Source organism: Diplotaxodon limnothrissa, linkage group LG14 (assembly GCF_057381915.1).
Source record: "Diplotaxodon limnothrissa isolate DT_005_m linkage group LG14, D_limnothrissa_male_GT1.1, whole genome shotgun sequence".
In the NCBI taxonomy this organism is placed as follows: domain Eukaryota; kingdom Metazoa; phylum Chordata; class Actinopteri; order Cichliformes; family Cichlidae; genus Diplotaxodon; species Diplotaxodon limnothrissa.
In genome coordinates, this window is record NC_140609.1 from 21620769 (window position 1) to 21764947 (window position 144179).

Consider the following 144179-nt stretch of genomic DNA (forward strand, 5'->3'; position numbering starts at 1 on the left):
ATAAAACAATATACCATGTACCATATACACCCGACACAAGCTGTGACTGACTGAATGTGCTGCCCTCTCGCTCATCAAGCCTCATTCTTTATCTGTTCCTTATTAGCATGATAGACATATGTGTCCTCATCTTGTATTCTGCATGCAAAATCTCAGCGCAGAGCAGAAATCTAAACAGAAACGAACGACTCCTTCCAGTAATCAAAGGTGCAGCTTGAAGGCAGGCAACATCGTGGGAAATTAACAATAACAAATCTGATCATGCCTTTATGATGTCCATGTCACCAGCTGGATGAGAATTGCAGTAAAGTGCATAGATGAATCACCACACTTACGGCATTTTGCTGCCTATGTAAAAATAACACTTTGTACAGGTTAAACCGTGTACAGCTTAAGATTTCAGGTAATGAAAATATTAAATGTCTGGATTATTTGGATTTAGATGTTGTGTTGGTGTTAGGAAAAGTTTGGAAATGATGGTTAAATTTGGATTATATCTCCATCATATTTGCTATAGTTTGAACACAAATTAAAGCACCCACCAGTTACCCTGCACATCTGTTTCAACAATATCCTTATAACTGCTTAGGCAGTAAATCAGGAGGATCTACTCAAATTGAAAGCTTCTAGTACCTACAGGAGGGCTTAATGTCCCCAAGCGCTATTCCTGCAATTTACGAACGTCCTTTTTGAGACATTAGTTAAGGTGGCATTTTAAAGCATTTCATAACGCAAGCAGGTCAAACTTCATCAAAGGAACATCTTTTAGTGCATGAAAAACCTCTGGCAAGTTAAAACTCAGGATCCTGCTGTAAGGCTCCTTTGTCAGGATGCCATGCAGGTACTGCAGGTGCTTTGTGAGACACACACACACACACATACACAATTCCCTGCACGTCTTATAGGTCACTACTGTTAACTAGTCCCGATCACTACAGGTTACATAAACTTCAATTTCTTTGATGAAACTCTAGGTTGATGTGTTTTAAAATGAATTGCTGGCATTTAGCGTGAGAATTTAATCGAATGCAGACATGTTAAAAGTCTGACTTGACTTAGCCCACAACAGCCTACAAAACAACAGCAACTGTTAAAAAACCCCAATTCACCTCAGTGTCCTGTGGAGCAGTGGTCGAGTTCCGACCGCGAGCTGCAGCCTGCAAAGTGAACAGCCTATCGGAAGCACTGGTAGACTCCCTTCAACCTGCTCCTGTCAAACTTCTCATGTGGACTGGTGATGAGCAGAAGCGCCGATTCTTACGGTGAATGCGCCGACACGAAGCCCACCTTCAGAGTTCATTTCCACCCACGGCAACTCTCGGGCACAGTGTTCCAAGTTACACAGGCGTTTTAGTCCCGTGACACAAGTCTTCACTGCGTGATGTGGGCTGTGTGTTAGTGAGATGCAGGGCGTAAGATGCGCTCAGAGAGGTCGCCCTACAACGGGTTTCCCCCCTTCCTCTTTTTCTTCGTCTTCGACTGACTGCAGACAGAGAGGCGTTGGTACGATGAGTCTACTCGGTGTCTTTCATAATATACTGCTCTCTCTCCTTCGCTTTCTCCTTTCTTTCATTCTGTCTCCTTTCCCCCTCTCTCCTCAGACAGTCTGTCCCCTCCTCCCTAATTTCTGCACAGTTCGGCGGAGCTTTATTGGAATCATGTAACCTACAGTGTCGTGCGTTTGTCAACAAGCTGTGAGCTGGTCATTCACCGGGTTCGTGTGAGAACATCACGCTTCTTCAATTTAAATATATGTTTTTCAAAGAATATTTGTCCTGAGCTTTGATTTGGTTTACAAAATTTGATAGTTGAGCCTCCGCTGTGTACATCCCCGCTCTTGGTCTCTGTGTAAGCCTTTTATAATGAACTGTTTGATCCTGTTTCTCTGCAGCTGTGCACAAAGAACAAATGTACCCATTGTCACGCCAGTGCAGATTCATAAAAGTCCCGTTTGGTTCTTCTCAACTGCTGAAATCTCGACTCTGTTCAAATTTAGAACAGGCTAGTGAAAGGATATATATATATATATATATATATATATATATATATATATATATATATATATATATATATATATATATATATATATATATATATATATATATATATATATATATATATATATATGAAGAAGCTACTGTTAAGCAAATCAACCCAATACATCCACCTAGACACAAATATGAAATGCTGTCATCAAACTTTACTTTTTTCTTCTATTAGCAGAATAGTGTCCACATCATGTTGAGCCCAACAACGTGCCACTGCTGTCCCTGTGTGAAGTGTTTAGATCTTTATGCATGACAGCAGCATACACCTTAACCCCCTCGTCCTGGAGGACAGCTCAGTTTTACGTGGGTAAGTAGGAACAGGAGGTGACGGGTAGCAGATTTCCGTAGTGTTCGTGTAGCACCTGTCCTGCCAAGTTGTATCTGATTGCACTGGCGGTCACAACTGTCAGATGGTGCACATTACAAAAAGCATACAGACACGCTGGAGTGTCCTTGAATTTTCTCATTCAGTGTCTCATTCAATCTCTGTCTTCAGAACCTGCAGCTGTCTCATTAAAGTAGGTTAATGTACTGCAGACGAGGGCTCAACCTGTTGCATTACAGTTTTTCTCGATTGCTAAAACACATTTCTTGAAACTACGCCTCATATCCTCACAACAGTAAACACAAATCCATAACATCTCACTCAATTTCCCAAACATCCTATTTCCAGGTCAAAATGAAGCTCTACACCCAAAACTATTCACTCCTGCTGAAAAACCAAACTTTGCCCTCAGACATCAAACACAAGCCCTCAAAAACACACACACTACAACAGAGTTTTGCACACTGGTACAATTACAGTTTTTTCTGATTGCTTAAGCACATTTTTTGTAACTATTTGCTAATTTTGCAAAACTCTTCACACAAATAAGAAAACCTGTCACCCAATCATCAAAACATTGTAGTTCTCTTGCAAAAGCAAACACAGCTAGATTAACTCTTCACACCTTCGTAAAAATGGTGTTTCCGTATCAAACAGTACACACAAGCCATCATCTACTAAGCACACAATGCGCCAACTGCACACTGATGGTATGAATACAAAACACATCTGGCTTTTGCTTTCTCTGTGCACAAGGTAGGCTATGTCAGTTTGAGCTCATACTTCTGTCATAGATCCATAAGCATAGAGGGATCCAAACTTCAAGTACTGGTGTTTATTCAAACACATCAAAACAAACACAAGTGTTTATTTCCAAGTATAGGATTATTTGCAATCGCCATAATGACTCTATGGGTTACTTGGTCTGCAGTGAACATGCTTCCTCTGCCCCCAGCATCTGGTCATCTAGCAATTCTGTAAAGTACAATTTCAGTATTTTTACATCAATGGTATTGGTGTGTTTCTCATTGGCATATGGCAGTGCTACAGATCTTAGTGCGAAGTGACTGTACTAACCGATTCTCATTTCAAGATGTCCTTATGGTACTTGCTACAGTGTAGCGGCTCGAGTTAGGCTGGACCCGTTGGCCAGCTACCCTCAGGGTCATTCCACGGTTGATTACATGGTCCACTATTGTAGCTCTGATGTCATCAGCAATTCTATTTCTTACTCTTCCTACCCTTCCTCTCCCCCCTCCTCGTCTTCCTCTTGCTCCTCCTTGTCCTTGTCGTCCTCTTCATCCTACTTCTTCACCTCCACGTCCTCTTCCTCGGCCTCCTCTACTTCTCACTCTTTCTGCTCCCTCCATTGTACTCCGCACACACAGCTTACCTGTATTATAGTGCTTAGGCTGATTGCAAAGTGAACTAATTATCTAAAAAAGTTTTCACATGTGAAAGTGTGCCAGACAGTTGGCAAATTAGTGTTAATGATAGCCATACATGTGTATACTTTTGCTAGGAGTGTGTTGGAAATTTGGTAATTTAGTGTTGTGCAGTGAATTGTGCCTACAGTTTTGCAAAGTGTGTGTTACAAAATTGCAAACTGAGTGCAAAGCAGTTTTTGTGCTTTTAGTTTTGCAAACTCAGTGAGTGGTTTTGCTATAAGTCTGAATAGTTTTAGAGATTGTGCTACAGGAATCACAGTTAGGGTTTAAGCATTCAGAAAAAACTGTAATTCAAAACAATAGTTCCAAAACAAATAGGTTGCTTATGGTTCTCCCCTTCAAAACCCTTGTCACATGATAAACACAAAAGACGCAACCAATGTATGTACAGTGGCACATTGTCATTCATGTACTATACAGTACAACACACACCAGAAACATTATCCCACCTCAGCATCTTGTCTTTGGTCTGGGTCAGGCCAGAGAATCTCATCCACATCACAGGCTATATTGGCCCCAGCCAGGCAGCGGGGGTAAAATCCTCTTGCATGCCTGATCCACCCCTGGCATGCATCTACTGATATGTCTAGGCAGGCCTCTTCCATGGCCTGAAGGAGGTGAACACGGACATAAGGTTCTCGGCCATACACTTTCCACCGCCATGCCGAAAATAACTCCTCTATCGGGTTTAGAAAGGGAGAGTATGCAGGCAGAAAGATATTAGAAAACCTTGGGTTATTGGTAAACCAGTCATGAACCAGAGCAGCGCGATGGAAGCTGACGTTATCCCACACAACAACGTAGTGAGGCTGCTCTGGCTGTGCTGGTTCCCTGTAGTCCAGCTGGAACATATGTTGTCTTAAACCATCAAGAAAAGCAAGGAGAAGCATAGTGTTATAGGGTCCTAGTACGCCATGGCGGTGGAGTACCCCTCGTTGGCTGATGGCTGCGCACATAGTGACATTCCCCCCACGCTGACCAGGGACATTTACAATAGCCCGATGGCCAATTATGTTCCTCCCCCTTTTCCTTCTTTTGGTCAGGTTAAAACCTGCCTCATCCACAAAGATTATTTCATGGGGAACAGGCCGTCCTTCAATCTCAAAGATTCTCTGCAAAACACATAACACAGTAGAGTCAATCGGTACCCTGAACCACAGTTCAAGAGTGCTGAAATGGCAGCATAAACTGCCATGCTGTGATGGTACACAATACTTTATACAGTATCAAAACTCATACCTGAACATATTCCACATGTTGGTTTTTCACTCTGTCAGAGTTTCGTTCGAAAGGGACTCGGTATGCCTGTTTCATCCGGAATTGATTCTTTCGGTCAATTGTGGAGAGGCTGATGGCATTTATGCCTCGAAAAAGATGATCATCCTCAATCACTCTCCTTTGAATCTCTTGCAGGCGGATTACATTATTTGCAATTACCATGTTTACAAGTTCCCTCTCTTGCTCCTCCGACAAAAGCCTTAACCTGCCTCCACCAGGTGGTCGTCTCTGTGTCCTACAAAAATAGAAGCACTCATTACTGTAACTGTCACACATTCATTTTACAGGCAAATAATGGAAACATACTGAAACTCAAGACACATAAGTTCAGTAACTTAAACGTTACTGTACAAAGCAGTCTTACTGCAAGTACACCTACCTGTTTTCCTCCCTGAAGGTTCTGATGATGGAGGCAACAGTGAAGCGACTCAAATTTGGTTGTACTCGTTGCCCAGCCTCCCTCATAGTCATCCCATGGACAAGGACATGGTCAACTAAAGTGGCTCGAATTTCATCCGAGACTGACTGTCTTCTTGCCCTTGCTCTTCCCCTTCCTTGTCGCCGTCGTTCTCCACCTCCTTCACCACGTCCTCTTTCTCCACCACGTCCTCTTCCTTTGCATCTCTTTGGATCCATTGTTTCAAACCTGAATGAGCTGACTTTGGCCCTTTTATCTATCTATCGCAGGTTCTGATTGGTGTGTGCTAAATTTTGACTCCTAGTGTTTCCACCTGGTTAATTGTGTGCTAATTGAGCTCAAGCTATGCTGACTTAAGTTAACATTATTGCATGCTAGTGCTTTCTAAATGACTACATGGTGTAAGCACTGTAAAATGTAGGGATTTGTGTGTAGAGTTTTGCAGTAACAGTTCACCAAATTTGAGTCATGTGTCAAAGCAGGGAATAGTGTTTATAGTTCAGGGAAATGGGTGAGCTTTTTGAACAGTAGCGTTACGGTTTTGAAATTTTAGTTTAGAGGCCTGGTTATAGTGTTTAAGCAATCGAGAAAAACTGTAATACAATTGACTTGCAGGGTTTTGTGTGGCATCCTCATTCTCATTTAATCACTGATGCATAAAAATGAAGCCCTCACAGGTTAAAGAGTCACACTTGTATATTTTGATTGTTTAACACGACTTCTAAAAATGTTGGGATGCTGTGTAAAATGTAAATAACAACAGAATACAGAGATTTGCAGATTTCATAAACTCAACATATTATTTGTTTAAAGTGAGAAATGTTATGATTTTAACAAAAATACTTTGAATTTGATGACAGTAGCACATCCCATAAAAGCTGGGACAGGGTTACTGAGTACTAACAACGGTCCGTAAACGTTTGGGAACTGAGGAGACCAGTTGGTTGAATTTTTGTGAGAGGATTGTTGTCCCAGTCTTCTCTACTTAATATTCCCGGATCTACTTTTTGGTCTTTTTCATTTCATGATGCAGGAAATGTTTTCAGTTGGGGAAAGGTCTCGACTGCAGGCAGATCAGCTCACATTCTTGATATAAGAGCAGTATCAACTTATGAAGTTTAAACATTTGCATTAAAATTAACTGATTAAAAAAGTTGCTGTTATCTAATGTACAGTAAGTAATCTATGGGCTTTACATATGCAGACACATGTTGCTAAGTTAGCTACGTAGAGCCTAAGAAATGTGTAATCAGCAGGTAACAAAAGTGTAGGAGTGTAAGTGTGTGCATGAGAGATGGAAATGGCTGTGACTGAAGTTAATTGCTTCAATTTCTGAGCAACACAGAAAAAAAGCATCCCTAAGCATGACTCAGAAACCACTGCAGTTTTGCTGCAGATTGTTATGAAGCATAATAAGAAATATCTGTAATCACTGAACTGCTTTCCTTCCTGGGTGTTAGGCTGCTTTTCTGTGCTGTTCCCTCTAGATCCGGGGGCGGGTCCTGTCCTAAATCTACATGAGTTTGCAATTTTAGCTGATCAGCTGATCAGGAATTTTATTCTAAAATGATACTGCTTCATTTTTTTTGAGAAAACAGCCCCCAGTTGGCCTAAAGGGGTCTAAAGTACTTTGTGAAATAGTCAGAGATTTTCTTTTACACATCAGGTCATACACCCAAAACATGCTTAAATATCAGCAATCCCATTTTAACCACATAAAAATTGGGCTAATAGTGCAGAGATTTTAAAATCAAAAAATATATATACGTACCCATTATGTGGAATGAAACTTTTCAGAATCATAACAATTATATTTTTGGATCACATTTTTTAAGTTTGATTTTTTTGATGCAATTTATTGTATATATATTTTTGTATGTATATATTTGTATATATTTAATGCTTTTTAATTTATTCCTATCTTGATCTATGACAATGCAATTTATCCTTCACAATCCAACTTTCAAATGAATGTTAATGTAGAATGTACAATAAAAATCATTCCTTCTGGTTCTGTCCATGCTCTCATTTAATGGTGCTGTGATTGTAAGATAATACTCTAGTCCAGTGAGCACTGGCGCTACCTCATGCCCTCCTTCTGAAGATGCTATTCATAACCTGATTATTTCTGGTAATATTATGCCTCTCTTTCCTTTCAGGCCGTTTCTGATTACTTTAAAATGGAAGTTGTCCTTAGAAGGGTGCTCAATCCTTAATAATTCTGGCCAGTCTTAAAATTGTTCTTTCCAAGGTCCTAGACAAGCTATAGCAGAACAGTTGAAATAAAAGGTAAAAGAGAAATTTCAGTTGGGTATAAGGTTTGGGTCGGTTAATCGTTGGGCTTGCAAAGCATCTTGTTGGGAGATTTTTTATTCCTGTTTGCTTGTCGGCAGCCTTTGACATCACTGATCACAGTGACTAAAGTCAAAATCTTAAACTGTGGGCATTTACGATTTGTTTTAGTTTTTCTATCTTCAATGCTTCAATCAATCTGTTTGGACATTTTGAGTTATAAATCAACACAAACACATCTACAAAATGGATCTGGAGTTGCATTCTTAGGCATTTTCTTTTTATCCAGTGCTTAACAGATGTCTAAAATTAAGAGTGTTGGAAATGATCAAAATCATGTTTTATGTTTCTGTAATAATCCACCAATATGCACAAGCCTCTTAATCAAATTAATATTTTTACTGTTGAAACATAATACTTTTTGTTATAACAGATAAGGCAAAACTTAAGCTCTTTATTTAAAGAACTTTATGTTTTGATATTTTGTCTAAAGGACTTTTAAGAACTTAAGGGCTCATTTAAAAAAATAAAAAAATGGCATCACTAGTAAGATTAAGGCCAGTTTCACGTGTTGTGTCCAGTAGGGTCCCCACGTTACTTAATTGTGCAAAGAAGAAAATATAATAACAGGTGTGCTAAACATTTTGCACACCTGTTAAGCTCAAAATTCAAGCTTTGTCCAAAATTTTCTTTTATGTTACATTTTCAACACTGACATTTAAAGGAAAGCACCTACAGCAATCCAGTTTTCTTTTTTTACTATCTAACGTTGTAATTTTACACAGTCCCCACAGTAACTGGAGTGAGGTTCCTTTATCGTCTCTGTGTCTTTACGAGAGCTTTATAATTACTTTGGAGGCTCTGTAAACTAAGGTGTTTTTGCATTTATCAGCTTGTGGTAAACACCCACTTATAATGAGAACCGAAAGGTCAAAATGCAGCAAAAGATTTCAGATTTAGTCCGTGTAGAAGTGATCATAGTGAGATAAATTAAAGATGACATAGGGAATGCGAACGGTCTGAACTGGCTTACTATGAACTAATGGTGGCGTGTGAGCGATGGTCCCTCCTTCTGATTCACTACACTTGATTCCTGGGCATAGTCATTATCCACAGGAGTCACAAAGTCGGATTTAAGAAGGTCAGGGATTATGGGAAGAAGGAACAAATGAAAGGGAATAAGTAGGGATTTTTGATAGGTGTGGAGATGGAGAGATGGTGGGAGGGAAGAAGAGATTATGAGAGAGGACAGAATGACCAGAACTGACTGAGAGTGAAAAGAGGGGGGGGAGGAAGTGATGGGGAAAAGAGCAAGCGTCTCCCTGGAGAGTGTACATGTATTCCTTGCAGAATACAGAATGAAAACTGAGAGAAAAATGTAGGGCACTGGCTTGTGCATAAACCATCTGACTGAAACGTAGCACATCATAAAGATCAAGGGCAAAACTTGTCCTATATTTTCAGTTCACAGAGCAAATGGTAGAAAAGATGTGCCATGATATTTAATACACTCACCAGTAAATTCCAAAGGCTGACATAAAATCAATCTGACAAAGACCACCTCAAGAGAAAGGCAGCTTTAGTGAAAACAAGATTAATAAACACATTTCAATCTGTACTAGAGAGGAGATGCAGCTGATTTATTTGACTGTCTACATCAGAATTAGTAAATACTAATAACTTTTAAAAAATTCCATTAATTTGACAAAAAGGTTTAGAATTATAGAATTATTCAGAGAGCTATATGTCTAAAGGACTTTTAAGAACGTAAGGACTGAGTTGGTACTCATTTAAAACAACAAAAACATGACATCACTATTAAAATTAAACCCAGTTTCATGTGTTGTGAGCATCCAAGGTGTGTGCATCCAGTAGGGGGGCCCAGACTAGCCCCCATGCTACCCAAGCCTACCTCGAATATGAGCGAGAGTCATACAGTATAACTGAAGCCATACTGGCTCAGACGTTGACCACAGGGTAGTGAACAGGGTGAGTGACTCAGGATGGATCCTGGACTGACGTGTGCGATCTCTGTCCAGAACAGTGCAGAAGACATTTTGTTCCATATTGGCATGATGAAATCACACAGTTGGTGCAAACTTGCTGGCTGCACATCCACGATGTGAATCCTTTGTTCCACCATATCCCACAGTTGCTCTATTGGATTGAAATCTGGTGACCGTGGAGGACATTTCAATACAATGAACTGGTTGTCATGTTCAAGAGACCAGTTTGAAATGATTTGAGCTTTATGACATGATATCTTATACTGCTGGAAGCATCCATCAGAAGAGTAGTAGTAGTGGGTAGTCATAAAGGGATGGACATGGTCAGCAGCAATACACAGGTAGACTCTGGCACTAACGATGCTCAGTTGGTACTAAGGAGCCCAAAGCGTGCCAAGAAAACATTCTCTACACTATTGCACCAACACTAGCTTGAACCATCGATACAAGGCAGCTGTTCATGTAGTTTATGCAAATTCTGACTCTGTCATTCAAATATTTCAGCAGAAAGTGAGACTCAGGCACCATTTTCCCACTCATCTGTTGTCCAATTTCTTCATAGGTCTGTACAAATTGTAGCCTCAGTTTCCTGTTCTTAGCTGACAGGAATGGCATTCGGTGTGGTCTTCTGCTGCTGTAGCCTATCTGCCTCAAGGTTCAGTGTGCTGTGCATTCACAGATGCTCTTCTGCACACCTTGGTTGAAGCAAGTGGTTATCGGAATTATTGTTGCCTTCCTGTCAGCTCCAACTTTTCTGGCTATTTTCGTCTGACCTCTGACTTCAGCAAGACATTTTGACCCAGAGGACTGCCGCTCACTGGATAAATCCCAGCAGATCAGCAGTTTCTGAAACAATCAGAAGAGCCTGTCTGGCACCAATAACCATGTCGCATTCAAATTCAGATAAATAACATTTCTTCCCCATTTTGATGCTCGATTTGAACATCAGGAAGTTTTCTTGACAATGTCTGCATGCCTTAATGCACTGAGTTTCTGTCATATAATCGATCTTTGCGCTCACAAGCAGTCGAACATGTATTCTTAATAAAGTGGCCGGTGACTGTACATTCTAAAGTGTAATTATAAATTCAAATTTCTGTCATGCAGAAAACACATTACCATAATAAAACATATCTGTGTATTTCTTTAAAGAGCGAGTCCTGTGAGTTTTTGGAGAAATGACCAAAGAAAGACACACACGTGAAGCATTTATAAATGTTATTATTCAACAATATTCACATTACAACAACAACACTGCTCTGCTAGTGACAGGTTTTAATAATCCCAATATATTGTATAGTTATTTTGTAATACATTATCAAGAGGCACTTCCAGTAAGTCTGGCAATAGAGGAGCTACAGTATTGTGTCTAAATTCCAAAACAGTAAAAATAAATATTTTTCTAAAAGTTTTTTTTTGTCATAATATACTTTTGAATCTGTACAGTATATATTTTTTATACAAAGTCAAACAATATCTTGAAATAAAATGTCAAATTTCACTTAAATATTGGTGAATCACACATTTTCTTCATCCTGTTGGTATTGCTACATGTGTTTAAGTGCAAGATACTAAAGAGAAGGAAAGAATTGAATCTGTGAAGTGCCTGCTATAGTAGATAAAAACATACCAGTCTCCTTTATCGTGCTTAAAGTTGTGAAAAAAAGACTTTTGGTTTCCTTTCTGACGAAAGAGGAAAACTAACGAATATAGCATTCAAACAATGTCTACATACATATATGTGAAAATGGCACAGGAGCATGTTCCCCTTTGAAATTGGCCAAAACAACAAACAATACAAAAAGAAAAGTTTTTTTTTTTGGTTCAAATAAGAAAAGAAAAAAACAAGTACAAGAGCTTCAGTCTACGAACAGAACAGTAGGCCGGTTACATTGCTACTGGTGCCTGTTGACATGGCAGTGAAAGAATAACAGGCAGTTAACGTGCACGTCACCGTGAGCGGTGGTGATGCCAGATGGATACCAATAATTCTTGAATTCATTTTTATCTTCACAGAACAAAATATATATGCATATTCAGATACCCTCACCAGTATTGGAATAACACTGACCAAAAACATGCTCCTTTTAGGGCTTGTTTCTGTGCAAATCACAAAAAAACGCATCGTTCAAAAAGTTTCTTTGGTTTGCACAAGCTCATCCAGTGTTTGGCAATCTCCCCCTCAACATTTAAAGGAAACTGGCTCATGCTGGCTCTTATAAAGTGAAATAACTGGGTAGTTTGTGACCCTGCAGTTTTCTTGTTTGTTTCTCTCTTTTTTTATAACTAATATTTCTAATATTGTTTTTTTTTTTTCAATTAAGAGAAAATAAGAGTTATGACTGCCATGTGATTGCCTGGTACAAATCACTGACCAGTGCTGCTGTGATGACAAAGAACAAAAAGCTGACAGATGTGACATTTTTTGTGTTAGTAAAGAATTTTTTACTCAGATTCTTCAGCTAACCATGTCGCTAGCTTTCCATGTATCGGCCTATTTACTCCAAATCAGCTATAGTGTATACTTTAAATTACACAATGCAGCCGTGTTTCACAAAACAGGCTTTCTTTGGTTTCCTGTTAGTTATGCAAAACGTTTTAAAAGTTATCTATTACGTCTCAGTTAACATTAGGTCTTCATGAAGTTTTCTTGACATAATGCAAAGCTCGATTTAAATTACATGATGGATTCAACAATATTAAAACATTAGCAAAAATAACTGTTTTTCTCACTTGAATGCGTTGTCAACCTCGAGTAAATTTCTAGCATGTGCTAACAGATTTTTCTTCTTTAATTATTGTGCATATATGAAACAAAACCAACGGCTGCCTTGAAATGCAGGAAAGACTCAAATCTAAAACTGTAAAGCGTACATTTAAATGAAGCTTAAGTTAGTTCAATAAGGAAGATCTGTATTCACCCATCTGCCTGCTTTTCCTGGGTGTTCGGCTGCTTTTCTCTTCACACGTCTACCCCTTTCGCACGCTGTCATTCTCAATCCTGACATCATTACAATAGTCCAATCATCTTCTCGCCTGCCTTCTTTGAGCCAATCAGCCTGCACTTAGAATGGTTTAAATCTGTGCTCTCCGTCATTCTACCTTTCAGACTGTCTGTCCTGCGTACCACCTCCTTCCCATCTCCACCTCAGCCACTTCAGTCAGAGCTCTATTCAAGCCTCAGTCTTCACTGCCACCACCAGCATCTAGACGCCGGTGGGTCCTGTCCTAAATCCTTGCACTGCTAGGATTCCATTCTGCCATGATGGCTCATCGGAGTCAAACACATTAACTCCTCTTTCTCAATAAATTATGTTCAGTTCTTCCGAGTGATCTGTCCTTATTGAAATATGGTTAGCAACGATTAAAGAATATGATTTGTAGTGAGAAGCTAAAACACGTGACCCTTGAAACCTTGACCGGTTCATCATTCATCTCTAGTTAAAACCCTAAAATGTTACACAGCAACACGCTGCAGCGTTCTTGGATTATTGAAATGAATATGATAATAAACTAAATAACAACTTGAAACGATATCACAGCTTTGACTTAAGTCTCTTTGAAGTGTCCAAAGGGTAAATTTCTCTTTTGACTGATCTGTTAAGTTTCAAATTTCTGATAAATGAAAACAAAGTAAAGAGATCTGAAACAGTCTACAAAACCCCCAAACACAGGTGGAGAATGGGACCATACAGGTGTGAAACATGAAATATCCAATGTAGTAGAGTTCACATTAGATTATACGTGAGGTACTGATATACTCTATAGTGCATCAGGTATTTACAGCGCATGGCGCTCATGCTCATTCACGTGTACGACAGGAGGCTTGCAGCTTCTTGCAGTGAGGTGGGTCGATGTTTTTTTAAAACTCAAGTTTAAAAGCTTGCAAACCTAAATAATGTCTTGATCTACAGTTGTGTTGCTCTGTTGTGTATCAGCTGGTGTGTACAGGTCATTTTTACCTGCTATAAGCGAACCTATCAGAACAAGCCAATGCAAAGAAAGGCTAGTGGAAGACGACTGGTCCAGGAAGTGACACGTAAAGCCAAGAGCGGATTGCCGCACATGCTACAAATATGCAAATATGACTAGTGCTGCAGTTTTTGCTACCAAACAAATCACATATCGATTTGCTTTTACTTTTTCTTCCTTTTTCTTTTAATTGTCAAATTTAAAAAAAAAAAGATTTTTAGTCAGGGACTTTTGTGTGATTGACATCAATGCTGAAGGTAATTCTGCTTTGATTTGTGTTTTTGCTAAATATAATTTATTAATGAAAACCTAATTAAGTTTTTCCCTCTTTGAGTTTGAGTGATAGCAACTGTAAATAAAAAAGACTTCAAACACCAAGGGGCTTTCAACTTGAACTGAAACATGAACAAAAAGCCCAGGATTTAGTTAGTGCAGGCCTTTTTTTTCATAGTATTAAAAAAGAAGCCGTGGTACTGCACTCCTTTGTAAGTACAGGGTATAAGCAGTAAAGGGAATTATGCTGCACTGTTTAGCCCTCCTTTGCACAATGGACATTTTGATAACAGTGCAATGGATACAGCTGCAGATTTACACAGTATTACCAGAGTATTAGCAAAAATCTAATTGAGTTAAGAAATTGGGTTACAATAGGACAAGTAAAGGTAGCCAGTAAAAATAAGCAAACAAGCCTGTTTGATGGATTTCTTAGTGACTGAGATCCAGTGTTTAACATCTAACTGCATAAAGTGTACACTTACTGAAAAGTGTAATGCTGCTTTTTATATTTCTGTCACAGTTTTCTTTTTAGGTTTAATTTCAGCGCTGCTGTTTTCATTGTAAATGTTTCCGCCCTGTTAATGCTCTCCTCTAATCCCTGTCTAATCACTTCAGGTACAAGTAGAATTGCCAAGCCAAAGCTAGCCTGTCACGCGTGACGTCTGTGGCTTCAAATTGTTTACACTCTTTGAGGGATTTGAAATTGTTGCGTTATGAAATAATAAAATCTGTCAAACTGCTACAGAGATTTACCACAGAAGCAGAAAATCCATTGCTACAGGTCAACAATGCTGTACTGCCTCTTCGATATCTCTACCTTGATCCTACCTCAAGTGTCAGGCAGGTTCCCAAAAAAAGTCTTGTCAAAATGAATGCATCCATTTTTTATTTTGCAAATATGATAAAAGAAAAACAACTGTCCATTACAACTCACTGCATGAAGAAACTAAGTAACCTAAATTCTTGAGATCTGAATCCACAAAGAGCCCCTGTTGCTTTTCTGACGTCAGATCAGATACACTACACTGCATATCCCTGTAATACGGTTTGGAGAATTGGAGAAGTGGATCATCACATGATTTTGATTCCAACTGAACTGGCTCATCTTCAAAGACTTACACCAGAAAGAATCAGCTGAACTGTGACAAAGATCTGAGACCCCTCTGACCTCTCATGAGCAGCTCCAAGTCCAGCTGAAAGGATTCTTCCATTAATAAGCCTCATTACCGAGGCTGTTCTTTTTTTTCACACATTTTCTTCCATTACAGCAAATATGAATGTCCAAGGACATCAAAGACGAGCGCAAACAGTGACATTAATAAAAGAGTGAAGAGAAATAGTCTCTCAAAAAATAGTAGGTAAACTACATCATTCAATAAATAGATAGTAAATATCATATATTTGTGTACATGTGGTTAATTATTAAGCTGGATTCAGAAATGTAAGGGGCTTACTGTTTCCACTATAACTTTCTTTGGCTTGTTATGGAAGTGAAACAACTAGTTCTTTAAAGTTATTTTAACAGCTTTTTCTATGTATCATTAAAAGTCACTCCAAAACACAGATAGGCTTCATGGTGCTGATATTTCTAAACTCTTTCCAAAGGTTTTTTGGCTCGAGAGGTCAAAGTTCACGCTATCATATCTTTTGTTTACATGAGGCAATTTTAAGCAACTGTAGATGTACATCACTGACTCTTGGCTCGTTAACTGCTTTTGCATTCATGTGGACAGAAACATTTTAAGGGTGTTTTATCAGATTTATTTACTTAGAACAACAAAAGAAAACCCCTGTTTGAAAGAATACCCCTATGCGTGTGGACCCGGTCATACGCTTCCATGTATAGTTTTTTTGTGGGCGCACAGCACCTCCTGCATGGCAATAAGCCTCACAGTGTTGAAATGTCTTATTAACGTAAATCTTCTTGGGTAATTTGGAGCTGTGACTCAGCTCTGGCCTAGTCCACTATGGCGGATTACTGCACTTTCTGAAACATTTGGCCTACATACCAGCCTAGAAGTTACACTGGAGAGAAACAGAATCTCTTCTCTTTAACAAATCCCTTAAAGATTGATCCAAGTTGAGAGGTCCCATAAATGTGGGCACAGATTATATGTGCTTGCAATATGAAAACACCTTATATTACCGACTGGTTTCTTTCTTGAGAGTTAGCTGTAGTGTGATTAATATTAATGTGCATTAGATGTTGCACAAAGAGAACCACACTCTGCTGGGGACGCACTGAAGTGACAAAAAAGGCAGAAGCAGTGACAATTAAAAGGACAAGAACACTAGAGGTCCTTTTTTTGTTTCTCGATCTCTAAGGGTTTCTGCCTTCCTGAGTTATGCAGACTGGAAACGTGTAGGTGCGCTGAACCAATTATAACAAAAGAAAGGGAGAAATGATTGCTGACTAACATTGTTTGACAAGAACAAAACATTGCTTTGTATGTTTTTCCTTGAATGAGAATAAAGCTTTTGGTGCAACAGAGTTCTTTGTTAAACTTCCTATCTGTTCTGAGCATGGAGTGTGTTTCTGCTATAGCACTGTGTGTGTCTGTGTGAAGTGTGTGTACACAATGCATGACCACTGGCTCTTTTTTTCAATCTCCTCCTGAAATTCACGTGGCAGAGGCTCAGTGGACACGGCTTTTCCGCTGGCTTTCATCCCATTGTGTTCACGGAGAAGGGGCCTGGTGCACATCCTCGAGCAGCTGCGTGGCTCCAAAGTGTGCTGATAGCATGGGAACTAAAGACAGGAGTGTGTGTGTGGGAGGGGGGGAGCGGGGTGACAGTGTATTACTCACTGGTGGAGTGAAGATGTGAATCAGCGTGGTTGGCCCATAGTGCAAGATGAGCAGTCTGGGTGCCAAATCCAAACTAAAACAAACAGCAAAACAAACAAATGCACTCCATCTTGATTACTCAGTCTGAGTTTTTCTCTATTTTCCCTCATTTGTCGCTTCATCTTCTTGCTCATCTCACATCTCTCTCCTCGTCAGATGCACTGGGTACGAGTTTATCCCTGTCCTCAACCCTGTTTTTGTTAGGCACATTTTACCCAAAACATCCTCTACAGTGTTGTGTCAAAGTGATGTGCTGGCTACCATATAAAGAGTTTAGTTAGGAAAGAAAAACAAAAAAACCCAAAAACGTTTTGGACAACGTTCAGATTCCTGGTTTAAGAGGAGGTCAGAGTTCATCATTTCACTCAGGTTCTTCCTCTTTTTCTCCTGAAGTGTCCAATTGTGGAAAGATCTCCTCTTCCTCTATAGCTGGCACCTCTTCCCTTTCATTAAGGCCATCAGTCAACTCCTCTTTGCTTGCCTGCTCCTCCTCTTCCTCGTGAATGGCTGTTATTGGATCGGTGGGCTTGCCAATGCAGTTTGGATTCTCTTCCTGAGCCTCCTCCTGGGCTTCTGCAGCAAGCACTCTTTTCCACATTTCATGGTTTTCCAAAAGATGCTGTGTGATCTGGCAAAACACTTTCCTCCTGCTCACCTTTTTGGCTTCTTGCCGCTCTGTCAGACAGAAAACCAACAGTTAGAGAAGATTCTGGGATTGAAAAAGAGTAGAAATAGAAGATTTTCGGGAAACATGCTCATTTGCTCTCTTGCAGAGAGCTACAAGATAGGAATCATATTCATTTTACACATGCGTTACGAGAAAGGCATGAAACAGGAAAACAGTGAGTCTGCACCTTTACAGTGAGATAATTAACATATATATATATATATACACACATATATTATTTTTGTGCTAAAAGCAAAATTTAAGAGTACTGTGGTTTCCTTGTTTGTTTTTTTTATTTTTACTTACAGGAATAAAGGGAGCGTGACGCACGTAACTACTGTAAAAAGAGAAACTAACATTGCACTTGCAGGGGGATGATGAAATGAGCATCATATATATGAAAATCAAAAGAACTGGAATTTCAAATAATAAATTATAGATGCTGATGATAACTGTTGCACTTGTTGTTGCAAGAAAGCAAATGATAACTATTTATCCCATTAGGAATATGTGTAGTAATTAATAGTGTTCTCAACTATTAATACTGTGTGTCTTTTTTGCATCTATCACAGCAGCAGAAACTAGCTGCATTAAATGTCGATAAATGAGTCAAAAATAATGACAGAAAGTCTATCCTGGAACATGTCCTCCCATGCAGTGAATACTCACAGGAACGATTCAGCGACATACGTTAGGTATTCCCTACAACATGAATAATCAAGAGACTGACATACGCGAGGTGTCAGAACTTGTTGACGCATCCTCATCTGCCATATCCTCATCCTCCTCTTCTGTATCTTGTCCTTCCTGGTCTCCCTCAGATTCATCAACCCAGTGTCCCGGCATAAGAGCAGCTGAGTCGTAGGAGGAGCACAGTGGTCCCACGATGTGAGTAATGAATGATTCCTGCAGTTTAGCTAACTGTGGAGCAGACCTGTCCATGAACGGGCTGATGGGAAGGCCCAGGGATGATTCTTCATCGCCCTGGCAGAGTACAAATATGAAAACGTAAGAATAACAGGAATTATTAAATATAAATGATGTGTCTTGCACTCTCTCCTTCAAGAGCTGTACATTTTTAAAGATGGCAGAGAATAAGGGCTTTTACACAGCATAAACTAATTTCTGTATTAAAATAAATCAATATATGAATTAAACACGATATCACTCAAAGGTAAACACAGCTATGCATCTAGTCTTCTGTATAACTCAAGTGGCAAGCACAGAAACTTCCAGATATGCTGCCTCTGGGCACAGTCTCTTGAAAGTAGGTCAAGAAGACTACAAATAGAAAAACATCAGTTCAAACTATGGCCGATCTGTATGTATCAGTCATCCAAATGAGGCTGCCTGCAGAAATTTTCCAGAGTAATGGTGACTGTGATCTTTATATTTGTAACCACATGGTCACCACCAGTAAATGCAGACACAAATCTAATTATCTTTGCTGTGTATGTATAGATTGGGTGCACGACTCCGCATCAGATAAACTGTAATTATGATTTGTTTAAGTATTTATCTATGTAACAGTCGTATACTGTAAATGGAGGCCACATAAAGAAAACCAAAGCGGAGTCATATCTGCCCCAAATCGTGTGGTTTGTGTTGGATTACCCACGACCACACAGCTTGTATTGTATTTTAATACATCGTGACAGTCCTGTACTGTGCTTTTATGTTTGTTATATGATGTTAGAGCTTTCAAAGCTATTCACCGGGAGGACAGAGGGCCAAGAGCTCCAATTGCTATGGAAACCAGAAACCTGGATGGCGTCAGTGCACTGCACTAGTGGTTGTGTGTGAAAAGTGTGTGTGTGTGTGTATTTATAGACACGGCACAATCAAACAGAGAAACTTTGTTTTAAGTGAGTATTTTTAAAGTGTAGAATATTAAATTGGTGCATTGCAGCGCATGATGAAAATTCACGCATGTTTGTGTGTGTGTGTGCGTTTATATCTACGCTGACTCTGATGTCACAGAGAGCCTCGTTCCACTTGTGATCTTCCTCAGTGCGACTGTGAATGAGTGCTGTCAAAGGATGGCACATTTAGGTCATGCGCCTCTATGAAAGCAAAGCATGCGCATACGCTCTGTCCCTCGCCACCCTGTCTCTCACCCCCAACCCCCATCCCCCCGGGATGCTGTCACTCAAAGGACTTACATAATCCATAAAGTTTTTTAAGACAACTGAGCCAAAGCTTCCAGAGGAACACCAGAATGCTAAGCAGCAGACATGAGAGGCATGTCGCTTTCCTCGGGAATCAGCAATGTTCAGATTAGAGGTTTCTCGCTGCTGAACACTGGTTTGATATCCTTTCTCTGAGTTTTCCCTTCATTAAAAAGGATTAAATAGATAATACACATTCTGATGCTAAGTTTGGTGGCTGTCAAAGCAACCTTGTGATAACAAGCTTCTGTCCCAGCCTGTATGTCTAACATAAAGACCTGATTTGAGAGGAATTTATATTGTGGGTACCGCTGAGAAATAAATAAAGTTTTCAAATTAGTGCTATGCTGTCTACAAAATCCTTGCTTGTTATCTTTATGGTCTTGTGAGTTTATAGCAGGATTTGTTGCCAGGCATCCATCTACAGCGGCTGTAATAAATACATGAGCTAATAGGTAAATGTTTTCAATATTCAGTTATTGTCAGAGGGAACATGTGGCTACACATTTATACCTTAGAGAAATGTTCTAGGGGCAAGAAATGAAATGCCTTTCATGCATACTGGAAGTTTTTAAAGGTTTAGTTCATTGTGTCTGTTTCTTAGCTTTAATTTCCAATTTCCTGTCACCTCTGTAATGTCACTCTCCCAGTTTCCTTTATTCCCTGCCTCATTGTCTTGCTACTTTGTGTAGTCAAGAGACTTTTCCTCTTTTCTCGTCTTTTCCGTCCCCCTGCCTGTGACCTGGACAGCAATCTCATTACATGACTGTCTCAGTTCCTAAAATGAATTTGAAGGACAGAGGATTGAGGAGACAGAAAGCTTGCCAGAGCAGATGTAACGAAGGATCAACAGGTGTATCCTTTGTGTGGAAGTGTTGTTACCTCTGTGCTAAACTGCTGAAATACACAAACCACATTGGGAGGAGGGATCTACAAATAAGTTATTTTAGGAACTGTTCAGTTCACTACTTGTGTATTTGTTTGATAAAAGAAAAAGGTATGATATCTTGACACAATGTCAATTTATTTGAAAGATGGCCTCAATAATAAAGTTGTGAAGCACACTGTTATGCTTGAATGACATCTGAAATAATGAAACACAGCAGTAGTTGGTCTGCACCAAAACAATTTAGGATGCCGCCATGCCAAACATCATATTTACTTGACATTGTTTTAAAAATCCGACTCCAAAGCCAGGATGTCTCATTTAGTTAAATGCCTGTTTCCTTGACTGACTCCCCGTGTCTCTTACTCGCCTCCTCTACTCACATGTCTGGCAGAAGGGCTAAGACGTTAAGAGGATTCAAAGAAAGGAATGAAGAATGTACTTAGAAAGAAATTAGGAATCTGGAAGGTTTCCGGGAATTCTTAGTGTTTGTTGTGTTTTCTGTCTTGCCTTGTTTTCTTCTGTGTGAACTCTGACCTCTGTTTTTAGATTTTTTTTTTTTTTACTCTTTTTTGCCCACTGGATTTATTTGTCATGTTGACTGACTCCTGTGAATGTTCTGTGTTTGGATTTTCCTTCACTGAAAATCACATTGTGTTTATCACTGATAAGGCTGTAGATGAGAACATTTTTGGTTAACTCTCACAAGATATTGGTTGATATTGACAGGATTCGTTAGTAAAACAGTGACATCAAACACAATAAGTATTGTTTTTGTACAGAAAGTTAGCTTGAATTACAATTAATAACTCCTAATCCCTGAATGTAAAATAGTTTTAACTTGTCATAGCTTTATAATTTTTCATGTGACTGAAATATGGAAATAATACTGAGATATTTATCATACATAAACTATGTTAGTAATCTATTACAAAAAAATGACCTCATATCTCTCATTAATGATCTAATAAACATTCTGCAACAGCCACTCCTAACAGGACTTTGGTTTATTTACAAATGATGACAGTGAAAACACTACTAGAGGCGCTCCTGTGCATCACAGCACTTCCTGTATTTCAAAGTTTTTTGTATAACTATTTGGTTTTTGGCATCTGGCAATTGCTTGTACTTTGGCACACAAGTTAGGCTTTAGCAAAATATCCAGTCTGATCACACTGGATTTTAGGTAGAGTTTTATTGTGTTAAACCATTACTGATATATAAGTAATAAATGGTTGATTTTATTAAGTTGGTTTTTTTTGTTTAAATTTAAAGATTTGGGCAAGTGTAGAGTTAAAGAAAGAATATTTTGGTATAATTCTTTTTGAAATAATTCTTGTGTTTTTTTGTGTTTTGTTAGTTTTATGTGAAATGCTGAACATTTAGAAAGCAGTTATTTTTAAGGGAACACTTAACAAAACTGCGCTCTGAATATATTGGAGACATTTTCATGAACATACCTGTTCATAGAACTCATTGACGATCCCCTCTGTCCATTGTAGGTGCAGCTCCTTACACTTCAGTGGCCCGTTGACATCAGCGAGCTTGATGCACATCTGGCACACTAGCAATCGATCATTCTCATTGGTCCAATCAATACAAGACACTCCTTCATCCCCTACCTAAGGAATTAGAAAGATGTTTTTGTCAAAAACAAAAACAGAGCTTATAGATTAGTTGTAGAAAGGTTTATAGACCTTGCATTTAAGACAATGTGAAAAAAAGACATTCTCTGTTACTTCAGAAAGAGACCTTTACAGAAAAAAAATGAAAAGAGCCTGCAGTAAATGTTTATTATCTCTTTCAAGGAGGTTATGATTTTGGTAGTGTTTGCATGTGTGTATCACTCTTTCTGTCCATATACATGATAGCTCAAAATTTTTGAATGATTTCTAATAAAACTTTGTAGGCGTGTAGATTATTGTGACGTTAACAATCCATTAGAATTTGGATTATAAAGGTCTTCAAGGTAAAATTTAATAAGTTGTTGGTGGAAAACGTGTATTGTCAATATATAGAAAGTACCATTTAAGGATTTACAATGTGTCACGTTTGACCTCTGAGCTCTTCTTCAAGGTCAGATAAGGTCAAAGTTTCATAAAAAGTCTCGTTAAAATGTTTATCGTTAAAACTGTGCTTTAAATTCTGCGTCTTGTTTGTATTGGCAACATTTAGAAATTTGAACTGTTAAATGGGGATTCTAAATATCACATCATAGTTTGCATTCAAATATCAAGTCGAGTCAGTAACAGCATTGTAATTACAGACGAATGATGGATGGTCATGTTTTATACTGTTTATGTAGCTTATTTGATTTACCTTGGCATTAAACTCTGCGAGGAAGTCAAAGTGCTTTTTGAGGTCAGTGGCCAGGATAGCTTCAATGACTAGGAAGCGGAAGCGCTTGAACTCGACGTGTTCAAGGTTAACCAGGAAGTTATACTCAGATCGAGACATAAAGAGGTTCCAAGCTGCAGCTGCGTGATGGTTTTCCAAGACTGACCTGTCGTTGTAAAGAAGAGCCTAAAATGGAGAAGGAGAAACTTAAATTAATATTTCATATCTGTCAATGAATGAATCTTCCCAGTTTAGTAATGAGTCGCTTACTAAACCATGTTTAATATTACATGTTAGGTTTTAAGGTAGGATTTGGTACACCAAAATCTAAAAATAAAAATAACTCATACATGAATCAAAACTTTGACAAGAATCCGTTTTTTTGTTGATGCTAATTCTGGCTTTCTTTTTTACCATAATGTTGCCTAAAACCTGCAGTATCTGCATTGCCTCAGTCTCAACTGTAAACTGCTTAGACTAACAACTTAATCTGCTTTTGGCTGTATGTTGATGTTTGTATTTGGTTCATTTAAAGCTCTTTAACAACAGTACTCATGTCTGAGCATTATGTACGTTTATATTCACACCATTTACGCTCTTGTAACAACATTTGATAACAGGATAAGCGGCTTCATTCATATTAATTATAAGCAAAACAAGCAGATTTTAGCTGAAAGCGCAGTTAATGTGACAGCTTACATTACTCCTTATCTCATCATAATTACATCTGAACCGTTATAAAGGTTTACACTGCTCATAATAAACAAATACTGGTAATATGCTGCCTATCATCTCTCTGGAGCATTTCATAAACATAAACTTAATGAAAAGACGTCTTACTGACATTCAGTTTTGTGAGCTTATCTACCTTAAAACATTAATTACTATCACATAACTAATAATTCAGTCAGTTAGTATTCTAAGATCAGTATAGTTGCTGAAGGGACTTGGTTAATGAATATCCACACAACAACTTGATGTGGACAACGCTCAGGGCGACCTTATTGATGACATTTCACTACTCCATTCCCAGTTTTAGCTTCCCAGTAAATGAACTTTCCCATCCGTCAGTCTTATTGATCACTATCCAGCCATCACTACGGCTCCTCCCTCAAGCCTTCCAGGTCACAAACATTTTCCTGTATTTATTTACCTGTGGTGCACTGGTAGCTACTAGAAAGGCATTGGTTCTTCCAGGGTGGTCATAGTCATGCATGGCAGCAGCTACATAAAGGGCCATGAGCTCCAGGGCAGGGATAAGACCAGCCAGGCAGCCATAGCCTTCCTGCAGCACAGGGTTCATTTTGGACACCAGGAATCCTGTGGCACCAGGTGTAATGCCGTTCTGTGAGTCTACATCCAAAGAGACAACACAGGCAAACTATCAGTGACTCTGACCTCTGATCGCTCCTCTCAAATGTTGCCTGCAAGTCTACTTCATTCTGCAGGACATGCCAGCATTATCACTAACTTTTAGTATCTTGCCATTGACCAAACAGGAGGAAAAAATAATTTTAAAAAATTACTTTCAATAAAAATAAATATGGGAATATCTGGGTAATTTTGCTATCACACTGCACTTGTGATGCCGTCCAAAACTTGTAAACAAGCATGAATAAAAATTGAGGACGACATCTAGTTAAGTTGTGAGCATTAGCTCTGGTTCAGGACCCATGAGAACGACTAAATGTATGTCCTAATTATTCAGCTTGGTCCCTCGTGACAGAAGTTATTAATGCATAAATAACAAAATTGTCAGCTTAATTTTCAATCTATGCACTTTGATCCTCTGACTGAATATCTGTCCTGTACAGTCTAGGTACAGTTATGAGTGTCTTAAGCTTTAAGATTTACACCAACGTGGAAACAGGCTTGCTAGAGTCTGGCAGACGGGAATTAAAATTATGATTTTTTTTTTTGCATGAAATATCAGGAAGATTAATGTATGCGTAGGAGACAGCGCACCAGTGTGTACTCCGTTCTCAGTCAGCAGGGTGGGCAGTCCTGGCACAGGCTGAGTGGTGAGGTACCAGACAGCATGCAGCACGTCTGTAGCATGGATCCGGTTGTGATCTGAGGAGAGTAAAATGAAGTGCTGATTCACAACAGTGTGGGTGGTAAGAGCGTAGTGGAAAAGTCCCAGCTTGACTAGTTTTAAATACCCTCAATCACGGTAGTCACCTCATTGGGCCTCAATGCAAGCAGTGTCCTTTTAAAATATATTGGCGATATAATATGTAAAGTTGGTATACATATAAGTATACTGTATACTATGGATTACTACTGCATCAGTGCATGGCTGATGAAGCGACTTCTCTCGTTTTTACAGAAAAACAATGTTACAATCCATGGAAGACATGGAGATGTAACATAAAAATCCATATAAAATAAACACTTATTAATTGATTGATTTGATTAATTAAGTTTCACTGGAAGGTTTTTTAATAAGAACACAACTTGTAAACATGTTGGGTCACAGTCTTTCGCATAATGAATGAAGTGCTATGAGTAAATCTGCCAATTCAAACAATGGCTTAAAATCTGGGTCACAAATAGACAACAAGACTGATATAGTTTGATTAACGTCACATATGTATGAGATGGATATTGATGCCTCTAAGTAGGCTTTATCCATAGTATTCCCAAACATGTAAAAATATTCCCTCTTGATGTACCCTGTGGAGGCTTTGAGAGAAAGGCTAAAATCTATTTGTATTTGATTAGGAGCTATTTTACAATATATTCCTTCAAATAATCTAATCTGTCACACTATAAATTCAAGCTCGTGTCATCACATTTTCAGTATATATTTGCACAGTAAACAGCAGGCAGGAAAAATAGACACGCTATTACAGTTTTTCTCAAATGTTAAAACACAAAAGCCAATCCTGTAACCCAAATGACCAGTAGTCTAAACACATTTACTAAATGTAGCCACCATATTCCAGTACCATAAACACATGTCACATGAAGACACAATTCACAAAACACAACCCTCTGTACTCATAAATCTAAACACATTTTTCCTTGCTAAAACACATGTTGCAAAACAACTCTGCTCATATCCTCAAATGAAAGCCCATGTGATGCAAAATGCTTGCCACAGTCACCAATCTTTGAACACAGGGAACACACCTGGCGTCATTCACTACACACAATGACTCAAAATTGAAGACACTTGTTGCTAATGCTGTACCCACATGTAAAAGCAAGTTCAGAGTGCACAGTATGCTGAAGGTTCCAAACAAACACAATGGATGAAGGCAGAGTCAGGGGAAGAGGAATTTGATGCAGAGGAGGGAGAAGAGCTGGCCCTGGAAGAAGAGGAGCAGGCCAATGAGGAAGAGGAGTTCAAATGAGAGGAGGAAGAGGAGCAACCAACGAGGAAGAGGAGAAGGCCAACATGGGAGAGGAGAAGGTCCAGGAGGGAGAGCAAGACAACCTCGCACCATCATTACGGACGAGATGCGAGCAACAGCTCAGCGACATGATGCCGCACAGTGATTGTGGTGTGTGTGTGGTGTGAATAACGTAAATAAAAAAACTTCACACCCTGTTCATGTTTTCAAGATTACTGTTGTGTGCAATAGATTCTGTTTTTGCATTGAGTTGTGTTACAGTAGTGTACGTACATGCAGGATTTTCTATAGATTTATACTACTCATATGAAACTCACAAATCTAAATGCCTAATCCTCTGCAGAGATCTACGACGATCCGTTACTGTATAGTTTCTAAAATATGCATTGGCAGTTATGAAACAAAGAACCTTCTCACAAATTGAGCATTGTGTTTTCAATTGTTTTGCTGTAGTGTGTAATGCTGTGTATAGTGTTTATAGTTTTGACAGCTTCGAGCTGCTCTCTTGGTGTGGGAGTTTGAGTTTTGCAGTGGGAAGGTGTGGTTGTGTTTATGTAGCTTTAGAGAAGGGTGTTGTGTTTGGACATTGGGGGACCTGGTGGTAACGTTTGTGACATGTGTTTTAGCATTTGAGAAAAACTGTAAAAGTTTATTTCATGAGCAACACATCCACCTTGTGGCAGCAAAAGGTAATGATGGATCATTTTTTGTTTTTTTCTTAAATATGTGATCCTTCTACTTACAAGGGATGTCCCTGTATCCATTTTCCAAAGAATGGAAGTAGTTCATGAACTCTCGCACAGGAATCCTGAAGGTCTCAAACAGACCTGTGTCCTCAAACAGCCTATAAGAAACCTGGGAGATGCCACCATGAGGAAAACACACACTACAGTGAATCACCTGGATATCAAATCATGCATATTAGAAATCAATTCATTTTTCCACCACCTGCATTAACAAGCTAACATCTTTATCCAGTTAAGCTGCTAATTACATAAGTCTACTGCAAATGTAATCTCAACAATATGAGTTCCTGTTTATTGAATTAATGACCATTTGTTTTCATTAAAGTTGCAACATTTCCTCACTAACAAAGTATTTACCTGGCTGAGGATGCAGCCCGTCTTGCCGTGAGTCTTCTCCACAAGACTAAAAATGGGAAAGTTCCAGTTGTTAAGCTGACTCATTAGAGGCTCCAGCCCTGGCATTAACAGAGTCTCTGGGGCCAAGTTTGGCTTGTCCTGTCAGGCAAAGGTAAGTGAACAAAGAGAAGTTCAGGGTGGTGAAAGAAATATTTGGACGTAAGGTAAAATAACCTTTAGGACTTAAAAATTTCAGTCATCACAGTGACACAACAGTAGGAATATTGGTTTACTTAATGCACTCTGTAGACATACAGTAATCGGGCATAACATTATGACCACTGACAGGTGAAGAGAATAACACTGATTATCTCTTCGTCGTGGCACCTCCTAGTGGGTGGGATATATTAGGGGCCATGTGAGCCTTTTACATAAGAAGCAGGAAAAATGGGAAAGCATAAGGATTAGTGCAAGTTGGACAAAGGCGAACTTGTGTTGGCTACAAGACCGGGTCAGGGCATCTCCAAAACTGCAGCTCTTGATGTCATGATCCTTGGTTCGTCGACCCACACTTTTGTCTTTTTTCTCATTGTTTTTCGTTATCTTTGTATTATAGTTCTCACTGTTCTATAGGGTTTTTGGTTCGTTCTGGTTAAGATGAGTTTTGGTTTGGAGCTTCATAGTCTTCTATTTATTCATTTTTTCCTAGTGCCTCTGAGTTTCATTATGTCTATTTGTGGTTCATAGTTTCTTGTTTGATTATGTTAGTTTCTCTTTGTTTCCAGTCTGTGTTCCTTATTGGGTAAGTCAGTGTTTAGTTATCATGTTTTTGTTCCCTTTCTTCATCCCCCCAGTCAGTCATGTCTCTGTGTGTTTATTCTCCAATCGCTGTGTCAAGTTCACATGTCTTAGTTGGTCTCAGTGTTTTTACTTCCTGTTTTATTTAGTTCTTTTCATTCTCGTGTGTATGATGTTCAGTTTTGCTTCCCCCATCACATCAGTCAGATAAGTGTGTTTCTTCCTGCTCATGTTTTTCCCAGTTTAGATGGTTTGTTCCTGCCTCATGTTTTGGTTAAGTTTTCAAAGCAATAAACCTGTTTTTGAGTTTTCACGTTGTGCTCCGTGAGGCCCACGTTTGGGTCCTACCTATGACACTTGTGGGGTGCTCCCAGTCTGCAGTGGTCAGTATCTATTAAAAGTGATACAAGGAAGCAACAGCTGTGAACAAGCCACAGGGTCATCGGCGGGCAATGTTCATTGATGCATGTGGGGAGTGAAAGCTGGCCAGTGTGGTCTGATCCAACAGATGAGCTGCTGTAACTCAAAATGCTGATGTTGGTTTCGAAATACACATCCATCCATCCATTCGCTTCCGCTTATCCTTTTCAGGGTCGCGGGGGGCGCTGGAGCCTATCCCAGCTGTCATAGGGCGAAAGGCGGGGTACACCCTGGACAGGTCGCCAGTCTGTCGCAGGGCTTCGAAATACACATTTCACTGCAATTTGTTGCGTATGGGCTGCATCGCTGTAGACCAGTCAGAGTGTCCACTGCTGAAAGTTCCAACAACATCAAAACTGGACCACAGAGCAATGGAAGAAGGTCTGATGAGTCATGTTTTCTTTGTAAATCAATGCCTGTTGCTTACTTTGGAACACCTGGCACCAGGATACTGAAATCCATGTTCCCTACTTAAGCACTGCTGCAGACCATGTACACCATTTCATGGAAACGGTATTCCCTGATGGCTCTGGCCTATTTCAGCAGGATAATGCATCATTCCACAAAACAAAAATGGTTCATTAATGGTTTGAGGAGCACAACAAGTTTGAAGTGTTGACTTGGCCTCCAAATTCCCCAGATTTCAATCCAGTCGAACATTTGTAGGATGTTGCGAGGCCCCACCTGGCAACTTACAGGACTTAAAGAATCTGCTGCTAACATCTTGTTGCCAGATACCACAGCACACCTTCGGTCAGGCCTGTTTTGCTAGCAAAAGGTGGAACAACACAATATTAGACAGGTGACCGTAATGTTATGCCTCATTGACTTATATTGTTAAAGCAAAACCAGCTTTTTTAAAGTAACTTTCAAAGATAGTTGCTGCTTAATAGAGGATAGCTAGCTCATGACATCATAAGATGGTTTCACATAATTCGCAAATGATGTAGTGCTGCTCTTATTGTCGATTCAATTATTCCTTCTTAATGAAATTATTTTGGGGGAAGGACATTAAGTGAGGTCTGATTGTCTACCTCTGAAGAGAGCAGGACAGGGTGAAGAACAATGCCGTCATTCGGATACTCCCTGCAACCTTCCCTTGCTTCAGGAGGCTTCTTGCCTCCCTCTGCTTCCTCTTCATTCTGTGCAAAGTCGCTGCTGTCACTGTGGTTGGTCTCATAGGTGCTGTCGTACGTGCTATCATAGTCTGATGACGCTACTGCGCGTTCATCTGGAAAAACATGACACGATTTAGAAAGGTAGCTTTAATAATCACACTAGTACTTATGGCCACATTGGATTTGACACATTAAAAAGGACTAAACACATTAGAAGTGAACACAGACGTGTTTCTTCTGTTGAGAATACATTATCACTAGAACACAAAGATGTTTCTGTTTAACTAAAAACTGGAGTTAATCCTATGTTAATGTTAACTATAAGACCTTTTTTTTATAATGACTCCATGAAAACATAATCAAAATCCAAATGTCCAAAACTTCAGCTGTCCTAGGTGAAGCGCCCTTGATTTAGATCCTGCCTTATATAAGATTATTTTAAGGTCGAGACCTTAAAAGACCTCGATATGTAAGCCGATATGTTTTTGTTTCAGACACATGAAACAAACAAATTTATGAATCCTTACTAAAATTTGTGTCAAAAACAAACTCTTTTATTGCCATAACGAGTGGTGGATTTCTTGTTTACATTCTGCTTGAATGTCGTAAACTATGCAACTGTATATAACTGAAGGGTGTTTCTGTTGTTTCTTCTTTACTTTTTCAATTTACATTTATTGGCTGCTGTAAATACCGACACCAGTAGATTGACAAACAACTGATATCTGCTGAAATATCAGTTGTGCTCTAATTTGTATCTGGAATAAACAGAAAAATATGTATTTTTTTACTTGATTACCTGGGTGGGGTATTCTGTCTCCTTTGTCTTCAGACTCTACCCCGTTGTTTAGTCGATTGTTGTACGGCCTGCCACAGCTAACGGAGAGCAGAGAGACACAAGCATTCAGAGTATACACACCGGTCCATCCTAATTGATCTCTCTCATCTGGTAATTTGGATGTTGCTTTATTCTCAGAGCAAACTAATGACGTGACTAATTTCCCCCACTCACACGCAGATGACACATAAATTGTACAATCAAATTTTCTGCGGTCAGAATCGCTCTATATATTGTAAGTAAATAACTGATTTAGTATGTGATAGCGTGTAAATTACCTGCCGCAGAGTGATGGAGGCCGCCAGTGAGTGGTGGTGGAGCTCGGAGCGCTCTGGCTGTGAGTTAAGGTTCTGTGGTGGCTTTTGGGGGCCACAGAGCCAGGTACTAGCTCTGTTAGTGGCCCAGCCGGCTCAGGAAGCTGCACTGAACATATTTTTATCGTAGGGCTGGAGGCAGGAGTGCCCTGGACAGGAGGAGATGAGCAAGGAGAGCCCAGAGGTGATATGTTGGAGGGAGGGAAACCTGAAAAAGATTGCATTGTAAATCAATACTCGCTTTTTTTGTTTGTTTGTTTTGTTTTTACCCAAAATAACTGAAATGTTCTACACTCTGCAGTAAAATAGATTCACAGACACACACCTGGTCTTCCCAGTGGTTTGCTGTACAGGTGGTTGGATGTGACAGAGGCAGCACAGGAGGCAGACATGGAGCGACTCTTTGAGATGGTCATCATCACTGAGTTGTTCCAAAAATCACTGGTTTATTGGAGGAGAAAAGTCAGATAAAGAAATGACAGTAATGTTAAACCTTCTGAGTAAGACGTGTTACCTTTCTGTAGTGTGTTTGTTGCTGGCTGAGCGGTCTCTGCGTACAGGGCCTGGCTCGATGGTAGGCAGCCCTGTAGCTGATGTGGTTGTGGTCCAAGTTGATGAAATTCTCCTAAGTAATCCTGGGGGAAGACTCCGCCTGAGACGCTGAAATACAGATGAACATGTAGATGTTACCTAATGGTAAGTAGCTAAGGCAACATTATGAAATTCTAAAAAGTAAAGGGATTTTTTAAATAAAACGCAGCTTAAAAATGATGAAGAGAATGCTTCTTCGTCACAGTGGTCAAAATCAGTCAAACTTCAGAGATATCACTGCGTTCAGTTAGGAAGCATAAACCACTGTGAATCAATTTCACCCACTTTGGTGCAAATGAAAGTGACAACGGTGCACCGGAGAGGCAACCCCAAAAAAGGGAACGGCTTTGTAGGTGGAGGCCACAGATACAGATGAAAGCAGGGTCACACTGAGCACACTTGACAGTTGTGAAAGAGAGTAGAAGGGAGACATGCACCACGTCCCCATGGTGTTAATCAACCCAGTGTTAGACATTTCTCTGTAAATCCATGAGCTGAACGCAGTTAATGAGCTCATATTTTTCTGAAGGGAGCACACAAACACATTTACAGCAGAATATAGAGGGCAGCAGAGGATCACATTTGATGTTCTTCTAAAATAAACTTGCATCCACTCAAGCAGATAACCTCACATACACACATGCTCACTCTGCTCTGTGGCACTTAATCTATTCAAAGATCTCAAGCAGAGTGTGAACGAATGACTGAGGAGGCGAGTAAAAGAGAAAAGGGTGGGCTGAGAGAGAATGGCTGTTGGCGCTTTTTCTATTGTAAATTTTATTATTACTATGGGGTATTCCACTTTAAAGGGCATATCTGAAACATCTTCATGCAACAATAATGTAGCTTGAAAAAGTGACAAAAAAACTTGAAAATTGGTTTCACTGCATAAAAAATAAGTTATGAGCCAATCTTATAAAATCGTATAGTAACTTTGTAAAAATTTAACCATTTTCAAAGTTTGCTAGGAGTAATATAAAGAGAAAATTTGTTTAACACAAGCTAGTTCAGAAGCTGGAAGTTGCTAAATATTAGAAAAATATCCTGAACAGTAGCAGCTTGATAACATAAACAGCCAAATGATACACTTTCAATAAGAACTACAAGCAAAACCTACAAATTGTACCCATACTTTTAAGAAAAAAAACAGGGTTTTGCTGTCTCGCTGTGCAAGGTCAAAGCTTAGTTGTAGCTCAGTCACCAATAGTACTGATTACCTTTATGTAACTGCTATTTCTGTCCTTAGTTCAGAGCCATACAACAGGCCAGTGCAAGTGAGTTGAATCACCTACATTACCCACTGCCACATGCAGTCTCACAAATCCCCAGTGAGCCAAAATGAGGCAGCATCTCATTGAGTTCCACTACATGGCTCAGGCATTTGAGTGCACTCAGGCATTGTTAAAGCTGCTAGTCACTTTCCTGGTAGGCCGTCCTGCATTGCATCACACACTTTATTTAGTTTCCTTGCTCACGTTAAGTGCCTTCATACATTTTGAAGCACTGGCCTTGTAAAACATTAAAAAGCCCCCTGGAAGAATTTGCGTCATTGTTAGTTATCTTAGAGGCCCCCACCAGGCTAGCAGTGAGGGAGGAAATGGAAAAGATCGCTGATATGTGCCAAAAGAGACATACCTGGTAAATACCTGTATGTGTGTGTGTGTGTGTGTGTGTGTGTACAACAATACAACTAAAAAAACATAGCTTAAATATAATTAAATATTTTTGTGTTTTTATGAGCACATTATTAATACTTTTTACTTTACTCACTCAATATAATAGAGGGAAGTATAATAAGTCTGGCATAACTATAGTAATGCCAGTTTTCATTTTTTGTATGTCCCTCTATTCATTGGTTATTCATGGGCAACCATGAACCTTTGAGGTTAGGGTGATCTGCTGATCATCACTGCTTAGGTACAATCAATAGCATCACTAGTATATAGCAATGAAAACCTTTTACTTCTTCATCTTTCTGCATAAACTTTGAGTGGGGTTCTAAACCCTGAAATTAAAACAAACAAAGAATACATAAAGGATGAATCTGTCTACGAATCTGAACAGTAAAGCCAATGCAAAGTGCCTTGAACCTACATTATTTCTAACAGACAGCAGATGAGTCCTCTTGTAAAAAGATTTATATGAAAAAAATACTCTCTTTCTAACTTGAGCTATTCCTCATGCCCTTACTACTCATTTTCTGGATAGGTTTATGATATCAGTCACATGTTTCAGTGTTAGTTTTGTGAATATTCACAATATAGATAATAAAGACATTTTTTAGATAGGGGGAGGCTGTCTTGTGATTGATATAATGCTGGGCATGTATCTTTCCTTGTTAGATCGTCCTTTACTTGTTTAGTATGGCGTTATTTTTGTGCCACTATTCTGAGCACACGTAAAAAAAAATTGAGCGCACGTAAAAAAATTTGAGCGCACGTAAAAACATTTTGCAGGTGCATGTGTTGCATTTTGAGGAGAAATTTATTTTGAGCGAAGAAAAGATCAATTTGAGTGAACAAAGGTAATCGCTGTGTGCAAAAAATGTATTTCAGTGTTTGCTATTATCCATGCACACACACACACACACACAAACAGCAGCCCCTCTCGCTCAGTTTTTGCATTTGCGCTTGCTCGCAATGTGTTGCTTGCGCTCTCAACATTTCTTCCCGTGTGCGTTCAGCTCTTTCTGTACACCGTTATAGTTGTACCACAAAACCAGCCAATCACAGACTTGGATGCAAAAAACCCTGATTGGCTGTTTTGGTCTCCAATCAGTTCAAAATGACGAAATGCAGTATCCCAGAATCCATTTCGTCCAAAACTCAAACGAGGCAGTGGCGGAGGAACACAGAGTGGCGGAGTTTGAAATATTACTCTTTCTGGGTCACAAATAAACTTTAAAGATATTTTCATGCAAGAATGGTGCTGTGTAAACTTCAAATATCTGCTCGAATTATCAAGACATCGCATATTTGCAAAAGTGCTCTAAACGTTTTCGGAGATGCCTGTTACCCACCAGCTGACCGCATAGCTGGACTGGCCATTGGGCATACATTTGCCCGGTGGACCGATGGTGACTTTTCATTTTTATGTTTGCTTGTTTTTGTAACGGTATAAACAACGAAAGGTTGGATTAACCAATTCAGCTAGAATGAAAAAAAGACACAAAGCTGGAGTTATTCTGTGTTTTGCTGCACACCTGCCTGTTCTTCTCTCATCCTCTCCCCTCCCTCTCCTGTTGCTACTTCAATCATGAAACTGATCAATGATCAGCTGATCAGCTTTTCTGCCACAAGTCCTGTCTCTCTTGTTTGTTTATCGCCCACTTTGCGACAGAAAGAGGAAACCAGCGGATTTTGCGCTAAACAACATCAGCACGTTCAAGCTTGATCAGCTGTTGTTAGAATTTATTTAATTACTTTCTAGTATCAGCTGATGTTTGCTGGAGTCACAGCTGTAAAAGCTGCTGGTCATGATATTGGTTTGGATATGTGGTGAGAGGGAAACATGAAGGTGATACAAATCATACATATATATGTCTTGATGCATTCTTAATCATCCAGGAAAGTAAATCTCCAAAAGTTTATCCAAGTGACTTTTGTGACTGAAGTGACTTCTTCAGTCCGAGACCAATCCGATTTTTTTTTTGCATCCAAGTCTGTGACTGGCTGGTTTTGTGGCACAAATATAACTGTGTACAGAAACAGTTGAACGCGCACGGGAAGAAATGTTGAGAGCGCAAGCAACACATTGCGAGCGAGCGCAAATGCAAAAACTGAGCGAGAGGGGCTGCTATTGTGTGTGTGTATGGATAATAGCAAACACTAAAATACATTTTTTGCACGCAGCAATTAATTTTGTTCACTCAAATTTAGCTTTTCTTTGCTCAAAATAAATTTCTCCTCAAAATGCAACACATGCACCTGCAAAATGTTTTTACATGCGCTCCATTTTTTTTTTTTTTTACGTGCGCTCAGAATAGTGGCACAAAAATAACGCCATAGTTTAGCATTTGGTTGTACTAAAACACACACCCAAAGCTGGAGGCTGTTAATTTTTTCTGTCATTACTTTTGTTTTAGTCCCGTTCTACCCAAAACTACGATCACAACAAAGATAAAAAAGGAAAAAAAAGAAAGAAAACCCCACACTTTTATCTATGCATGCTACTTAGCTAGCATTAGCTAACTGAGGTTTCTCGTGTGAGATTATTCACACATTGAGCTGACTATTGGTTCAGCACTGGTTCCTATGGAAAAATGTGTTTCCCAAAGTTTTCTGGCTGTTGCTTGGTAAAACTAGTTGCAATAAGGTGCTGCACCACAAACTGCTCCCTGATTGGTTTTGTTGCTAGCAGGTTGCCATGGTTGCCTGTCATTATTCATGTTTGTCTACAAAAACCTGCAAATTACTAACCAAGTGGTATGCAAAACTTGAAAATATGTGACGCAAATTAGAAATGAACAAGCTTTGCCTTCAAAGTAAACAGTTATAGCTCAGCTCTGCAGCCTGTTTCAAAAACATGTCTCCATTTCTAGCTTGCACGTTTCACAGCTTGGAGAGCAGTGTTTGTAGACAAATCTGTAAAAAATATAAATATGCGACTAAAGTAAAAAAGGAAGTTTTTACCAACCTTTGGGGAATACATATTTTTATATTTTATCCAAGCATTGTCACAACCAGTTAAAATAAAAAGCAGAAAAACAAGACGGCAACAGGACAAACACAAGTGTTCAAAACAGTAACCTAAAAACTGTGTGAGCCACTGAGCCTACTTTTAACATTTATGGTTTAGAACTGTGTCTACAATTTGCACTGGCACTGACTTTTCTATTCACGTTTATCTGCTTTGCCTAGCACACTAAACAGTTAAACATATGTATCTACAATAACTGTAAATCTTACACTGAATAGTAGTGATTCTTCTTCTCCTTTTGGAAGACCAGACAAAACTTTGTTTTTAGCTGTAAGTAAAATTCCACAAAACAGCCAGAACTACACAAACTCAACTTTTCTAGAAAGACAAGCAATAACCTTTGGAATAGCGAGTCTCTCTGTTTTTTCTGGCCCATCTTCAGAGTCAGAGCAGGTGTGGGTGTCTGCAGGGGTGCGAGGTCGGTGGAGTGGCTGGAGGTTGATCTGGGTGCTGAGGAGATTGCTGACAGCCTTCAGAGAGCTGCAGGTGTTAGGGGGCAATGATGGGTCTGCCAGCAGGTCTGAGATCAAACCATGAGCCTCACCCATCACTGCGATGTCCACCACCACACTGGTGCCCGATGACTAGAAGACAAAATGAGAGAAAAGGTGAATAATTAATAATCCATTGTTCATTTTTTCTTGTGTAATACAGTCATGTTGTGGATTTAAAAAGTCTTTACACACTGATGCATACTAAAGTTTTTTTATCTAAAAGAGAATGGAAAAATGTTTGTCTGTATACTGTGGTTGCACAGCAGCGCAACCATTGTCTGTGTGTATATGTGTGTGTGTTTTGAGCATAAAGCATAAATAAAATAAAGCAAATAAATAAGATGAAACAATTGCCTTTAGCCTACGATTGTACTATATGGTTACAGCAGGTTAATAATAAGTAATGAGAGTGGTCAAAATCCTGAAAACTGACTAACAAGCCCACTCCTCCTACCCCTCCACCTTTTGTTCTATATTTAGCTATTATTGATTCAACATACTGATTGATAAACCCCAAAGGCTCATCTGTGTCAGAGGTAGGCCACGTGTTGTTTCAGTCATGGATTCCACCATTAATGTCAACATCGGTTAATCAGCTTCTCTTTAGTTTATACCAGTTTCCATCACACAACCAAACATGTCACCCCACACACACACACACACACACACACACACACACACACACACACACACACACACACACACACACACACACAAGGCAGTTTCTACATGTACATATTCTCTGCATGCAAAATGCAGTGTCTGCAATAAAGTGAGCCTTGAGAAAGATAAAGAACTGGCATTTGAGAGAATTCACCAATCTTGCTGTGCTTAATTAAGTGAAAAGTTAAAATAAATAGCTTTTTTGATTAATGCCATAATTAAACGATGCAAGGCAACAATTAAAGATCAAAAGATTAAGAAGACTAGTTCCTAAAGAAGATGCTTATTTTTTGTCAGTGAATGGCTTAAGGAAATAGACTGTATAGTGTAAAAGATTCAATTCAATTCAATTCAATTTTATTTATATAGCGCCAAATCACAACAAAAGTCGCCTCAAGGCGCTTCATAGATACAGAGAAAAACCCAACAATCATATGACCCCCTATGAGCAAGCACTTTGGCGACAGTGGGAAGGAAAAACTCCCTTTTAACAGGAAGAAACCTCTGGCAGAACCAGGCTCAGGGAGGGGCGGCCATCTGCTGCGACCGGTTGGGGTGAGAGAAGGAAGACAGGATAAAGACATGCTGTGGAAGAGAGACAGAGGTTAATAACAGATATGATTCAATGCAGAGAGGTCTATTAATACATAGTGAGTGAGAAAGGTGACTGGAAAGGAAAAACTCAATGCATCATGGGAATCCCCCGGCAGCCAACGTCTATTGCAGCATAACTAAGGGAGGATTCAGGGTCACCTGGTCCAGCCCTAACTATATGCTTTAGCAAAAAGGAAAGTTTTAAGCCTAATCTTAAAAGTAGAGATAGTGTCTGTCTCCCGAATCCAAACTGGAAGCTGGTTCCACAGAAGAGGGGCCTGAAAACTGAAGGCTCTCCCTCCCATTCTACTTTTAAATGATGTAGAAGTGATCGAGTATTGTGTCTCTTCACTGAAGCTTACATGATCTGTGCGATAAAATAATGCTTTTGAACCTGTGAAGGATCAGTACCTTTTCTGTTTAGCTACTGGTCTTTTTTTTTTTTTTTTTTTTGGACATGTCTCCTTTCGATAAAAAAGCAAAAGATAAAAATCTTAAAGATTTTTATAATTTAAAATCTTAAATAATTGGGCTGAAAAAGTTAAACTTTGATGCTTGCAGGGATCAGTTCCCCAAACTAAGATTTGATATTAAATATTATTATTTAATGTCTCTGTCTAAATAAAATGCTATTCTATTGTGATTTCAAAAAGATCACTTCAATTCAATTTTATTTATATAGTGCCAGAAATCAGATAGAAACTGATTTAGTGGATCAGTGGATGATAGTCCCTAGAGAGGTGGCGTCTGATACCTGACCTGACATATGGACACAGACAAACAGGCACACACAGATACGAACATCCATTCCCACCCTCATGCTCTCATATGCAAATACTCAGCACTCATCCAATGTGGAGACAGACATAAATAGACACTGTACACACAATCACACTCCCCAAGCGCACTCTATACCCCAGGTCTAGGTACTCTTGCCCCTAGAGGGGGAAACTGCACCCAGACCCAGGTAGTGTTACCCTCTTCCCTGGGGTGGAGAGAAGCAGACCGCCCGGACTCCGCAGCAGCAGGGAGGCCCCACATTCCAGACCCCAATCGGATGGCCAACTCCTCCTCCCAGCCCCCCGCCCCAACAGGCAACAGAGAATGGGGGTGTATGAAGACTCCAAACCTCCCTCCGCCCGCTCATATGTAGTGTTGATGCATGTGTGTTCTAAGGTGCATTTAATACCCAGGAGGGCATGGAGCTACCTGCCAGAGAGCAGCAGGTAAGCGCATAGCCCCTCCCGATAGCCCTCAATGTCTACGTGTATTTAAAATTGAGAGGTGGGCAACGGCGCCAGAGGTGAGGTCGTACACCCTGACGGTCTTCTGGATGCCGTGTAGCGTGCCCACCCCCAAGGTCCTATATGTATGTGTAATGAGAGTGTGAGTAATGTGAATGTCTAAGTTGTGAGATAAAATTGTGGCACAGGCAGCCAGAAGGGGACAGAGGCCCCTCCCTGGGGGCTAGCTCCCCCGCTGACCCCAGTAGGCACCCCCACACTCTGGAACCTACCAGGGCAAGGGGGCCCAGGCCCATCCGGACTGGGGCCCAGGTCAGCAGGGGCAGCCCATCCAACCCCACCACAGAGAAAACTGCACCCACCCCATCATCCACTCATCTCCCAGACTACACAATGGTGTGTATGTGTAAGTTTGGTGATGGAGTTTTTATTATGAATGAATGATGAATTTTTTATGAATTATTATGTCTATTTTTATGCTTAAGGACAACAGATGGAAATTAGCCCTTGGCTATAATCTGGTATGTTTACATTCATGTAATTTTTTTTTTTTTTTACATTTATGTTCATTAACATGCACTGTCCTAAATAAATAAATAAACAAGACAATAGACACCCAGGCTGAGTTCTTCCTCCACCTCTCTTATATCTCTCCCCCACCTGCAGAGTGAGTTCCTGGAGAGAGGAGACCTCCTGCAAAGATGTAACAGCCTCTCCCATCAGTTAAAGAGACCCTCAGGTGGCTTGATGCACCGGTGGCAACCCGCACCAGGGCTGAGCTCCCATATGCCCACCCGCCCACAACCCCGGTGAAACACCAACCAGGACACAAGCTCCCAAGGCCCAGCCAGGGTCCCGGCCCGGAGACGGAGCACCCCCAGAACCCCATGCCCACCCCGGACCCACCTAGGGGCAGCCAGGCTACCAGGTCAGTAACCCATGTCCGTCAGCACAGACCCTCCCCTATCCCCGCTGCACGCAGCCACGAGGAAACCATCACCTAAGAGCCCTTAACAGGCCATGACCGCAACCCCGGATTGAGCCCTCCAAGGAAGACGCTCCTGGGGAATCCCCCGACGCCCCAAGCCTATCCCTACCCCCACACCAATCACAACAGCGAATGTGGGACCAAACTATTTTTTGCCATTTTCTAATTATGGTATATGGTGTACAAGGCCAAGTCTTTGGCTTTTAAATGAATATAAACTCTTTCTGTGTCTATGGTTGATTAATAAGCTGGAGTGGAAGATTGCTGCTGCTACTCCTCCTCCTCGGCCTGTACTTCGAGGATTCTGACATTGGTATAACTCAGGAGTGTTGATTCATTTAACTAACATAATCATCCTGTTGTAACCAGGCCTCTGTAAGGCAGAATGAATCAATATGTGGATCAATTATTAAATCATTTACTAAAAGGCAATTAGAACAGAGAGACATAGACCTAGTAGTGTTTCATAATTCACAAATAACTGTTTTATATTTTGGTCCGGTTGAGGATGTATATTACTCTTTTTTTGTCATTTTTTAAATACTTAAGTTATTTTTGCAGATTTTTGGTTTGGGGTTTGGTGATATGGGAACAGAGGGTCTCTATATAGGATTTAAAACAGAAAAACTTTTCCAGCTTTTAATACTTGAAATTGTCAAATACTAATATGTAACAAAGTGTTGCATATTTTTTACTTTTGATTCAAACTCTCTCATATTTTGTCCCTAAACCACCAGCCTGTGTGTTGTAGTACTGAGTTTTGATATCCAGAGCACTTTTAGAAATTGATCTAAGACCTGAAAGTTCAGGTCAAGTGTGGAAGACTACCTTTTCTTTTATTTCTTACACTTATGCTATATTTTAATACCAAGGACCCAACTTTTGTTGTTGATTAAATTACATCAGTAGGATAATGTTAAAGTTATAGAACAAAATCTGTTGCTATTCATTTCAGTCCTGGTAGTTTTTGTATTATATATAAAACAAATAATAATGACCTACCATCATACTGTCATCTGTGGATGTCTGTAGATGTTAGCCAGTTAAACCTCTACAAGGTTTTGTCAGAATTCATTCCAAACTTTTTAAGCTATTGTGTTTGCCACACGTGTATAAACTAGAACCTGGTCATGCAGTCTGGGAATGGGCTATTTCAAAAAAACTCACTGATTTAACTGTGGTCCTTACAGTTTTTTCTGATTGCTTAAGCACATTTTTTGTAACTATTGGCTAATTTTGCAAAACTCTTCACACAAATAAGAAAACCTGTCACCCAATAATCAAAACATTGTAGTTCTCTTGCAAAAGCAAACACAGCTAGATTAACTCTTCACACCTTCGTAAAAATGGTGTTTCCGTATCAAACAGTACACACAAGCCATCATCTACTAAGCACACAATGCGCCAACTGCACACTGATGGTATGAATACAAAACACATCTGGCTTTTGCTTTCTCTGTGCACAAGGTAGGCTATGTCAGTTTGAGCTCATACTTCTGTCATAGATCCATAAGCATAGAGGGATCCAAACTTCAAGTACTGGTGTTTATTCAAACACATCAAAAAAACACAAGTGTTTATTTCCAAGTATAGGATTATTTGCAATCGCCATAATGACTATATGGGTTACTTGGTCTGCAGTGAACATGCTTCCTCTGCCCCCAGCATCTGGTCATCTAGCAATTCTGTAAAGTAACAATTTCAGTATTTTTACATCAATGGTATTGGTGTGTTTCTCATTGGCATATGGCAGTGCTACAAATCTTTGTGCAAAGTGACTGTACTAACCGATTCTCATTTCAAGATGTCCTTATGATGCCTGCTACAGTGTAGCGGCTCGAGTTAGGCTGGACCCGTTGGCCAGCTACCCTCAGGGTCATTCCACGGTTGATTACATTGTCCACTATTGTAGCTCTGATGTCATCAGCAATTCTATTTCTTACTCTTCCTACCCTTCCTCTCCCCCCTCCTCGTCTTCCTCTTGCTCCTCCTTGTCCTTGTCGTCCTCTTCATCCTACTTCTTCACCTCCACGTCCTCTTCCTCGGCCTCCTCTACTTCTCACTCTTTCTGCTCCCTCCATTGTACTCCGCACACACAGCTTACCTGTATTATAGTGCTTAGGCTGATTGCAAAGTGAACTAATTATCTAAAAAAGTTTTCACATGTGAAAGTGTGCCAGACAGTTGGCAAATTAGTGTTAATGATAGCCATACATGTGTATACTTTTGCTAGGAGTGTGTTGGAAATTTGGTAATTGAGTGTTGTGCAGTGAATTGTGCCTACAGTTTTGCAAAGTGTGTGTTACAAAATTGCAAACTGAGTGCAAAGCAGTTTTTGTGCTTTTAGTTTTGCAAACTCAGTGAGTGGTTTTGCTATAAGTCTGAATAGTTTTAGAGATTGTGCTACAGGAATCACAGTTAGGGTTTAAGCATTCAGAAAAAACTGTAATAGGATGCCAGAGCTGCAATTTGTTAAGTTTCATGCCTCCTAGCTATCAACTGTAAGTGGTGTTATTGCAAGGGTTTGGGAACCACAGCAATTTAAAAGTAGCAGACCACACAAAGTAACAGAGCAGGGTTAGCAAGTCCTGAGACTCAGAGAGAGTAAAAGTCACTAGTGCTTTGCTAAAGCAGTAATAGAGTAGCAGAGTAGTATTACAGTTTTTTCTGATTGCTTAAGCACATTTTTTGTAACCATTGGCTAATTTTGCAAAACTCTTCACACAAATAAGAAAACCTGTCACCCAATAATCAAAACATTGTAGTTCTCTTGCAAAAGCAAGATTAACTAAGCTAGATTACAGTTTTTTCTGATTGCTTAAGCACATTTTTTGTAACCATTGGCTAATTTTGCAAAACTCTTCACACAAATAAGAAAACCTGTCACCCAATCATCAAAACATTGTAGTTCTCTTGCAAAAGCGAACACAGCTAGATTAACTCTTCACACCTTCGTGAAAATGGTGTTTCCGTATCAAACAGTACACACAAGCCATCATCTACTAAGCACACAATGGGCCAACTGCACACTGATGGTATGAATATAAAACACATCTGGCTTTTGCTTTCTCTGTGCACAAGGTAGGCTATGTCAGTTTGAGCTCATACTTCTGTCATAGATCCATAAGCATAGAGGGATCCAAACTTCAAGTACTGGTGTTTATTCAAACACATCAAAACAAACACAAGTGTTTATTTCCAAGTATAGGATTATTTGCAATCGCCATAATGACTATATGGGTTACTTGGTCTGCAGTGAACATGCTTCCTCTGCCCCCAGCATCTGGTCATCTAGCAATTCTGTAAAGTAACAATTTCAGTATTTGTACATCAATGGTACTGGTGTGTTTCTCATTGGCATATGGCAGTGCTACAAATCTTTGTGCGAAGTGACTGTGCTAACCGACTCTCATTTCAAGATGTCCTTATGGTACTTGCTACAGTGTAGCGGCTCGAGTTAGGCTGGACCCGTTGGCCAGCTACCCTCAGGGTCATTCCACGGTTGATGACATGGTCCACTATTGTAGCTCTGATGTCATCAGCAATTCTATTTCTTACTCTTCCTACCCTTCCTCTCCCCCCTCCTCATCTTCCTCTCCCCCCTCCTCGTCTTCCTCTTGCTCCTCCTTGTCCTTGTCGTCCTCTTCATCCTACTTCTTCACCTCCACGTCCTCTTCCTTGGCCTCCTCTACTTCTCACTCTTTCTGCTCCCTCCATTGTACTCCGCACACACAGCTTACCTGTATTATAGTGCTTAGGCTGATTGCAAAGTGAACTAATTATCTAAGAAAGTTTTGACATGTGAAAGTGTGCCAGACAGTTGGCAAATTAGTGTTAATGATAGCCATACATGTGTATACTTTTGCTAGGAGTGTGTTGGAAATTTGGTAATTGAGTGTTGTGCAGTGAATTGTGCCTACAGTTTTGCAAAGTGTGTGTTACAAAATTGCAAACTGAGTGCAAAGCAGTTTTTGTGCTTTTAGTTTTGCAAACTCAGTGAGTGGTTTTGCTATAAGTCTGAATAGTTTTAGAGATTGTGCTACAGGAATCACAGTTAGGGTTTAAGCATTCAGAAAAAACTGTAATAGAGTTCCAAACTTTATCTGACATTACAGTTTTTTCTGAATGCTTAAACCCTAACTGTGATTCCTGTAGCACAATCTCTAAAACTATTCAGACTTATAGCAAAACCACTCACTGAGTTTGCAAAACTAAAAGCACAAAAACTGCTTTGCACTCAGTTTGCAATTTTGTAACACACACTTTGCAAAACTGTAGGCACAATTCACTGCACAACACTCAATTACCAAATTTCCAACACACTCCTAGCAAAAGTATACACATGTATGGCTATCATTAACACTAATTTGCCAACTGTCTGGCACACTTTCACATGTGAAAACTTTTTTAGATAATTAGTTCACTTTGCAATCAGCCTAAGCACTATAATACAGGTAAGCTGTGTGTGCGGAGTACAATGGAGGGAGCAGAAAGAGTGAGAAGTAGAGGAGGCCGAGGAAGAGGACGTGGAGGTGAAGAAGTAGGATGAAGAGGACGACAAGGACAAGGAGGAGCAAGAGGAAGACGAGGAGGGGGGAGAGGAAGATGAGGAGGGGGGAGAGGAAGGGTAGGAAGAGTAAGAAATAGAATTGCTGATGACATCAGAGCTACAATAGTGGACCATGTAATCAACCGTGGAATGACCCTGAGGGTAGCTGGCCAACGGGTCCAGCCTAACTCGAGCCGCTACACTGTAGCAAGTACCATAAGGACATCTTGAAATGAGAATCGGTTAGTACAGTCACTTCGCACAAAGATTTGTAGCACTGCCATATGCCAATGAGAAACACACCAATACCATTGATGTAGAAATACTGAAATTGTTACTTTACAGAATTGCTAGATGACCAGATGCTGGGGGCAGAGGAAGCATGTTCACTGCAGACCAAGTAACCCATATAGTCATTATAGCGATTGCAAATAATCCTATACTTGGAAATAAACACTTGTGTTTGTTTTGATGTGTTTGAATAAACACCAGTACTTGAAGTTTGGATCCCTCTATGCTTATGGATCTATGACAGAAGTATGAGCTCAAACTGACATAGCCTACTTTGTGCACAGAGAAAGCAAAAGCCAGATGTGTTTTGTATTCATACCATCAGTGTGCAGTTGGCGCATTGTGTGCTTAGTAGATGATGGCTTGTGTGTACTGTTTGATACGGAAACACCATTTTTACGAAGGTGTGAAGAGTTAATCTAGCTGTGTTTGCTTTTGCAAGAGAACTACAATGTTTTGATTATTGGGTGACAGGTTTTCTTATTTGTGTGAAGAGTTTTGCAAAATTAGCCAATAGTTACAAAAAATGTGCTTAAGCAATCAGAAAAAACTGTAACATCAGCACAAAAAGTGTGTGGCACAGGTTTCCATGGCCATTAACGTCTGCAGGTGCAATAAATATACATTACTGTGCAAAGGTTTTAGGCAGGTGAGGAAATGCTGTACACAAAGAATGCATAAAAATGGAAGTGTTAATCAAGTCAATCAACAAAATGCTGTGAATGAACAAAAGAGAAATCTAAATCAAATCAATATTTGGTGTGACCACCCTTTGACTTCAAAACAGCATCCATTCTTCTAGGGACACTTGCACACAGTTTTTGAAGGAACTCGGCTGGTAAGTTGTTCCAAACATCTTGGAGAACTAACCACAGACCTTCTGTGGATGTAGGCTTCCTCATATCCTTCTGTCTCTTCATGCAATCCCAGACACACTTGATGATGTTGAGATCAGGGCTCTGTGGGGGTCATACCATCACTTCCAGTACTTCTTGTTCTTCTGTATGCTGAAGATAGTTCTTAATGACTTTGGCTTTATGTTTGGGGTGGTTGTCTTGCTGCAGAATACATTTGGGGCCAGTAAACAATCATTTATATTTCTGTAAGCATTCTTTGTTTACAGAATTTTTCCCACAGCTGCCTAAAACTTTTGCACAGTATAATAACAACAACAACAACAACAACAACAACAACAACAACAACAACAACAACAATAATAATAATAATAATAATAATAATAAATTTACTAGAATTAGGAGAATACTGAAAATAAAACAGTGACTCATGGTTATTAAAAACTAGATCATTACTAATGTAGACAAATCAAAGAACAATATTTTCCACTATACCCCCACCCCCTCTCCTTCTGTATCTTTCTTTCCTCACTGTGGCAGCACATGAAGCTAATTTAGCTCACATGATCACTCCATCCATAAGCCTTCCCATCTGCCTGCCCCCTGAGGCTGCGAGGCTTGACAACTGGCAGCAACCTCTGCTTTTGCCACTTTGCTTGTATCCCTGCCAAACTTTTTCACTTTGGTTGGACTTTAAAGTGTTATTTTCATATCTCGGGCTCGTGAGTGACCCGCTTGAGGATTTTTATTAATTCAATTCTTTTTTGGTCCAGAGGAAAAAAAGATCAAGATGAGACAGCAACAGGAGAGGCACCCCTCCATATTCCAACTAAGTGACAGCTGATTCTCAAAATTTGCTTCTTTAAACAAAATCTATTAGCTCTTCAAACACATCAGGAGTTGTGATGAGTAAATGCAACAAGGACGTAGGTGATAGTTTACTGGAAGAGCATGTGTCTGTACATGCGTGTGCGCGGTAGTGTGCATGTGTTACCTCAACCTGAACAAAACCCATTAGACCACTCCAGAGCTTTATGACATCCTGCTATTGTGACATTCACCTCTTACCTGGCAGTAATAGAGTTGTTGAGCTAATGTCACAGAGGGAGTGACATAGTAGAACCAGCAATTTGTGTGCACCTGTAGATACCCACCCAGACACGGAGACATGATGTAGCTGTTTTATGGCAATGTTATTCTCTGATATTTAACTTCCTAGATTAATTTATTGTCTTGCAATGAATTTAGATTAGAAAATCAAATTTTATGTCTGTGCATTTGCTAGTACATTCAGTACATCATGCAAAAGAATTTGAGCTGATGGATGCTACAGAGATCTGTTTTGAAACATGTTGGTGTAAAGGTGAGGAAGGAGTTTATGGATTTCTCCCAGTATGAAGGGCCACAGGCTACAACTGGGGGAGCAATGGTCAATGAGTAAATCAACAGTGGACACATGAAGATGTGCATAAAGACACACACACAAACACAGAGGTATGCATGTACAAGAACCTGCCTTGGGATCAGACCGAGACAGCATGTAGTGCACATAGAAACATGGGTCATAAAACTTTCTCAAACTGAGTTCACTGTAACAGAATACAAATCGACTGGACTCTGGTGATGTACACAGAGAAATAAAAAGAGATCTGTGTATGCCAGGCTCCTATGAAACCACAGAGATCCTCATTTGGTTTACTTGTCAAACTGCATCATCAGTGTTTAAAGGTTAAACCACTCTCCATTGCATTTGAACTGACACACATAGAATGTGGTCAAAAAGGAAAAACACCACAGTGCTCAAAAAATTCCAAAGAAAATTTTTTTTACCTTTTATTTTTGGTGTGATTTTAAGTCCTGACCTCAAAGGGTTCATAGTTTATGTATATACTGTAAATATACACTCAGGGACCGCTTTATGACACTGTTCAACTGCTGGTTCATGCAAATATCTGAGCAGCCAATCACATGGCAGCAATTAAAACTAAAGACCAATTAAGTTCAAACCAAACATTAGAAAGGAAAAGAAAGGTGGTTTAAGTGACTTTGATTGTGGCGTGATTGTTGGTCTGGGTAGGCTGGTCTGAATCTTTCAGAAACTGTTGATCTGCTGGGATTTTTACCGCTCAGCGATCTTTAGTTTAGTTTAGAGTTTACAGAAAATGGCCAGAAAAAGAAATAATATCCAGTGAGAGGCATTTCTCTGGGTGAAAATGCCAAGAGGTCAGAGGAAAATGACTGATAGGAAGGCAACGGTAACTGAAACATCCGCTCACTACAACCAAGGTGTGCAGAAGAGCATACCCATAACCCTTACCTTGAAGCAGTGTGTGTGTGTGTGTGTGTGTGTGTGTGTGTGTGTGTGTGTGTGTGTGTGTGTGTGTGTGTGTGTGTGTGTGTGTGTGTGTGTGCATGTGTGTGTGTGTGTGTGCATGTGTGTCCAGATATAGAGCAAAATCTCTTTCCAGCACCTTGTTGAATCTGAGCCATAAAGAATTAGGTCAGTTCTCAATGCAAAATGAGTCCAAACTGGTACTACCAAAGTGTACCTAATAATATGTCAAGTGATTTTATAACCATGGGAATATACATTCAAGTCAAATACAAGTTTCAAACTCTTTCCACACAAATGAAGATGATACACAAAGGATTTTTCCTCAGGTTTCCCATATCCACCACTTCCCACTATAACAGTTTGCTCTCCTCTCTACCCCCATCCCCCAGCCCTCTCCTGAGAGACAGTTAGAAAATATGCAGGCAGATCAGGCATAAAGGCAGATGGTGAGAGCCGAGAGAGAGAGAGTTAAGCAAAAAAGAGGGATGGAAAGAGAGAACGGGAGAAAGAGAGTGATAGGCACATAGAAAGAGAGAAGCTATGGCCACAGGCAGGCCATGGCCAATCAAGTGAAAAAGAGAACAGCTCACCCTAGCAGACCAGCTGAGCTCCTCCACAGTCTCATCTACAACAACTGTAAATACAGCACTACAGTGGAGAGCTGACAAATGTTTTTTTTTTCCTGTATATGAAGTAAATAAAAGAATAAAATATGAAAAAAAAACTCATTCCTCTCAGATTTATGAACTAATTCAGGAGTAGTGATATTTAACACGGCTTGCCAGCGGCCAAGTTCATATTCTGAATTCTGTAATCGCCAAGAGGACTATTAAAGATTTACAAACAGTTACAGGATTTCATCGCTGGACCAACAGTTAATCCTTAAGTAAATCAATTGATTGTTTAATAATGGATGGTATATATTTTGGAAGGGGAGCAGTTGAAGATTGTTAATGCTCCAGAGGCTACATTTCTTTGCAAAATTGTATCTCTGCAATGAATGCTCCTTTAGCTCCTGCTCATACTCGGCAGAACTGAAATGCAAACACAGATCAGCAGATATTGATTAAAGAGTGTTTGGATTAAAGGTGGATAAACTACACAAACCATTGTGCTGGAGTCGGATAAAACTGCTTCTCCCCAGCACTACTTCACCTAAGAACAACAGTGACAGTGAATCTCTCAGTAGAGGCTTCACTCTCCTTCTTGTGAACGCCAGACTCTGTGACCTAAAAACTAGGCTCTATCAAGAAGCTTAATTTAGACATTGCTTCAAGTTGTCCTATTTAAACCATCTCATCATTACTGATAAAATGGCTTGCACACATGTGTATGCACGAGCGCTCACACACACACACACACACACACACACACAAAGCATAGAGAACAAGCAGCCTATGCCAAGAGTGAATCAAACCAATACTGGACCTGTTTAAGAAGATTGTCCTGGTGGCGCCCCATGGTACTAGCTGAGTGCCTCCTCTGCATCATTAACGTTCAGCTCGAAGAGAGCCACTCACTCGTGATATTTGCAACAAGATTCCTGGAGAAGTCAACAGCTTTATGCTGTCCTCACTTCCTTAAACCTTAATTCAAATGTCACAGTAAGTGACACATAAGAGTCTCAATCCAAAGCAACTGACATTTCAACAATGTAGCCCACAAACACTTCCTCGCACTCTCTCGTCTCCTTTCCGCTGCTGCTGCTTCATAAGCCCCCCCGCCTCATCATCTCACCCGCCCCTGCTTCCACACATCTACCAATTGAAAACTGGTTCACTGGTGGTTCAGGGACGACAAAACCTGCAGCACATAGAAATCAGTTATATTGAAAATACTTGGTTGCTAGGACACATTGGGGCAAAGATCAAAGTGATTCATCTATGGACCATAAAATAGTTGTTTGGGGTTCAGTCGGCCACAGTTATACTACGCCTTCTACTTGTCAAGGGTTTCCTGTGATAGCAGATGATGCATGACAACCAAACAGTGGGTAACGTGTGTTATCAGAAAAGCACTCTCAGCATCAGGACACTGAGGTACATATTGATTCATTAAAAGTCTGTTAACATGGTTGGATGTTGGCTAAAACTGGAATTACATGTCAACTGTGGGAAAAAAACAGATGATTTAGCTACTATATAAAAAAATGTAAATAAATCACCACAGTATGGAGAGAGCCACACTTCCCGAAAAGACCATATTGACTTCAAAATATGGGAATCTTAAAAAGTTAGAGGCCCCTTTCCAAGGATGACGCTTCTTAGCATTCATCAGATTTTACTTTGTGGTTTTCTATGTATTATCGTAGGATCTTTACCTCACAATATAAAGCACCTTGAGGCAACTGTTATTGTGATTTAGTAGTATATAAATATGAAATTGCACATTGCTCTGTCAAAATTCTTCCTACGGGAATGTTTGAGAGCTAAGTTAATGTGATATAATACCACTATGTTACAGTGCTGTGCAAAAGTCTTGAGCCACCACTCTTTTCTTTTGCTAGGAAAATGGGAAATTGGTGCAATGATTTATTGAAACTTGTAAACATACTAGCATAAAAACTAGCTTTTATTTCATTAGTTTTGTTACCTGGCTGAGATCAATTCCCAATCAAAACCTGAAATATTAATTATTAAGACAATAATAACAACAATGCAAACGTGCCCCACTAACATATCGCTGGAGAGACAGAAGTGAGTCAAACATGAATAGGAATGTGCCGAAATGTCTTGAGTGTGTTAAAACAGATTATTTAAGACCGGACAGCTTTCACAGTCAGCTGAGCAGGAACAAAAAGAGTTTAATGTTATGAAAATAAAGATCTGCTTTGAAGCTATTTTGATATTCAGCAAATCTTCAGATTAGAAGAGGAAATTTTGCCAAAGACACACATCCTTTTTTGCCCTTTCCCTCTGGGCTGCATTGACCCAGAATCCGTCCAGAGCTGTCTTGTGGTCCCAATCTGGATGGCACATAATCTGCAGATAAAAGCTAACGAACAGAAGCTGCTCTCAAAGATCATTCTACTTAAACTATAGAGTGCTATCTGGGCGCATAACATCATCTCTCTTGTTCTACGGTCCCTCCTTTGCTTACCACTCCTCTCTTCCTTTTTCCCATCTAAAAATAAACAAGAGCAGGCACAGCTGATAAACAAAAAGAAAAAGACACGTGCACCCTTAATGCTGGAGGGCTGATCTACATTTGCTTCTCTTCAGCTCTCTCCCACCACCATCCTGTATCTGTACCCTCTATGAAGTTATTTTTTAAGACTTCCTTCAATAAGGTAAAAAGAGTAATTCAGGTAAACACACTGATAACAATTTTTGAAAAGGTTAATGCTTAAAACGATGGCGTCTTTAACAGAGCACGGCTGCCTACTCATCATTCTAGACATGCTGATTCAAAAGATGACCAGTAGGGGGATTTCTCAAAATGTACAGGTAGTTTGAAATTACATTAGAGAACTAGTGGCCCCAGATGGAAGCAAGAGGTAACTGTTTGGCACTTTAACAAAGAACAGAAACTGTCCATTGTGAGTATTTTTAATTATACTTCTCTGACCTATATTCCACGATGCTGAAAGCTGGTGAACTGGTAAAGAAGTTTTTAACGTTTAGATTTAACATCAAGAATTAAGCACAAGAATTCTGTGTGATTCTCTAAATAGTTTAACTTAAAATTGCAACCACTGCAATTTTAACTTCATGTAATGGTAGAAAAATACATGCACATAGAAACCAGGACAAAACAAGCCAATGATAAATGTAAAAACAAGCAACGGCTTGCACACTTTGGGGCAAAGCTATTATCAGTTTTTGTTCATGAACAGCTGTTCAGGACAGTAGTAGTAGTATTAGTAGTACAGATGGATGCATGCGTTTGAAAAAGGACAATGTAGAATTGAAAATAATTTAAAATACATCTGAATAAAGTTCTTTAGATGTATGTAAAGGTTGTACCTTTGTGTTCTAGGTATGTCTTTATTTATAACAGTCAAATCATTCAAACTAGTGACACTGTGTATACCAGTGATACTCCCTCTAAAATTAAAGGTATTTTTTTAAAGTTTTTTTTTTAATAGGAAAAAAAGAATGCTGTACTTATAAACATATTTTGATTAGTGTGTAATTATGTCTTCCAACAAAATGTGATCTCATGAACTAATGAATTCATTAAAAATACATAAGAGTGAGTGCTGGTTTGTGGAATGTGCCATGTTGTATTTTACCTATGCGCCTAGAGACAAGGTGCATACACAGTACGCTTTATAAATTACTTTTCATTTAAAGATCACAAAGAATCCTTTCAAATTATATATGACCAGTTAACATTTATTAAATGTACATTTTCTACAATAAGATAGACAAAACAGAGAAAACCCAAACAAACATATGACTCCTTGTGAGCAAGTGCTTTGGTGACAGTGGGAAGGAAAAACTCCTTTTTAACAGAAAGAAACCTCTGGCAGAACAAGACTCGGGGAGGGGAGGCCACCTGCCTCAACATTGTGCCAACTAATGTTAGGCTCTCCTAAAAATCTCAGTTTCCCTCTGACAACTGTAACAGTGGCAAAAACAGCAGCGCTTACCAGCAGAAACGTTCAAGATGAACATTAACAGTAAATGAGTAAATAAGAGCAAATCATTAACAAAGCTCATCAGTGTTACGGGAAGCCTGTGCTATATCATTCCATCAATGATAATAACAGTATAAATTTTCCATGACATATAAGTGCCATCAACAATATCAACCACTGTGTTTACATTCGCTAACGCACACGTCAACCATGCAAGCCCAGACATGTCTGAGAGCGAAAGTAACTCGTTGGCCTTCGATTCTCATTTAGTACCAAAAAAAGGGAACTACAAGAGTTCAGGCCTCCAACAAAGCACATTGCCTTACAAAATATACAAGAATACTGTTCCTGCTAAACCCATAACCACATTGTTTCAACACTTTAGGCAAAAATACACCATATTTAACTAGGCTATGAAGGAGGATATGCTAGTAGTGATTTGCAACCCATCACATGGCTGTAGCACTCACTACTGTTTTCCATATGAGGAGAAGAGCAAAGAGTGGATGGAACTCATTGATCTGGGTCAATGGTTGTAACCACTTAAGGAAATGGTTCAAAAGCTTGACCCAAGTTACAACACACCAGGTAAAAAATACATATTTTTCAATTAGATATTGATCTAAAGTTTTAAACAGTTATTCAGTCTGTTTACTTAATATTTCCATAAAAACTAATACCTAGGCTACTTCTGGACTTATTCTGTATTACTGTATATACTGTGTCCCTACTATTACACTATAAATCTGCTGCTGCTGCTGGTAACTCATGGCACTAGAGGTCCGCCATCAATAACATAGCTTACTGGAAAAGAAGTATGGAAAATGCCACTAATTTTGTGTGGACTAATGAATGCTGCTGCCTGAAAGCTGCATCCACTACTAAAATGTTCAATATTTTTTTGTCTGTCATCATATATATAGAGATAGACATAAACGTTATTAACCCCACACTGGGGAAAAGTCATAAGACAAATGTGAATTAGAGCTATAAGAAAAATAAATAGTAATTTACACTATTTACAATTTATGTTTTACAATGTGACATCATATCATTACATACTCAGGGCTATACCATACACCCCCAGGTTACACAACATTTTTAATATTTAAATGTTTGACTTGCCTGCATAAAGGCAATGTGCATCATGCTTCTTGTGCAACATTAGGTCCATTTAATTATTATTAACAATAACTGTTAACTGATAACTGGTCCCAGGCCTAGTATGCATGCTTGTGTGTCTGTGAGTGTACGTCTGTTTGTACGCTGATTTCATCAAATGTGATGTCCTGACAGTGCAACCGTCATCCACTGGAGATGACTTTGCATCTTGAATGGCAGATGAGATAATCTGCCTAATACAGTGGATTTGTTTAATGTGAGCCCCTGAGGATGGGAAGGCGGTTACGTCACAAAATGAAAAAGCAGGAAAGCTGAATTACATGTAACTCTTTATACATATATACACTGCATATATAGCTATTTAAATGCATTACATTGATTTCTTTATTAGTGAAAATGTTTGTTTTAGAGATAAGGCATTAAAATAGAGCCGCATTATAGCAGAAATCCAAAGCATTTCAGCATCCATATTTACCACAGGCCATTAAACCTTCCTATGTGGTCGGCTGTCCCTTGACAGCCTCCAACTACAGCTCATATACACTTGTGCTGTCAAGTCTATAAGAGGCCAGGAAAATCACAGCGGTCTAATGTACTCCTGAGCCTCATAAACTCTGACAGCTCCATTATTTAGTCTTAATTAAACTTTTAGTTATTTCACTGACACAAACTGAAAAGTCAACATCATATGTACAAAGGGATGGTGCATCTACACACACACACACACACACACACACACACACACACACACACACACACACACACACACACACACACACCAGTCTAATTTTGCTGGGTCGCCTGGCACATGCATCATCATACTGTGGTCTGCAGGGGGAGCTCTTTTTTCTGACTTACTACTATCAGCATAATGTTTGCTTTGATGTCTAATGCAGTTTGCAGTTTGCTTCTCTTGAGCTGTATCAAAGATACATTTCTGTTGCTTTGTGACAGACAATAAAGGTGTTCTATTCTATTCTATTTCAGTCTATTTTAGGTTTTCTGATATACGCAGAACATAAAATTGATTCCATATTTTTTTAAGTCGATGATTTTCAAAGAAGATGCAAAGAAGATATTTAAAAAGGATCTCTACAGTTTGGGCCATTTTCAACATTTTGATATTTAACAATAACATAGATATAATAACATAATAATTTTTGTGGTGTAACTTTAATGACTGTAAAAACAAACATTAATACACAGAGAAGGAAAGAAGCAGACCAGGTCCCATAGAGACAATAGGATCACAGACTTGTCCGCGGTTGACTTCAGGACCACAGATATCAAACCTCACTGCACCTAAAGCTGGGCCACATTTAAAAACTGTTAAACTTACAAAGGCAGCACTTCTATACAACACTAGTCTTTGACACCATCAGACTGATAAATACTCACCTACAGAACATAAATGTTCTATAACTGCATGAATCTCTGAAAACACAACAGATTTGGACGGCAGCTTCCACTGATAATTTGCTGTGAATTTTGTACTAAACAGGGTAGGAAAGAAATAAAAAAAAAACTGCAATGTTTGTTCAAGCCAAAAATAAATAAAAACTGGACTATAGACTATAATTGGAATCTTTATATGTTGCATACTATAGTATCTTATCTTTATCTACTGCCTGTCTATGGCAGGTAGCTCAGTCTTGGTCTCATCTGTCATCACAGCAAAGACACAGTCATAATCTGTTATTATCTGTTTGGTATAGTTTGGTACCTTTAGTCTCCCTTTGCTTGTATAGAATTTACTTTAAAAAATGTAAAAGTCTGCTGTGGAAAACCAGAAAAGAACAGCTGTTTTTCACACATTAAAACTTTGCCTAAAACTTAGATTAGACTAGATATTGTACTTTGATATTTATATTACAAATGGGTTTTGTTAATCTTAACCGCTCCTGAAGTTCTGTTCTGTGTTATCGATCCAATTATTATGACAAGAAAAACTATGTTCACATGATGACCTACTTCTTATTGAAAAAAATATCTGAAAGCTAAAAATAACAACAGCAGTCGCACAGGGTTGAAAAAACACTCTCTTGTTTTGCATAAAACACAGTTTAGTCAACCACAGGAAAAACATGGAAACGACATCTGTGTTTTTTCTGGTGCTCACGCTGGCAGTGTGAAACCAGTTAGGTTAGTCTACAAGAGTTAAAAAATCTTATTCTAAAACACTAAGCAGCAGTCTGTGTGAGCCTGTGCATGTTATGTCACATAATGACAAATGACAATTAAAGGCTAAAGGAGCATGGATTTCATCTTGACGGGTTAACGTGTGCACTGACAAACACATAAACACACATGCCCGGTGTCACGACTCAAACGCTCCACTCCTCAGCAACCCAGCAAGCTAGACCAAAACCCCTACTGACCAGCAACTGTTCTTACTAGAGCCCAGCTGAGACAGAAAAAGAGAGGAGGGAAATGCACTACACATAGCCAACATGAAGAGAGAGACAGAGAAAGTGGGAATTGAAGGACAGAAATAATTCCTATTTCATTTTATCTCAGTAAGCTTCTGAGATAACTGATGTAATATATATATATATATATATATATATATATATATATATATATAGCTAGCTCAGTCGGGAGAGCATGAGACTCTTAATCTCAGGGCGTTGTTGGAATAGGCGAGTGGCTCTAGCAGATCCCGGGAATAACATCGGAGATCTCTGTCCAGAAGAGCGCAGTCCTGGGAACAGCTAAGATACTGCGCAGGACCCTCAAGCTCCCAGGCCTCTGGTAGAGGACCCGAGCTTGAAGGATAAACCGCCCGCAGGGGCGTGCTGGGTGTTTTTATATATATATATATATACACACATGTATATATATATGATGTCTTCTCTTGTGCAGTTAATGAATGGTAAGATGAAAAAGTTCATATAGGCTTTTACAAGTAAACAAGTGCAAAAAAAAGAGGACTGTTGGTCACCCTAGGATATCTATCTATCTATCTATCTATCTATCTGATCTGTATGTATGTATGTATAGACAGAGAGATATGGAAATGAGTATACAAATTCACTAAAACAACTATTCTTAGAAATGTACATGTGGTCAACTCTGGTTTCGAAGTACTAGCAAGCAATCTTTTCAAGTTTTCAGTTGTAACATGGTGCACTGGTTACCAACTTTCTATTGTTGTGCTTATACACTCAACAAAAATATAAACGCAACACATTTGTTACTGTTCCCATTCCCCATGGGATGGACGTAGAGACCTAAAATTTATTCCAGATACACAATATAACCATCCCTCCCAAACAGTGGTCACAAATCAGTCCAAATGTGTGGTAGTGGGCACATCTGCTATATTGAGATAATCCATCCCACCTCACAGGTGTGCCACATCAGGATGCTGATCTGACATCATGAGTAGTGCACAGGTGTACCTCAGACTGCCCACAACAAAAGGGCACCCTGGAATGTGCATTTTTTTGCGCTATTGGGTGTCTTTGGACCCAGAACCGGTCAGTATCTGGTGTGACCACCATTTGCCTCATGCAGTGCAACACATCGTCGCATGGAGTCTATCAGATTGTCAATTGTGGCCTGTGGAATGTTGGTCCACTCCACTTCAATGGCTGTGCGAGGTTGTTGGATATTCGTGGGAACTGGTACACGCTGTCGTATACGCCGGTCAAGCACATCCCGAACATGCTCAATGGGTGACATGTCCGGTGAGTATGCTGGCCATGCAAGAACTGGGACATTCTCAGCTGCCATCTGCCCTGAACAATGTGAACCATGATTCATCCGTGAAGCGCACACCTCTCCAACATGCCAGACGCCATCGAATGTGAGCATTTGCCCACACAAGTCTGTTACGGCGACGAGCTGGAGTCAGGTCAAGACCCCGATGAGGACGACGGGCATGCAGTTGAGCGTCCCTGAGACGGTTTCTGACAGTTTGTGCAGAAATTGTTTGGTTGTGCAAACCAATTGTTCCAGCAGCTGTCTGGGTGGCTGGTCTCAGACGATCTTGGAGGTGAACCTGCTGGATGTGGAGGTCCTGGGCTGGTGTGGTTACACGAGGTCTGCGGTTGTGAGGCCGGTTGGATGTGCTGCCATATTCTCAGAAACGCCTGTGGAGACGGCTTATGGTTGAGAAATGAACATTCAATGCACGGGCGACAGATCTGGTTGACATTCCTGCTGTCAGCATGCCAATTGCACGCTCCCTCATTGCTTGTGGCATCTGTGGCATTTTGCTGTGAGACAAAACTGCACATTCCAGGGTGGCCTTTTGTTGTGGGCAGTCTGAGGTACACCTGTGCACTACTCATGATGTCAGATCAGCATCCTGATGTGGCACACCTGTGAGGTGGGATAGATTATCTCAATATAGCAGATGTGCCCACTACCACACATTTGGACTGATTTGTGACCACTGTTTGGGAGGGATGGTTATATTGTGTATCTGGAATGAATTTTAGGTCTCTACGTCCATCCCATGGGGAATGGGAGCAGTAACAAAGGTGTTGCGTTTATATTTTTGTTGAGTGTATTAGGTCTCTGAACTCAACTCATGAGTAAGTTGAGTTCCAAAATGCTGCAGCAAGAGTCCTGACAGGGACTAGAAAGAGAGAGCATATGTCTCCTGTTTCATTGGCTTCCTGTTAAATCCAGAATTGAATTCAAAATCCTGCTCCTCACATACAAGGTCTTAAATAATCAGGCCCCATCTTATCTTAATGACCTTGTAGTACCATATCACCCTATCAGAGTACTTCGCTCTCGCACTGCAGGCCTACTTGTTGTTCCTCGAGTATTTAAAAGCAGAATGGGAGGGAGAGCCTTCAGTTTTCAGGCCCCTCTTCTGTGGAACCAGCTTCCAGTTTGGATTCGGGAGACAGACACTATCTCTACTTTTAAGATTAGGCTTAAAACTTTCCTTTTTGCTAAAGCATATAGTTAGGGCTGGACCAGGTCACCCTGAATCCTCCCTTAGTTATGCTGCAATAGACGTAGGCTGCCGGGGATTCCCATGATGCATTGAGTTTTTCCTTTCCAGTCACCTTTCTCACTCACTATGTATTAACAGACCTCTCTGCATTGAATCATATCTGTTATTAACCTCTGTCTCTCTTCCACAGCATGTCTTTATCCTGTCTTCCTTCTCTCACCCCAACCGGTCGCAGCAGATGGCTCCGCCCCTCCCTGAGCCTGGTTCTGCTGGAGGTTTCTTCCTGTTAAAAGGGAGTTTTTCCTTCCCACTGTCGCCAAAGTGCTTGCTCATAGGGGGTCATATGATTGTTGGGTTTTTCTCTGCATCTATGAAGCGCCTTGAGGCGACTTTTGTTGTGATTTGGCGCTATATAAATAAAACTGAATTCAATTCAATTGGTTACACAAGTATGCTTGTGTCTTGTGTCTATATATTATTGAAGACAAACTTTCAGTGTAATTGATGCCTTTCTTTCCGATAATAAATGAAATGGCACTATAGCAAAGTTTCTTAAGAATAGCTGCTGCAGTTTGAGCATATGCTGTAAAATATGACCATAATGCAGCAGAATGATTAGTTATGATATGCTTTTCCATTTTCAAAAAACAATAATTTCTTAACATGAGGTCTGATTTCTTTGTAAGTTTGGATTGTATCTATTAGATTGATACATTTAGTATATTATTTAGTATATTTATGGGACTGGGAATATCAATGGTGAAAGGTTTTGTACCTGTGAGCATTTCACAAGCACGTGACTCTGCACCTCGCCTTAGACTGGAAACATTTTTAAATTAAACAGGCAGGTGTGCAGGTGATCAAAAGCAAATCTGTGTAAAACATAAAACCTTGGTTTGTAAAAATTATACTGTCAGCCTAAATATGGACATAATAGAGCTGAGTTAGAAAATAAATATAACTTATGTAGAGACTGCATGGTAAGATTTATATTTATCCTTTGGGTTACCTAAAAAAAAAATCGTTGCAGAATACCCTTTTAAAAGTCACTAATTCCCTGTTGTAGCACTTGAGTTTGTTAGGCTTCTGATACTGGCCTCTCATTAAGGTAAGTTCTCTGTCATATTGTTGCTCAGTATCATAATTTTGTTATATTTCACAACATGCAGTGAAAGCAGTCTACATTATCTATAAAAACTGGTTCATTTTGACCCGGAGAATTCCATTTTACCCCCTGAACACAGCTAGCTTGCCAGATGGAACTGGCAAAGCTGCATGTGCATGCATGGTTTGCATGTGTGTGTTTATGACAGTGTGTGTGAGTGAGGGAGAGAGATGGGGCTCCTGGGCTGGATAACGATGACTCATCCATCCACCCACCCACCCACACCGCACGCACACACACACACACACACACACACACACACACACACACACACACACACACACACACACACACACACACACACACACGTGAATTCAGACATGCACTCTTTACCGTCATCACTCAAAACCCTGTTAGCGGCGCTCACTGATGCTAATTGTTCCCAATCAGCACATCAGGGGTCCTGTCAATGCACTGTGAAACCAGACCACGCCAATGATTGCTTATTGATTTTATTACAGGCTGACGTCATTCTGTCAAGCAAGAGTTTGTGTGTCAGCAAGCAGATGTTTGATGGACTTAATATGGAGCTCAACTCTGAAGGTGTTAAAAAAAAGATTAAAATGATTAAAAGGAATTTGTGAAAACGCTTTAATAAATTTGAAAAAGCAACACTAAGAGTGGAGACCAGCTTGGTATAGCTATACTTATTAACAGAAAATTATGATGCCGATCCGCCCAATGCATGTTGCAAAAAAGCTGCAAAAAAGGTAGTGGCATGGGGAAAATTGTCAGGCAGCTTCCCATAGTAATATTTAACACTTGTGTAACTTTAAATTTGAGTAGTGAGATTGCAGTGTTGAAGGTGGCAGGTGTTAACAAATAGAACTCACAGAAAACAAAAAACACTTGTTTACTTCTACTTTCCCTCACTGGTTAGTTGCTGGTTGGGTTTAAGTCCCACAATACACCCAAAACCCAGAAATGAGCTAAAATGCAACACTTTATGAATGAGTTCAGCCTAATTACTAACAGGGACGATTTCAAAAGACAACTTGTGGATATTGTTAAGATGATTTGTTTTTATGACGAACACTGGTTTTAGCCCTTTGATGTACTGGTAAGCAGTCCAGGGTATGCCTCCACTCTCTCCTAATTTGACCACTGAGATAGATTTTTCGTCCGTGTTGATAACATCCCACAGTTACTGCAGATTTTTCGGCTGCTCCATGTTTATTTTCCCTTATATCACATTTCAAAGGTGCTCTGTTGGATTGGGATCTGGTGACTGTGGAGGTCATTTGAATACAGTGACCTCATTGTCATGTTCAAGAAACTGAGATGATTTGAGATAGTGTGTTATCCTGCTAGAAACAGCCAACAGAAGATTAGTACACTGTGGTGGAATGGACATGGTCAACAACAATGCTCAGGCAGGCTGTGACATTTCAGCTCATTTGGTAATAAGGGGCCCAAAGTGTGCCAAAAATATCTCCCACACTCTTACACCCCAACAAACAACAAATTAAACCGCTGATCTAAGGCAAGATGGATCCATGTTTTGTTTTGGTTTTTTTTGCTGTTTATGCCAAATTCTGACCCATAATTTTCTGTGAACTATATCGCAGCCAAAAGTATTAGTTCTTATTATCAGTTCATTCTTGTCTATCCTGTTGTCCCCGTGCATGGATTGTGCTGATGACAGCCACTAATATAGCCGAATGGTAGTCTTTGAGTGCTTCTGTGTTTCACAGTGGAGTTGCATGACTAAGCCTTTGCATGTACTGTCAAGTAAATGCATGTATGCATCTGTCAACAAGTACAGATTTGTACTGCTTGTATTTCTAGTCACCTTTGCATCTTTGACACATGAACTTCTGTTGTGGTTTTGTAGTTTTACAGTTCAAAAAGGTTTTTTGCCTTTGCCTTCAGAAGGTCATGACAGTGTGACTACCTGACAGAAAATGAAAATGAATCCACATTTTTGCACAGATTTGGCCTTTAATCTAAACTTTTGATCAGCTGTAAAACAGCCTTGTGGTAAGGACCCGACGCACACACTGGATTTCATGCGCTATAGGTTAGTTTTTATTTTTGTTTAAGCAACTGTATTTTGACGTTCCGGCACCAGTCGCACAGGAACAGCTGCTTCCTCCTCCTCCTCTCAGTCCCCCCGTCACTATTTCAACATACAGAGAAGAAGAAGATGATCACCTCAAGTAAATCAACAGTGACTTCAACGGGCCATCACAAGGAAATACCAATCTCATCATTTTCAAAATGCCACCTAAAAAAGCAAACCCAGGAGTTGAAGAGGAGTTGGAGGAGATTAGGAAATCGCTTAATTTCATGTCTGATGAACTGAGCAAAGTGGCTAAACAACAAGGTATGCTACATGACCTAATGGATGAAATAAAACAACTAAAAAACCTCATAAAGGACAAGGACAAGAAAATAGACGACTTGGAACGGCGAATCGAGGACCTTGAACAATACACAAGAATGGATGATTTAGTCATAAGTGGTCTGGAGACGCAACACCGAACCTACGCCAGAGTAACAGCTGGCGGAGGTAAAGACGGTGAAGATGCCCCGGTAGAGGAGCTGCAAACGCTTGAACAGGAAGTGATAAAATTCCTTCAAACGAAGAATGTAAGTATTCAGAGCCATCATATTGCAGCATGCCACACGCTCCCCAGAAAAGACAGTAAAACAAAGCCAGCAATCATTCTTCGGTTTGTGAGTCGCAAAACAAAGATTGAGTTACTGAAACAGGGTAAGAAGCTAAAAGGGACTGGTGTGTATTTAAATGAACATTTAACGAAAAAGACTGCTGAAATTGCAAGACAGGCACGCAGCCTGAGAAAACAAAATAAGATACAAGCGACATGGACGAGGAACTGCAAAGTAATGATAAGACTAAATGGCAATCCCGAAGAAGCGAAAGTTGTGATGATAAGAGAACTCAAAGACTTAGAGCAATATAAATAATCAGGAATCTGCTATGGAATCTATTGGAAAAGTGACGATTGGATAATGAACAATGGGTATGGAAAGTGTTTCTGGCCTTATGGCTCAAAAACAATGGAAACAACAACAACAAAAACACATAAATGACAAGTTTGGACACAGATTATAGGTTTCCATTCGGAGATATTGAAGAGGAAGACTTTGATTATGAAAAGGACTGTCAAGGTGGTTATTTTGCCACACACGCTGAGAAAACGAACTTCAAAACGTTTAACTGTGCAGAGCACAACATGAATGACCCTGAAAGTAACATTGACCCAGATACCCACTTCTACAATAACACCAATAATACTTGTGAGTACTATACAGATGACCAATTCAATATGAATATTAAAATGGCAAATGCATTGTCGGTCATACATTTCAATAGTAGAAGCCTGTATAAAAAATTTTCTAAAATTACAGAATGTTTAAGTAAGTTAAAAAAGTTTAATATAATTGCAATATCAGAAACATGGCTCGATAATGAGAAAGTTAGTGAAATGGGACTGGAAGGATACGAATTATTTACAATGAACAGGGTGAATAAAAAAGGAGGCGGTGTTGCTTTATATGTAGATAAAGTTTTGAAATGTAGTCTGATTGAATGCATGTCAAGCACCATAGATAACATATTGGAATGTGTCACTATTGAAATTCATGTTGAAAAAGCTAACAATATAATTATAAGTTGCATCTATAGGACACCAGGTTCATGCCTTGAGACATTCAATGAAAAACTTGCTGCTATGTTTAGTAACCTAAATGATAAAAAAGTGCAAATAATTTGTGGTGATTTTAATATAGATTTGCTAAACCCAAATGGACATCAGAAAACAACAGATTCCATAAATACAATGTATAGTAACTCCCTTTTCCCTGTAATTATAAAACCAAGTAGAATAACAATTGATACAGCTACATTGATAGATAATATATTCACAAATAAAATTGACCATGAAATAGTAGGTGGACTTCTTATAACTGATATAAGCGATCATCTTCCTGTTTTTGCAATTTTTCAAAATTATTTTGGGATTAAAACTAAACAAAAGAATCAAATATTTGATATGATACGACATAGAACAACAAGAGCCATTGCTGCCCTCCAGGTGGACTTAAAGGAACACAATTGGAATGAGGTTTTTGCAAATTAAGATTCAAATAGTGCATATGATGCATTCTTATCAACTGTAATTTCACTATATGAAAAACATTGTCCTTTAATGAAGATCACTAGAAAGCATCACAGATCAACTAAGCCATGGATCACAAAGGGGATAGAAGATGCATGTAAAAAGAAAAATAATCTATATAAGAGATTCATAAAACAGAGGACAAAAGATGCTGAAATAAAGTACAAGTTATATAAAAATAGATTAGTAAATATTATAAGAACAAGTAAGAAAGAATATTACCACAAATTATTGGAGCAAAGTAGAAGTAACACACAAGAAACATGGAGGATATTAAACAGTCTAATCAAAAAGGGCTCAAAAAATAAGAATTATCCAGATTATTTTAAAAAAGATAAAGATATTGTGCTTGATAAAACTAAAGACATTGCAAATGAATTTAATGATTTCTTTGTAAATGTTGGCTTTAATTTAGCAAAAGAAATTCCAGAGTCAAGAAATAATAACGACCTAAATAAACATATTACTCAGAATGTGTCCTCCATGTTTATTGGTGCTGCAACTCATAGAGAAATAATTAACATTGTGAAGACATTTAAAAATAAAAAGTCCACTGACTGTTTTGGTATTGACATGATATTAGTTAAAAGTATTATAGAATATATAGTGCAACCTTTCACATACATTTGTAATCTGTCCTTTCAAACTGGTGTGTTTCCCTCACAAATGAAAATAGCAAAAGTTATTCCAATCCATAAAAACGGAGAGAGATGTCAGTTTACCAATTGTAGGCCAATATCACTACTCCCACAGTTCTCAAAAATTTTAGAAAAGTTATTTGTTAATAGACTTGATAAATATATTGAGAAGCATAATCTCCTAAGTGATAACCAATATGGCTTTAGAGTGAAAAGGTCCACTTCGATGGCAGTGATGGAACTTGTTGAAGGGATATCTAATTCAATAGATAATAAGGAATATACTGTTGGTGTTTTTATAGACTTAAAAAAGGCGTTTGATACAATTGATACAATTGATCATTCTATATTAATGAATAAACTAGAGAGATATGGCATAAGAGGGTTAGCATACAAGTGGATGAAAAGTTACCTGGATGAAAGATATCAATATGTCGAATTCAATAATGTAAAATCTAAGCAGTTGAAGGTAACTTGTGGTGTTCCTCAGGGCTCTGTGCTGGGCCCTAAATTATTTATATTATATATAAATGACATATATTATATATAAATGACATATATAGTGTTTCCAAACTGTTAAAATGTGTATTGTTTGCTGATGATACCACTCTGTACTGCTCAGGTAAAAACTTAGAACAGCTTCTGACTACAGCGCAAAAGGAGTTAAATATATTAAAAAACTGGTTTGATGTAAATAAGTTATCATTAAATATAAAGAAAACAAAATTGATTATTTTTGGCACTAGACAAGTGAAAAATGTATCTAAAATAAGGGTTAATGGAATTGAAATTGAAAGAGTGTACGAAAATAAATTTCTTGGAGTGATAATTGATGATAAGCTGAGTTGGAAGTCTCATATAAACCACGTGAAAACAAAAATGTCAAAAACCATTGCTATTCTCTATAAAACAAAGCATGTCCTGAACAAAAAATCATTATACACACTTTATTGTACTCTGTTGCTTCCATATATGACTTACTGTCTGGAGATATGGGGTAATGCATATAAAACGAACACTCTTCATATTTTCAAGTTACAAAAAAGAGCTATAAGAATTATAAACCAATCAAACTATATAGAACCAACTAACATTTTGTTTATTAATCTGAATACCCTGAAATTTTATGATTTAGTTGAATATAAAATGGCACAGATAATGTATAAAGCACAAAATAACTTGCTTTGCCCCAGTACTCAGAAGCTGTTCAAAGTCAGAGAGAGTCAATATGACTTAAGGGGAACAGATTTCTTTAAAAAAAACAAGATAAGGACAAATATAAAGCAGAGATGTGTTTCTGTTAGAGGAGTTAACCTGTGGAATAGTTATGACAGTGATTTAAAAAGGTGTAGTTCATTTTCCTTGTTTAAAAACATGTTTAAAAATAGAGTATTAGAAAAATATATAAATCAAGAATGAAAAGAGCAAAAAGGAGAAAAAAAAAACAACCTCTTGATTCTTTTGCTTTGATGTAGTTACTTATCTAAGGTGGAAAGTTTTTTTTTCTTTGTTTTTTTTTTTTCTTTGTTTGTTTGTTTGGTTTTTGCTTTGTTTTATTATTTTCTTCGAGCCCTGTGTACAGGAGCTGCATACAAAAAGATATTTTGTGAAAAGGGTTGGCGTAATAAGCAAAAGCTTCAGCCAATACCTTTTGATTAGCCTTGTCTCATGCTTTCTTTCTTTATGGTAGATTTTTGTTCTGTTTTCACTGTTTTTTTTTCCACTGTTTTCACTGAGATTTGAATTTGAATGCTAATCAATAAAATCAAATCAAAATAAAAAAAAATCACCTCGAGCAGTCACACCTGCCCTCTCTGCCACACCTGGGCATCGCCTTGAGAGCTCACTGTAGCGCCCCTCTGCTGCAGCAGGCCAGAGACCACACCCCTGCCACAAGCCTGTTTCAGTTTAAGTGTTGTTTTCAAGAAACTAAATTAGAAACTCTATTTAATTTGTAAAATATGTATACACACACACACACACACACACACACACACACACACACACACACACACGTAGATATAAATATTTAGTATACACATTCAGTAATATGCATACACTCTTATATTGTACATATATTTATTCATATGACTTTCAGATTTAGCAATTCCTATATTTTGCTTGTTCTTATGTTATTGTATTTTTGCACACCTCTGTTGCTTGTGAAGCTCGCACACAAGAATTTCACTCGCATGTACTGTACCAGTGTACCTCCACATGTGATGTGACAATAAAAGTGATTTGATTTGATTTGGTTTGATCCATGTGTCCTTAAGCTTGTATGTTGAAGTATCCTTAGGCAACTTAACTTAGGTTAAAAGTGCTCAGGTATAGAAAAACGTATGAATGTGTGAACGCGGGTTGTAGTACGAAAGCACTTTGAGTGCTCATACTGAGTAGAAAAGTCCTATATGCAAAAGTCAATTTAACTCCATTTTTTATTTTCTTCAGTTAAATGTTATATATATGTAGTGCCAAATCACAACAAAAGCTGCTTTATATTGTAAGGTAAAGCACTTGGCGATAGTGGGAAGAAAAATCTTTTTTTAACAGGAAGAACATTCAGACAGAGCGACGCTCAGGGTGGGGCAGCCATCTCCAACAGTTTTGAGATCCAGTAAACTAGTGAAAAACAAACATAAACAAGAATAAAGAGAAATAATATAAGATGGATGATAAATTAATGTATAAAGAAGTCAATAACAGTCGTCCTGTGCATTCATATAACTGCACAGTCTACTGTCATCTTTACTTCACTGAGAAAACTGCATCACGCACAAATAAGTCGCCATGCATGCATAAATACCATTTCATCCTAGTCTTCCTCCTCCTTCCCTACTTCCCTCCAAGGCTCCATGGCTAAGTGAAGTGCTTTTCCCCTGTGTTGTTGTACCCATGTTAGGCTACTGACGCCAGCTTGTCATTCTCTCCTCCTATTACTGTGAGAGGTGAGTGCGTCACGCTCGCGCAACCCACTTCTCTCTGTCAGCTTTCTGCTCTTGCTGATAGACACTGACATTGTCGGGCGTGAGCATTTCAGGCTGGGTCCCATGGGAATAGCATGAGCATTCAGACACTGGTCTTACATTTGACGCTGCATGCATAACGACTTTGGGAAGTTTTGTTCTTCAATGATACTTTTTAAAGACGATAACCAGAGCAAGTTCATACAATCAGGACTCAGTCACTGAATTGCTTCTTGAATGAGACTGGTGAGAAAGTAGTAGAGAAGGAAAAAAGTGGGTGGAGAATAAAGGGAGAGGAAGCAAGAGACATGTATTAAGGAAAAAAGAAAAAGAAGAAAAAATAAAATACATTAACATTAAAACGAGATTAATCTTACAGAAACCAAACAGGCCATAAATGTACTCCATGTATGTGTGTTTGTCTGACTGAGCAATCAAATCAGGGAGAAACAGCAAAGCAGACAGTGTGTGTCTGTATATGTAGTGTTGTTCTGTGAACACATCACTAGCCCGACCCATTCATCTGCTCTTCAATGAGAACCAAGGGCTCACTTTGTGATGGTTTACCACATCTCTCTGAAAAAAAAATGTCTATAAATAGTATCCAGGTATTTATGAATATTTAAACCTAACTGATGAAAGGAATGTACAATCTGGTCAATACAATCTGTGTTTGGTAGCATCCCAATCCACCATCTGCACAGCTCCACCCATAGATTAAATTGAATTCATGATGTGAAGCAATCCCATGATTAGCTGGGCATATAGTTATCTGGATAAAACACCTGTCACATCAGCTCAGGTCTAAAAACTGTCTTCACAAGTCTCGGTGCCCAGTTTTTGCTCTAATTTGAATCTGAAAGATATGATTGGAAGCAAAGATTTGTATCTCAGAAACTTCGTTAAGGATATCTTGTTTTTCCACTCACCACTATTCTTTTGTGTACACGTGTCAAAATCACTTTTTAATAGTTCAAGTGTAACTGAAATGCTTGGATAGTGCTTTTATCTGCAAGTATTTTATTTTTTATTTTATTGATTTTAGATTTCCCTTAGAGCAGAGCACTATTCAACAAAAGCTTGTGCAAGTTACAGGTTTACTCCAACCACAGCCGGTAGCAGAACGCTGGTTTAAGTTGACTATATCATATCAAATGTATTTGTTTAGCACATTTAAAGACCAAAGCACACCAAAGTGCTTTCCAGTAAAACCATGATACAGATAAAATCACAATATAAAATATAAACTACAGATATAAAATTGTTACATAATATAAATGCAGAGCCAGATGAAAATCCCACTAGTTAACCTCGAATGGGAGGTAATGGCAAATACGTTTTTAGACATGATTTAAAAGATTGAATAGAATGTGATGCCCAAATGTCTAGAGGAAGATTATTCCATAATTTGGGTGTGGCAATGGCAAAGGCACAGTCTCCTCTGGTCTTCAGCTGAGACCTAGGTTGCACTAAGAGCAGTTGACCGGATGATCTTAGTGCTCTCTTAGGGCTATACAGACAGAGGAGATCAGCTAAGTAATCAGGTGCCATATTATTTAGGATTTTATAAGTAAACAATAAGATTTTAAAATGTTTGAGAGCAGAATCAGGACTTATCATATCATCAGCTCCTATTGGAAAGAAAGCCTCATTGGACAAGATACTGGCCATCACAAGAGCAAACTACACTTCATACAGCAGGTTTTAGATCTCACCCAGGGTCAACACACCTGAATCAAATGATTAGTTCATTAACAGGCTTCTGGAGAACTTCAAGACATGTTGAGGAGGTAATTTAGCCATTTAAATCAGCTGTCTTGGATCAAGGACACATCTAAAACCTGCAGGACACCGGCCCTCGTGTACTGGAGTTCGACACCTGTGTCATACAGGGTAGTGTGCATGCTGCAACTGAACTTTAAGAATAAAAAACAGAGAGTGCCTTTTTGATGACAAGTTCTTTACCGTTACTCTGAAGAGGGCAGCTTATGTCAGAGATAATAACATAAAACAGGGGTCGGCAACCTTTTTGATGATGAGTGCCGTCTAAAATTTCCTCAGAAGTCAATGTGCCATATGATTGCATTAGCAATAAATTTAATAACACTCTACATGAACAGTTACACACTATATAAAACAACTTTACAGAATTATATTTGTTCACAGATGTTGGCAGTTGTCAGCGAATAATTATCCGCTATCTTGAAACAAAAGAAAGACACTTTTTATCCATAAGAGCAAATGAACTGTACAACAGAAAATGCAAATGCTTTTTATGGTATCCTCACAACAATGAAAACAAACACTGTTGCGACAGTGATGTACAGTCTTGTTGGTATATGTATGATTTCTATACGTTTTACATCAGATAAAAACTTTGTTCGCAAGATTCAGATAATTATTTAATAAAAGCTAGATATTTTAAATGAGAATAAGAAATAAAAATATTTCTTTGTGCCCCCCTTTCCCTGTTAATGCCCTACCTGGCCCCCCTGGCAAAACTTTCCTAGACCCGCACCTGCACAGTTACCAGCTGTCAGCTGCTTAAAAAAGGATCCTGGTGTTATTTGTCTCTCAGAAACAGTTCATAACTTCAACTCATTCATGTCACCTAAAAGGTAAACCTGTTTCTCCATCACCTGTTCAGCTCTGATGATTCAGTAAGGACATCTCCTGGTTTCATCTTCATGTTTCCCTCTCACCACATATCCAAACCGATATCATAACCAGCAGCTTTACAGCTGTGGCTCCAGCAAACATCAGCTGATACTAGAAATCAATATTAAATAAATTCTAACAACAGCTGATCAAGCTTAAACGTGCTGCTGTTGTTTTTCTGCTGGTTTCCTCTTTCTGGCGCAAAGTGGAAGATAAACAAACAAGAGAGACGATCAGCTGATTATTGATCAGTTTCATGATTGAAGTAACAACAGGAGAGGCAGGGGGAGAGAATGAGAGAAGAAGAGGCAGCTGTGCAGCGTAAAGACGCAGAATAAATCCAGCTTTGTGTCTTTTTCATTGTAGCTGAAGTCCGAGACAAACTGTTCCTTTTCAGCTCAATACGGAACTCGTAATATTTTCTCTGAATACGAGATGATTCCGTTTTATACGGGACGGTTGGCAACTCTACTAAATAACCTTATGAATACAATAAAGTTCACTATCAGTAACATCATAGCACCCACCCAGCAGTATAGAAACTCCGTCATGCTAGCTCACGCAGTACGAGTTATTGTAACTGACTGTAAAAAATCAGCACAACAAAAAATAAACTGCACCTAAACTTGGTTTATATCTGACCCAGATAGACTGCAGGTCATAACTTCTTACCTGAAGTTCAGTTCACCTGACACTCGGACCGGCAGCCGCCTCGGGTCTCTCCTCCTCCTGCCTTCCCTCATCCACCTTCTGGCCTCTGTGGAAGCTCCGCCATAGCCACCACCAAACAACTGAGTTATTTTTACAAATCGGCCAGCATCTGGCCAATCCACCACCTCTCATTGTTTATATCGTTACAAAAGACGAAACAACAAACAAACAAAGAAACAAACAAACAAAAATCATCGACCCATAAAAACAAAAAATCACATCGGTCCACCGGACAAATGCCGGGTATGCCCGATGGCCAGTCCAGCTATGGTCGTGCCATCAGTTAACCCTTCGCGTGCCAGCTGTGGCACGCGTGCCCAGGGTTGCCGACCCGTGACATAAAATATAAGATCATCAGATTGCCGACTGCCTGCATCTGAAGGCACACACAAAATTGTAGATATTGTATAAGATTGGCTGGCTCTGTTACGTTGCATGAAACTGCATTTCTAAACAGTGATTTTAGCATGTAGTTTGATGTATGACACATCAACATAGAGAGTGTGCTCTGGATTCAGTGTCTCCACCTCCCCTTTAAAAATCGTGACTACTCCCTATACCCTATTCTGACAGTGTATAGTCACTGTTCCCAACCTCTTGTGATACTGAAGAGGCATGCTACTGAACAAGGGCCAAAAATAGCCAGAACCCTTTAGCATCTAAAGACACAGCTCATCCAAAACCTGTCACTTAACCACCGATGAGCTCCTAACTCCTCTGGTAGAAATATGTGTAAAGCTTTCCTTGAGAATTCAAACTTTAACTACTCCACAGAAGACATGGCAATGCTTGAATATCATGTTCATCGTGGCCAAAAACCGCCAAGTATGGAATTCCTCCTAATCACCTATCAATATATGTCTTCAACGTTGCCCACATGAGTGCTGAAGTACCCCAATGGTAAAATCTCTACTAGTCCTTAGACAATTTCCTTTCCAGGATCTGACCTAAATTCTCCAAGAACTCCAAATACACTTAACTGCTGTTCATAGGTACACCGATACTTAGAGCCTTCCTCTCATTTCCCCTTTATGTTCTCAGGGGAAAACGCCAACTCAGCAGAATTCAGTGAGGGATTTTTGAGAATTCCCAGAGTGGCCTATTGCTATAAGCAACTACTGTATGGAAAAGGATATTCCAAGGCATCTCTAAAATTTCGATTCCAGAACCAAGCATGTATGTGGAGGCAACCTCAATATATATTAATTTAACTTCAGTTTGTTTATATATATCCAGATTGGGTATATGGTTAACATACCATATACCAAATCTGTGACGCCCTGTGTTGGCAGATCATCTTCTGCTGCCAATTCTGTACAGATTTAAAACAGAAAACAACAACAAAGAGCAAGAGGTCAGAGTCGAACCAGACCACACAGCTCTAGATTTACAACGTGTCTGGCCTCTGTTTTGATACACGGGGATGATTGTGAACTGTCAGAAGGCCAGAATCTGAGGTAAGACACAAGCAAAACCTCACACGTGCGCTCACACATACACATACAGACACACATAAGCAATGTCTTACATAACACAGTGAGTGATGGCAGCTGAGGACACAATAATACTGCCTTTGGCATTTGTCCTGTGAAAGTTGGACACAGAGGAAATCGGGTGAGTGGGAGAGAAAACAGAGGGACAGATTTTTAAAAAAGCAATTGAAAGTGAAAGAAAGAGAGAAGATGGGGCAGAAAAGGGGTGAACAAAGACAAGATTTAAAAAAAAAAAGAAAGAAACAAGAAAATATTTGTTTGTTTGTTTCGCTACTACTGCCCATGGCCAGAGGCACAATACCCCAAGGGAAAATGTGGCTTTATGTTAATATTGCAGCCCAGTCAAAGCCACCCTTATCACCACCGGCATCAACTTCCGGAAAGAAACTGTAATGGGGTGCAAGGGAAAGAAATAATAACAACAGGAGCAAAACAAGAGTAAACATGAGAGCAGCTTTCCAATGCTGGGAATAGCTTCTGGACATAAAATTAAATAAATGAATGATCATGCTGAGTATGCCTCTAAACTTGTATAGTAGGAGAGAGAGCTAATGACTGTCATGTAGCAATGAGATGTAAAGAAAGCTAATTGCAACTGCAGCATTGAAAGGTGGGAGAGTGTAACAATGCAATTGAATAATGTAGTGCTATCTACTCTCGCTGAAGTTAAATGTGTGACAGTAACAGAATTGGTGTATAGGTTTAAGCAGGGGTTAAACTGGGCTAGGAGTTATCTAATAGGCAGGTTAATACATTATACTGCGTGTCCCTGTGGTGCGTTCATGGCGCGCATGTCAAAACTGTGTTCTCGTTACTTTTGCATCAATCTAACACTACTGAGGAGGACTGAGCATAAATGGACTAATGTCTTCAGGTAAATTTCAAATGCAACTGTTCAAACAGCTCCACAAAAATCACCAGATACAAATGCTTTCTCTGCTACTTGGCATATTATTGTGTCTTTGCAGCTAAATATACAGTTCGTCTATTTCCCGGGGAGGGAAAGAGTTATGTTTGACACTGTGGTGAAGTAATGCACTATGCTTGACTGGTACAGAGCAGGCTGTGGTGTGAGGTTACATCAAGGGTAGCAGCCATCAATTTAAATTTAAGGTAAGTATGCTGATTAGATCCTCTCACCAATTTCGACCTTTCATAACAGCTGTATAGTGTCTAGAGGTTGAAAATCAGGTTAACATGAAATCTCATATCATGTTGAATTCAGTTTGCTAAATCCACAAAGAGCAGAGCATCTTAGAGCAGCAGCATCACGGGCCAGCTCATCACAACCTGTATAGAAATTAAACTCTAATGGAGCTTACAATGCACATTATTATGTGACTTATTTCTAAGTGATTCTTTTCCACATGTTGCAGCCCTACACCCAATTTTTAAGCTCCTCCACCTGCCAAATCCCACTTTAACCCCTGGGTTTAGGTGGGTCTTCTTGCCGCCTCTGTGGGAATAATAGGTGAGAGAGAAAGAATCTCAATTTCTTTTTCCAATTTTTTGGGTTTTTTTAAAAAAAAAAAACAACAACAACAGCTTTTTATTAGCCTTTTAAACTGTTTCATGTGTAACATAATTAGTGAGCCAATGACATGTGTTAGCTTAAGGGTGTAGCTGTTCTTTGTAAAATAAGATCAAAAAATAAATAAATACACTACTACTACTGTTGATAATAATATTAACACAGTCATTGAAAGAAACGTTGGTCTATAACACAGATGTAACCAGACTACCAGACTGTTAACTAGGGAATCATGGACCATCAATGCAACCGTTTCCTTAAATTCTCATCTAACTTAGGAGTTCGGGATGAGTGCTGAGGATAACTAGTAAGATGATATGATTGTGATCGTGTGCTGATATCAGAGGCATGAGTGACGACAGCATGATATAGTAAAAAGAGAAAAAAAAATTCAGTCAAATCTGAGAAATGGAGTTGCAGAATCTTTTTTTTTTTTTGTTTCCCAACTTTCAGCATCGATATCGTGGCATTTATCCCAATTTCAATAGCAAAGGTACAATGAATGTATGACGCAGAGAAGCAGAAACAAACATTCCTGCCTTGGATATTTTATTTATTTATTTATAGTTTTGCTTTTTGTTTTTTAATGATCATGAATTGGGGAAATCATCAAAAAGTGTATTTTGGTTAAACATTAAGAGGCTTGTCATATATATTTGGTCAAAACAAGTCATAGCATAATTGGTTTAGCTTAAATTTCCATGTGCGTAAACTTTTTTTTAATCAAAATAGTCATTTCTACCTAACTATAAATGACTATTTTTCTCACAGAAATTACTAAAATGTAAGTAATGTGATGTAGTTCAGCTGTCTATTGTGTAGGACTGCAACGATTCATCGATGATGGCACAGTCTGTTTGCACACCACGAAGAAGCAAAGAGGCGGAGCCTCAGGTTGAGGGAAAGAAAACGTGTTTCTAACGTCCAAAACAGCAGCGATGTTCCTGTAATCACCATTAAAACCTTCACTGGTAGAAAGCGAGCGGGAATCCTTCACCAAAGCACCTAATCAACAAACTCCGACATGAAGAAAAGCGAACAATCCACCGCTGTTTGTTTTACACAGCGTAAAATCTGCAGTAAGTCTCCAGATGTATTAAAATAAGCAGATGATCTGATAACTTTGTTTGATACCAGACTAGTTAAATTATAGAGCTTGCTGAAGGTTGAAGGCAGCCGTCCTATTTTATATGGAAGTTTACCTGCAGCAAGCAGGGGTGAGTCTAAAGGGGGGCATGGGGTGTACTAGACCACATGTATTTCAAGGCTTTCATAGCATTTTTCCAGACTGAAACAATATAACATATAGTATTAATTAAATTGCATTTATATTTAAAAATATAAAAAGAAAAGATTTTTTTCATAATTGTTTCTAAAGTTTGGACACTGAATCATTGTTATATATATTGTTGCCTGACCCTCTGCAGGTACTTGGTGGTTGCAGCCTTTCTAGCGGCCTCTTCATGGTTCCCATTTGCCTGCGGGATCCCCAGGTACTTGTAACTGTCCTCTATGTCTGCAATGTTGCCTTCTGCAATGATGCATCACCACCTGGTATGGCAACAGCACCGCCTACAACTGCAAAGCTCTCCAGCGAGTAGTGCGGTGCTCTGAACGGATAATTGGAGGTGAGCTTCCCTCCCTCCAAGACATCTACAGGAAGCGCTGCCTGAGGAAAGCGGGGAGGATCATCAAGGACTCCAGTCCTGTTCAGACTGTTCAAACTGTTCAGACTGCTTCCATCAGGAAGGAGGTTCTGCAGCATCCGGTCCCGTACCAGCAGACTGAGAGACAGCTTTTTCCATCAGGCCATCAGACTGCTGAACACGTCATAGACACCTCAGCTTCACTACTGGAACTTCAACATTATGCACTCCACACTGTATATAAATGCCACTTGTTTTGCACATATTCAACTCTGTATATTTTATATATTTTATTATTATTATTATTATTATTATTATTATTATTATTATTATTATTTTATTTTATTTTTTTATTATTATTATTTTTTTTACTATTTAATTTGTAAAAATGTATACACACACACACACACACACACACACACACACACACGTAGGAAAATATTTAGTATACACATCCAGAAATGCATACACTATTATATATTGTACATATATTTATTAGTTTCAGGTTGGCCATTCTTGTATTTTGCTCGTTTGTGTTGTTGTGTTTGCACATCTCTGTTGCTTGTGGGGCTCGCACACAAGAATTTCACTCGCATGTGCTGTGCCAGTGTGCCTGCACATGTGATGTGACAATAAAAGTGATTTGATTTGATTTGATTTGATTCTGGTAGTTCAATCCCCTCAGTTCTGACTACCTTCCCTCTCTTTGATACCATCCGACTACACTTCTCCAGTCCGAACGACATTCCAATGTCATTGCTGTATAGCCTGGTAGTGTGGATCAGTGAATCGATGTCTCGTTCACTCTTGGCATACAGCTTGATGTCATCCATGTACAGGAGGTGGCTGACAACTGCTCCGTTCCGTAGTTGGTATCCGTAGCCAGTCTTGTTAATGATCTCACTGAGGGGGTTCAGGCCTATGCAGAACAGCAGTGGGGACAGAGCATCTCCTTGGTAGATCCCGCACTTGATGGTGACTTGTGCTATGGGCTTGGAGTCGGCCTCTAATGTTGTACGCCACATCCCCATTGAGTTCCTGATGAAGGCTCTTAGGGTCCCATTGATCTTGTACAATTCTAGGCATTCCAGTATCCAGCTGTGGGGCATTGAGTCATAGGCCTTCTTGTAATCAATCCAGGCAGTGCACAGGTTGGTCAGTCTGGTCTTGCAGTCTCGGCTGATTGTTCTGTCTACCAGTAGCTGGTGTTTTGCGCCTCTGGTATTCTTGCCAATTCCTTTCTGTGTCCCGCTCATGTATTGACCCATGTGCCTGTTCATCTTAGCCGATATGATGCCTGACAGGAGCTTCCATGTAGTACTGAGGCAGGTTATTGGTCGGTAGTTGGAGGGGACCGGTCCCTTCTTGGGGTCCTTGGGGATCAGGACCGTCCGGCCTTCAGTTAGCCATTCCGGGTGTCTCTCGTTAACTAGCAGCTGGTTCATTTGTGCTGCCAGACGCTCGTGGAGTGCAGTCAGCTTCTTCAGCCAGTAGGCGTGAACCATGTCGGGCCCTGGTGCTGTCCAACTCTTCATACTGGAGACCCTTTCTTGGATATCTGCCACTGTGATGGTTACTGGACCCTGTTCAGGGAGGTCGCTGTGGTCTGCCCTCAGATCCTCTAGCCACTGAGCATTGCCGTTATGGGTTGCATCCTTCTCCCATATGCTCTTCCAGTATTGCTCCATCTCCAGCCTTGGTGGTGCTGTTCTCTTATTGTTCCCTTGCCACTGAGAGTACACCTTTGCTGGTTCTGTGGAGAACAGCTGGTTTATTCTCCTGCCTTCTATTTCTCTGGTGTACCTCCTCAAGCGGCTGGCCAAGGCTGTGAGTCTTTGCTTGGCAGTTTCCAAGGCCTCAGGTATGGACAGCTTGCTGTATTTCTTAGGCACCTTATTTGTCGCACCTTTCTGCAACTCCGTTAGTTGGCTAACCTCCCTCCGTGCTACTTTGATCTTGCCCTCTAGCCTCCTTCTCCATGGAGGGTACTGCCCCTTGTCGCTGTTCAACTTGTGGCCAAGCATCCTCATCCTATTCATGTAGCCCCTTCCGCCGGGGTTACTTGCGTAGTAGCATTCCAACAACGCCCTGTTTTCGTCTCTTGCCCACCGATGCCTTCTTGTTCCAGTAGCCCACTTTTCATCAGGGTGCCCTGGTTCCTCAACACCTGACGCGGACCTTGTTGATCCGGGCGACGTCCGAGCCGGCATGCCTTCATGTTTATTTGTCTCGCTCATGTCTGCGGTAGGCTCGCTTAGCATAGGGGGTCTAGCCTTAGGACCCTTACTGGATACAGACGCCCCAGGCAGGAATCGAACTTGCGATCCTCTGTTCCAAAGGCATGTAGTCTAACCACTACGCTATCCAGCTGCTATTATATATATATATATATATATATATTAGGGGTGCAACGATATTCGTATCGATATTGAACCGTTCGATACAGTGCTTTCGGTTCGGTACGCATATGTATCGAACAATACAAAATTTGTAATTTATTTTATCAACTTTCCTTCTGACGATGCTGTCTGTGTTGAGCGCTCAGTGAATCTGCGTTCGACTACTCCGCCTAGGCTCGACAGTGCAGCCTAGGCGGAGTAGTCGAATGCAGATTCACTGAGCGTTCAACACAGACAGCATCGTCAGAAGGAAGAGCGCAGGGCAAGCTAGCGAGACAGAAGTTAAGCTCCCCTTGCAACATGGCCCTCCCCCACCCTCATTCAGATCTGGCGTTTGGAATTATTTTGGTTTTCATGTGACGTATGACCCTGAAGGTAAGCGCGTCATGGACTAAAGTAAAACAGTATGTTGGATGTGCCATGCAATGCTCAATTACATGGGTGGGAACTAGTGTGTTAACGAGCAGTTAGCTCGTTAACGTGTTGGCCGTCTAGCCCCATGCACGGGGCGATCGGCGTAGCTCGTTAACGGAGATTTGCCGTGTTGTGGCGTTAAGGTCATTTCAACGAGATTAACCTGAAAGCACTAGTGGGAACACAACGAATATGACTGCACATTTACGCCGACATCATCCTAGTGCAAAGACAAAAACAACAAGCATGCTACTAACTTTAGCCGAGTCATTTAGACAGCTGTTAGCACAGGATTCTCCTTATATGTTTAATATGCTGCTGAGAATATAGCCCAGAAGAAGCGGATAGTATAGCTTTTATTTTGGAAAGAGACATTTCTCTGTAATAAACTCTCTTTTCCAAAGATGAGTGATTCCTCGATCAGATAAAGGGCTTGCAATATCGCTAGCCCGACGTCCCGGGGCTAGCGATTTTTTTCAGTCGGGCTACCAAAATCTATCTCTGCCCTGCCCGTCGGGCTATCGTAGGACGGAAAAATATATGTCAATGCTTTTGCATTCTTTCAGAAATGTAGCTGGGTAATTATGTCATTGGCATCGGTGAGCCACTGTCAATATGTGACATATTGCAATCGCGTTTGAATTTGCGCTTGTTTTTTTGCTTTCACTTTGCAATCGCGCGAACTGTGTATAGAGAGCGACAGCACTGATCTGTGAGTGATGATAATTTGTGGGGTTAGGGTTAGGGTTAAAAAAGAAGGGGGAAAAAGGACTCATTACAAACTAAAATAAACCCGTGAGTTATTTTAAACATCAGAAGCAAAATATCATGGTAGTCTCTCATGCATTGTTTCATGTCCACTTCCCCATCATTATAATAACTTCAGACCCATTTCTGAAAGAGCAGGTATGCCAGAGTATCTCTCTTCAAAGCACTTTAGCAGTCAGTGATGCTCTTCTGTCAAAACAGAATACAGCAGGTAAAGACAGCTTTGCATTCTTATGCCTAGATGAAACCTGCCGCGTGTGTCTGCAGCGTGTATGTGTGCGTGAGCGAGACATGTATGTGTGCATTATGAGGGATAATGGAAGGGAAAAACACTCCCAGATGCATGTGATGCAATTATATCCTTGATTATCTGATTGGGTAATCCACAGACAGGCTGGAGGCGTCCAAGATAAACACAGTGTTGGCAGACTGTTGACCAAGCATAAACCACGACGAAGGACACGCATACAGTCTTACGCAGACACACACACCTGTATTTGAACATGCACTCAACAACATATAGATATTGTGAATACTATTTAAATAATATTCTATTTAAACATTTAAATACTTTAAATGATGAAACATATTTTCCCATAATTTTTTTAGCTAAAATAAAAAAGCTAACAATTTAAATACATACAACAATAATTAGACTGACTTTAGCCGTTAAGATGTTAATGGTCCAGTTTTAATATGTAAATGAATTTTTTTGCAGGAAATGTTGCCACTGAAAAATAGTTGTTGTTTTTTTTTCATCAAAACTTTAGAAATATTTTTTACATCACTTTGCAAGCTCAAGAATCACCCTGAACCCACAGTATATTTTTAACAGGTTTTGGAGATGCCAGGATGATCTGATGCCGGTTGTTGAAAAGGTAAATCCCTCGTATTTCCAGATAATTCTGAAAACATTAAGGAGAAGGGCATTCTTTAAGCTAGTTGGGTCACCAGTACTCCAACACTGCTTGTGCTGCTGTGTAGCTCCCAGGTACGTCAGTAGGTGTTAACTAAGTCTGTAAACCCAGGGCACAGCAATGAAAGAGATGCACACATGCCAGCAATTCCTGCATAAATACAGTTTTAAAAATGTACCTCTGCTTATGTCCTCGCTGATCCAAACTGCCCATGCTCTGCGTCCACAGAGTAAAGGGAAAGCTGAACAACAAAGAACACTTAAATGTGTGATGTGTGAGGTGGCGTGTTGGGTTTTTCGTGAAGGCTTAAACTGACAAATGTCATGAAAGTAAAGTGTGTAAGAGTGTTTACTGTAGGGGAAGAGAGAAGCAGACATACCTGCAGACAGATGTATGGACAGGTCTAGAGTCTGCTTGTCAATGTTGCCCCCTGCCCAGGCCAACCACCCTCCCCTCACCCCTCCTCACCTCTCACCAAACATATTTTGGAGCTAAAACACACCATTGAATCGAGTAACAAGGCAATCCTTGTCCAGCGCCACCAAACCTCATCTGGACAGCCAGCAGGGAACCCACTGTATGTGCGTGTGTGTGTAAGCGCGTGTACAGTATACAGAAATGACCAGAAAAGGTTAAAATTATTTGCTGTTGCTTTTAAAGAGCAAGCTGCGGAGGCCACTCTATTGCACACACTTTCTTTTGCTCTTGCTCTTTTCCCCCTGCCCTGTGTTCTCTCTCCCTCTCTCTGGAGGCATGTGGCACTGGGCCATCTTCACCTTACATATGCACAAACACATTAAAAACACATACGCAATAACTGCCAGGCAAACTATAAGCAGTCAGTACGAACTTGCCTCAGCTGTGTGTGAGTCCATGTGAGCGTTCAGAGCAAAGGTGTGTTTAGAACAGAAGCAAAGAGGTTGAACACGAGGATCAGATAGTTGTCCTTTTACAATCAACACTTAAGCGGAGCTTGGCAGAGAATCTCCTCTCACTCCCACGTTTTGCCTCGCTGTAAACTGCAAATCTTTCAACACTCCTCTTATACCCCACATTAACTCCAGCTACCCCCCACCCCCAGCTTTTTAAAGCTCTTTGTCACGCACACACACACACGCACGCACGCACACATATTCACCCATGTCTCGGTGCTACCCATGGATAGATACACCCTGTCCTGATTCAACTCTTTCAATCACTTTTCTTCAGGAAGTCTGTTTTCACTGTTTTATCACTATGACTACCTTCCCTGTTTTTCAGTGTGTCTTTTTAATAGTAAAGGAGTATATATGTTTATAACTGAAATGTAGTGATATATAAACAGTAATATCTAATCAAGACTGTTAAGTTTCCTGCTCACACTTTTTCACTTTATGCACAAATATAACCTTTTGGGGTTTTTTTCTTTGAGGTACTTAAATTACTGCTGTTTAAATGTTACTATAATCTAGTAGAAAACACTGTAGAGCTGCTCAGGTATAGCAAAAAAAAATTTTTTTTTTTATGTATAGATATAGTAATGTGTGAAAGTCTTGAGCCAGCCCTCATTATTTTATAGTTTGCATGCACTGAGTCAGACATTTCTGTAAAATTTAAAGTGGTCTCGAGCAATAGTTCTCCAGGAGATTGACTTCCTTTTCACTCATTTTCAGTCCAACATGGTCAGTACCTGATTATGTTGAGAGGATTTCATGAAGCCACTTAACCTCAATTTCAATAAATTTGAAATTGGAACTGAGAATCCCTCCAAATTATGGAGATAGAAACATATGGTCAGATTTTCCAGTACCATCTGGGAAGTATTGGAATGGCAATAGCTTAATTTTTCAGCATGACAATAATTCCAAACATACTGTCAGTGCAGTAAAACCATACCTGGATAGAAAAGACACAGTGGAATATTATCAGTCCTGCACTGGCATCCCCAGAGACCTCAACATTACTGAAGCAGTGTAGGATGACTGACAGAAGACAGAACAAAAAGGCAGTCACCATCCAAAGAAGAGCTTTAAATGTCCTTCAAGACGCCTGGAGAATTATTCCTGAAGATCACTTAAAGAAACCGTGCCTAAGAGATTTCAGGCTGTCCTGAAGAATAAAGGTGGTCATACCAAATTTTAGAATTTTAAACTCTTTTTACCTCATACACTGTATTTCTATGTATTTTTGCACAATGTTCAATAAACTGCCGCACCTTTTTCCCATTTTCCTAACAAAGAATAAAGAAATGGAGAGTGGCCCAAGACTTTTCCACAGTGCTATATGTTTTCATAATCTTTTCATCTACTATACACAGCACAGTAAGTCCAACATTTTTTCAGGTGTACTGTGAGATAAATCAATGACATACACAACCTTGCACAGCCTTATTATCTAATGGCCCAGGCTGATTGGAGAATTGCAACTCTCAGGTCATGCAGGCCTAAAGACCGATCAATGTTGCCCTGATAACTGCCAGTCCTTAGAGAAATACATGCATTCCCCGACGGCTTAGCTTGCTGGTCCCACAGAGGGCGCTGCACTAAAAACCTCCTTGTGATTTCTTTGGAGACCAGCAGATTAGCACGGCCACCTTCAGTTTTCATGGAAGACTCCAATTCGTCTGTAAACACTCACTAACTTATCATAGCGCACCAGTGAGATGCAACCTGGAAACAGCATCCGTTCCCCTTCAAAGTAAAAGTTGCAACTTTTGAAACATGTTGGTTTTGGTGGTAAGGCACAAATTCTACACTGAAGGTGAAGCTTCTCTGTTTCCAGTTTGCAGTAAATATACATATAGGAAAATGAACACACGTGAAAATGGCAGGGAAGCTCAGCTAACCATATTAAACAGCTACACTGACATCAGGGAATTGTCTAATTATTATGGAAGTGGCTATTTCTATAAATACAGTTGCTGTTTACAGGTGACATCTGCAACAACAATAAATAACAAAACATGAGGTATACTCAAACCAACAAGCCCACAACTCGTGTTTTTTATAGCGTCTCAGTTTGTATACGGTTTATTTGTCCTAATAACAAGGTTCACTGAACCATAATCCTATTATATTTGCACTGCAAAGCTTTAACACAGTTTTTGATATTGTACAGTCATCTGTGCTTTTACTGGCAATTATTGAGAAGATAAAAACTTGCTGTATTATCTATGCATTTTAAATGATTTTAAAAACTCTCCATCATTATCCTATAAAAGAAAAAATACTGTATGTTAAGACTGGATGCCATTCAGAGTAAGAGCGCTCTGGCGACTGGAGCTGGTTGTGTCTCCCTGGAAATGTATGTGCGTCAGTGAGAGAATGTGGGCCTTCCCTCAAATAGATTTCAGAGCACATGTTTCTGCTTTAGAATCTGTCTCTCTCCCGTCTTTCCCCTCCTGTTTGACACAGATACTTTATATGGTGAAGAGATTATGAAAATGATTTGAACAAGAGAGCAACCTTAATCGTGATATAAAGTAGTGAAATTAGCCTCGGGTGAAACAATGTGCAAATATTTCAGTAAACCCATATTGCTGCTATGCAACTGAAAAAGCAAACACCGCCATAAAAAAATAAATAAAATAAATGTAAATATTACGCTGCTTATCGACATACTTATGGTTGTTGTCATGTTGCACACAGCAAGTGTTTGTCAGCTGCATGCAACCCAACAAACAAAATACTATTCCCCAAAATCCCCCATCCCACTGAGACCCTGGCTAAAAGACAAACAACTCCTGTCAAAACACAAGGCCTCTGTGTGGAGCTGATCCAGAAGGATCATAATGGATGTTAAAATCATCAAATATTATAAACTCCTTTGTATGGACAGCAGAAACCAACAGGCTTTAACGTAGTGGTGCATCAGCAGGAGAATTAATCCCATTCACTTTAGAGAAAAAAAAATACTGAAATAAAGCCATGGAGCTGAGCCAATGCTATTTCCCAGCTTCCTGTTCAGCAGAGTGCCTGTCTTGCCTCTGGCTTGGCAGGCTGCACCAGCCTGCTTCATAAATACTGCACAACCAACGCTTGATGAAAACGCCCGCTTCTCTCAGGTACAACTGCACTCTGGAGAGCTTCATTTTCTACAGTATGGATAAACTGTGAGCATCTGTGTCAAAGAGAGGCTCTGAGATAAAGGCCGCAACCTCAAAAATGTGCTTGATTTTTAATATAACCTCATTTTGCTTCTGGAAATTTACCTATGTAATGTGTGTGGCTAAAACAAAAACCAGTGCTAACCCCAGGTGGCCCTCCGGTGACCTGGTGGAAGTTTAAGAGGTTTAAGAGCAATCCAATTGCTTTGAATTTCTTTCTCTTTTTGTGGCGTACATCTGTGTCCGTGCGTCGGTCCTACAGATTACACCCAGTGAGAAAAGGTTAAAAGAGGACGCGCTGTCCTCAGCATCTGGTCAGTTAAAAAAATTTTCATTGTTTTTTTTTTTAACTCTCAGAATTCAATTTGTCACTATTCCTGTTCCAAACATGGTGACCAGAATGGGTAATGGAGCTCTTCTAATAGTACAGATAGTCCACTAACTCACTGTTCCCTAGATACCAATTAGCAGTGAACATCCCAGCATCACGAGTCAGACAGCTGATGTGGGAACAGCTTGACGTGAGAGAATGAAACTTGTGTGTTGGGACAATGTGGGTGAGTCCAGATTAGTAAACTGTGAAAGGTGTATTCCCTTTGCTATTTTGGGGCACTTGGTGGCTCACCATCACCCACACTGAGTTCATCTCAGGTAAACACAAATTTTAGGCTTCTGTGAGACAAAATGTATCTATGGCAATTCAGTCTAACATGGATATATAGCTAATTATAATAATGTTTTATAATGCAAAAGTCAGGAAGGAAACGTTCTTTTTAACAGGGCATTAATGAATGTTTTGATTCTCCTTAAAAACATCAAACAGTCTCAGTAAAATCACAGAAAACAGCACCTGTATATTTTTCTCCAGAAAGCAATATGAGGTACGCTCCCTCTTCCACAGGACAAATATAAATAATAGAAAGCTACAAAGTGTGTACAAAGTACCAACGTTTTTGTGTGGACGTACAGAAAGCACCATCATCCACTGTGATTACACCATAAACCAAGCCATTTAACTGCTACTGTTAAGCTTTTCTTTCTCTGCCATGTTTCCTTTCTCTCTCTATTCTCAAAATCTACAAATGAGATCAGGGTAAAGTTGAAGAAAAAGAGCAGCGTAATCAGGATTATGCTGCTTCTGTAGCTAAGCCATACACGGGTGACTGTGACACAAGCTCACCCACTCGGGATGATCACCGAATCCCCACTGTGAAAACACCAGCATGCCTCCCTATTACTATGCACCATGTGGTGACACTTTCAGTTGAAAATGAGTGGCTTCATATAACATTCATTTTATCTCAGCTTGCCGGTGTAGGACATAAGAACCAAAAAGAAGGAGGGGGGCAAAGACGGGCGAAGAACATTCAAACAAGGTAGCATCCATGAGTGTGAAGGGATGGATGTTTGGAGGTTGGAGCACTGTTCTAAGAAGAAGGCACCATCTGTGATATATTAAAAACTTAACATTACTTAACATGTATTTTTTAAGTCACATTAAGTTTTAATCACATTAAGTCACATTATTTTGTATGTATGTTTTATTTAAATTTCCCGGTTTTAGTATATATATATATATATATATATATATATATATATATATATATATATATATATATATAATCACAAGCTGTGAGCCATTATTCACAATCCCTTATGCTGCCATAAAGATAATATGTGTAAAAAGTCTGACACGGCACCACGGGCCTGCAAGCTGGAGAAGCAGAGGCTTGCAAAAATATTTACATGTGACTTCACACCTATGCACGCGAATACAGACACACACACACAGGCACGCGGTAACTTGGCGTGATAAATACACCATCCATTTCCTTATCAGCAGCCCCAAACAGAGCACAGCACAACTATGATGACCAAATGAACAACGTCAGAGTAGGCTCAAGGTAAACATCGGTGTTTAAAGGGATGTACAGGATCGTGAAATTCAAAAGACCAAAGCACCAAAATACTACATTAACAAGCATCTTGGGAAAACACAGATGTGGCCCTGCATGGAGCAAACAGGTCATCAAAACAAGTGTTATTATAGTGTCTTCGGCCTATTCCGTTTTGGCCCAATGTTTAAAAAAAATGCATGTAAAGCTCTCACACATGCCATCAGAGAAAGAGGGGGACTCGAAAGCATTACATGCCAGTGGTTGAAAGTTCCTAAGCAAATCAGTAACAAAACAGCCAGTAAGGTCCGGTCCAAAGTTACATCTTACCTGGTCCCGCGGAATGCAAGGCAGCGAAGTCCTGCGGTGGGACTTGCTGTTGCTCTGACTGTGAGCCATCATTTCCGAGGCCGCTATGGAGCTGGACCTCCGTCTCCTTTTGAAGACAGGGATGTCCTCCTCCTTCGCCCCGGTCACAGAGCCACAGCACCCCGTCCCGCTGGTCCCTGAGGCCGGCAAGAGCCGGTCAGCATACCTCGCAAGCAAAACCCCCAGCAGCCCCAGCAGGTAGGCCAGGTAGGGTCTCCAACTGGCCCGGACTCGACTCAGGGAGACAAGTGAGACGGTCCTGATGACGCTAATGAAGACGAGGATGGACACTCCCTGACCCAGCCGGACGACCAGCAGAGCCCCGCTGCCTAGGCAGCCGAGGACTACCAGGGTTGCGGAGAAGGACAGCAGCTGCTCCTCGGCGCCGCACAGGAGGGAATGCGCCGCGGCTTCGCCCAAGTGGCACACCGCTAACAGAAACAGCGCGGTGCGGATGAGTACTCCGCAGCGAATCAGATACAGCCCTACCCAGAAGAAGGCACATACGAGTGTAAAAGCGGGGGAGACGCAGTAACACACGCTCAAAAGCAGCTCGACAGCGCAGCCCGCCGCGAAATGAAGACGAGGGTCGGAGCCGCTGCTATTTCCGTTGGTCCTGCTGCCTGCATCCCAGTCGACCAATCTGAGCAGCAGAGCGAGAGTAACGGAGATGGAGGCAACGCAGACCGCAGACGACACTCCTCGGCAAGTCCATGTCACGGCGAGTCTGAGCCACGACGACTGGCACCCTGCGTCCTGGAACAGCGGGGTGACACATGTCTTCACGTAGCCGTTGCGCTCCAACGCCGCCCGGGGATATTTTTCAGGAGCGCTCCTTGATGAACCTCCGTCTGCCTCCAAGGCCATCGTTATCAGTCAAGCGGCATAAAAGAGATAGATTTAGTCCCTGTGTGGGTGTTTTAGTTTGCACATACCACCAAGAACTCTTTATTTTATTGTATTTCTGTGCACCAAAACTCAGGACCACCCCAACTCTAAAGTTTGCATATTATTTAAAAAGCGCAAAACTGAGAGGTCTACACAACTTTTCATTTAGTTTGGTGCTTCAGGACGTCCCTGTTATATTTGTTCCACTATTGGGTTGACTGTGTTAGTCAAGCAGTGAACCAAAAAAAGAAAGAAAAAAAGGCAACCCCTGGCGTTTCACACATCTAGGCCACTACCCCAACTCCTCTACATGTTTTTTCTCTCTCCTTTCCCTCAACCTCTCCTCGTCTCTCTCTCTCTCCCCTCCCACTAGAAATTATCCCCCCTTTTTCCTTTTTTTTTTTTTGCCGCTCCGGTGATTCCTCCATCACGTTTTGGCTCTTCCCCTCCTCCGTGTGTTTCTGCTGTTCATTCTGCAGGCTGCGGTCTCGCCCTGGATGTGACTCAGTTCGCAGTGGATGGATGCCATGTTTATACGAAGATTTCCTGGCTTGTTCGGGAAGATGGAGCGGGTCATTACGAGAATTGACTATAACAATCCTGTTATACATTTTAGAAGTGCTGTGCACTGTAAATATGACAGAACACCAAAACGTGGATGTCGTGCTATGCACACTGGTACCATGCAGCTTTAAACAATATCATTCATCAAGCTTTCAATCTTTCATGACTTAATTATTTATTTACCTTCGCTTTCATTGCTGTGCGCACTGTGTACCTCTAAAAACACGCAGTGAAATGAAAAGCACAGTCCAAAAAAAGAGAAAATGCTTTCCTCTGTTAGTAATCTTGCGACCCATGTTTTTTTTTTCGTTTTTTTTTTCCGGATTAAAATCCTAAATCACATCATCCTGTGCCTCCTGTGTGGCAGACCGGGACAGGGCAAGTTAGCGGCCTTCACCTGTTTGGCCTACATTTTGTGAGAGGATTTAGAAGGAGACTGCATCTGCATAATGCTATTGTAATTCTCACATATCTTTCTGTAAAAATACTACAACAACAACACTGGCAAACTGGGGTTCTTTAAGATGTAAAGCAGTACAGATGTTACCGAAAGACAAAGAAGTCATAAGCAGACAATTAATAAACTGGGTGCAGTTTGTTTTGTGTGTAAATGCATCAGGAAAATATGAGGCCTATCCTTCCCCACATTGGTAGTTTGTGCTGTAACTTTGGTACGTTATTTCCACTGACACTGGTGTTACACAACATGGGTCGGTGCAATCAGTCAAGTGCAATCAGGGTATAAATCTTGGGTTTTAGTCATCCTATCGCAGTGTGCTGGGAAAATTTTGCCAGCACAAATTGTTCATCGGTATTTAAGCTGGTTAGTATGTCAGAACAAGAGATTAGATTGTTAAGTTTGACTCCGGCTGTTTATTCTGGTTGATTGTGTTCCACAGCGGCCGTCAGCATTACAGCTAAACTGAACTGGTCAAAGGAAATCACCACGTACACTCATTTTGTTTAACACGCACTAGTCTCCAACTCGCAACCATGTCAAAGAAAACGAATAAAAACTGAGATGTGTTCCTGTACAGGGTACAGTATGCTGGCCCCTGCAGGGGACACACAATAAATCACATTTGGCAAAGGTAGCCATGATAATAACATTCCTCGTCCTTTCCTCTTGGAAACATTGTCCAGACACCCTTCTCCAGGTATACTGAGGAAGTGTAGTAACGATGTCATCTATTACTGGTAAGTGTTGGAGGACAACTGGATGTGAGCATATGGTTTGGTTTTATTGAGTTATCTGTAGCATGGTCGGTTAATCAAACTCATGCATCCTGATATATATTTATACTGTCATTCATGTAACCGAAATATTCCACCCAGCGGTCTGACCTGTTTGGGTGGAAACAAAATGCCAAGAGTCCAAGAGACTTGATTTTGGTAACACAACTCAACTAACATACAAAAAATAAATCCGCACACATTTACCAAGTACATCTTACACTAAAAATGCCTCAAAAAGTCATTTTGACACAATTTAAGTATCAAAACTGTTTTTTCACCCTGTTCACATGGAAATACAGGGAGTGCAGAATTATTAGGCAAGTTGTATTTTTGAGGAATAATTTTATTATTGAACAACAACCATGTTCTCAATGAACCCAAAAAACTCATTAATATCAAAGCTGAATGTTTTTGGAAGTAGTTTTTAGTTTATTTTTAGTTTTAGCTATTTTAGGGGGATATCTGTGTGTGCAGGTGACTATTACTGTGCATAATTATTAGGCAACTTAACAAAAAACAAATATATACCCATTTCAATTATTTATTTTTACCAGTGACACCAATATAACATCTCCACGTTCACAAATATACATTTCTGACATTCAAAAACAAAACAAAAACAAATCAGCGACCAATATAGCCACCTTTCTTTGCAAGGACACTCAAAAGCCTGCCATCCATGGATTCTGTCAGTGTTTTGATCTGTTCACCATCAACATTGCGTGCAGCAGCAACCACAGCCTCCCAGACACTGTTCAGAGAGGTGTACTGTTTTCCCTCCTTGTAAATCTCACATTTGATGATGGACCACAGGTTCTCAATGGGGTTCAGATCAGGTGAACAAGGTGGCCATGTCATTAGTTTTTCTTCTTTTATACCCTTTCTTGCCAGCCACGCTGTGGAGTACTTGGACGCGTGTGATGGAGCATTGTCCTGCATGAAAATCATGTTTTTCTTGAAGGATGCAGACTTCTTCCTGTACCACTGCTTGAAGAAGGTGTCTTCCAGAAACTGGCAGTAGGACTGGGAGTTGAGCTTGACTCCATCCTCAACCCGAAAAGGCCCCACAAGCTCATCTTTGATGATACCAGCCCAAACCAGTACTCCACCTCCACCTTGCTGGCGTCTGAGTCGGACTGGAGCTCTCTGCCCTTTACCAATCCAGCCACGGGCCCATCCATCTGGCCCATCAAGACTCACTCTCATTTCATCAGTCCATAAAACCTTAGAAAAACCAGTCTTGAGATATTTCTTGGCCCAGTCTTGACGTTTCAGCTTGTGTGTCTTGTTCAGTGGTGGTCGTCTTTCAGCCTTTCTTACCTTGGCCATGTCTCTGAGTATTGCACACCTTGTGCTTTTGGGCACTCCAGTGATGTTGCAGCTCTGAAATATGGCCAAACTGGTGGCAAGTGGCATCTTGGCAGCTGCACGCTTGACTTTTCTCAGTTCATGGGCAGTTATTTTGTGCCTTGGTTTTTCCACACGCTTCTTGCGACCCTGTTGACTATTTTGAATGAAACGCTTGATTGTTCGATGATCAAATCACTTTTATTGTCACATCACATGTGCAGGTACATCGGTACAGCACATGCGAGTGAAATTCTTGTGTGCGAGCTTCACAAGCAACAGAGTTGTGCAAAATACAATAACATAAACAGGCAAAATATACGAATGGCTAAGTCTGAAACTAATAAATATATGTACAATATATAATAGTATATGCAAAAAAAAATTAAAAAATTTCTGGATGTGTATACTAAATGTTTTTCTACGTGTGTGTGTGTGTGTGTGTACACATATTTTACAAATTAAATAGAGTCAATAAATAAAATATATAAAAATATACAGAGTTGAGACATGTGCAAAACAGTGGCGTTACTGTACAGTATGGAGTGCATAATGTTAAAGTTCCAGTAGTGAAGGTGAGGTGTCTATGACGTGTTCAGCAGTCTGATGGCCTGATGGAAAAAGCTGTCTCTCAGTCTGCTGGTACGGGACCGGATGCTGCAGAACCTCCTTCCTGATGGAAGCAGTCTGAACAGTTTATGGCTGGGGTGACTGGAGTCCTTGATGATCCTCCCCGCTTTCCTCAGGCACCGCTTCCTGTAGATGTCTTGGAGGGAGGGAAGCTCACCTCCAATTATCCGTTCAGAGCACCGCACTACTCGCTGGAGAGCTTTGCGGTTGTAGGCGGTGCTGTTGCCATACCAGGTGGTGATGCATCCAGTGAGGATGCTCTCAATGGCACAGTGATAGAAGGTCCTGAGGATGCGAGGGCTCATGCCAAATCTTTTCAGTCTCCTGAGAAAGAAGAGGCGCTGCTGCGCCTTCTTCACTGTTTTGTTTGTGTGTACTGACCACGTAAGATCCTCAGCCAGATGTACTCCAAGGAACCGGAAGCTGCTCACTCTCTCCACAGCAGCGCCGTTGATGGTGATGGGGGTGTGTACTTCTCTGCACCTCCGGAAGTCCACTATCAACTCCTTTGTCTTTGCGACGTTGAGGGTGAGATGGTTGTCTTGACACCAGTGGGTCAGGGCGCTGACCTCCTCCCTGTAAGCCGTCTCATCACCATTGGTGATAAGATCCACCACTGTAGTGTCGTCCGCAAACTTCACAATGATGTTGGAGTTGTTAGTGGCTGTGCAGTCGTAGGTGTAGAGTGAGTACAGGAGAGGGCTCAGTACACACCCCTGTGGAGCACCAGTGTTCAGTGTGACGGGGGATGAGGTGATGCTGCCCAGTCTGACCACTTGGCGTCTGTCAGACAGGAAGCTAAGGATCCAGCTGCAGAGGGAGCTGCTCAGTCCTAGATCCTGCAGTTTCAGAAGCTTTGCAATTTTGAGACTGCTGCATCCCTCTGCAAGATATCTCACTATTTTTGACTTTTCTGAGCCTGTCAAGTCCTTCTTTTGACCCATTTGACCCAAGGAAAGGACGTTGCCTAATAATTATGCACACCTGATATAGGGTGTTGATGTCATTAGACCACACCCCTTCTCATTGCAGAGATGCACATCACCTAATATGCTTAATTGGTAGTAGGCTTTCGAGCCTATACAGCTTGGAGTAAGACAACATGCATGAAGAGGATGATGTGGACAAAATACTCATTTGCCTAATAATTCTGCACTCCCTGTATGTCAAATGACTCTTTGTGGATTATGGGGACCGTGAGTAGCTAGCCAGAGGAGAAACCCCATCACAACCAATGTATGTTTGGGTTTTTGCAAACATTTGCATTTAATAAGAGTGTGTCAGAGATATCATTCATTGATTCAGCTCCTATTCTTCTCCGTATCAAACAATGTGAATGAACAAAGTGTTTTCAAGTTACTGTTAAGTGTCATTGTTTGTGTTTTGAGCAGATTCTGAAAGGCATTGTGTTTTCTTCTGAAATTAAACTTCTATGTTGCATTAATTAGTTCAGCTATGATCCGAAAACTATTAATTAACATCTCATTTACATTTACATTACCACACTAATCTCTCATTATTTTTATATCTGTACCTTTGTCTGTCCTTAAGCTGTCTTTTGGTTGTTGTTGTTTTCATTATGTCTCCTTAGTGTTAAATTCCTTATTCTATTTGTCTACTATTGTACTTTTTATGTACCGGTAATTACATGAAAAAAGTACAATGTTGATATAAGTGTACTTTGTATGGCACTTTGTTCAGTTAAAGCTGTTTAAATGTGATTATAGATACATTTTACTTACTTACTTACTTTACTTACTTTATATCCTAAACATTAAATTCAGAAATATATACCAGTTCATTGCAATTTTCTGTGGCAGTGGTAAAAACTATATATCAGTAGGAATTGTGAGCACATATTGTACTGAAAAACAAAGGGAAATTTAAAGCCACTGCAAATGATATGATGAGTCACAATGACGCTAGCTGTTTAACTTGGTTATAGATTAACAAAGACCTTTAGGTGCTATTTTTTTTAGGGGATTTGAAACATAAACCAGAACTAAGAGTGTCACGACCTGTGGTTTGTACATAAACCTTGTCTTACTGTTTGTGTTCCTGTATAAACTTCTGCATTTTAGACATTATACAGTGCGTTCCTGCTGTCATAACCTCTTTGCATAACAAAACAAACCTGTTGAATATGTTCTGACACACCGGGCTAGAAAGACATCACGGGGTAGATGAAAACCAAATGCAGCTGCTTGTTGAGAACCTGTGTGTGTGTGTGTGTGTGTGTGTGTGTGTGTGTGTGTGTGTGTGTGTGTGTGTGTGTGTGTAGGTGTGTCAGTGACTCCATGCCTCTGGGGTTGTGTACATGTGCAAATGTGAGGAGAGAGGACAGACTATGTTTCTGGAGGCTGTAAAGCAGTGAGATGACTGCTCTCTCTCACGTCTTTCCTCTGCCTCTCCATGTTTTGCTACCCCTCAAAAAATATTCTTTGATGGTGCTCTTTCGACACCGTAAAGCTTGGATGGGCAAACTGCACCGTTTCAATTACAGCACGCCTTCCAAAGACCCACGACTTACTCGCTCTAAACAAAGCCCACCAAATCAGCAGTGGCCCGAGGATGTCTTAGAAAAAGCTGGGTTGGATCGACAAAATGGTTCAGAAGCATGCAACTCTTATACAAGACCTTTATTACATTGGAAAAAAACACAGTGAGGTATAATGATTTTCTGTGTTTGTTTTTGCATCTGGAACAGAGGCATTAAAGCCGGGGATGTGCAGGAAGAATGCACATAGAGTTAACATCTACAGTATATTAAGCACTGCTCTGGGCAAAATTATTTTAATGCTCATTCTTCTTTTTTGAGAAATTAAGAGCTCATAAAAACCTGCATAAGCACACAGTTCAAATACAGACCTTTTTTTAATGGAATTTTTAAATGAAAAATGAAAAATCTAGTAGATATTTTTTTCAGCTGTTAGGTCACTGTATGGACTGTAAATGTAAATAAATTTAAAATAACAAAAGCTCCAAAAAATGCATCAAATGTTAACATTGACCTTTGTTTGTGTCGTTTTAGCATCTACCAAACATTTCACTTTCCACACTTGCGGTGTCTAAATTTAGCTGAGACATCTACAATTATGTGGTCGTATCCTAAATGGCAAATAGTGTCAAATTGCTTGGCGGGATCATCACTAGAAAACTATGAAATTTATTCTGTTTTTAACTACATTCAGTGGAACTTCTTGGAACTGCTTTTCAACATAGGAAAATATGAACTTCCTGCTATGCACACATGCAAAATCCAAGCTTGCGCCACGCATACACATGCTCCTTGTTCAGTCCACTCTGTTTACTGTTACCATATGATGGATTAAGATTTGTTTATGAGTTAGTGCAGCATAACATTTGCCATATCCTGTTTGCTTCTTGCAACAGTGGCCAGTTCTCACCACTAATGACCTGAAACATGCAGCTCAAATACCCGTGTCGTTATAAGTTTCTGTGTGTGTGGTAACAGAGAAGAGAAATTTATGAAATATGAGTTTAAATGTTTTTGTGCTTCACAAAGAGCAAAAAAAAAAGAAATTCGCTATAATTCTCTCACAATAGCAGAAGAGCCATAGTAAGGTTTGCTCAGTCTCATCTCTCCAAGTGCTCCCTGAGCTCATCAGGCGAGATCAGGAAACACAACCAAACCAGTCAGTCCCTGTTAGTCAAACTTGAAAGAATGTCTTTATTGGGCAGCGGGATGGCATTGCGTCAGCAGTGTGATAAGCTGTGCCTGCTAACCGTTCAGGAATCCATGGATAAAAAAAAAAATGCTTATCAGGGCTGTAAGTCTGGGTGTGTGCATCTATGCATGTGTGTTACTTACAGGACAATTCTGGTTTATTTCAAAAAGTGGCTGTTGTGTACATAGCATTGTGTCCAGGATTTCTACCTGTATTCCACCACTGGTCTCAGTTTAATTTATTTGTGTACAGTTCCTCCATTGCTGTGTGTTTACCACTTCTGCCTGACCTTCTCCTGCTGTGTTTGTCCAGCTTTCTGCAAACCTTTGTGATCTGCTGGGATAACACACACACACACACACACACACACACACACACACACACACACACACACACACACACACACACACACACACACAGAGAGAGAGACAAGATGTAGGGCTACTCATTCTGCTGCGCTTGAGAAATCCCACTTAAACTTGGTAAATAAATAAACCCTATATATAGAATAGTCTGTGACTGTATTACAGCTATGATGCCATATTTTTTCATGTAACAACATGACAAAGTTTTCCCAGCTTTTAACTGCAGAATTAAGTGCAAATGTATTGAGGGTCAGCCCTGCAGCTGGTTAGTGATTATTGCTGGTTATTGATTAGAATTGATTTTTTAAAAGCTGCAAATGCAAATGTTGGTCTTTGCAAACCTTTGATGCCCCCTCCAATAAATGTAATGAGCCTCTTTATCTTCCTTCATTGTTCTCACAATCACTTCTGCAGCCCTTTAGACAATGCCTCCTTATTGTAAAGCTCTTTTTTTTTGTCCGTACCTTTGTTCGAATGGCACACAGCTGCCTGAGAAACATGTAACATTATCCCATTACTTTTGAACGCTTACGGTTTGGGTTACAGTGTGTTATTTACCACACAACTCTTTGATTTTCTTTTTTCCAAACAAAGGTTAATCCAGTTTCGGGCACAAAGCTCATTATGCCACCAAGATGTCCATCAGCCATCCTAGAGCAGTGAGCCAGCAACTGCATACCGTGGATGTTAGTGTTTAATTCATATATTCAGTAATTCAGTACAAAAATAATATGCTGCATCTACTCAATGATTAATATGCAAATGGGTATTTTGCATCTGTGGTGCAACAAAAAAAAACCTGTCTGGTCAATTGGGCTCACAAGACATGAAAAAAGAGGCAGGTGTGTGGGTGTGTGCAGAGGTGTATCAAAAGGCTGTGCGTTTGTGTGTATTTATGCGGACAACTCCCGGGGCCTCTTGTTGTCCTCAGGGTTAAGTATCCCATCTAGTGAGAGTTGTTCTTTTGAACATTATGCTAATTGTCTATTTATACCTGTTTGCTATTCAAAATAATGTTTTGTTTGTTGTTGTTTGCTCCGCTGCAGCATATGTCGCTCTGTGTGGGCAGCTGGAAGAATAATTATCAGGTTTTACTCGCTAATGATGTGGTTTTCAGTGCACTCAGAGCAGCACATAAACCGAAAGCTTATCTCTTTCCAAAAGTCTTATATTAGACAAAGCAAACACAAAATATAGGCCGGTGAGGAGAAAAATAGGAGAAGGGACGGCAATGTACTCTAATGGAATAAAAAAATGCTAAAGGGAGTACATGTGATGCATGCACATGTGAGTATATACATGTGATGACTTCTGGCATAGTAGTTTGGGAAACTGATATAAAGACTAAAGATAATGTGTCTGAAAACATTTAACTATCAATAGCTAGACAGACAGGCAGACAGCCCTTATTGTCTTCATAAAAGATTTAGTTAGGTGCAAATAACCCCCTTAAACCAAAATTCATGGCTTGCAGTTGCAGTTCTTAAACATTTCCCGGCAAAGACAAATGCTCAAATGAAGATGTATTCAGGCAGACAGGACAAGACACTTGTACAATTGCATGCATGGCTGCACATGCATGAACTGTAACACCAGCACAGAAAGAAAAAGAGGGAGAAAAAAAACACACGCACACGCGCGCACACACACAACACGCATACAACCAGAGACACACAGATGTGGACACAGAGGCAAATACACCCACCAGGAACAAAACGGGGATGCAGCATCCATACAAACGACTCTTAGTCAGTTGAGGAGCAGGAAACTGTCTGGATGCTAGTCATCTGTCTTTCCATAACAGCTACTCTTATAGAGAGGTGGTATGTTGCTTCCAGGGAGGATTTGTTTGTTTGTGCTTTTATGTGTGTGTTTTGGCAGTGGCCATTTTTCATGCAACATTCATATCCACCGAGAGGGCTCAGACCTCCGGTCCCTGCTGATTTTACTGCAAGTGACGGAACAAGTCAATTTAGCACAGTTCTTGTTTCATTTTAACATCATGACCTCCCTTTATTTTGTCCCGGTTTGCAGACTCTGCAATGCAGAATTTGTGAATGCTTGGACTATTTTTTTGTTCATTATAAGCTCTATCCCTACCACAGAAAGATACACATATTTACATTTATTTTTAATACAAAAACTGTGAGGGCAGATTCCCGAATTATTACTGCTGCAAGTTTTATTACAACTGCTCATGTGGTGAGAAAAGCCCAGAACTCATATTATGAATGAAGGTGGAACACAAAGACAAATACCTGTGCATCACCTTGTCTCAATCTCTCAGTAAATGTAAGCCTCAAAGAGAAATCTATTTCTCTTTACATCAAGCTGTTTGCTATGTATTGACTGGATTCAAGGGATCAGAATGCAAACTCCCTAGAGAATGGAGAGGGGTTAACAGTTTTACTATTGAAAATATGGTCACAGAAAATACCAATAAGGCAGAATTAGATAATCTTTAAAGTTGTCACTGTTGCTTTAAAACCGACTCCAGCTACAGTCACACAATATATCTGTGACTCTGTCTGTCTGTCTTCCACCATGGAGTTCCACCACCCTTAGGAGGTGCCCAGGAGACTTCCTAATCAGTTGTCCAAATCACCTCAGCTGGCTTCTCTCAATGTGAAGGAGTAGTAGATCTATTCTGACCCCCCACCCCCCTCCCAATTCAAAGGTGACCCAGACACACTTTGGAGGAAGCTCATTTCCACTGCTTGCATCAGCGATCTCATTCTTTTGGTTACTACCCAGAGCTAGCGAGACTAGGTGAGGGTAGGAGAGTAAATTGATGTCTTCATGTTCATACTCGCTTCTCTCACAACAGGACTAGTACACAGCATCCACATCACTACAGACACCCCACCAGTGCATCTGGCCTTCACCTACAGTCCACAAACAGATGTAGACTGTTTGGGCAAACTCAAGAGGATATCTGTGAAAGAATATAGAGCTGAGCATTTATAATGCAGGACTGTATTAGACAGATTTTTGCTTTGCATACAGTGAAACTGTTTGTAATTTTGTGAAATGCAAATACTTGCTAAATTCAAATTACACAGGGAGATGCAGAGATGCAAAGCAGCCGGTAACCTGGACAATGGCTGGTTTGAGGTGGGGCTGCTTGTATCAAACAGACATTAAAGTATAGATTTACTGTTTTTTCCCCCCATTTATTTACTTTTTATCAACATAAACACTAATAATTCAGTGACACTTTTGCCGCTCATCTTATGAACTGATTTGAATCCTCAGGTAAGAACAGTTTTGAGTTTATCAGTCAGATATGATTTGGATCAGTCATGATAATCACATCAAAACACACAGGAAGCAGCTTATTTAATGCAATGACATGGATGTAGGTCAACATTTGTTAAAATTACAAGAATCCCCGTCTTTATGCAATGGATGCACCTGCACAGTATTCTGAAGAGTAAAACAGTTTTCTTTTTGGGATTTTGATTATTCCCTATTCGCCGTACGGCACCGTACCAGATAATGCAAACATATTATGTTTGGCTCAAAGGATTCCAATTAAGGATACACAACATGTTCAGAAGTTAAGAGCCAAACATCTTGCCAAACAAATTTGCTCTGGCATTAATATTTCTGTCGCTCTCCTCTTCAAACCATCTCAGATCACCTCATACATATCCATCGGCAGCCAGTGCACTTAGACTGAAATTCTTTGGCTCGGTGTAGTTAAAGCCCGGCAGTGCTTCCTATTTTTGTCTTACAGATGTTATGGGCAAGTTCCATTCCACCCAAAAGCCAAATGACAATTATTGCAACTTGCACAAACAGTAAAAGAGAAGGGGAATGTAAGCAATGAGAACAGCAGCTGTTTTTATTTACTTTTTCATGTTTCAGTGCTAATTTCTTAATTGTGAATTTTCCTTCTTGTGACTGTATATAATACAAAATATATGGAGCATAGTAACACACACTGATAAACAGAGACATTCACACACAAAGGGCGAATATCTGCACACCATGGAAAGCAAAAGATTAGTTTGTTGGGTTTGTGTTCATACACTTGTTTCTTTAAATCCTCAGGACTAGAGGAAAAAAAACAAACAAAAAAAAAACACTCCGGTAAATGAGTAACACTCCCTGCTGCCTCACAGCAACCATCGCAGTGGTACTGACTAAATGGCAAAGGACTGGAGCTGTGCTGAGCAGCTTTCAGGTCAAGCATAACTGTATGCTTTTCAGCTTTCATAAATAAAGACATTACAAAGTCAAACATTTCACTCCCCCGTGTGCTTCTTCCTGTTTCTCTCTAATGTGTCCCACTCTGCCATTTTTCTTAGTAAAGTAGTCTATGAAAAGAACAGCACGTCAGTGTTATGTAACAAAAAAAGCACCACCTGGCGATCTGACTCTTTCGCAAAATGCTGAAGTCACTCATGATATATTTAGCAGTTTATCCTAATCTGTGCATCATGTGTCCGAATGCCTGCGCACACATGTGTGCTTCCACTAAAACCGGGATTTGTCTTACATGCATCTGGGAATAATGAATAGCGAGCAAAGGAACCGTTACACGCAGCTGTAAAGGCCTCATCACTTCACCCTGCCCCCTTTCTGCCTCTTCCTGCTTTCCAGACTGTCTGTTTCTTATCGTCTCAACACCTTCCCATAGGAGTCATGGACTCACAGCAACAGCGAGCTGGGGGAGGGTGAGAAAGCAAGAAAAGGGGTCGATGGAAATGCAGATTAATGCACAGTAAAATCCCGGGGAGTCACCCTCTACAGAGGAACAGCATAATTTATGGTCCTCATCTGAACTTTTTCAAAACAAGTTCCCATGTTAAATACACCAGTATTATTATACATGATTGAAGCTGGCCTGTCTGTTATACATCATTTTTAACAGCGTGTTCCCAAAACTTTATATATTAGGGAAATTTTATTACTAACATGATGTGGTCTGTTTCTTCATAGAAATATATGAGAAAAGAAGAGTCCAAACATCTGCACATTATGTCAACAATGTGAGAACAGTTTGGATAAGCTGGCACTCCACGTGTCCTGTCTTGAGAAGAACGGCTGGTTCGCATCAGTCTGTGTGGTTATAAATTTCCCACAGCCCCCAAAGGTATTTCTATAAGTTTGTGGAGCTTGCTGCTGTTCCCTGAGTTACTCTGAGCTTATAGCAGAATCATTACCCCTTACTATGAGGCCGTTTCGTGACCACACTCTTTGCAATAGCTGCTAAATTTCCTGGAAATCCATCAACAACCAGAAATCATAACCACATATAGCCAGCCACTTAAAACATCTCTGCCAAGTGGCTTTCAGCTATTTCACTGATTAAGTTTGTGGAGACGTAGCAACACTTCACGTCCCATCTTAGGGTATCCAGCATTGGTGATTCATGCCATGCTGAAAGGTCGTGCACAGTCACAAAACATTTCTCTTAAAACCCAGCCCCTGACTGTGGAAACCAATCAGTGCTGTTGAGTCTGTGAGTGGGTTTGCATTTTGCATGCATGTATTGTGTCTGTGCTCTACAGCGTCACTGTCGGTGCCTCGAGGATCAGCACACAGAAAATGATGGGATTTCAAGGTCCTTATAAGGTTTTAGATTAACCAACGCTCATTCGCAATTCACTTTTAAATGAACATGGGAGCATGGCTCCTTATTTCTACCTGCATGGGATCAATAAATTGTACCATTAACAGTGTTGTTACTGTTGACACACTGAAAACAGTGCTATTTACACACTCTGTATAGCGGCCATGAATGATGTTAATCAGCGCACACGGCTTGTTCCTGGTTGCAGTTTTGGATTGTCAAACTCGGGTTTTAGAGGTTATTAAAAGTTACAAAGGTTGAAATTTTATTTCCAAGCTCTCAAATTATAGTAGGTTTTGAATGTCTGATATCATTTTAGTTGCCTACACCACATAGGTACATACTGAGAAGAAGAAAATTCAGATACTGTACTGTTGTCTTCACTGTTTTTCATGAGTAAGGAGGAGTGGCCACTTCATCACCACCCTTGTGTGTGCTTTGTGTGTGAGAGTGGGCTCTTTGTTGAGGTGAGAAACGAGAGGCCTAACTGGATTCCTTCATGGTCCTCACTTCCCTCCATATGGTGATGTGTGTGTTTTGTGTGATTTCACGTGAAGGTTAGTCAGGAGTGTGCACATAAATATCATCATTATGCTTCTCAAATGTCCAAAATAGTGCCATATTTTAATACTGTCATGGCTGTGTGCATGCAGGCAAGGAGGAAGGACCCAAAATGCAGGACTCACTGAGGCAAAGTTGAACTAAAAATAAACAGCTTTATTGCAGGTTGCAGACTGAACAGAAGATTAACTATACTGGGGGAAAATAAACTAACAGGCAGGCAAAACAGGTAACGGAACACACAGCGAAATCTGAGGGTGAGCAGACGTTAACGACACGACAGAGAGCAAAGGGAAACACAGGGCTTATATACACTGGGGAGTAATCAGGGAACGGGAAACAAAAACAACAAAAACAAAGTCCAAAAACAAACCAAAATACACAACCAAAAATACTAGAGCACAAGAAAAACAGAACCAGCAAACAGTTCAGAGGGCCTACCCGGAGGCCGACAATGCATGCAGCCAAAACAGTTCAGGAGGCCAACTGTGTGAAAAGCAGCGGCGGCGGCACAGGTGAAAAAGGTCTAGAGGCCGGCCACGCGGAAGGCAGTGGTGGCAGTCAGGAGGTTGCGCACGGTGGCGATGATGCCGAACAAGCTGCCTGGCAGACGGCCGACGATGTTGAGGCGGCAAACGTGGACCTGCAGCACCAGGCGGGGCAGATGCCGAGGCTGCACCAGGCGGGGCAGATGCCGAGGCTGCTCGGACCCTCCAGCGGAAGCAGGCTGCTGAACAGGCCCCTGCTGAACAGGCACGGAGGCCTCTGGCAGACAAAACAGAACCAGCAGGTGCGGGGACCTCTGGCAAGGTTGACGCTGACTGGAGCTGAGCAGCACATGGGTTTGGCTCAGGCACTGACAGCAAGGTGCAGTCCTCTGCTGACTGAAATAGTTCACAGAAACTCCCAACAGAGGGCGGAGGTGACTGGGTTAACTCTCCCGGGCTCTCAGCGGAGAATGATTGCTGAGAGGGCTCAGAGTTCTCAGGTAACACGGGTTGTGCTAGCTTCTTGGTCTCCAGGGGTCCAGAGTCAGCTGAGGGTTGAAGCTCAGCCTCTGGGAAGGCCTTGGGAGAGTTACAGTCTCTAGAGAAACCAGCTTTTGAGGGAACAAGACAGTCTTAATGAGTGCATCTCTTTGTTTAGCATGAGTGAGTGAAGAGGGCGGCTCAGCAGGAGACTGGGCTGCTAAAGGCTGAAGTGCCGGTTGAGGTGAGAATGAAACTGGTGGTGGAGCAGATGATTGAGCTACGGGTAGCGGGGGACACCGGAGACTGAGCTATTACTAAGTGAAATGAAGGATGGAGGTCCTCCTGAGTCCCTGAACCACGGTTTAACTAGCTGGAAGAGCTCAGAGGAAACAGTCTTAGATTCTTCTGCTCTGAGTGAACAGGAAAACAAGTCTTTTGCAGGCTGGCTGAGCTCGCCTGGGCTCTCAGCGGAAAAGGAGGAAGAGGCGGCTCAGCTGAGCTGCCAGCGGAGGGAAAAGCAGGCTGCACTAGCTCAATAGTTTCTGAAAATGCAAGGTTAGCAGCAATATGCACAGTTTTTGAATGTTCAGTCGATGAGTTAAGCTTCAGATTATTTGTTTTAGTTCTAGGCTCTAAAGGAGCATGAACAGAGTTATTTGTGTCTCCTGGTGAAACAGCCCCCCTCAGATGGAACAGAGTTGGTGTTTTTGTCACTCACCCCAGCCGGCTGCTCAGAAGTCCCAGAATCTGGCTGAGTTAAGGGGTGCCAGCGGCGTGAACGACGGCGTTTCCTCTCCGATGAGGGAATGGAGGTGATGGAGGAAACTGGTGATGTTGGAGCGATGAAGGCTTGCTCTTCATCCTCTGACCACATTGCTGCCAAGAAGAAGGCCGGTAAGTTAGGCTCAGAATGGCACGAGGAGGAATTCCACGGCAGCTGTGTTGAGACTCCTCTCTCCAATGGCGGTCGCCGGTGTGCCGCTGCGGCGGCGGCGGGGGCTTTGGGATAGACTACGGGCGAAAGCTGCGAGCTCCCGAGCTTGTAGCACCTCCTGGGCTTTGTGCAGCTGGTCCATCAAGCCCATAAATCCTCTTAGCAGGCGCAGATGAGGATACCCCTCCAGGACCGCTTCAATAGCGTTAATCCCATTGCCATCACTTTAGCGTCCTTAGTGTGGGAAATCCGCTTGACCAGGCTGTGGATGCGGGAGAGATCACACTCCCGGGATGAATCCGTTGGGTCCAGGTTGTGGTTGTTCTGTCATGGCTGTGTGCAGGCAGGCAGGGAGGAAGGACCCAAAATGCAGGACTCACTGAGGCAAAGTTGAACTCAAAATAAACAGCTTTATTGCAGGTTGCAGACTGAACAGAAGATTAACTATACTGGGGGGAAATAAACTATCAGGCAGGCAAAACAGGTAACGGAACACACAGCGAAATCTGAGGGTGAGCAGATGTTAACGACGCGACAGAGAGCAAAGGGAAACACAGGGCTTATATACACTGGGGAGTAATGAGGGAACGGGAAACAGGAGGGAGACACAGCTGGGAGAAATTAGACTAACGAGACAGGGGAGAAGTAAAACAGAACACACTGACATCAGACTGGGACTATCAAAATAAAACAGAAAACACGAAACAAATCACAAAGACTCAGACTTGACACTGAGAGGCAGACTGAAAGAATATAACACATGGAACCCAGAGACGACAGAGACTTAAAGAAGAATTAACATCAAACTAAACTCATGACTAGAACCCAATTGAAACATCGATTTATAATACTCATCAACACAGGATAGCTAAAGAATCAGATATAAATCATAATACAGAAAAACACCAAAACATAAGAAACAGAAAATGCTGGGTGACCCAGAACTGTGACAAATGCATATGAATTTTTCTATTAAAGGTTGTTTTAAACCTTTAATTTAGCAACAGCACATTTACAGAAGGAGACACGTTACATTCATATCATTTATTCTGCAAGAATTGAATTGTGTGGATTTATTTCAAGCTAATACAGCAAGCACATCCACCTGCTGTAGGTGGAAAGGTGTAGTGCATGTGGGTTGTGTTTTTGTATTAACAGTGACTGGAGAATTGCTGTATGCTCCTTCCGTCTGTCTACTCAATGGAAAGCTCCCTCATGCAGGCAGCTCTCATCTCATGCCAGCGTTGATGCCATAAATGGCCCCATTTCTGTGCCTCCTATTGGTCCGTTCAGCGTGACACAGCTCTTCTGGTTGACGTACAATTAGGAAATCCACGTCACTGTAGTAAGTGGTCTGATGTCTCCCCCACTCGCGCGTGCACCTTTCATCGTTTTCTTTATTCTTTACAGTCTTTTTGGTCACTCGCTGCGGTAAAAGGAAATGCCAAGTGAGCCATTTGCTGATTGGTTTAGTCAAAACCAGCCAGTGATGCATGTGGCTGCCAGACACATAAACAGACCTCAGTAAACCTGAACTCATTTGTTTGTTTGTGTCACTGTGTGTGGTGTATATGCATGTGTAGGTGTGGTTGTGGGTGTCAGGGTTTGCATCTACCTGATCCTGACTAAAAGGTTCAGTGGATATTTCAATCCTTCTGTTGTCCTTAGATTTGAATGATTATAATAACTCAACTTTCAGTTTGAGGGAACAAATAGACCTTCAAAAAACAGCACCTTTCTTCAAAGCACCATCCTTCCATTTAAAAAAAAAAAAAAATCATCATACAGAAACATATTACTTTTGATCCAATGATGATGGAATCTACAAATGCAGTGGATTAAAGCTCCACCAGACTCTGGTGGACAGAATAAAGTCAGCATTTTCAGTACGTGAAAGAGAAAGGATAGATCTACAATGGCAAAAAAATTTAAAGCATAGTTTATGGTAATTACTAGAGAATAAAAAGCAATGGAAGCACTTAATATTACAGCTCGGTAATAAAGGGGTAATAGTAGGGTAACGAGGGGAAACAAAAGGGTAATAATGTGGTAATTTCTAAGTTATTACTATGCAATTACCAAAGTAATAACCATGTAATATCCAAGTAATTCTTTGGCTGGTGTTTGTTCTGTTGTCCACCACGGTGATACCGCACTGCTAATAATGAGTTCTGTTTTATGCTTTGACTGCACCACACTGTCAATCAGATGTTTTACACGTGGTATTGTATGGTGAATCAAAATTTGATTTGGATATTTCTGTGTTTATAAGTCCAACAATTTTAACAAGATGCCCAACACCACTGGCTGAAATGCAGTCCCAATCCATGACAGAGCCCCTACTACATTTTACACATGGCTAAAGACACTCACTGTTGTGACAGTCTGAACCAAAAAACATTAGAAAAATGTAGATTTGCCCCTCCATAAAACCTGTTGCCACTGATTTTCAGTTATTTTCTTGTGTCTCAGCATTTTCTCCCTACTGAGTTCCTTAAGAACAGCTTCTCTCCCACTGAGACAATTTCTAATGACAGTTTGGTGAACAGTAAATGGACTGAAAATCAACTGAAAGGTTAAATTATTCAGGTCAGTGCTAAGTGGCTTAATGCACAAATATTCTTTTGAATATAAGAATATTTAGGAGTCGACTCAAAATGAGTGAAAACTAATGTCCAGAGAAAGATTGTCAGAAAGCCTGAGAAATATTGCTCAACACCACTTAAAAAAAAGTCTGGCAAAAGTCTTTTATGCAATACTGTGTTGGCATATAAATATATAGGCGAAAACCACACTGACCATGTCACTCAGTCCGTGTGTCAGGTAGCATCTATATTTTGAATGCCAAAGCACATCTTGCAGTTGCATTGTTTTGTTGCACTATGCATGATATGAGACAAAAACGCGAATGAGGGACCAATAGCCTGCAAACTGTAGTCTGCATAAGAATTAAGGGAGCACTATCCATCCACTTTGCAACCACTTGTGCAATTCGTGGTCATAGCGGTGAAGCTATTCCAGTTGTCCTAAGGCATGAGGCAGAATAAACTCTGGGCATGTCACCATTATTGAGGGGCAATAGTTTGTATTTTTGCTTTTTTTCTTAGGGATCAAATAATCTCCTAATATACTCTGACTGATTGCCAGCAGGGAAGACACTGTGGATATTTTTAGTGTGTGCTAACATACACATAAATAGACGTTACCTTCACGTTACAACATTTCTGAAAATATGCACTTAGTGCTTCATGATGTCTTCCCTCTGGCTGACTCTTGTTATTCACAGTGAAAAAGGTACACAGAAGAACCTAGACATACACATATTTTACATAGTTATAATCATCAACTCAGAGTTAAATCTTGGTACTGTTTCCCAGATACTCAGGCTGTTAGTGCGTCCTTGATGCTGGTTAAATTCAAAAGGTCAGGGGAAAATGTGTGAATCACTGGTGTGGACTGCATTCATCACACTGTGAGTTACTAAACTAGCCACATGATGGCACTGTTGGAATCACTGCAAAATATTTCGGTGCCAGGATTACCCTACTAGGTGGATTTTTTGAGAATGTACAACTGTATAAGAACAACAGTTATTTTTCTTTTTAAAAAAGGGATCATGGCCAAATAACTGAATCATTATAGAGAGAGTAGATAAGTAAAAATAAATTAAGAAAGAAAGACATCAATGTGTCATGTGCACATAAATATAGAGGGCAAAAAGAAACGAGTGTATTAAATATCCTTAATGTGGAGGAAAAGCACTAGTTTCAGTTTGCTTTCAGACTCTCGCTGTCTCAGCCACAGTAAAAGTAATGAGCTGCCCCAAGGCTACCCACAGCTGGAAATGAAAAGAATAAGGCCTCCCCCTAATGGCAAGCAGAGCAAATATCAAATGCTTTGCTATATTCCTGTAGATGTATAGTATTGACACTGTGACAATAGCTTCTACCATCCACTAGCTGATGCTAGAGGACAAAAGATTCACAGGTCATCCAAAAAAAGTATGCATCAATTACTGACAGTTTCTATTGTAGAATTATTGCAGCCCTTTGGTTATTAAGATCATATATAACATATAGGTTCTCCATATCTGAACACTACATCCAGTGTAGTATTAAGCTTCTTTCACAGAGTGTCAGACAGCAATAACAAGAGGTTGTTGTTGTTTAAGTGGATTGTCCCTGTTTGGGTCCCAACAAAACAGGGTTGTAACACATTTTTATGGTGGCTCATTACTAAAAAGCTTTGAAATAAAACCTTTCAAAATGCGAAAAAACTGAGATAGTTGTAAGTACAAAAAGAGGCTCTATACGCAGGTGTATAAAATGCCCCCAGAACATCCACAGTCTCTCAGATAACAGATTTAAAACTGGTTTATGGATTTTTTTTTTCATAGGTAGTTTCATTTACTTCTGTAAACAGTTTAATTCAGATCTATCCAGGTTTGTTGGATATATTAAGTCTATAAAAAATCTTTATTGCTCATCATTAGTGGTTGTTTTTTTTTAACCCTTTTAACTAAGTATACTTTACCCCCACTTATCTAAATTGCCATGTTCTCTACAGAGAGCGTGTGTTTTCTGTCACATGCATACTAATGGAAATTTCTGTTTTTGAGCACTCCCTTCTGGGTGTAAGAACTTAATCAAACTGTTGCCGTAGCAACAAATAGGCAATCTTTCCATTCCACACAGTTAACTCTGTGTGTGTGTTTGTATGTTCAGTGTCCAGATCAATGAGTGCCCCCATTGCCCTCACTCGTTCCCTGTTGTTCGGCAGACAGCAGTGTGATCTCCACCTCCGCAAAATCTCACTCAAATACACACGTACACGCACAAACTAAAAGCAACCAGGAAGAACACATTTATACCACGAGCACCTAGACAGATGGCTTAGATAGACATCGTAATTGCACAGTAATCTTCATCCGCCTTCTATTTGTCATAGCCGAGGCAGGTGGCACAGACTATTTGTAACTGTAATTGTAATTGCTTGTTTAGTTGCAGATGGGATTGTTTCTCCTCCCTCGAGTCCTTCAGTGCAGTCCACCTGCTCTCACTGCCGCCCTGTGACACTAATGAAGTTACGCCAACCCTCATCGAAGCTCTTAAAAGCCTCATGGCAGGGCAAAGTGCTCCCCATTGCTTTACCTTTGCCCTCTCTTACCTCAGTAAAAAGCCTGTCATTTCATATCAGCCAAAAGTCGCTGCGACCGTCCTTGTGCTGTTCATGCACTAACAGCTCAGTTTGCTTGTTTCTTTTTCTCTTTTTCTGAAATTAATGCTGCTTTCTTTCCTGAGGGTTTGCTCTTCTATTCTACTCTATTGCACTACATTTGAGGGTTCTGCTCTTTATATCACCCTCCACCAGTGTGATTGATGCACTACGCTGCTGGGAGATCTGAGCTGGGGATGCATTTGTCTACCATAAATGGTTGTGTCAGCTACAAAGTGTGAGGGCTTTTGCTGTTTTGGCTATCTGAATTCCACACTGTTTGATAGTTCTGTGTTTGGACCTTGTTAGAGCCACAATCTTGGTGTTAGATTTCTGCTCTTATGTAGTTCTGCTATGGAATATTTGAATTGTACTTTTTTCATAAATCAAGCAAAGTTGTTGCTTTTAAAAGCTTATAAAAAGCTTAATTGGGATATATGTTTCAGAGGTTTCAATTTCTGCCTGAAGATAGCAGCTTTAAACCACATTTTGATGTGAAAGAGCACTTTGAAAAATCATTCAAGCATTCTTTGCATGAAAGCTGCAATATAGTCCCTGGATGCTCTTATTACACTGCAGATGCTGTTAACCAAATTTTACTCTTCCAGCATCCTGGTTTTGTTGAATATATTTGCAATGGAAATGAGTTTCTAAAGTAAGCTGCTGACTAAAATATTAAAAAAGAACAAGAGCAACAGAGTCGTCATTGTTGGAGATGAGATATTCAAAACGGGAAAAGAATGAAAACATCCCTAAACTTGTTTGCTTTTCATATTCTTGCACTTGTTATTGCCTGGATAACAGACAGGAGGGGAGGGGTCCAGACCCTCCTCCCTGACATGCAAAAAAAAAAAAAAAAAATTAATGGATGCCAGTTCAGAATTTCCATTAGTTTTTACAATCTATTGCTCATACTACACCTATCTCTCTTCTAAATTACTGGCCCTTATCATGCTGTTTGGAGATGCTGCAGGAGAGAGGATGTTTGGGTTATTGCCCATGGCACATAGAGCTTTTAGTAAACTGTGGCTCCTTTCCAGTCACATACACACACACACACACCCTCCCCCCTCCAGCATTATCACGAGATGTGTAGCACTAACAACAGGGTTGATTTAGCCACATCGGCACAGACAGATAGGTTTGCTTTTGCAATCGATCTGATTCAACACTTGGATTTGTCTTGGCTGAGCCTTTTTAAATGAATGAAAATAAACAGTAAAGTGTGTCTGTGGAATTGTGTTATTTATTTGAGGGGAGCCAGACCTGCTCGAGTCTCTATAGTACGAAGCTCGTGCTCAGTCCGCATGGCATTTTGTTCTTGATTATGATTTATGGCTGCCTTTTAAATGGGTAAAGGGGCAGAGCAAAAACTGTATGATATTTATGCAGGCTTTTATGTAACATGATACAGAATCAATGAGAAATTTCTAAGACATCTTATCTGAAAAACAAAATGCTATTTTCAGTTGAGTAGGTTCAAATAGGACCTAAGTATTCTTTCCGAGTTTGTTTTTATCATCTGTGCTAAAAGGGCAGTTAGTGTATTTATGTGACAGTGTGTATGAACGTTTGTATTCATCAATATGTGAATTTGCTGTGATTTCCGTACACTGTAAGCTTCAGTATATTAATGAACACCTGTTTTTTGCATTGCATGTTTGTAACTGGAACACCGAAACATGAATATGTGTTTCCATTTTAGCAAGTGTGAGTGTGTGACTGTGTATAAGGTTTCCAGAGTCTGTGAACCCCCACATTTCTCATTAGCTCTGTGTTTCTTTTCTTCACTTTCTCTCTGTCACACACACTACAGCTGACTTCACTTTCTATTTTGGGAAATAGAGATCCTGTCAGCTAGGGCTGCCACAAACGATTATTTTGATAGTCGACTAGTCACCGATTATTTTTGCGATTAGTCGACTAATCAGATCATCATCCATTAGCTTACAGCTTTAAGTGTTTAAGGTCTGTGCTAACTAAAAATAAAGACAAGATGATAGTTTATTAAATTTTAATGAAATTTGCAGATTGTTTCGGTGAAGTTTAATAAACTCCTTGCTATCTAAAATATAACAGGACACTGGAGTATATTCTGGAGCATCTCACACTTCTGATAATCAGCTGTCTGCTTGACGTTTATTCAGCTGTGTAAAAACTATAACTTTAATCTCAGACAAACTGATTTACTCAGGAACAAATAAAATACTAAAAAAAAAAGCCAAACAATAACATTTTTAAGTTATCTAAGTGACTCATATATATTTAACCTGAGTAGCGAAAGACAGCGGTGGGTTTGAAAACGATTTGCGGGGAGTCCGGTGTTCTCACGGCGCTAGTGAGCCTAGCCCCCGGCTCGCTAACGAGCTAGTGGGTAACAGATGTCTCCGAAAACGTCGGAGCGCTTTTGAAAATATGTGGTGTCCTGATAAACTGAGCAGATATTTGAGGTTTACACAGCTACATTCTCGCCTGAAAATATGTTAAACGTTTATTTTGTGACCCAGAAAGAATAATAAGAGTAACATTAAAACTAACTAGCTGCCGCCATTGTTGGAAACTGCGCTGGGCCGCGCTATGAATTCTGGGACACAGCTGCTTCTTCTTCTTCTTCTTCGGGGTTTAACGGTAGCTGACATCCTTGTACATGCAATGCTGCCATCTTCTGTTTCAGTCCGTTATTACACTCTTAAATCCTGCCACTTATTCCTGCGTCTTTTGTGATCGTACAAAGTTTCAAACGACGCGTCGACTATTAAATCAGTCGTCGACGATTTTGATAGTCGACGTAATCGTGACTAGTCGACTAATCGTGGCAGCCCTACTGTCAGCCAGCGCTCACTCTCTCCCTTTGATGCTGCAAAGTGCATCGGTCTGATGTAAAAGTCCTTTAATGACTTCCTTTAAGACAGCAGAGGTATTTAAAAAATGACAGTTCAAGAACAGAAGTTCCTCAAGACACACCTATGTAATGCCTAAGTCTTGTATCATGCTACAAAAAAAAGATATATTCCTAAGCACAAAAACTACCCAGTAAAATTTCTTTTTGTGTTGGCTAATTTTAGCAACCAGATACTGCATATTCTTTGTAACACATATTTTTAACTACATTATGTACAGCATGACTCACCGCTGCTATGGGTGCATATGACAGTTTATAGCTTATAGGTTTTAGGCCTTTCTTCTTTCTTTTTTGTGTTCAGACATTTTCCACAGCTGATCTTTGACTTGAAAGCCAGCTATACAAAACATGATATCTATTTAAATCTACAATACACTGAGAGACAAAAAACTGTAGTGCAAGAAGTGTCTTTTTTCAGAGCACTCTGTTTAGTCTCCCGTCTCTAATTCAATTTCCTCTTGCTTTTTTTCTCCTCCTCTTCCTCCTTCTTCATTCCCTGCCAGGGGGCTCCTCTGTGGCAAAACTCAGCCAGAAGTTTATCCATCAGCTGTAAGAGTTCTGTACAGTACTGCTTTCTTATGCAAGGACTACAGAAAAACAGGCAAAGTAAACTTTTATTTCCCTCGATTGCCAAATGCTGCACAGTTTTAGTTTCACTCCTTCAGCAGAAAACATGTCAGGAAGAAACACTGAAACGTCCCGACTTGTAGAGAACTTCATTTCATGCACTGCAGATCAGTTATACAACATTTTCCTTTCTTCTACCGAGATTTCTACGCTAATAAATATAGATCCATAAATTAAAGAATGGTCTTCGACTAAAATGCAGGAGATTTGAGACGTCCACACTTGAGGTTTCGTCCTGTGGTGGGGTGTGGTTGGTGGGTCAGCTGCAGGGGATGGGTGGAGCAGTTGTTTCAGGGAGCTAGGAGAGGCTGGAGGCCAGAGCTGACCCTCATTATTTCCATCATGTCTCCTCTATTTCAGTAGCGCCCTGGGATTTGGAAGAGTGGAAGTAGACAGAGCTATATTAAGAGGGACAGAGTGTACAGGAGCGAAAGCTCGAGTAGTCGGAAAGCAACACCCAGCCAGTTTTTGTGCACAAAGCACTTTCAATAAAGTGTCACATGTTGTGTAACACTGAGTGTAACAGGTCATACGTTCACACCTCTGTTTGACTTTGATCCCCTGGACTCCAAATTTAAAAGTTTTACCCCAATCAGGAAGTTCTGAAGAGTCTGTTGCAGCATCAAGAGTTTGAACAATTAGTCTTTTTCCCTTCTATTATCAGCATGCCGTCATTGAAATGAGATTTCGCTTTGAATTAAAAGTTACAGCTTTTGAAACACGATGGTTCTAACAGTTAGTTTCAGCTTTTACTTTGAAGGCAAATGTCATGTTTCTCATTTGTTCACAGTTTCATTACTACTTTAGTTGGCAGGCAGATGCTGACAAATCAGTGTTTCCATGCAAACTATGGGTGAACGTGGCAATCCACTATCACAAACGAAAGCACCAGTTGACCAATTCCACCTGGGAGGTGACAGCCAACAGAACACCAAGGCTTCATTATATAGCTGTGGTTAGTGCTGTGCAAAACTGAAAACTTTGGTCCGGTATTAAGTAAATACAGCACCAGTACCACCAGTGCCGATACCAAGACCAATACTGACAGATTTCACTAATAATGAAATTAATTTAAGGATGCTCATGTAGGGAACATCAGTGTGTAATGACTTATGAGAGGACTCATCATCCATTTTGGAAATTCTGAACACATTTTAATGACTTCTAAAACACTTTGATTTTGATTTTTCACAATACTCAGTTAACACAATAAAACACAACTTTTAGCATTTCGTATGTTTTGAGACTGGGTATTTTGGAGAACTGAAATGTAAATTTGCTTTTCACTAAAGAATTTAAAACCAACTTTTTGTATTTAATGAAGAAAATAATTCTATTATATTTATTATTATAGTCGTTAAAAAACCTTTCATGCTTCGTGGATGTCATCAAGTATCTCTCTGTTCGTTTTATCAATAGTTTTAGTAAATTTATCATCTGGTGATCAGGTGGTCCTTTCCTTATATTTTCTCTTTTTTTAAGTGACAGCATGTCTTAGAAGTGTCTGACATTTTTATTCTCTTCAGAAATTACACTTTTCATATTAATTGCTAAAAAAACAATAACAACAACAAAAAAACATGTTATTGTTCCAGGACATTGAAGCCTTACTTTTACTCACAGCCATGAACAAAAGCTACTTATAAAAATATTCTATTACTTGTGCAGGTACACCTTTTATGGAGGCGTGGAAGTCGATGGCAGGGCCTCAGGAATTCCTCCCGCCTCGGTCAGACTTCCAGCCCTGACAGGACTCTGCCAGGGCATGGGAAATTAACTTTTAATTAAAGTTGCAATACACAAATGTGAGAAGCAGACAAAGTACAAAGCAGGCAAAATACTCTTCAGACTGTCACCTGTCAGAGAGTACTTCCATGGACTTTAAGTGCAGTTTCTGATATCAGTATTATTATAATCTCTGTAATAAATCTTTAAAATAATTTTGTCATAGTGGATGTGGCCACTCAAGCACAAAAATGCAAAAAAGTTCAACAGTAATGAGGGTTACTGCCCTCGCTGGCATCCTGCCTTAGTAAACAATGTATGTTCTGTCTTGCTTCACACAAATCAGTGTAGCCAGAATGGGAATACAAATTTGTGATATGACATGCTTTATTTCACTCTAGAGAGGCAACAACATGAGTTTTAAACAGACCATATGCAGTCATGCACAAATACACTATCTAGGCATGATAGCCTTATTGTGTGGTCCAGAGAACTTCAGTGCATGGTGAATATGTTTCTAAATGTCAAATATAATTCTCTGGTAATCCAACCGTGTGTGTATGATATGCATATGTAAGTATTTTTATACTTCCTCGGTTTTTAGCCTCGATCTCACCCTATCTCCAGCTTCCTCTCCTCTATCACACCAACTATCTTGCATGTCCTTCTCCGCTACATCCATGAACCTTCTGTGCTCTTCCTCTTTTCTTTCTGCCTCGCAGCTCCATTTTTAACATCCTTTGTCCCGTATATTCATTATTCCTCACTATTCCTTGTGTATAAAAAACCTATTAAAATCAAATGACAACGAAATGAATTAAAATGAAATGCAGCTTCTTGGCAGTTGTTTTTTATGAAGCAGAAAAATAAAATCGTGGTTATAAAGTAATTGTGGGGGGGGGGGGGGGGGGGTAGCTTTATTTTTGGAAAATATACAAGCAAAAAAAATGTATGGAGAAAGCCAGGCACTTTATTTAGTAGACCTTACTAGTACTACACTGGACCCCAAACATTCCTCAGCGATTCTGATCCATATTGACATGATAGCATCACACAGTTTATCGGCTGCACATGTAAAATTCCAATTCTACCAGTTTGCAAAGATGCTCTGTTGGACTGAGATCTGCTAACTGTGGAGGACAGTGAACTCCATCCATCCATTTTTTCTGCTTATCTAAGCAGAAGAAAATTTAAGGTCTCCTTTGCTTGTCTAAGCAGGGCGAGAGACAGGATACACCATGGAAAGGTTGCCAGTCCTCAATTGTCCAATTTAGGTGAGCCTGGTCAAATTGTAGCCTCAGTTACTTGTGATAGTTGGTGTAGCCTTCTGCTGCTAGTACAGCCCATCTGCTTCATGGTGTGATGGCCTTCTGCATGCCTTGGTTGTAATGATCCAGTGAACTGCTGCTCACTGGATATCGTCTCTTTTTCAGGTCATTCACATTTGAGCTAAAACGGTAGATCAACAATTTCTGAAATCATCTTTCCTCCCCATTATGATGTTCAGCTTGAACTTCAGTAGGCTGCCTTGTGATTGGCTAACTAGCATGTGTACCTAATGAAGTGGCCAGTTAGTCTATTTCCTCTCTTAAAGGGCAGCATCCTTTATTGGTTCAGGTTATCTCAGTTAAAGAAGAAATGCTCTAGTTAGATCTGTCAGTAGTGAATCTCAGACCATCCAGCAAAATACATTTAGTTATTATTTTCCTTTATACTTCAAATCGCATCTCTCTCACGTGAATGTGGATCCGGTCAGTCTTGGAGGTTTTTTATTTTGGTTGAATGTTGGCTGCAAAGTGGCCATGGTCTATTGTTATTTCTTTTTATCACGTCATTGCTGAGGTGGGGCGGGCTCATTTGACTATTGTTGTCTGCGGTGGTAAAGGCCATTTTCTGAATGCATTCATCCTTTCATGTTGAACTTCCTTCCTGCCATTCACTGTTGATGTCACTGGTGCTATTTCAAGAGAACATCACAAACTCTCATCGCTGTTTAACTGACTGGAAGTCTCTAAATAACGTGAGACTGTACTCTCTAAGTGTGAATTTGAAGTGACAGAGAACAATCAGGAACAAAAATAACACTTTTTTTTATAGCTTATGAAAATGTTTGAACGACTGCAACAGTGAAGTGAAAGGCATCTGAGTCTTCCACTCTTATTCGCGGCTCGATGTTCTGACTAATGGGTTAATGTTGCAGTAAGTAAAATCCAGTCTCATGTTGCAGAAAAGCCGCACACGCTTTTATGCTGCACTTTATTCACCTTCAGAGTCTGTCAACATGCTCTTATCTTAGCACCGTGTTTGCACTAGTAGCTGTCAACAAATCATAAAAAGACGGTAAATCAAGTTCCCAGGTTTCAGGAATTGGTGACTACCACGTTGTTGTTGATCTGCAGTTAAGGTTGAAGGCTGAAGAAATAAAAATGAACGTTTACTGTATTCATATTTATTTTATACATTGTATAGATCCCAAATTTGTTTCTAAATTCAAACAGAACAGAGAGTATTGTACTTGGCAATAACAAAATCATAAAAGCATTACCTTGGCCTCCAGCACTACTTTGAGGAATTTTTGAGGAATTTCTAGCCAATACGCATCCTTCAACACACACATTAAGCAAATATCTATGAATGCTTTCCTTTGTGTGCACAATCCTGCTAAAGTTAGAAACAAACTGTCTCTGTCTTCATGCATTTGCTGGACTACTGTATTTCATTGTTATCAGGCTGTTCTAAAAGCTGCCTGAAAAGCCTCCGTGTGATCTAACACACCAATAATAAAACTAACACCAGCTAGAAAGATCATATATTTTTCCTATATTGGCTTCTCTTTGCTGGCTCCCTGTTGAATCCAGAATTGAATTTAAATTCTTCTTTTCACATACAAAGTCAGATCAGGCCCCGTCAGATCATAAAAGCCTTGTGGTGTCCTGTTATTTTATTAGAGCACTTCACTCTCAGACTGCAGGCTTACTTGTTTTTCTTAGAGTTTCTAAAAAGCAGAATAAGAGTGGTGCAGAACCTTCAGCTATCTGGCCCCTCTCCTGTGCAACTACCTCTCAGTCTGGAGTGATCACCTCTTATTTATGCTGCTACAGCCTCTTTCCCCCAAACCAGTCTCAGCAGATGGCTGCCCCTCCCTGAGCCTGCCAGTAGGAATATTCTTGTTAAATAGGAGCTCTTCGTTCCCACCATTAGGAGCTGCTTGCTCTCTAACATTATGGGGTCCTTACCTTGCAATGTAAAACACCTTGAGGTAACTGTTGTTGTAAACCGGCAAAATCATCTCCAACTTCTTTCATGACATTAATCTTCCTAAATATATATTTCTCTCACTCAGGCAGGACAAATAACAATGTCAATAAACCAACTTGTAAAATACAGTATGCAGAAAGCTGGGAGGTTCAGTGTACTGGGACATATAGTTTATGTGCAGCCTTGACCGTCAAGGAACAGGCAGAATGAAGTAATCCTCTTTGTGATTTATAACCTTCAACATTATGTCATGTGATGTATGATTTCAGAAGGCTGTAATACTAGAGTCTCAATCGTAATAAAGTTTTGCCAGTCATTGTAAATCTTAAATATTTAACCAAAGTAAATGTTGGACTTTGCAGTTTAAATCCTAAGAAATTCTTTTATGGAAAAGAATGAAGTAAGAACCTGGAAGAAAATCTCGCCATTATCTTTCTTGGGTTTGTGTATAAATATAACAGTTCAGTGACTGTAATTAACAGTTATGTGCACTGACTTCACCCCGCAAGAGGTGGAGCAAGAGCTCATCACACAATCAGCTATGTGAAGGCTCTAAGTAAGTGTGTGTGTGTGTGTGTGTGTGTGTGTGTGTGTGTGTGTGTGTGTGTGAGGCCACGGAAATGAGCAGTACACTTCAAGGAAACTTAGATAAAGAAAACTTTCTTGCACTTGAATGAAAATGTTATGCTTGCATTTAGCAATAAATTCAACAAAAACAGGGCGGTTTCTTAGGATGAAGCTCTTTCTGTGAATGGCAAAGAAATAGGGAAGAAGAAGGTGGGTAATAATATGCACCCGTACAGTAACTGAAGCACCCCGGCCATTAGCAGAGTTGACAGGCTGACCCTTGGAAAGCAGCATGACCTTCTGAGTCTGCCTCTAGCAGAAATAACACGGCCCAGTCTCATGGGGAGTTGTGAAATAGTCACAAAATGTGATTCATTTGTTCGTGTGCATGGAGATGCATTGTCCTTTGTTATTCCTGACAGATAGGACTACTTTAAGGCTCATGTATTTTAACTGGAAGTATGTATCATGCCAGCGCCTTTTGCTTCTGCTTATTGTGCAGATCATAAATACACAACAGTCACAGCACAGATTACAATGTGTACAGTGGTGCTAATGTTTACGTGCATTGTTGCCATCTTGGATTGCAGTATGTGATGAAGTTGGGCTGGGTCAGACTTCTCCAACTGGAAATCTGGGTGTCCTGGTTGAAAATTCCCACTTCAAATAAAATGTAGTGTTATTCTCTACATAACCCTGAGAGGCCAAACGGACTGCAACTTAAGAAAAAACACCAGAAATAAGAAAAATGCTGCAAAAGCACACAAAACACAACGGAAATAGGAAAAACGACAACGGAAATAGGAAAAAACTGATTTCCAAATGCACAGGGGAAATGTTTCTGGGGAGACAATAACCCGACGGACCAGTTGCAGGAACCAAATATGCTAAGAATTGCGCTGGGTGATACTTAAAAGAAGTGGAGGATTTGTGAGGAAAGAAAAGATGAGAGGTAAGTCGTTAGACTAACCATTAGCCTAAAAATCCATCATCACTATTATATGAATCATGATAAAACACACCTATCATGTTTTGGGTTCCGGCAACTAGTCCGTCGGGTTATTGTCTTCCCAGAAACACTTCCCTTGTGCTTTCGGAAATCTGTTTTTCCTATCTCTGTTTTCTTTTTCCTATTTCTGTACTCGTTTTCCCTCTTTGTGTTTTGTTTTTTCCTATTTCCGTTGTCGTTTTTTCCTATTTCCGTTGTTGTTTTTCCTATTTCCATTCTGTTTTGTGTGCTTTTGCAGCATTTTTCTTATTGCTGGTGTTTTCTTAAGTTGCAGTCCATTTGGCCTCTCAGGGCCACCGCACACACAGTACAATTACAATGCATTCAAACTAAATCCTGAACACTGGTCCTTCAGAGGAGCACTATAGTGTCTGGCCTTTACACTACAGCTGAAAAGGAAATTAGCCTTTGCTGCTCTAGTGATAGATAGATCTGTAAAACTGCCTTCCCTCATTATACAATTATATTCAATTCAGTTTTATTTTTATAGCCCCAATTCACAACAACAATCACCTCAAGGCAATATACTGTAAACTCCAGTCTGCCTGCCTGGCTGCCATGCAAGTGTTTTTCGGGGGATGCTGGCTGTCACTACGTGAAACTAAGGAGGTATAGCATGCTGCAACAAAAATCACCTTGCAATTGTGAAAGTGAAAGTGCAAAAAGTGCTATCTTTTACTTTGTAGGTAAAGGTTCTCCATTTTGGGTTTTTTTTGGTTGTGAAGCATTGTTTCATGTTTAAAGACTGGTTAACCACTTGCTAACCAGCTGGTTTGTTAGCAAGTCTCTGCAAACAAGCTGCAAGCTACATGCAGCTGCAGCAGTCTGCTAGCAAGTAAAGCAATCATAAGGTGGTTTCTGGAGCAGCACCCTTTTTCTCCACTCACTGCAGTTTTTAAATGCTAAATGTGACACAACACACTTTTAGAGGGCTCTTCGGAGCTGGGGACTTCAGAGAAAGTTGTGATGTGGGTTTATGCAAAAATTAATTCATTAATTAAATTAACTCATTCACTGCCAGCCATTGGCAGTGAATGAGTTAAACCCATTGACTCATTCACTGCCATTGACGGCTATAGACGTCAATGGCAGTGAATGAGTTAATTGACTGCGCCCAATTCAAAAGAGGATCTGGAGGGAAAGAAAGCAGCTTGGTGGTGCTCCTACAACGATCAAAAATAACCACATATTTATTTATTTTTAAAGCATACAAAGTAGAAGCTGAGCAAACAACAGCAAATGGCCTAAATTTCTATACCTCTCTTCTTGCCCTATGACAGCTGGGATAGGCTCCAGTGCCTCCACAAACCTGATAAGGATAAGTGGAAGAGAATGGCTGGACTGATGGATGAAAACGAGGGCATGTTTCACAGACAATCATTCAAAGTCAGAGGAGGGAGATGGGAATCATCGCATCTGACTGAAAGGTGTTAACATTGTTTTGTTTTTTTACATACTTCTTAATAGTGCAGATAGTTTGCAAATGTTTGACTGTCACCAGTGGCTCCAGTAGTATTGACCTATTTTCAGCCCATAAAATTGCCAATATATCCTTGAAAAACATCAGTAAACACTTCAGACTGAGTGCTGTCAGACCACATGTTTGCAATTTAGAATCATGTGATGAAAAACATTTTCCCCTGTTAATCGTAACTTCCTTTAATGACCGAGAGGTATGAAATGATATTGTGCATGTGCAGGTCAGCTCTTGATCTATTTGTCCAAACTCCTCGCACGTCTGGGAAGTGAAGCTAAAGAGTGTTTATTAGTAAAAACCTGCCAAGCACCCCACATTAAGAGACGTTTGACATTTCACGAGATCATGTTGTTTCCAGCTGCGAGCTCCTGCTGATGCTTTTCCTTGTGATGATTTGATTTCCTCAAAATGGAAAGACTTTTTTTTTAACAGAAGATAACTCATAATACAGTTTGATGTGATGCTGAAACAGGATTTCATATTCTTAATGATTTTTTGACTGTTTCTGACCATGTCGCGTGGAATCTGGATTCAAAACTTCAAATCTTCTCAATAATATAAAATATCAATGAAAACGTGTAATAACATTCTTAGAAATGCTTGTTATTAACATTTTCAAAGTGAGCCTCCAACTAATGAAAAGACTCAAAGACATAAACAAATGCAGAAATCTATTTGGTGATATAAGTGATACGGCAGATATTTGTGTATTGACGTATCACCCACCATTAGGTATTCAGAGCCTTATTTAAAGTAACACTTCAGATTTGCTTTTTAAAAGTGTGCATGTAGGTTTATTGCTGGAAAACACTGGCATACTATCCTATTAATACATTATACAGTATGCGTAACAGTAGACCTGTCTCAATTTCTTAGACAAAACTAGAGCACAGGAATAGGAGTAAGGACTGTTGTGGTGACAGCCAAGACTTGCTAATCTCCGTCTAATCTATTTTCCATTAGGCATCCCTATTGAGAAGAGGGTCAAGAAGCAAACTATGAAAGCATTCAGGGCAGATCTACATAATTCTGCATATTTTACAATCATATTAAGTTGTAGCATCTTCTTCTATGAGACTCTCCAGGTCCTTTTTTTCCTCTTTTTGTTTTATTTTACCCCCAATTCTTACTCCTCCCTCTTTGACTACTGGTGCATCAACACTTTGTTTTTCCAATCTATTCCTCATCTTTCCTTTAATTTGAGAGAATGGGTATGTTTAGAGAATTAGTCTCAGATTAGCTTTCCTCTTGATGGGCTTTAAAATTAGAACAGGGCTGTGGGAGTCGGCATATTGCAGTTCACGGGGTATTCGGTTCTGCTGCCAGTATTGTGGATCAAGCTGAATTTGAAACAACACCAAATGACTGATGACAAAAACCAAAAGGCAAATGGCAGCTGTAAGCAATGAAACAGAAGGCTGTTATGAAGAAATTCATACTAACCTGTATTGGCATGTATAAGCTCAGACTTACAGTTTATTCTTTTTTTTTTTGGCAAGGGTGTGCAGGTAAAGCTTAGTGAGTTGCTTTTGTCCATACACTTAAATCTTGTCATTGCAAAATGACAAGATTTATACATGTCATGTTTAAAATTTACGTTTTAATATCAACGGAAATTTAAGTGGGACAGGAAGGCCGTCTGAGAGGAAGTGGTCATGCACTGACATGTGCAAGAGGTTAGTAAAACTACACTGTGGCTGAAAGTCACAGGCAGTGACTTTAGAAAACATTCGCAGTTACCTCATTTTTTATCTCTCTTACTCTGTGGTAGATGTGGAGAATAATGTGTGTTCTCTACATTTTATATCAAATTTAATGATGTTATCAAAGCAAATGGAGACATTTGTTTCTGTGTGTCCAACATTCTCCGGAGACTGCAACCCTTCAAAATATTCACCAGAGGAAGAGGATATGTTTGTTAGATCATGGATATAATTCAGTCAGGGAAAGGCTTACGTCACAGTCCGGGTTCAGGACGAGGACATCTACTGCATCACCACATAAGTACATGTCAGTGTTTGAAGAAGTTAAAGCCAGCGTAAACATGAGCTCTGCATATGGTTGCCATTACAGCAGCTGGGTGAGAGGTGACTGTGAGGTTTCTGCTTTCCTAAACGTCGAGGTGTGTTGGAGAAGAAAACAGGAGAACATCAACAAAACTGTGGCTCAGCCAAACGTTTCCCTGCATTATGGATGTGCGTGTGGAACTATGACAGAGTCACTGTTTGTTTTGATGTCAAAGGTTGTTGGCTTTTCCATAGTGGCACATGACAGGTTGAGGCTGGAGAGGAGGGGGTGAGGACGGTGTGAGACCAGCAGAGCAGTCTCCTCTGTATGTGCAGATGTGACAGTTGTTTGAGCTCGCAAATTACAGCTAGCCAGGCACAAAGACTTCTATATAGAGAAGGATCCCTTAGAAAGAAAGTAGAAGCACAACACTGACTTTATTTTTTTCTCTCATACCGTGCACACAATCATCTGGGTGCTGCTGCACTGTGGTGAGCGCAGACAGAGACCTGTGTTTGTGGTGGAAGAGCAACAACAGCAAGTCAGTTAGTCTTGCTAGATTGGCAACACTGCGGTGAGCTAAAGCATGATGATCACCACTGTGACTGAGCGGGATGTAAAGCATAGAAGATAAGATCTTATACATTTCCACAATTTAAAGAAATAAATCCAGATCTCAAAACTGGAAATCTGGTGATGACATCTGTCAAATTTCTGAGAATGAAACTGTACATGAGTCACCCTTTCTAAGAGACGGAAACTGCAATGTGTATAAAAGATGAGAGACGCAAAACTCGAACTTACATTAACCTTTAATTGAAACTTGGCTTCTATTACTTTCAGGCTTCTAGATAAAAACCATGGATTCAGTGATTTAAACCTTTTTTCCCTTTCAGTATTTTTAAAGAAGCTTCCAACAAAAGTTTGCCTTCTTCAAAAAGTCACAAAGTCTGTTTTCTGTTTTGCATATTTTGCACATTTAATTGTTTCAGATGATAAAACTAATTTTAACACTGGACAAAGATAGATGAGCAAGCACACAATGCAGTTTTTAAAGGATGATGTCCTTTATTACAGGAACAGAAGCTATCCAAACTACCTGCCCCCCTGAAAAAGTAATTTATTACTGTCAGAGCTGTTAAATCAATAAAATCACTGAAAAAGAACCTGTTTGACAAAGTTTAGTAGGTTAAAAGATCTCAAAAATCAACACATCATGTCAGTAATAATTGACAACTATCAGTCTAGAGAGGGTTAAAACAGTTTCTAAGGCCTCAGTGAACCACAGGGAGAGCTATTATCTACAAATGGAGAAAACAGAGAACAGCGGTGAACCTTCCCAGGAGTGGCCTGCCTAACAAAATTAATCCATGCATGCATCATCCAGAACAACATATAAAGAACTGCAGGCCACGCTTGTCTACGTTAAGGTCAGAGTTCATGATTCAACAGTAAGACGGATTGGGGGAAAATGGCATCCATGGGAGAGTTCAAGGAGAAAACCCCTGCTGACCAAAAGAACGCAAAGGCTCATCTCACATTTACCAAAGAACTGCTTGATGATCCCCAAGATCAGGTCTGTGGACTGACAAGACAAAATCGGAACTTTTTGGAAGGTTTGAGCCCCATTACATCTGCAGTGATGCTAGAGCAGCATTTCATAAAAGAAAACATCAAACCAACAGTCAAACATGGTGGTGTAGTGTGATGGTCTGGGACAGCTTTGCTGCTTCGGGACCTGGAAGACTTGCTGTATTTGATGAAATCATGAATTCTGATCTCTACCAGAAAATCCTGAAACACAATGTCCAGCCATCAGTTTGAATGAAGGTTTTGGAGTGACCTATTCAAAGTTTGGACTTAAATCCAATTGAGATGCTTTTCCATGACCTTAAACAGACCGTTCATCTTGGAAAACCCCCAATGTGGTTGAATTAAAACAATTCTGCAAAGAAGAGTCGGCCAAAATTATTCCACAGGGATGTGAAAGACTCTTCAAGGGTGACACAACTGCTGTCAGGTAGGGTTGGATGGCTATTTTACCAATAATACATAAAATCATTTTAGAAATGATTAATCAGGTTTTCTTTGTCTAATATTACAAATTTGTTTGATCACCTGAAACAGAGTGACAAATTTGCAAAAAAGGAAAAAAAAGGAAAAGAAATGGGATCAGAAATGTGATATACTTTCACAGCACTGTATATGGACTTTGTTTGTCGGCCTTAGTTTCATATTCAAATTGGAACAATTCTCATATTAAAACTACCCTTAAAAAAAGTTAAAGACTAGAATTTGGTTTGATCGTGCTTTGTTTTTTTAGGTAAAAATCCATTCTTGATTCATTAAGCTGTTGCAGCAAGATATTCTAACTTTTGCATTTAGTTCTTTATGCTGATTGTGTCTCCTCTTACACAGTGTACGTAAATGTCAGCAGAATCTCAGCCAGGAGACTTCATCCAGGGTGCAAAATGCAGCCTCTGGGCTACATCTTCATATTGGCCCAGTTCTTTTCTTATTCAGTCAGCACTCCTGGGAAAACACTCATTCTTACAGACATTCTCCTAATGTTTGATGGGATCTACAATCTGTTGTCAGGTGTAAGTAGTTGCAAAGATGAGGATATTTTTCATGCAGTACAGCATTTGATGTTTGTTTTGAACATAAAAAAAGCACCACAATCTGTTTAGTCTAAACTTTGTAGTCATTTTTACTTGTAGAAGTCAGGTCGATTTCTAGTTCATTTTCCTCCTCATCTCTTCTCATCAATGCAAAATGTATTTTTGTGGTCCACGCCAGTTTGTCTCTTGGGACTGTTTTAGTCAGTGTATTGACTGAACAAAGACTGGATCTGGATTGCAACATCTTGACCTCAAGAGTTTTTCAAATTAATACCGCTTTGAAAAATGGCCTCTGTGCAAAAGTCAATCTAAAATCCAAAACACATGAAGTCCTGACCCTTTCTATCCATTACAAATTACATCAGTAAGATGGTTTATTTAACTGTGATCATTGTGAATGAGCCTCACATTTTACTTTAGTAAAGCAAGTTTATAAATACCAAATATTGGAGAACATCGCTTACAAATATTGGGTTCACATATATACAGAAAGTAATGCATAATGAGATTTGTTACTGGTTTAAAGAGAACACCTGATCTGACACTTGCAAACCCGTGCTTATTAGAGACTTCGATAGTCTGATGCACTGCACAGAGGTCAGAGTTTTCCTTGATTAGCTTTCAAAATGAACCGATTTCACCAACAAACAAAAATGATTGCTTGTCCAAGAATAGCCGTGGCTGTAATCGTTTGGCAGCAAGAAGGGTAATATATCATTTTCAGAACCAGTGGAGGAAAAAGAGTTTTCTGGGAAATGAAAACAGAACTTGAATGCAATATTTAAGGGGACTGAACACATATACACATTCTAGAGATTAAGTTAAAGAACTGAATTGAAGCTGGTCATCACCCAACTTTAGAGCATCACTGCACGCATGGATGCACACAAAGTGCAGAAAAGCAAATATTTGGTGCCTGTGAGGCGTGTTACCACAATGCTTCGGTCTCTTGTTTTTCTTTATTCTCTGCTCAATGTTTTGGTGTCGGCTATTTGTTCTTTCTGGCTAATCCAGTGGACTGATGCAGGCTTGAAACCTGCCACAAAGACACAATGCACTATCGCCTTGCCAGTTTCCGTTTGGGTGTGTTTCCTCTTGCCTGTACACATTACATCTCCACACTGTCACTGTGAGATCAGGATGAAGCACTTAGTTGTGCTTCTAGACTGAGTGTTAAAGATATATTTCACTGCAAAAACAGATGACAGCACTAAAGCTTTTCACAAAATTAATTAACAGTATTTTAGTAATAGCTTTAGATTCTACTGATAAAGATTCAAATGGGATATTCCATGGTAAATACAAATATGGGTTCACCTCGTGTCTGATTTAAAAAAATCTTTTATGCATGGTGTTCAAATGTCCCGCCCTTCACACAGTGGAGAAGAGAAACATTTGTAAATCGTTAAAGTGTTAAATTTCTTTTCATTCATTTGAATTTTGTAGTATGCTGAGTTCGGGCACCAGAGAGATGAGTGGGTACAAACTGGATCTCCCCGCAGTTAAACTGCAGAAGAGTCTGTGTGTCTAATGACAATTGTTCTTTTTTCAGCCTTTCCCACAAGTGAAAATCACAAAAACTGTGCCACCAAGCAAAACTGAAGATGAACAGAAGCCTTAACAGGGTCTCCACCAAAAGTTCACAGATCACTCTTTATTCATTTTTACCTCTCTCACACTTTCCGAGTACAAGGTCACATCTGATAATGGTCGTGCGCGGTACACAGGTCTGCCTCCACCGTGTGTGAAGAGCAAAGTGCAGTTACGGGAGGGTGTGGTTCTTTCCATGAGGCTGATGGAGACGAAGTGTACGGGTTTGTTTGTTGTTGTTGTTTTAAAAATCGTTGTTTACAGGAAGTATTTTCATGGGAGAGTAAATAACAGCACAGATAACCACACATACCTGTTCTCCCCTATAAGGGGTTGGTCTTAATGGGACCCATCGTGGGGGGCGTTTCCAGCAGCGCGTTGCTCACGGATATTTCTCGCGCTATAGACTGTTGGGTGGAAGCGCTGGTGTCGGGAAAGTGCAGTGTGGATAAGTGAACGGAACTGTCCCTGCGTGTTTTATAGCTAGATAATCACAACTGAAGGCATTAACTAGCCTCTGTTGTGGGAGCTGGAATGACAGAAACGCTGCGTAATCAGGACCGCGCGGTTGTAATGACCGGGGACTCGTGCGCTTTGGCACAGGAGGGAGCACTAAGCTTTAACTGAGGAGTTCAGCACCAACAGACAAAAGCAGCAAGGTGCAAGACGGCTAATCTTTCTGTTAACTAATTTGCAATATGCAAATGTAGAATATAAAGTGGAAAGTGTTCGCGTTGTCGCATTTTGCTCATCCCGAACCGTGCCAATGCTGGAATGGCTTTTGGCTCTGTGCTTTGTGATCCTGGTGGTCTCAATCTGGCCAGGCTCCAAATATTTCTGTACCGAGAGCCAGCGCGATGCTTTGCTTCAGAGATTTGGAATTTTACAGCAGGTGGCGAAAGGCAAGACGGAGAAGTGCGTCTCGGAGCGAGAGGGGAGCGACGATGCCCAGTCGGCCTGCGTGGGCGCTTTGACCGGTGAGAAGCAACGCACCGTGGCGCTAATATGTAAACCTTCCGCGCTGGCAAACTACCTGCTGAAGCACTGCTGGACTTTCAGTAACTACTCACCGTGTGTCGGCTGGACATGGCGGGCCAGCGCCTTTCTCCAGAGTGTTTACGAGGCGTGCTGGCCGTACGAAAGCCCGGTCCAGTTTGTGCGAGATAACCTGCAGCTAAGTGATGACGGAGTGGTGGCCTTGGACTGGGCTGTGCCATCCTACCAGAAACGTCGCAGGACTTCGAGTCACTCCACCAGTCCGGTTCTTCTCATCATTCCAAACTCTTTTGGGAAGATCACTAGAAATGTCCTGAAGGTAACTCGTGGGTTATCGGCATGTCAATAAAAACTTAACTGAGTGTAAAGAAGTATATTGTGGAACAAAGAGGAGGCTAGTAGTTTGTATACAGCGTATTGACAACAGGAAGCCATTTGTATCTGCTTTAGAGACAGAAGCAGATACAAATGGCTGAAGTCCCCAGCAGATGAATCTCAACTTGTGTTGTGAACTTTTACAGATGCCCTGTTCCTCTTATCAGTGTTACAGCATAAACCAACGTGATGTAAATACAGCAGTCGCTTGGGAGTTCGTTCTGTCTTATTTGGGGGAGGTTTTTGCATCAAAAATACAAGTGTAGCAGTTTGAGTATTTCAAGAGCTAAATAGCTGGGCAAATGATTAAAAATAAAATAAAACCAGAAACAAATAAGGTAATTTTTAATGCACACCCTTGCACAGTGAATTGCCATCTTAATTAAAAAGAGAAGACGCCAAATAGCCATTTGAGCTTAAGCCATGGCAAGTTGAGTTGAAAGGAAAGAGCAGAGCAGTGAAAAGAGCAGATGCAGTGGCTGCGCCAGTCTTTCAACTGCTCTTTCAATACACTGAGGTAATTGAGTGAGGGATTACAAAGCATCGCTTGACTTGTGAAGGCCGGGGAAGTGCAAGTGCTGCTCCACATGAACGCTTGTTGGTTCATTCACCGTTCTGGCCACCTGGTATCATGCTTCATTTCATACTGTTAGCTCTGTGTGTAAAGCACTCACAGGCTTACTGTCAGCCCTGTGTCAGAAATGACAAGTCTGCAGGAATACTGGAAAATCAAATGTGCCTGACATTAAACTAGGGCAACTCTTTAAAAAAAAGAGGAAAGGATAGAGAGTGACAATAAGGAAGAAATAAGAAGCAAAGAAAACGGAGAGTGCAGCCTACAGCTTTACCACAAGGAAAAGCCTCTGAATGATGTAGAGATGAAGAGTAAGTGATCGGTGCAGCATGCATTTTTTTTTTTTTTTTTTTTTTTTTTTTACTGGCACCCATTATCAGAATACAGTATTTACAATGAACCCGGTCATTTACGCTTGGGAGGGCTGGAAACTGAGGCACCACAAGGGATGTGCACCAATTAAGATTGCTTCTGCTATTGGTGAGACTCACTATGCATAAAGCAGTCACAGTCTCTGTGTGTGGGAGGGAGAGGCAAAGATAAAAAGAGCTCAAACACAACCATGCATCTATATCTGTCACACAAGACTGAAACCAAGGAACATGTAGATTCTTTTATGGGCTTGTGGTTCCTGTCGCCTCCTCTTTAACGCATCCCATTCCAGGGATTTATGAATTTATGAATGAACCACCTCTTCATCAATTATTCATACTTTTACTCACAGTTTGTCTTAGACCTCTTTCGTCTCTCTCATTCTGGTACGGTTCATATGCATTAAACATTGTTTATCATATCTATTACTTTTTACTGCCTTTATATTCAGGTCAGAGTTTTAAATGTACTTGCATACCTCATACCCAGCTGCTGGTAGTTGCTGGTGGCTGTTTTGCCTTGGAAACAGTGGAAACTAACTCCCACCAGTCCTCATAAACCTTTCCAGTTAACAAGTTGCATCTTGCTTGCTTAAACTGTGAGACTGAAATTAAGAAATACTTTACTGTGGTTTATTTCTTGGCCTGGTGCAGCAATGGAGAAATGCACTACATGGGGGTTTAGATAATGTTTTGGTTACATGTAAACTACACTTTATCACTTACATTTTTTTAACCATTTCTTTATGTTACTGTTAAAAAAGCAGCTTTCAGCTTACGAACGTCTTGGATGGAATAGCTGCGTAGCACTTGCTCAGTAAAAGTGGGGAAATTTTTAATATCAACACTCATGATTCTGTCAGTGAGGGATGCAATAAAACCTCAACATTCCCGATTCTGGAAAAAGGGTATGTTTATCAAAAAGCTAACCAGCAGTATTAAACAAAATATGACAAGCTCTGCATAAATGTGCCAAAATCCTGAGCATACTGTTCATCAAATACTTTACTGTCTTTTTCACAAGAAAAAAAAACCTGATCATGGATCTGTTTTCCGTCTCCCCCATCAGTTTTTATAATTTATAGTGTCAGAGCAGTGAGAGAGTCCAAACCATCTCAGCCGTGACTCCCAAAGTTTGTCTCCAAACTGCTCAACCTGAGTTGTCCTTGCAAAAATCTGATTTCCATCTTTTAAAGGTGTAAGATGTGCATATGTCAAGATATGTATAAAGATGCGCACATAACCTCAATGGCTTCTTCAGTAAGTGCGCCTTGGTAATACCAGCTGGTGCCACATCGTTGCACTAGCTGCAGCCTGAACCGCTGATACAAGGGAAGATGAATCCATGCATGTTGTTTTTCTGCTGCCATAGCCCATCTGCTTCAAGTTTCAACAAGTTGTTTGTCCAGAGATGGTCTCCTGCATACCTCGGTTGTAACAAGTGGTATTTTGAGTTAGTGTTGCCTTCATATCAGGTTCAAGCCATTTCCCCTGACTTCTGGCATCACTAAGTCATTTTCACCCAGAGAACTGCTGCTCTCTGCATATTTTCTCTTTTTCAGTCCATTCTCTGTAGATCCTAGAGATGGCTGTGTGGGAAAATCCCAGTAGATCAGCAGTTTGTGAACTGCTGATCTACTTTCTCAGATCAGCGCCTCCGGCAGCACCAGCCCTGCCACATTCAAGACACTTAAGCCACCTTTCTTCCCTATTCTGCTGCTCAGTTTCAAGTTCAGCAGGTCGTTTTGATCATGTCTACGTGCTTAAATGCACTGAGCTGGTGCCAGGTGGCTGTAAAGCACTGGTGCCTAATGAAGTAATAATAAATAATAATAATAATAATAATGGATACTTTATTGATCCCCATGGGGAAATTACTTGTTTTTCTCTGCATTTGACCCATTCACTCAGTGAAGCAGTGGGCAGCCCACTAAGCAGGCGCCCGGGGAGCAGTGTGTAGGGACGGTACCTTGCTCAGGGGTACCTCAGGGTAGCCGTTAAGTGGATTCGAACCGCCGACCTTCCGATCATGGGGCGACCACTTTACCTACTGAGCTATCCCTGCCCCAGTGCATGTGTAAGTGAACAATGCAGACTGCTTTATTTTATACTTAAATTTTATATACTGTACAGAACATAACAAATTGGAAAGGGTGGAAATTAAAACTTTCTGAGAACCATTCACAAAGTTCTCGATTTAATGCAACGTTACATCCACAAATCAGTTTCACGCTTTGCTTGCATTGGTTTTTGTAAAGCAACGCAGTTGCATCATAAACTCACCCATTTCTTCCAGCAACACAGGCTTTTGTTTCTCTACTGTTTGTGTGTTTTACTCCAAACAATTAATATGAAACAGCCTTTCCTTTGATTAGAGTTCATACAAATAGTTGGTCATAAAACTGCCAACCATTTAAATAAACCAGGACACCAGAAATCGTGATTAATACATAACAAATGCAACAACTTTTTTTAAATTGTAGATTTCTATTTTTGATTTAAACGTCTAAAACTAATAGCCTAAAGTGAATGGCGGTATAAACGGCAACATGGTAATATATTGCAGCAAAAATTTGTGTTGACGTTCTGTACATGTGACTGCTGAATAGTATTATAGCAAACTGTTAACCAGCGGACACATTGTTGTTGCCTCTGAAGGGCTTTTGATCAAGTAGCATTCCTAATTGAATGTGAGCACCGCTGACCTTTAGAAGCCTTCTGGTATTAATGTCTTTGTCGCTGTGTGAGGACAAGGGGTGTTGCGCAGTGTGTGCAGCCCTGGGTGGAGGAATTTGTCACGGAGCTGACAGTTTATCAGCACCAGCCAAAAAGTGCTGGAGTGGCTGTTGCAGTACAATTAAACTTAAATCTCTAACAAAACCAACTGCATAGTGTTAGTATAATATATCCCCACAAACTAGAACATGTAGATTTGATCTGACATGTGCTTTGCAGCGACTTTAAAATCACAGAATCTTTCGTGATCAAGTACCAAATGGTAATGCTGAGGCTAAAAACGTCAAGTCCTTTTGAGGTTTAATGATAAAGCTTTTTTTATCATTATTGTGGGTAAACTGCACCGTCTGATGTTTGTTTACACTGTGCGACTGGAAAATACCTTAGTAGGCGGGCAGTTCTCCTAATTTAATCACAGCTGGAGCGCTCATTGTTTGTCACAGCTCTAATATGCTGCTGAAACCGTAAGATCGCTCTGCGTTTCTCTGCATCACCAGGAATTTAACTGAACCCAGAAGTGATTTATATTCATATGTGAATAGTCCTTTCTCCTGTGTGCTCCTCTCAAATCCTGATGATTTGAGGAAGAGGCTAATGAATGAGCAAATGAGTGATGTTCTGGTATAAGAACTCAGCGCAGCACTGACCTAGTAATGTGTCTGGCACAGTAAATCCTCTTTTCATATAGACAACGAAGAAGTGGCAAAACTGCTACTGCAGTCTTTCTCAGCTGGTAAATATTTAATGCTCTTCCCGCAGCCCGTTGGGATTCCTGCAGATTTAAAGTGAAAGGTCATTTAAAATCCAGCCATTTATTTGCACAAAATGTACAATAATCTCACCGTCGTCCCGAGTCACAAGCCTCTGTGTGTCTGTGCACTCTCCTTCTCTTGTGCTGAGATAAAGGATTAGAAGCACTGCAGATTTAGAGGGAAGACAAATCTTCTCCCTGTGCTTCCAGACAACATAATGGGTCATTTGGTCTAATGGTAATATTTAGAGACTAGACTGCAGCAGTTTCTCATTTTCAGTCCCTCTCTGCATGGAGAGCTTTTCACAGTAATTTAGAAAATCACTCGTCATTTGTGATCTGCTCTGAATCAAAACCTTCCCAGAGTTAAATCACAGTCATTTTTTTTTTCCAGGGTAATAAATGAAGACGAAGAGGTTCACTATTTTTTTGATGTTGTCTGTTTGTCATGTGAAAAGGAAAGTTAGAGAACTAAGAATAACCCGTGATTCAGTAAGTTGTAGACCAACCTGTAGCAGCAATAACTCAAATTATGTTTGTGTAAAAATTGGCGTGTAAAAATATAATCATGAGCGAATAATATTATTGCACAGGGGCAGCTATTTAATGCGGTATGCACAATTAAATTCCTTGCACATAAATTCAACAACCTGCATGTGTAGATCTCAGCAGCCAAAAAAAAACTCATCATGCACGTGAGAGTGTCTGTTTGGTGAGCATTGCAGCAGGTTAATGGGGAAATTATGTTTGCATGTCTGCCTGTTTGCAGTCCTTTTGCATGCTCAGACAGTCCATCTACCTGCAAAGAGCGTCTGTTGTCAGACGGGGACTATGTCATAAATATGTCATACAGTCCATCTGTGGGCTCCTGCTGGTGATGTTGTTGGTCTGTCAGCAAGCTGCAGAGAAGAGAGAAGTTCTAACATACAAATAGGGATGGGAATTGATCAAATTTAGCAATTGTTGTTCCATTTTTAAATCTCGTTTCGATTTGATTCCTTATCAATTCTCATTGGCTCAGCTTTGAGAGTCTATCAAAAACATGACATTTGTCTAGAATAAATTACGTTATGTGGTCAAATCTTAGTGTGTGTTGCAGGTATTTTCCCTCTATATTATGTCCAATGTTAATCAAAGAAAATAATGTAATCTTACACAGAACACTTTTCTTTATAGTACAATATGTTTTCTCCGTAAAATGACCTGAAAAACGCTGCCTCATAGTTAACAATACCCGGTTACAACAACCAAACACTAGTTAACAATATCAACTTATAGGGTAAAGTTCCACACACCAATTTCACTCAGCTTTAACATCACTCTGGGTTCTTAGCTAGTTTAGCGTTAGCATGCTGTCTGTGCAGGTGCTTGCAAATGCAGATGTTTGCGCTTTACATCGGCAACATTGTTGCAAAATCTGCAACATTTTTTTTCAATAAAAATAAAAGTAATGTCCATATCCACGCTGTAGACTGTCACTATTTTCATCCTCCCTTCACAAACTAAAATCAGCTGATTGTTGCACAAGTGCAATTGGAACTGATAAGCGGATCCAACTGCCAAGAAGAGCAGCAATTGAAAGGAAGTGAGCTACTGAGTTTATTGAGTTTATTCCCATCTCTACATTCAAAAAGCTGAAATGAAATGCTGTGTTAAAAACAATTAAGTGTCCACTGCAGCCACTGTCTGTGTTTCTTATGGTGTTTTTCTTTTTTTAAAAGCCTTGATTAGGTTTTCTTCATGCTTCTTCCATTCCTAGTCAACTCCACTGTCACAGCCTTCCCTGTTCATAAAGCTTATAATGGTGGACAGCATCGCCGTCATATTGAGCAGAATGCATTTGGGATTTTGGAGGACTGCACAGAGGCACATTTGCTTTGGTTGAAAACCTCTTTGTGGGCCCTAGATGGGCAAATACCTGTGCAAACTGATGCAATCATGGTACCATAAATAAAGAAATAAAGTGTTATTGCTCTCACAAGCAACTGTGCTCTCAAAGCTGAATTCTGCTTTCTCTGATCAGTCTAAATTTTGACAGTTTGGAGGGCAGAGCCCAACGGAAGCATTAAAGTCCATCCATTGATGTCAGTATTTCCGTCATTACGCCGCAAAAAAATAACTATTGGCAGTTAATTCAGCAAAGTTTATTTGTTAAATTGTGAACAGATATGGTATTAAAGAGCAATTATGTTGCTGTCATAGTGTCATTTCGTTTGAGGGTATAATCTGAATGTCTCAGTCACAAAGGTTGTGGAATTACTCGTTTGAAATCACTATGAGAAGTCTGATTAGAGCGAGCACTGCCTGCAAGAGCGTGAATCTGCTGTAGCACTTGTCAAGTGGATACTCTTGTAATGGATTCTCTGTGTAGTTGGTTGCTGAGTTCTACCTGTGTATGTTATTGAATTTACATGTGAGGAATTTAATTCAGAATCAGAGAGACTTTATTAATCCAGAGGGAAATTGGGTTGTCATAGCAGCAAATATACAACAAACATCAAGCACTTATATAAAATGAGGGTAGAAACAGAGATAATGATAGATAAATATTAAGATGAATAGATAAATATAGAGATATAGGTATAAATATAAAAAGACAAGTGCGCATGCAAATATATCTTGTGGTGTACAAGAGTGACAGGATGCACTGAGGCGTGATTAATTCTGTTCCACACGTGTGGACCTGACCCAAGTCGATGAATTGAAGAGTGTGATAGCAGCAGAAAGGAATGACCTCCTTTAATGTTCTTTCAGATAGTTCAAGGAAGCTGTTGCTGAAACTGTTCTTCAGCTTGTCCCAAGTGTGGGAGTCATTGTCCATGATTGCCCGCAGTCTTGTCAGCATTCTGTCACTGATCACCTCCTCCATGGTGGCGAGCTTCATGCCAAGAACAGACTCTGCCGATGAGTTTGTTCAGTCTGTTTGCGTCCTTTGCTTCGATGCCTGCACGCCACAGCAAAGAAGATGGTGCTCACAACAACAGACTGATAAAACATGTAGAGCAGCCTGTTGCATACATTGAATGATCTGAGCCTTCGTAGAAGTCAGTGTTAGCTGAGCACTCCAGCTCGTGATCCAGTTGAACTCCCAGATCCTTATAGGATTGCATAAGCAGCATTGTGCCTGTGCTTGTGAGGTGAAATACTTTGCTCATAATTAGATTTTACCACAAATATAATTCCATGTTTAAGCTCCCGCCACAGCTTCATGAACCAGTTTGGGCCAAGTTTTAGCTGTTGCACAGATGTCCTCACATCTGAATCTAGAATACAACTTCAGATGAGAGGAGTTCATGGTTGACTCTGTGAGTTCAAGGTGCCCAGGTCCTGTGGCTTCAAAACAAGCCCATATCATCACACCTCCACCACTGTGCTTGACAGTTGGTATGAGGTGTGTGTGCTGATAGGCTGTGGTTGCTTTTCTCCAAACATGGTGCTGTAGTTCTTGTTTTAAAACTGGAGAAGCCTTTTAGATGAGAGGTGAAAACTCTTTAAAATAACCTTGGAGAAGTCCAGTTACCTTCTTTTCAAAGTCTTAAGACTACCATGTCCTGGATGACGGAGAACCTACAGATGCATAACCCATTCTTCCGCTGTCTTTTTCTAATTGTACTGTCATTTACTTTATATTTAATATGCTAACTTAAGCCTGTATAGTCTGTAGCTGTTTTAAGTGTATCTGAGCATTGATGTGTGCTGTTGGGAGCTGATAGTTAAACCTATGCTGTAAGACAGTCGTGTGCACTTTAAGCAAAGTTAGACACTTAATTAATGGACACTTAATAAGCAAAGCTTTCTTAGTTTTACCATGTTCTGATTTCCTACAGTAATAGTTTTTTTTTTCCATACAATAAAAGTAATGTTATTCATGTTTGTGTGTTACAGCTGTGAAGATGCTGTGTTCTAAAAAAGTTTTCTGTGTGTGTGTGTGTGTGTGTGTGTGTGTGTGTGTGTGTGTGTGTGTGTGTGTGTGTGTGTGTGTATAAATAAATAATCAATCAATCTGCTTTGTTTCTTTCAACAGTTGTGTGAAATGGCACTGTCCCATGGCTACCTTCCCGTGGTATTCAATCGCCGCAACCACAACAGCTGCCCACTTACAACCGTGAAACTGCAGCAGTTTGGTGATCCTGCAGATCTACGAGAGGCTGTGCGCTACATTCGCTACCGGCAGCCTGCGGGTAGACTGTATGCAGTGAGCGAGAGCTCAGGGTCGGGCCTTCTGCTGTCCTACCTGGGGGAGTGTGGATCTTCAAGCTACGTGACGGCGGCTGTCTGCCTGTCTCCTGTGTTCCGCTGCCAGAGCTGGTTTGAGAGTGGGCTGTGCTGGCCTCTGCAGGGGGCGTTGGTGCTGTACCAGAAAATATGTCTCAGCAGGTACAGAGAGGGGGGGGGGGATAAGAACCAGTTATCCATAGTTTTTACATGATGTCAAAACTACTGGGACATGCCCACCTCATGGGCAAAAGTAGTCCTTTGCACTCCAGCCATTATTTGAATGTCTTCAAATTGAACTTAGCCGAAATATCAGATAGTTGCTGTGCTATCAGATGCATACATCAATGTTTATTTACAGCTGCCAGAAGGGCCAGCGACACACGCTGTTAGTGGCAGCTCATAGAAATGTTTCCTACCTGACACTGGAAAATAATCAGTCAGCTTTACTGTCATGACATGACATTAATGTGAAAAATTTATACTACCAGAACTTTTCTGGCCCTACACTGTAAATGTTCAAGTTGACAAATTGTAAGATTTACATGTAGCTTTGTTTAAGCTTGCTATGTATTACTTACCTTTGCTTTAATGATGAACAATTTCTAGTTCTTCACCTCCCAGACGGTGACATTATTTACCCATTCAGATCAAAATACATGTACCTGTCTATACTTTACGCCAGGATGACATCTTTCATCCTGGCACCGAACTGCAGGTCTAGGAGAGATATTGTCACTTTCAGGGACTTAAATAAAGCTGCCGGGTCAGAATATGGATCACAAGAGATCCAAGTAGTCACCAGACTCAAGACTGGTGAAAAAAGCAACACTTTTGGCCTGCAGTACTGTCCACTATGAGCCAGATGGAGTAATGTTGTGACCACGAGAGCAGTGAGTCTGTCACATGACTGCAAAAAACTGTGTATTGACAGACTGATAGTAAAACAGTGGCCTTAACTCCACAATATTACCACTTGGGTTTTATTTTTATAGCTTTGGCTACATTTTGTATTGTATGATGATTTATGCATATCCATATCGCAACAGCGAGTCAAAAAAAGGCAGATGATTAAATAAGTAAAATCCTCCATAATGTAAGAAGCTCGTCTAATTATTTGACTGCTAATTTGTCTTGTCCATTCTGACTTATTCTTGGGGTTTATTGCTGCATCCCCAGAACAACAGAAGACGAGACAAAGTGTGTATTTGTCCAAATACACGGTAACATTTCAGGAATTCAGTGCTGGAACAGTTTTATTCAGCTTAAATTGTCAAAGTGCAGCCATGTAAGGATAAGGGCATTGTGTCACAAGGTAATTCATTTGAGCTGCTTGCATGCTGTGGCTGAAATTAACATAGCATGAGCTTGTGCTATGTTTGGGTTTGTGACACAGGATGTACAAATTTGACCTATACTAATGAGTAAAATATGCATTGTACACTCAAAGTCATGAGGCCATGTGATCATGTGGCATACACAAAGCACAACACCAAAATAAAAGAATTCTATAAATACAACTGTATGAAAATTTAAGTTTTCTTTTAATGATATTTGGTAGCTTGCAAAGGGAAGAAAAAAAGGAGCTCAATAAGGCTCCGGTTCGAAGTACAACTTAAAATTATGTCCTTTAAGACGGAAAATCGCAATGTTTTTGTGGGCCGAAAGGGAGAAGGAGACTTGTGTGACAAACAGACAAATAAGTACTCACAAACCTTCAATTGGAGAGGCACATACAATTTAGGAAACAGTCATGTCACTGTAGCAACAAATAGCTCGCTCAGTGTTGAGTCATTGATTCTGAGAGACATCGTGACCATGGCAAAGTTTCTCAAATCAAGGCCAATGAGGAGTATGAGACCCATGCAGCTCTTCAGAATTGATTTACTGTTTTTTCATTTGTCTTTGTAACCATCCCTCTGTGTGTGTGTGTGTGTGTGTGTGTGTGTGTGTGTGTGCGCTTGTAATGATAGATACAGGACCGTGCTGGCTGAGACCCTGCAGACAGACACTCTGTTCTCCAGCCATTCTTTGCGTGGCCTGGAGGAAGCACTGTTTTGTCAGCCTGGATATCCTGACTCTACACCTGCAGCACCAACAGGAAACGGCTGTAGCAGCAATACATCAATTACCTGGGATGCTTACTGGGAACACAATGAACCCTTAAGAGATGTGGATGAAGTGGCCATTCCTGTTTTGAGCGTGTGTGCTAAGGATGACCCTATCCGTGGAGATGCCCAGTCCACAGTCCCCTTGGAACTTTTTGAAACAAATCCACATTTTTTTCTCCTCCTAACTGACCGTGGAGGTCACTGCGGTTTCTCCACCCAATCTGAAGGGAATGATGCTGGTGCTGTGGGTGCAGTGGGCTCCGTGGCTGCATCAAACAGAGGGATGGAGAGTCACGGGATCAACTGGAGCCACAGAGCTTCACTGGAATTCTTTAGGGCCACCACGGACTTCTTCAATGCAGAGGAGAGAGCGAAGCAGCTTGCTTCAAGGAGGAGGGGCCTGGGAGGAGCTGCAGGAGGAAGATTTTTTCGCCACCGCAGTGTCAGTACATGTAAAAGAGTGCCAGCTTGTTCTCATAATATCCATGCTATTTACAGCTGGCAGAGATCCTACACACGATGAGGAAGCTTTATGGAGATTAAAGGTACCCTGTGGAGTTTCTGTGTAATCACATTCAGCTATTCCATTTTAGTAAACCAAAAAGGGAGAAAGTTTTAACTTTTACATTCAGATACACTTTAGTCCTCAACAGAGCTGACTTTTCTGCTGGCTCCTTTGACTCGTCTTGCCTCCCATTGTTCATGCGTTGTTGTATTATACATGATGCTCGATGCACATGTAGATGAGTGGAATGGTGTAACGCCATATGTGTGTACATGTGCATTGTTGTGTATGTATGTGAACTCATAGCACTGCTAAAACTAACTAACAATGCGTGCATTGTTTTCACACTGCTAAGTCGGGGCACAAACCATTAGGATAGAAAAATGACAGACCACAAGATTGCAAGCAGTTGTTATGTTCAAAAGTGACACTAAAAAAAAAAATCGACAAATTATGAGTGTCTCTATATTTTTCTACAGACAGATTTAGGTTCTCTGTAACGTCAGCTGTTGCAGGAATTTCTCAGTTATATTAACAAGCTCACTATATGTTTACAGGGTCCAAGTCATCTGCTGCACATTTTCCCCCATTTGCTACATTTGTAGCCACATTTGCTTTGACTTTTGAAACCTTACTGTGTATTGTATTTTGTTGGTTTTACTGCAAGTATATCTATTGAGGACTAAGACTTATGCCTAAGTGAATCAGAGTTTCAGACTAATTGGAGCTGAATGTTAAAGGAGTTTAATTAGTTAATCGACTGTTTTTTCTATGTGTTACAGAGAGTTAAGTGAGTATGTTCTCCTCTGTGTCAGAAAATATCCTGTGATGAACAGAATAGGTGAACACCTGTGAGACTTTTAACCAGTCAGCTTTTATAGGTCTGTGTCATGCGAATGGAAGCACTTTGTAAGTTTTCATTTCGTATCCTTTGACTTCCTGCTCCGAGGCTTTTTCCTGAGCTGCTTGGGATCCGCAGGTGGCTGTTGTTTTACTCTGAGTAGGAGAATTTTGGGTTCATACTTCTACAATAAACAATAAATAAATAAAACTCAGTATTTCTGTTTCCTATTAATTAAGGAAAAGCCAAGGTGCATTATAACAGTGAGTATACAGTAAATCAGGACATTAAGTACCACAGTGCACAAATGATTGTTGTCTTGTGTTTATTGAACAGGCTGTGCCCACGTTTGATGTGTTATATTATGTGACAAGATGAAATTAAAAGTATACTGAGTGAACCAAGACGCGCTGCTGGGTCTGAATTTAATAACCATGCATCCTTCTACTACCGTTAAACAGATTCCTCTTTAATAACGATATGTTGCATGATATTATGTCTTGTTCCATGTTGCAGATCTCATTAAAGCTAACCTGTGGTCTTGTCAACCCCTTATTTTATTTATTTATTTTTTTTAAATCAGTGCTCACAGACATTATCTATTATGGTAAAGTACCCACGGCCTTTCTGTGTGTGCATGTGTGTTACAATCACTGTAGCATTTGTCCTTTCATTGAGCCTTATCCACTCAGACAGCTGGAACCCAGCAGTGTACACACTGAAAGACACAAAATGTGTGCTGGCAGACACATTGTCAACATACAGCCCTGCGGTCAGAAAAGCACACAAATAGAAATAGAAATACAGAGACCTAGAGGAAAACAAACAAGCTGTCAGATATATATTGTTCATATCGATGCACATTATCTGCAGGAAGATTTTCATACTAATCATCCATCCATTTTCTTCCACATATCTAATTCAGGGTGTATAAAAGGCCCCAAAGTTCATAGAATAGTTTTATTGGTGTTTATAAGTTTATATAAGTTCATTTAAGGATGCGACTAAGCTGTTCAAGTATCAAGTGTTGGTTGATCACCTGCACCTAGAGGAGGCCAGATTAATAGCCGATGCTTACCTCAACTCTACCACACCCTTCACTGATACTATGGAGGCCTTCAATGATAAATTGACAATGACAACCTGACATCAGGCGTGGAGACGTCTCGGCATTTGAGAGATTTGCCCTCCAGATAAGATAAGATAAGATAAGATAAGATAAGATAACCTTTATTAGTCCCACACGTGGGAAATTTGTTTTGTCACAGCAGGAAGTGGACAGTGCAAAAGTTATGAGGCAAAAATTAGAATACAATAAGAATAAATACAGTACACAACTGTACAGAATAGAATAAAATAAAATACTATATGCAGTAGAATAAAATAAAATAAATATACAATAAGATAAAAATAGAATACAAATACAAATACTATATACAACTGAGTAAAAATACAACGATGACAGAAAGGATTATTGCACTTAGTATTATTGCATATGTATGGATGTGTGTGCTTGATCAGTTAAAGTCTTTATTATGGAGTCTGACAGCAGTGGGGAGGAAAGACCTGCGAAATCTCTCCGTCCCACACCGTGGGTGCCGCAGTCTCCCACTGAAGGAGCTGCTCAGTGCTGTCACAGTCTGCTGCATGGGGTGGGAGATGTTGTCCATCAGGGATGACAGCTTAGCCGCCGTTCTCCTGTCACTCACCACCTCCACTGGGTCCAGAGGGCATCCTAGAACAGAGCTGGCCCTTCGGATCACCCTGTTCAGTCTCTTCCTGTCCCCAGCAGAGATGCTGCCGCCCCAGCAGACCACGCCATAAAAGATAGCAGTTACGGGCCATCCTAGCCTCAGCAGGGTTTGACCTACGACAGTGGGCCAGCAATAAACGTGACGTCATCAGTCATTTTCCAGAAGAGAGCTGCTCTGCTAGTGTGGAGCTATGGCTGGCCCAGAACAAGGTAGATACCCCAGAATCTACCCTTGAATTGAGCTGGCTATTCCACACAGATGTCCTAGGCTACAAGCATCGTCAAGTTCCATATGCAGTCCCCACGATGCGCAATATCTACAAGGTCCTGGCCAGCCAGTACGACCCCCTAGGGTTCATCTTACCCTACACAACCAAAGTGAAGGTAATCATCTGCCATCTTTGGGACAAGAAAAGGGGTTGGGATGACCCACACCCACCTCAGGAGCTTATGCAGCAGTGGACAGCCTGGGAGGAAGAGGCTGTCCACTGGATGCTGTTTAGCTGCATATCCAGTCATTAAGTCTGACGTCACTAGCCGTGTCTGGGCCTAAACTCCGCTGCAGGTCCATATCAAACGATCACTATGGCATTACCGAGAGTTGAAAAACTGTCTAAAGTCTTTCATCTTTAATAAAATGATCAGCGTTCTGTTCTACCAGGTGTAACAATTGAGTTTAACATACAGGCATCCATGAAAATGGAATTTGTGACATTTAACGGAGTTAGAAGTTAGCAGGGAGTTAGCTCGCTAGCTTCTATCTAAATACAATATAGCATATCCTGACTGCGGGGTTTTGGAAACAAATTAAAACGTACAGCTCTGTTATCACTTCCAACATAAATGAAGACAGAAAACTAAACAGCAGTGATGTTTGTAGGCTTACTGAAGTTTGGCTAGCTGGTATATAATGATGTGCTATGTGACCGCTAGCAACACAGCTATGTTAGCATAATATAAACAAGCTAACTTTTTTTCCACTCAATAAAAGTTAACGTGAGTGTTCTCGGTGGTCAGGAACAAATGTAATCGCATAGCAGGATGCTGTAAAAAGACCAAACTTAAATAAATAGAAGAAAATACAAAACATTAAACATGTTAACAACACAAAAGCCATTAAACGCAGATTACTTTAGGCCCGGAAGTAGGATTCGTCACGTCATCACTTAAAGACCGGATAGTGTGAGCAGTTGAAGTGTGCTATATTTTTGCTGATCTTTATATTTGATTATGTTAACTGTATTATATTATGTCTGTATTTGAGTGTTTTACTTGTCTATTCTCTTTTTTATCATTATTTCCATTGTTTATTTCCTTTGTAGAAAACCACACACACACACACACACACACACACACACACACATGTACACCCGCAACTGTGTTTACAGGCCCAGAAATTGACTGGTGACAATAAAGTGCCTCAAACGGAACCTCAAGCTCCCTTCTTCTTTCATACTCTGGGACAATTTGGCCTTAAGTGGTGTTCTGGCCGACACACCGGGGTGACTGTAGTGCTCAAAGACTGAATCAGTGCCACAGCCGTGCCTATCTTTGATATCTCCACTACACAGGGTCACTGGACTCTATCCCTCCTGTCATAGGCCGAGGGGCAGGGTACACCCTGGACAGGTTGCCAGTCCATTGCAGGGCTAACACATGGAGACAGGCAACCATCCACATCCACCACTTGCATATCTTTGTGGGGAAACTATAGTAACCATGCTGACGGGAAGAACATGCAAACTTCACACAGAAAAGCCCTAGCCTGGCTCCAAAGCCGAGACGTGCTTCCTGTAAGGCTACAGTGCTAAGCACCTCACCACTGTGCCACCCTGTTTCATTTCCCATGAAGTAGCAAATAAAGTTCTATATTTACAGATACTAAACATCAGTTTACTATATAAACATTCTATAGCGGACAAGAAATAATCACCAATGTTATCAGTAGTGTCAGTAGAAGTCAGTTGACACACAAACATGTCTGCCCATAGGTGACATGAAATGTTTTTATTTTAGTCTTATCTTCAAGGCAATTTTTATTATTATTACTAAACTGCATTTATACATCTCCCATTAAACATGCTTCTATTTGGTGTTGAAATGATCAGACTGTGAAGCTTGAATTATTCTTGAATTAATTACCCTACCCTACATATGGTGAAAGGTGCTGACAGGAGACGTGCCCACTTTAAAAAAAAAAAAAAAAAAAGGTCTGTCGCTGTTGCTGATATTAAGTCGGATAATTTATGACCAATCTGTTTCTTCGCAATAAACGCTGACTTTCACTAGCCTCCAAAAAGATTAAGCCATTAAGATTGAATTGCCCTTTCCCGCTTTGCTTATTTAATTCTGACCCAATGGTGTGCTTCAGTGATAAGAGACTGATTTAATTAAAATGACTGATATTCAATTAACAGAACCTGACATATCCATTGCTTTGATTGTACTAAATCATAGGCTCTCTTAAGGGCGGCACACTATTTTTCTGATAAAATCAGTTCAGTAACTTGGCCAAGGATAATTTGACATGCAGACAGGAGCAGAATGACTTGCTGTGCCTATAGCTACAGCCA

The 144179-nt window shown here is 40.2% G+C and overlaps 2 protein-coding genes across 3 annotated transcripts; one reads left to right on the top strand and one right to left on the bottom strand.

The window, feature by feature from the left end:
• Nucleotides 1-17270: 17270 nt before the first annotated feature.
• LOC146618787 (cGMP-inhibited 3',5'-cyclic phosphodiesterase 3A-like) lies at nt 17271-87482 on the bottom strand. The gene is made up of 15 exons (XM_085370324.1): nt 86577-87482; nt 36524-36769; nt 31411-31556; nt 31222-31337; nt 30861-31104; nt 30544-30620; nt 29661-29857; nt 27430-27567; nt 27070-27181; nt 24933-25040; nt 24121-24320; nt 22950-23153; nt 22091-22252; nt 18311-18560; nt 17271-17584 (listed from the first exon to the last, which is right to left on the bottom strand). The coding sequence occupies exons 1-15, from the start codon at nt 87480-87482 to the stop codon at nt 17271-17273; spliced, it is 3420 nt and encodes a 1139-aa protein (XP_085226450.1).
• Nucleotides 87483-127067: 39585 nt separating this feature from the next.
• abhd15a (abhydrolase domain containing 15a) lies at nt 127068-139030 on the top strand. 2 transcript variants are annotated; one of them, XM_085371294.1, is made up of 4 exons: nt 127068-127270; nt 127307-127693; nt 136206-136558; nt 138370-139030. In XM_085371294.1, exons 1-4 carry the CDS (start codon nt 127145-127147, stop codon nt 139028-139030), a joined length of 1527 nt encoding a protein of 508 aa, XP_085227420.1. In that variant the 5' UTR covers nt 127068-127144. The 2 variants fall into 2 exon arrangements, with proteins under 2 accessions (XP_085227420.1, XP_085227419.1); XM_085371293.1 differs by having other exon boundaries at nt 127068-127693.
• Nucleotides 139031-144179: the final 5149 nt, after the last annotated feature.

Excerpts from the sequence above, each read along its gene's own strand:
- LOC146618787 (XM_085370324.1), bottom strand. The coding sequence starts at position 87,482 with ATGGCCTTGGAGGCAGACGGAGGTTCATCAAGGAGCGCTCCTGAAAAA. Across the intron at positions 30,621-30,860 it reads CCTCCATCACTCTGCGGCAG|CTGTGGCAGGCCGTACAACA; the intron begins GTAATTTACACG and ends GCTCTCCGTTAG. Across the intron at positions 25,041-27,069 it reads TGGATACAGGGACATCCCTT|ATCACAACCGGATCCATGCT; the intron begins GTAAGTAGAAGG and ends TACTCTCCTCAG.
- abhd15a (XM_085371293.1), top strand. The coding sequence starts at position 127,145 with ATGCTGGAATGGCTTTTGGCTCTGTGCTTTGTGATCCTGGTGGTCTCA. Across the intron at positions 127,694-136,205 it reads TCACTAGAAATGTCCTGAAG|TTGTGTGAAATGGCACTGTC; the intron begins GTAACTCGTGGG and ends TTCTTTCAACAG. Across the intron at positions 136,559-138,369 it reads CAGAAAATATGTCTCAGCAG|ATACAGGACCGTGCTGGCTG; the intron begins GTACAGAGAGGG and ends TTGTAATGATAG.